At 40.0% G+C, this 122,236-nt stretch overlaps 1 protein-coding gene across 1 annotated transcript; it reads left to right on the top strand.

The window, feature by feature from the left end:
• The first annotated feature begins 35,695 nt into the window (after nucleotides 1–35,695).
• FAT2 (FAT atypical cadherin 2) lies at nucleotides 35,696–109,266 on the top strand. Its single transcript, XM_070933863.1, has 23 exons — nucleotides 35,696–38,951; nucleotides 39,509–39,823; nucleotides 60,047–60,108; nucleotides 61,515–61,826; nucleotides 63,570–63,780; nucleotides 70,021–70,160; nucleotides 73,988–74,263; nucleotides 74,513–74,723; nucleotides 76,191–80,246; nucleotides 85,008–85,204; nucleotides 85,545–85,698; nucleotides 86,879–87,112; nucleotides 87,689–88,075; nucleotides 88,497–88,711; nucleotides 89,620–89,757; nucleotides 90,517–90,660; nucleotides 91,600–91,797; nucleotides 93,307–94,117; nucleotides 95,895–96,040; nucleotides 103,821–104,262; nucleotides 105,412–105,568; nucleotides 106,801–107,387; nucleotides 108,743–109,266. The coding sequence occupies exons 1-23, from the start codon at nucleotides 35,696–35,698 to the stop codon at nucleotides 109,264–109,266; spliced, it is 13,173 nt and encodes a 4,390-aa protein (XP_070789964.1).
• The last annotated feature ends 12,970 nt before the right edge of the window (nucleotides 109,267–122,236 follow it).

The raw sequence follows: 122,236 nt of genomic DNA on the forward strand, positions 1-122,236 counted from the left end.
TGCTTATGTTCTTTTAAGGTAGGCAGGGCATGGAACAGACAATGCAAGGAATACAAGAACTCTATTGTTATAAAGCAGTATTTGTTAACCTCAGCAACTTTAATTTCATCATTCATAGAGAAAGGAGATGAATCAGTCATTGAGACTCCTTGCAGGGGATCCCCAAAACCATTTTTTCAACTTCTAAGAACAAGAAGCATTTTAGAACTTGAACATTCTGTATTCTTTCCTCCTGCTGCTGCTAGTCAGAAATCCTGGCCCCTCTTTGCAAATCTGATGCAAGAAAAAGTACTAATATTTTGAATCACTTTATTACTAATACATTTTAAGCAGGGGTGAAATGTAAAATTTGTTACTACCGGTTCTGTGGGCGTGGCTTGGTGGGGGGGTAATGTGACTGGATGAGCGTGGCCAACTTTTTTTAAAAAAAACTTTTCAAAGCATTTTTTCTAATGCTTTAAAAAGCCTCTGCCATCAGGCAACTCAGCTGGGATCATCAGAGAGGCTTTTTAAAAAATACCTCTCTGCCGATCAGACAACTCAACTGGGATCGTCAGAGACTTTTCAAAGCATTTTTTACCACCTCTTCGGCCAAGAGGTTGCAGAAAAAAATGCTTTGAAAAGCCTCTGACTATCCCAGCTGAGCCGCGCGATCATCAGAAGCTTTTTTTAAAAACTTTTAAAAGCATTTTTTCATTGGGAGAGGTTGTAGAAAAAATGCTTTTAAAAGTAAAAAAAAAAAGCCTCTGAAGATCGTGCGGCTCAGTTGAGCATGTGGGGGGCAGGGATTTTTGCTACTGGTTCTCCGAATCACCCGCCGCCATCGCTACCGGATCGGGTGATCCGGTCCGAACCGGGAGCATTTCACCCCTGGTTTTAAGCCATTTACGTAGTAGTGGGTTTCAATTCCCGTCGCGACTGGTTTGCTCGTGGATGCGTCCATGCTTCCGCGTGCACATGATGCTTCTGCACATTCAGAAGAGATGTCCAGGCGGTTGGGCGGAGCCTCCTGCCACCACCGCTACCAGTTTGCCCGATCCGGGGTGAACCAGTAGCAACCCACCACTGCATTTATGTCATTGCTAGAGAATTTAATTTATTACCTAAAACTGAGAAATGGCTGATAATCACTTCGAAACAAGATTGTAGTAAATAAATTAAATAAATAAATAGTAAAAGTTAATTAATTAATTAATTAAATAATAAATCAATAATCAGTTATATCAACAGCATCTGAAATTCCCAAATTGCTATCAGTTTTGGAATGTATCTTGGGTAACTTTTCTGTATTTTGAATAAACAATGAAACGTCACAAACCTAAGAAAGACAGATAAAACCAACATTTCCTTTTCACATTACTGATAGGCTTCTAGATGCAATTCAAGATGCTGATAGGGATGATCATGACATCAGGTCTGGTTACTTGAGGGAGTACCCTTCTTCCACTACACCTGGTAAGAAAGGGCATAGTAGGCATGTTCCAGGCCTCATTCTTGAAATACATTGCAACTTCAGATCCCAAGAAACATGCTTTCTATCTTAGTGTTCTCTCCCTGCCAAAGGTTGGTTTTGCCCTGATGCTACTACCATCCTTTAAGTGAACTTTGAAGACTGGGCTCTTCCTCCAGGGCCTGAGATGAGACATGATTTTCTTTAGTTGTCAGTCTGCCCTTGTTCTTTTTAGGTTCTTAATAGGTTTATCAGGTCATGACATCTTATTGTTTATTTGTTTTTTAATTAATCATTTTAAGCCATTCAAAGCTGATTTTGTTTGGCATGTCTATTCATTTGCAAAAAGAAACAAATAAAATATCCAGGTGCTTTAGAACAGTGTTTCTCAATATCAGCAACTGTAAAATGGGTGGACTTCAAGTCCCAGAATTCTCCATGCTGCTTAAGATCCACCCATCTAAAGTCGCTGAGGTGAAAAACACTGCTTTAGACAATGTTTAAAAATGGTTGGCGGTCAATCTCAAAAAAATAAAAATGTAAAACGAGCAAGGGGATATGGGCTAGCCCTATTATTCTTCTCTTTTCATTTAATATCATTACATTTATTAATATGGTATTACAAAACCTTGTTGAAAGATATGAATGTACTTTAGATATCCAAAACCTAGAATAGATCTCTGTATGAAGAATTGCATATTTATTGATATGGGGTAGACTATATGTTTGGAAAAACAATGTAGACACAGGTTTATAATCTTGGATCCCTATTGTGTATTTGTTTTTATCTCATGAATTAGTTCTTCCTGGAGGTCCTGGAAAGATTGAGCAATATTATTCTGTGAAGTCAAGGTTTCATGATGCGATAGGAAATAAGGCTGAATGATTAGTTATAAATGGCATATTTTCTGGTTTCCTTTCCTCTCTCTTTTTTCCTTTTATGTGTGTGTGCGTGTGTATGTATGTGTGTTCTCTTTTGTATTTTTTATGTGTGTTGTTCTTTTTCTCTTATTTCTCTATTCTGCCTGCAGAAATTGTGAATGCCCCAACACTGGAAATTTATAAGAAGATGTTGGATAACCATTTGTCTGAAGTGGTGTAGGGTTTCCTGCCTGGGCAGGGGGTTGGACTAGGAGACCTCCAAGGTCCCTTCCAACTCTGTTATTCTATTCTATTCTATTCTATTCTATTCTATTCTATTCTATTCTATTCTATTCTATTCTATTCTATTCTATTCTATTCTATTCTATTCTATATTAAAGCCATAAAAGTACTTTTTAATTATAAAAATATCTATACCATTCTTTCTCCAAGGGGAACCCGGAACAGTTTTACAAACAATAAAAACATTCATAAACCAACTAATCAGTGTTAAAACCAACAGTCCTAAAAAGTGATATTCGAGACAATAGATAGATAGATAGATAGATAGATAGATAGATAGATAGATAGATAGATGACAGATAAGAAGGACAGGGAGAGAAAGGGAAAGGGAGGGAGGGAGGGAGGGAGGGAGGGAGGGAGAGAGAGAGAGAGAGAGAGAGAGAGAGAGAGAGAGATGCAATATAACATGCTAATGCTCTAGCTTGTTACTGTAATAGTTTTAGGCCTGAAGATGCTCTATCATCTTCTATACATAGTTTGGCAAAGTTGACTAAAAGATTAGCCACAAAAGATTTAGGATCAGATTATTGAAAAGGCCCTACTGAGTTGTTGTTTTTTAAACTGCTGTTCCTATTTTCAATAGTTTTTATTTCTTTATACTATTTTATTATGTACAATTAAAAGAAAGCTATATGGGGATACAATACCAATAAAACAATAGTAGGAAGAGCTTTATAGAAGACAAGCAACACAGCAGCTACAGAACTTGTGAAAAAACAGTGTCTGAGGACAGACACACACCCCTTAGGAAAACCAACACTTTAGATTGTTTTTATGATTTGAAATTTTTGTTTCTGTGCAGTACTAGAATGAAATAAAGGAATAACAATAAGATGACAACAGCAATAACAGCAACATTTGCAGGGTAGTCAATAACTTCCTGAAAGTCATTAGTAACTGGACATTAGTCTTCTTTTATAGCTGACACTGAGAATTACATACAAAAGTAGTTCTTAAGTTACAGGCCACATGGGTGGCCTTTTCACACTTAGAGAACCTGTGCCCTATGCTATAGATCAGGGGTGTCAAATGCAAGTCCGGGGGCCAGATCCAGCCCGCAGGGTGCTTAGATCTGGCCCACAGGTTCGCCCTGGAAATAGTGAAGGACCGGCCCACGGTGCCTCTGCCAGCGAAAACAGACCTTGGGAGGGCCACACACAGGCCTCCTGGGCTCCGTTTCTGGCCATGACGGCCTCCTGCAGGCCTCTGCTAGTGAAAATGGAGCTCGGGAGGGCCAGGCTCCATTTTCACTGGCAGAAGGCTGCAGGAGGCCGTTGTGGCCAGAAACAGAACCTCGATGAGTAACGTTGAGCTGGCCACACCCACCCTAGCCATGCCCACCTGGTCCCCCAATGCGGCCCTCAACGAAATTGAGTTTAACACCGCTGCTATAGATGAAGTAACAAAACAATTATTCTTTTATCTTTCCATTTCTAACCTTGAAAAGACAGTATGTTATTTTTTCAAAATAAAAATTAGGTACCTCATTAATCTTCCACCTTGCTCCTTGTGTTGCAGGAACCACCTCTGGGTGATCAATAGCATTGTGTACCCCAAGGTTTTTGGTTTAAACCTGAGCAACTTTAAGATGTGCAGGCTTCAGCTCCCAGAATTCAGGGGGTTGAGGTCCATACATTTTAAAGTTGCTAATGTTGAGAAATATTGGTCTACACCTACAGTTGTAGTTGTCATTATTGCTGAGCACAACAAAGGTGAACCGCTTTGCCTTGTGGGCAGTTTGCAAGAATCTGCCCACACCGCTTAGCACTGGTAAGAAAGGCCTGAGCCACTCTGACAACTGCTGCCAAAGAGAATACAGGAGAACAATAGCAAGGATGCACTACCATGTCTGTACATGCCCAGAGAACCTGCTTGTTCCAGGCTGTGTAAATAAAGGTTGTGCCTCTCAGAATGTTATGTGCAGATGTTAGACATCTTTATTACTGAATTTCCCATGATTAGGCATTTAATGTTATTTATATATATGTGCATTACTATAACTGGCATGATTTCTTTTGACCCTTTGCATATGCATTCTTTTATTATATGCCTCTCTTTAATGTAGATACAAAAGGAAACCTTGTCTCCTGTCCATCTCACACTTTCAAGTTTTCAGTGGGGAATCTTTGGCAGATCCTGAATCTGACATCCAGAATCCAGATATTTCTGCCTTTTCCAGGGCGGAATCTATAGAGTTACAACTAGTACATTCTTTGCTGTAGTTACAGGATATATAAATATAAATATAAATCTCTAGTAGCAATAGCAGCATTAGTAACACATACTCATGTAATGCACATATTCATGATAACAGTATTTTAAAGATATTTTCTTGTCCCTCCCAATGGGTGTGAATGCATTCACAAAAAAAAAAATAAGTGATGACTGTTGGGACTTTAGAATGGCATTGTTGTATCATTTGGCTAAATGAAAATAGACAGATACCTACCTACAGTACAAGAATTCTTAAAGGAGCCTTTCAAAGATGCTTACCATTGAAAAAGTATTCCATATTCTGATATTTCTGTAAGGTAATTTGCCATCCATAATTATTTTACATTCCAGCCTTCTATTAAAGGAAGGTAGTAAAGAGAAGAGAAGCAATTATGAAGTGAGCAGTTTTGTTTTGCTCTAGTTTCAGAAAAGATCAGAAATGGCAACAGAAGTGAAAATCAAATTCAGGAAATGAATTCCAATACTTGATTACAATTGTATTAAAAGTACCATACTTTTGGTAGAGACTAAAGAATTATGGCAAAAAAACAATTTGGAATACATTTGTTTAATCTTTATATTAGAATCTCATTAGCTACTCAATGATGTTACAGTAATAATACATAGTATTTTATATTTATTCTGTAGCATCCAGTGCCCTCCAGTTATATTTGAAAAATAGTTTGCACTTAATTATGAAAGAGCACAAAGCTCAGAGTATATTTCTCAAGGTATTGCTTTAAATGACTATCTGAACATTCCTCTACTTTTGGCACAGAACATGACAGGACAAACTATACAATTTCCTTATGAAATGGATTTGTAAGTGAGGGGGGTCCCCATTGCAAAATACATCCCAGTATTTGGACAAGTATGAATATCAAACTACATCTTGCATTCTGATATGTATAAGTTTCAGGAGATGATAGACAGACGGACAGACAGACAGACAGACAGACAGACAGACAGACAATGTGCCAAATGTATACTCTTAGCAGCCACATAGATTTACCCCCAAGATTATCTGTCCTCTGTACTGGTTCTTCAAATGATGTATGCATAGCCACAGTAGATGAATGCATCCACCTTGCTGCCAGTCAGAATAAAGATCAGGTTAATAGAGAATGTTACCTGTAAAACCTTAGACATGTCAATTGGGACATGGAAAATAAGAGGACTATCAAATGGGGAAACAGAAAGTCTGAAATTTTATTTGAACTGTGCTTCAACAGTTTAGCTGCCCAGAAAGGATAGGAATGTTGACACTGTCCAACACTAATACTAGTTTGGCAAAAATGCCACAAGAGAAAAAAAGATTGCCCTTTGTGACTCTGACTTTGTGTTTACAGATTTTAATATATCTATCTATCATCTATCTATCTACAGTATTTTTTATTATTATTATTATTATTATTATTATTATTATTATTATTATTATTATTATTATTTTATTTATATACCGCCTTTCTCCCGAAGGATTCGGGGCGGTGTACAGCCAAGATTAAAAACATAAATATACAATATCATAGTTAAAATTAATTAAAATCATTAAATAGTTAAGGCCAAATTTTAAAAACCCAATATTAAAACCCAATTTAAAATCATTCAGTTAGACAGCCCGCCTGTTGGAACAGTAGGGTCTTGAGGGCACAGCGAAAGACCCGGAGGTCAGAGATGTTACGAATATCTGGGAGCAATTCATTCCAAAGGGCAGGAGCTCCGACAGAGAAGGCTCTCCTCCTGGGTATCGCCAGCCGACATAACTTGGCCGACGGTACCCTGAGAAGTCCCTCTCTGTGGGAGCGGACTGGTCGGTGGGAGGCTATTGGTGGCAGAAGGCGGTCCTGTAAATATCCTGGTCCTATGTCATGGAGCGCTTTAAAGGTGGTGACCAACACCTTGAATTGCACCCGGAAGACCACTGGGAGCCAGTGCAGCTCGCACAGGAGAGATGTTACATGGGCGTAACGAGGTGCACCCATAACCACCTGCACGGCCGCATCATGGACCAGTTGGAGCCTCCGAGTGCTCTTCAAGGGGAGCCTCATGTAGAGAGCATTACAATAGTCCAGAGGGCGTGAGTGACTGTGCGCAAGGCTTCCCGGTCCAGAAAGGGACGCAACTGGCGGATCAGGCGAACCTGATAAAAAGCCCCCCTGGCTATGGCTGTCATATGCTCTTCTAAAGACAGCCGTGAGTCCAGGAGGACACCCAGATTGCGAGCCCTCTCTGTGGGGGGCAAAGATTCACCCCCAATAGTCAGCGATGGCACCAGCTGACTATACCAGGACGCCGGAAGCCACAGCCACTCAGTCTTGGAAGGGTTGAGCTTGAGCCTATTTCTCCCCATACAGATCCGCACGGCCTCCAGGCAGCGGGACATCACATCAAGGGCATCATTGGAGTGGTTTGGGGTGGAGATGTACAGCTGGGTGTCATCAGCATAGTGATGGACTCTCACCCCAAAACCATGGATGATCTCACCCAGCGGCTTCACATAAATGTTGAACAGAAGGGGCGAGAGGATGGATCCTTGCGGCACCCCCCAAGCGAGGCGCCTCGAGGTCGACCTCTGTCCCCCTGCCAACACAAACTGTGAGCGGTCGGAGAGGTAGGAGGAGAACCACCGTAACACAGTGCCTCCAATTCCTAACCCCCTCAACCGCTGCAGCATGATACCATGGTCAATGGTATCAAAAACCGCTGAGAGATCTAATAGGACCTTTGATAGGACCAGGACAGAGGAGCAACCCCTGTCCCGAGCCCTCCAGAGAGGGCTATTTTTAAAAGTTTAAACAATTCTACCAACTCTAAATATAGTACATTCACTCTTATGCAATTCAATATATTCCTGTGTTTGTTAAGGGTCTCTTTTTGGCTCTGATTCTGCGGCAGTCATCCTATGAGTTCACACTTACTGGGAACACTATCATATTTAAATTGGATGATTAACAGATCTTTTTCAGAAATGCCAAAGATGCAGTTATGGCAGTATTTGCTATTCTAAAAAGTTGTCGTGAAGTTTTTATCATCCCTTGAAGTACATAAAAGAAGAATGATTTAATTTCTGAATCCTCATGATGTGGATACAAAGATTTCTGTGAAACTCACATCTTTCTGCCTCTTTCATTATTCTATTTTTTGATGCTCGGCCATATTCAAGACAAGCTGCAGGGATACTATCCCAGTGGCAAAATCTAGACATTACATAAGAGTTTCAAAAACAGATGGAGATTGATCAGCTGAAGATGAGCTAATGGTTTACAAATACACAAGAAATACTGATGGACAAATCATCTCATGGTGGGTTATTTCTCACCTGTCACAGTCTGAGAGAATAGTAGTCATGATCCATCCTTCTGTCACAACTCACTTTTTACTAAAAGATTGTGATTCACTTGCTAGATGAGTGCCAGCTCATTAACTGAATGCATGAGTGAGTTCCCTACCACTTTGTTTGCCCAGAGTTTCCTGAAGCATCTCTTATCAGGACCCCATCTGCTTAGAGGAGGAATGACAACTATCCTCAGCGTGACACTGGCATCTCAACTTGTAATAAGCCTTCTGTTTCACCATGTTCTCAAAGTCATCATGGAACCAGATGGCTCCATATAGGATGATTTTATCTCTTTTAAATACAGTCATTTCTTCTAGTGAATTCTGGGAACTGGGTATAAGTGAACTGTTATATTAAGTCCACAAAATGCTCCTGAGAATATATCAGCAAAGATCAATAATCAGGATAATTTCATCCAAAATATGACCTATATAAATGTTTGATTGGAATCTGATCATAGGAAATACAAGTAGTTCGATCTTTGTACCAATGGAAAATACTTTTGCTTCACTTTGTATTTTAATTTTCCGAAATAGCTTGTGCTATTGCTTATATATGATATACATCTGAAGAAGTGGACTTTTAATTCACAAAATCTTATGCATAATAAGTATATCAGTCTTCTAACCCTATAAGACTTTTCTTTTTAAAAAAGTAGGGTATTCTAAGTATATACTGTAAATTATCTAAAAAGGCATAATCTGCAATTCTGATCCTGGAATGTATAGTGTGAAAAGAGAGGAAGCAATATTCAACATTACTTTTTGTTAAAATTTTCACTTTCACAGACCCCTACATCTCCTCCAAAAAAAATTTCAGACAGACCACAGAAGAAAGGCTAATACCTTCCCTTTATATGGGAATTATCCATATAAAAAAGACATTGCCTGAAAGAAAATGTTTCCCTCATAAATCCTCAAATTGTAGGTTGGGTTATTAATTGTACCAATACCTATCTGCTATTAGCAATTAATGGATCATTGATACTTTGTTCAGTGATAAAAATGGTTTCCTGTAGAACCTTAAACTACAACGTATTAAACAAAAAATATTTAGAATTTATTGAACTCCATTAACGTCTGTGTAGAAAAGGATTGAAAAGAACACCATTTTGTTGGACATATAATGAGGACACTGCTTCTTTAAAACACATGTATTTTTACAATGTCTTATACTTACTAAGCTTTGGAGAAAGTAGTGACTATATAAACATGATTGTGCAACAAAAGCTAAAATTTTCAAAGATTGTTCTCTTGAACTATATATCTAGTATATGGAATTTGACAACTGGACAATGTAAATAGATTCTCCATTCCCTTATTATGGCTAAAATACTAATATTGCAACATTGGAAAGATAAATGTATGCCCCCCCATACCATTTACTCAATGCATTGAAGACCTAAGTATACTTGCTACCTATGAGTGTATTGGCTGCAGATATAGACCCTACATGGATAAGTGTAATGAAATATGAGATTCTTTCATGCCAAATACAGGTGGTTACAAAGCATGATAATTATATACATGTATTAGATTTGCAACTGTTTTAGTGTTGTAATGACAAATACTCTACTTTTTTCTGTTGCATATTTTCACTTATTTTTAAGGACTTGGTAATGCATGCATCTCTGTATTTTGTTCCTTTTGTTTCTGTTTTCTTTCTTTTTCTGCTTTATTTTAAAAGCAATAAACTTGTTTAAAAATTACTTCCTGTGGACGGCATCCAGGTTTAGAAAAGGGTAGGGGAAAATTAAAAAATATATATGAGTGATATCATTATATAAATGCTGCTAACAGACCTAATGCATAATCTGGAGGTCCTGTTGGACTCACAACCTGCTCAAAGGGCTTTCACACACATTTGTATTGTGCACCATTTGTGCCCATGTCAGGATCGAACCGCTTTGCTTGTTTCAAACCTTATCTCTATTCACCTTGTCAGTAAACTAGGGGGAGGGAAGGGTGAAATGTAGGGGTGGGCTGCTGGGGATTTGCAAGGGTTCAAGAGAACCTCTTGCTAAGATTCTGTGCAGTTTGGAGAACCCCCAAATCCCACTCCTGGCTGGCCCTGCCCACCCCTCCCCTCCCAGACAGTGGTGGGTTGCCCCCGGTTCAGACCAGTTCGCAAGAACCGGTAGTAAAACCAGCGGGAGGCTCCGGCCACTGACCCGGACTTCATCAGGAAGTTTCTGCGCAAACCCGTTGCAAACTGGTAGCAAAAGTAAGTAGAACCCACCCCTGCTCCCAGGAGTCTCTACGCGGCCTGTTTTAGATGCAAGTAAGTGCAGGGCATACGTGGAGGCTCAGGGAGGGTGAAAAACGGGCCTACTGGAAGTTCAGGAAGGCCCATTTCTAGCCTCCAGAGGGCCTCCAGCGCCTGGAAGGCCATTTTCACCCTCCCGGAGCCTCAAGAAAAGCCTCCAGAGCCTGGGGAGGGCAAAAATGCCCCCCCTGCCATGGTGCAGGAGGCCAACTAGGCACAGCCACCATGGCCACGTCCCCCCAGCAACCGGGCAGAGAACCCCTTGCTAAAAATTTTGAAGCCCACTCCTGGTGAAATGGAATACTGAGAAGTTATGCACAGATTGTGAGAGCCTGGAAACCATCAAGGTCACCACTGCAGATGCTTGAGAAGGAGGTACACTGTTCCCATAACAAAAGGACATCTCATAATTGGACAATGTGATCACCCATGGGTGGGGAGAATGGGAAACTGTTGTTTAACTAGGCAAGCATTTATGCAGGAAAACCAGAGCTGGTTTTGATTCTTCAGTACCAAAATGGTATTTCAATCAAGTTTTACTTTTGGGAATTCAAAGCTCCCAAGAGTGTTTCCTTATTTTGGGTTCACTAGTTGGACAGTTGACAGTAGATCAACTCATGCAACTGGACATCTCCCAGTTGAACTACTGTAATGCACTCAACATGGGGCTGCTCTTGAAACTTTAGCTGGCGTAAAATATAGTGGCATGTGGTAGAACACACATTACACCCAGAGGTGGGATTCACTTATCTTCCCTACTGGTTCGCAAATATGAGCGTGCGCTGAATCCCACCACTGATTACACCTCTGCTTTGGAAGCTGTGTTGTTGTCAGTTTGCCTTCAGGTCCAATTCAAGGTGCAGGTCTTTAAAGTGCTTCATGGCATAGAACTGGATTACTTAAGGACTGCCTCTTCTGGTTTTAAACTACCCATCCCACCAATTCCAAGGAGAATATGTTACAAGTGCATTAAGCCTGGGAACTACATTTGGAGGGCACTAGTTGGTGGGCCTTTTCTGTAGTGACACATGTGTTATGAAATCTTCTCCCATCTGAGTTGAGATTGGCCTCATCATGGTTGAGCCCCCCTGCATGTGCTCCCCCATGCACGCACATCTCCCTGCATGCGCCCCACCCCCGTGCATGTGCACACACCTCCTGCATGCGCCATGCCCCCCACGCATGCATGACAGAGACCTGATGACCAGCTCCCAGCGGGAGGCCCGCGCGCATGCGCAGCCCAGCTGAACTGGGGCGATGACTTGTGTGTCACACAGAGAGGGCGCTGCATGCCACCTGTGGTACACGTGCCATAGGTTCACCATTACGGATCTATATCATCCATTATTTCCTTGTTTGCTTTCATTTTTAGTTTTTAATGTTTTTGTTATAATTAATAGTGACATTGCCACCCAGAGTCACTTTTGGGTGAGATGAGTGGCTATAATAGATAGATAGATAGATAGATAGATAGATAGATAGATAGATAGATAGATAGACAGATAGATAATAGATGATAGATAAGGTAGGTAGATAGGTAGACAGACAGAGAGACAGAGAGATTTATGACCTTGTGTCAAACAAGTATGTAATGACAACATCTGAATGATTCTTCACACATGCATATTTTGGCTACACTGTGATTTCCTAAGGACTCTAGTGAGCCCCAATTTTTGCTCATCCTGCTATAACACTGAAATAGCTCCCTACCATTTAGCAGATCCAGGTCATCCTAAAGCAGCAGTCCCCAACCTTTGCCGTTTTGGTGGCCTGGCTGGTGGGGAGAGAAGGGACTTGCGTGATCAGTGGGCTGGTACGCATGCACAAGTGCCCACCGGCCTGCCACTCATGCAAGTTGAGCTGTGCACGCACATGCGCTCTGGGCAGCTGCTCACATGGCCCAATTACAAATAGGGAATTGTGGGCAGATGGAGCCACAAATGGATGAGCCACTCTGCACAAAAAGTTTATGGTTGTTGATTCCAAAAATGTATATTACTCCCATCAATTAGGGCAAGTACTTCCCAGGACCACCAAGGTGTCCAAGAAGGAAACAAAATTTTGAAAACTGGTCCTGTCTCTAGACGAGTTCAAATCACCAGGACCAAATGGATTACATTACAGAGTCCCTAGGGAGTTGGGTGGCATAGAAATGCGACTAATAAATAAATTCCAGAGTTCTGAAGGAGCTGGCAGACATGATCTCAGAACCACTGACCCATATCTTTCAAAAATACTAGAACTACCAGAGGACTGGAAAAGAGCTGATGAAAAGAGCTGCTCCCATCTTCAACAAAGGAAAAAAAATGGATCCAGGAAACTACAGGCCAATCAACCTGACATCAATGCCTGCAAAGATCCTTGAAAAGATAAACAAACAATGGACCTGGGAATACCTAAAAAAGAGCAAAGCTATTACTGGAAGCCAACATGGTTTTGTTAAACAGATCATGCCAGACAAAACCTTGTTGCATTCTTTGACAAAGTGACTAAATTAGTGGATCAATGAAATGCTATGACATAGTATACTTGGACTTCAGTAAGGCATATGACAAAGTAGACCACAACTTAGATCAGAACAGAACAGAACAGAACAGAACAGAACAGAACAGAACAGAAAATAGAGTTGTAAAAGACCTGGAGGTCTTCTAGTCCAACCCCCTGCTTAGGCAGGAAACCCTACACCACTTCAGACAAATGGTTATCCAACATCTTCCAGTGTTGGAGCATTCACAACTTCTGGAGGCAAGTTGTTCTACTGATAAATTGTTCTAACTGTCAGGAAATTTCTCCTTAGTTCTAAGTTGCTTCTCTCCTTGATTAGTTTCCACCCATTGCTTCTTGTTCTACCCTCAGGTACTTTGGAGAACTCCCTCTTCTTTGTGGCAGCCCCTGAGATATTGGAACACTGCTATCATGTCTCCTCTAGTCCTTCTTTTCATTAAACTAGACATACCCAATTCTAGCAACTATTCAAGTACTCGATAAAAGGTCAATATTGGAGATGAAGGTATGAATAACCATCACTAAGTCCAACTAGTACAGCAAGGCTCAGAGTTTCCTCATAAGCTGTACTTGTTCAAACAAGCTCCTTGCCACAGTCATCACTTGAAAGTCTAGTGACAGGCTGTGGGCTCAAAAAGCATTTCCTCTTTTTGTGTCCAATCCTTGAATTCAGACATTCCTTTTATCAATAGCAATTCTATATTGTCTAGATATAATTTTTGTTTGTTCTCCTTTTATCAAGTTTGTGCATTGTTCAAGGGTGCTATTTACTTCTATGATATTAGGTGGTGCTCCACTTCAAAGCTTCAGCAGCAGCTGCAAACAGATGTTAAAAGCATAGAGAGCAAGATAAGAGCCTCGGGAATGCCAAGAATCAATGATCTGGGAGTCAAGCCTTGGTCCCGCAGTGCTAAAATCTGGTTGCAGCCTGAAAGGAAAGATTGGAACCATCCTACAAAACCCAATTCACCACAAAACCCAACTCCACCAGATAGCCCAGAAGGATGCATGGTTGATGGGCTTGAAAGCCCAGGGAGATTCACAACAATAAAGGAGAATAATTATAGCTCAGGGTTGAAATGGTGGGTCCTTGGTGCTGAGCTTGGTTGTTTTCTTGCAGACATTTCTAATTAGCACTGATGATGTTACCTAGTTTGGGTTAATGAAACATCCACAAGAAAACAACCAAACTCAGAAAGTACCAAAGTTGCACATCTCTACTGAAAGTTTCCAACCTAGATCATCTGCCAAGGTCACCAAAGCCTTCCGGACCAAACCCAAATTGAGAAATGGGTCAGATTAGCAATTTCAACCAAATGCACCTGGGGTTGCAAAGGCACAGCCTTATCAGTCGCCCCGGACCAAGAATTTAAGATTAGAGACCAGTAAATAATTAACAAAGATTTTTCAAAACAGTTGAAAAATCCCTCCCAACCCTCACTTTGAGGGGGAGTCCACCCCTTTGCTATTCGAGGCTAAAAGAAAAAAGAAAAGAAAAGGGAGCCGTTTGCGGAGGAGATGGCAGGGCAAGAAAGACTCCTCATTCTCCCCACCACCACCACCTTTCCCCCTCCCCTCGGACTCCAGTGTTTGGCATTTTTTCCTCAAGAGGAAGATAAGCCACTGCTGCTAGTTCCCTCTCATTTGCGCTCCCTCAGAAGCAGGGTTTTTCCACAGGGCCGGGGTCCCTTCGCGCCTTTCCACCTTCGGGCGCGCGCCCAGAACCTCCACAACCCGCGCGACACACAAGCACCCCTGCGCGCGCTGTTTCACTACCTCTCTCCCCATTTGCGCTCGACACCTTTTGCTTACACCCGGGCGCTCAGGCACCCGCCACCCCACCCCACCCTTTTGGCGCTGCCTCTTTCTCCTCCCCGGCAGCCTGAGGAGGAAAGGAGCGAAGAAGGCGCGAGGGCGGCTGCCCCTCCTCAAGCTCCTTCGGCAACTTTTCAGCCGCCTTGAACTTCTCGGAGGAGCCGCCGCCGCCAGCGGCCATCGTCATGCGCTTTCCCCAACCGGCTCGGCGCTGTACACCGTCCTCCTCGGAAGATCCAACCAGACAAAGGGAGAGCTGGTAAAAGATTTGGAGAAACGCTCGTTTCCTGCAATACCAGGTATGTAGAAGGAGAGGCCGGGCGGCTTCGCTTCTGGGTTTTAGCGCGCAGGAAAGGTAAGCGCGTAGGGAAGTCCTTCTCCCCAATTCATTTTGTACGGGAAGCCCGGCGCGTTGGATTCGGGCGCCCCTTTGGAAAACAAATGGAGAAACGTAGGGCAAGCGTGGAGTGTGAGAGGGAAAGCGATGCGGGCTGAAGCAGGTTTCTCAGTCGCCCTCGAAACCTCCGGCGAGTCGTCCGGGCAGGATTTTAGGCGGGTAGCGGCGGCTGAATCCGAAGACGAACGGCGCCTGGGCTGCGTTCACACGGCGCGGCGCGCTAAAAGCAGCGTAGGACGGAGTTAGGACATAAGCAACTTCAGTTTGGTTTCTTTTATTCCTTTTATTTCTCACAGCGTTGAGTTGGGTTTCTTTCGTGTTGGTTGTATTTTGTGGCTTAGTGATGATTATCACATAGCCAGCCCGTCTGATGTATTGATACTTTCTTCTTCTCTCTGCAAATTCGGTATTCGAATGAAACGTGTTCTGCAAACCCAGTCGTGTTGGTTGGTGGGTGCCCTAAACTTTCATGGGGTCGAGTTGTCAAGTTACACGTCTGTGCTTTTCAAAAAATGATAACCCTACGTCTTATTATACCACCTGATACCAACTGATCTGGGAATTATTTTGGTGAACCTTGGAGTTGTATTTAGCTAATCTTCCGTGCTGCCGCAACTGAAACAAACCTAAGAGTTGAACACCTACAGAGAAGTGAAAAGTCTTCAATTGAAAATCAAACAAACAAAAAGAGATGCGATATGGACTATGAAATTTTATGCTCTTCCCCCCCCCTCTCCGCCCCACCAGGGACCTGCTAGCTACTATTGTTTCAGCCTCCTGACTCTTCTGTGGAGGTAAAACTATTGGCCTGTTTTAAGGATTGTTTTGATAAGTACTGAAATCATAGAGGGAAGTGCTTTTAACATCTGGGATGAAGCACAAAACAGTACTAAGCTTTATTTAAAAAAACAAACAAACCAGTTGACTGTTGAGAATGTTCTGTTTATTACTTTATTCCACACCTTTGCTGTGTTGTCCAAGTTCTAACTCCAAGAATATCAAGATGAGTCAGAGTGGAGTTGGTTCTTCATCTACAGTATAATCAGTGGATTTAATCTGCTGGCTTTAATGGAGCACAATCAAATTGTCTATTTCCATTTTGAGAAGACTATAACTTTCCAAAACATATTTACCTCCATGTGGATAATTTCATGACAGTTTGCAACTGAATACAGTGGATGACTAGTAAGAGAGATAGAGAGGGCATAGAGAGATGAATGTTTTACCAAAACATATAAGCAGGTGGGAGTGATCCTCCCCAGGTTCCTCGGTCCTACTCATGGGCTTTATGTCATTATGAAATTGCAACTAATCTTCCATTGGAATTTAGAACTTAAAATGAAATCGTGCCAGAACATTCAAACAAATGAGTAATTTTGCCACTACAGATGTTTGAACAAGATTGTAAAATATTTCTATCAGCCTGACTGCTTATTGCTGTCATCAACAAATTGACAGCTGTGAGAAGTGTTGAACAGATAGCTCAGTGGAGCCAAGGCCTCCCAGTTGTTGTCTTTCCATACAGGTGTGATGTGTGTGCACATGTGTATGTCCATACCTTATTAATAAATATGCATATGTGTGAAAAGATATACCGGATTCTTGGTGGACCAGTACGATTGACTGCTTTAAATAACAATCTCTAAACAATCTCTAAACTGAAATCATGACTGGTGTACATTTTGTTTCTTCTGGGAAAATGAGAGAAAGATAGAAGGTGAGTGAGGAAGGGAGAGATAGGAAATATGCAGACATTGACAGAGCAAAGGTAACACAAGCAATAGCAGTTATCAGAGAATTAAGCTTGGGGATTTAAGAGCAGACTAATGACAAAGATCAGCTGCTCAATGGTACCTACTTCTTGGAATAATGTGACATTTCAAATTAAAATGATAGAATTCTAAACTTTCCTTGAAAGAGCCACAAAGTGGGGTATCAGGAGTGTGCATAGATCAGACAGACAGCATTTTCTGATACTTCTACTATCAGGTAGAACCTTATGTTACAAATTATTAGCCAATTGTTGCCTGAGTAGAATGTAATGGCACTCGATCTGATACAGCCAATGTTTTATCTGTTAAGATTATAGTACCATACATATAAGGTAGCGTTTATTTACTTCATTCATGCTCCTGTGGATGCAGAATACAGCTGTGTTTACATGCAGTTTAACTGGAGAATTCTGGTGCCATTAATTCTGGTTTAGTTTCTCCTATCGACAGGAGTGGCTTAACTAACCAGGAATTAAAAGCTTAGTGTTACATCCAAACTTTTTTGTGAGTGGCTATTCTTAAAGACTGTAAGCCAATTTTTTCATGGTTTTTTTTTTTTGAGGGGGCTGCTTTTGCAATCCAAACTTCTTGCAGTGGCAACAAGTCAAAGCTCCACTTTGAATTGTACAGTAAAGTCTTAAATTCTGGTTCATTAAACCATTCTTTTTGGTAAGAAGAATGAAACAAGAATGTAGCAGGACGCAACTCTATCCACACAGAGTTCAGTGTCTTTGTATGCATAGTGAAGAATTTACGTGGCTTCCCACTCCCAAGTATATTGTAATTAATTCAGTATAATTAATATTCCTTTAATCAATTAATTATTGGCCGTATATTTTCAATACTTTACTTTCACATGAGCTTTAATGTAGAATATTTAGGCTTAAAATAATTATTTCAATAATTTAAAATGGAAAGAGTAAGTTCAAAAGTCCTGCCCAAGGCTTTCCTGGAAGTTTTGCAGATGAGCAAATTTTGAAACCTTTTTTTTAAAAAACATCATACAAGTTCAGTTTACGTTAAATGAAAAATAAATATTGCATATTAGTTTACTATTTACATTATTCCCAGCTCTCTGGTGTTAAGAGACTGATACTCTTGTTCTGTTAATAAACTTTTGTCGAAGACCATCGGAAGTGTTAAGTAAATAAGCATTGTTCTTATGAAGAAAGGGAGGGGAAATAAAAAATAATTTAAGCACACCTGGAATGCAGCATCAGCTGCAGGCAACAAATACATTTTGCATTATGATGTACAGAAACAACTGTTGGCTTCAGTACATATTACATTTAAGAAAATAAATGTTAAACTACTGTTTCAGTACAGATTGTATAGGATCATTCATGCTGGTTCTTTGCTGCAGAGCGTGGTCTTTTTTTCTGCCTCTCATGAATTGTGTCTGTAACAGCAAGTGAATACAGGCACAAATGTTTCACACATATCAACAGGCACATTTTAATCTTCAGAAATGCATGGAGATAATAGGATTAAAAGTAAGAGACTTTTCTTGAAACCTGGGTACCATTGTGTTATTAGAATAAACCCAGTTTTGCTGAACAGACAGGATTTTTCCCTCCCCCCCTTTTTTTTGTGGTTTTTCTGGGGAGGTGGAGTAGAAAGAGCAAGCATTATGCGGTAGAGACATTTTCTTTTCCTGGTTCTTCAAGGTGCAATAGGGCCCTTTTAAGCACATGGAAGAACCATTTTTTTTAAAATGCAGAAATCAAGTAGTATTATAGACAGAAACAGTGAGATAAAGTTACCTGTGCCTTCCATTTTGTAGTACAATAGTAATAACTTTTTCTTTGGACATCCCTCAAAAAAGTGCATTCCTACAAATCATTAATGGTGGCTTTTAAGAATAGCTACTCCACCCTAAAACTCATCATCCCACATCTATATATAATTGTTAATGGAACACAGAAAAAACAAACAACGTACCATGTGTATATGAAATTTTACACATTTTCAATATGGGTTAAGCTTATTTTGTAGTACTTATCCATACATAATATACATCTTATACCCTACTTATCTGTGAGTTACAAGTAACATCAGGTTTTCAGTCCATTGAGTACTTGAGACCATACATTTATATTTCTAGTGTTGAATGACTTACCTCTTAACAAGAATAGCACAAAGAATCCATTTTGGGGTGATTCAGTTAATTTCCATGTAATAGAAATAGTTCAAAAGAATATAGATGTCAGAAAACCTTGCCCCAAACTCATATTAATATGTAATTATTTCCCCCAGAAGAAGAATAAATTTAGGATATTGGAAAAACATACACTTTAAAGAAACTTTTAATGTTTTGTGTGCAGAGAATATTATTCCCTACATAGCAACATCCAGGTGAGAAATTAAAAAGAAAAGAAACCTAATAACAGAGGGAGGTCTATTTATTTATTTATAACCTGCCTTTATTATTTTTACAAATAACTCAAAGTGGAAAACATATTCAGCACACCTTTCCTCCTCCTATTTTCCCCATAACAATAACAACCCTATGAGGTGAGCTGGGCTAAGTGAGAGAGACTGGCCCAAAGTCACTCTGTTGGTTTACATGGTTAAGGTGGGCCTAGAACTCACAGTCTCCTAGTTTCTAATCTAGTGCCTTAATCACTAAATTAGCCTAAACTGGCTTTCTGTGCTGCATAGAGGGACAATGATAAAGTGCTCAAATGGGATAAATACATTACACTCCAATTTTTACATCATTCAATCAACCAATTAGGTCAGCTGTTTTATTACACTTTCTTTTTCCTTCAATAGCAAACTCACAAAAGTCTATTGACTATAATGTAAGAAGTTAGACATTTTAATTTTTTTATTTCTGTGCTGTTCTTCCAACTGAAGTTTTCCATGGATGGTTTTCCATGGATAGATGAAAATCAATCAAAATTATAAAATAAAAATACATACTCAAATATGATTATTAAACAAATAAAAGCAATAATTAACACACGTTATTTTAACAGAACAATAGTAGTCAGTGAGGACTGACAAAAGCAATTCCAAAATTCATTTTTCTCCTTGGTGGCTTTGAAGTTCTGGACCTTGTGAAATTTTCTGCCAAGGACTGAACCCGCCAAGAATGTTTTAACCACAAATCTTGCTTCCTAAGCGAACATGTCTCCTGATAGTCAGTTGAAGAAGAAGGGTGCATCCTTTCTCATGCCTTCTGGTCCTACTTGCCCTCTCTTTTATATGGTGTGGTTGTCAGACAACTTTCTAGATACATCCTACTTCACCATCTTTTGTTTTTTAAAGATGCTTTTTAATCCATGCAGATGTGTTCATAGACAATACAATCCTATGAAATCCTTGTCAATGTCACTTGTATCCAATGATCCATTGCTATACTGCCTTTGAAAGAGAAAACAACAGAACTTGATGGATTTTAAATAACAATCCTTCTCTATGCCTTAATGCCTACATCTTTGTGTCTTTCAATCTGGAAGTACCTGGGGACAAAAATTAGGAGAGCAGAGTCAAGGATTTATTGACAAAAACTAATGAACGGGGAAGTCTGTAATCAAATTTCAAAGTTTTCCCATAGTTTTTCAAGGACACTAAATTTGCTAACACGAGATAACATCTAGGCTACATGAAAGATGAACACATTTAAGATTTAATTCTTTTTGCTCCAAAGTACTCACATGCCTGTGTTTGAAAACTGCTAATAAGCAATAAAGTCAAAGTAAATTCAGTACACCTTTGTCAATAGAAAGAAAGCATACATACTGTCATTTGTGATATTTAGTCAATTATAGTAAGCTTTTCCTGCTTTTTTTTAAAAAAAAAAAACTGGCCTAACATTACTTATATATACACTGCTCAAAAAAATAAAGGGAACACAAGCAGAAGACATCCGAGATCTGAATGAATGAAATAGCCTTATTAAATACTTTGTTCTTTACATACAGTAGTTTTGAGCAGTGTATAAACTACTGTATGTAAAGAAGAAAGTATTTAATAAGGCTATTTCATTCATTCAGATCTCGGATGTCTTCTGCTTGTGTTCCCTTTATTTTTTTGAGCAGTATATTTAATTCTACAACTATGTTAGTGATTCAAAATAGAGCAAGCAGTGAGGGCCGCAGTTCAGCCTGCCAAACTTTCAGAAAGCTATAGGGGGTGATCGAATAATGTCTCAGGACGGGTGGGATGTCTGTCTGTCTGTCTATTTCAGAGTAGTAATGGGAATAGGAGGCTTGTTAGAGGCAAAACAATCCAATTCCAATCTTTGATCCTTAAATATCAAAAGAGTTGACATTTGTGAGGAAATAAGGGTTTAAAGGTGAAGAAAGAGCAGTTTACTACTCACCCATTTTACTATCAGATTTTGTGGGCATAATTTGAAGGTACTGAATGATTGTGTGTTGCCCATCCATTTTAGACAGCAGATATGTAAGTGTAGTTAAAATGCTATCTGCTACATAGAATTAAAATGAGACATGTGTATACTACAGAGTCATGACTGACTGATTTGTGAGCCTCATTAGGTAATTGCTAAAAGTTTTTTTTAAAACTTTAAAAGCTTTTTTTCCTCGAATCTCAGAATCTTAAATTCTATCATGAATTAAGAAACCAAGAAAAAAAAATGTGAAGTCAGATAAACTAGTATAGAGTTTGTCCTATATGTCTGTGCTAATTTGCATAATAAAATTACTAAAATGGAGAAAGAAAACTTGAACTCAGCAAAAGAGATGGAAGAAGACTAGAATTAGACCTGTTTTTCTGATGGTATATGAAGGGGACACAATGTAGCATTACCTAAAAGAAAGGGGGAGAAAGAGAGTTACACAGTTGATCAAGTCAAAATAATTGATCAAGTCCAACTAGTTAAATATTTGTAAAATCCATTCATCTATATGTGATTAGGTAGTTGGTTTGGTGTAACAGTTAAGGCATCAGGCTAGAAACCAAGAAACTGAGTTCTAGTCCCATCTTAGGCACAAAGCCAACTGGATGACTTGAGCCAGTCACCCCCTCTCAGCCCTAGGAAGGAGACAATGGCAAACCATTTGCAAAAAAAAAAAAAAAAAAAAAACCAAGAAAACTGCAGGGATTAGGCAATTGCCAAGAGTCAACATAAAAACCAATCAAATCTTTATTATGGCCATAGACCAGAATAAGGAGGGTAGGGCAGAATTAATTTAAAAGCATAAAAGATGCTAAAAATTGTGAAAAGTTAGAATATATTGAAACAGAAAGCATTAAGATAATCTAAAAGAAAGGGTAGGCATTAGATGGGCGCACAAATGGTTAGTTTGTGGAAGACTATATCAAATTACAGAGCCCTCTAATATGGCGAACTAGGTGCTTAGTTTATGGCACAGGTAATAATTCAATGAATTTTGAGCACTGCTGCACAACATTGTATGTTGTAACAATTGGTATCTAAAACCAGCAGGGAGGTATAGAATAGTTCTGTATGGCCTCGGTATTTATGCAGCAATGGTGAGACAAGACTAGTCTCACCATTGCTGTGCAGTACAGGAACTGGAGAAGCACACACTCTGTTGTTTCTGTGTGTCTGGAGCAGGGGTGGGTTCTACCTTTAGGCTTCTTACCTTTACTACCGGTTCACAACGGGATCGCCTATGACAACATCTGGGATGGTGGGCGGAGCTCCCACCGGTTTTACTACCGGTTCTTGCAAACTGGCCCAAACCGGGGGCAACCCACCACTGGTCTGGAATCACAGGGACATTGTCTCTCTGGGTAAGGAAGCCTCCTGCATCAGCCTTCAAGGATAGCTGAGGGGAGAGCATGACATCATGCCACAGTAAAGGCTCCTGATTAGATCCAATTGGCACTCTCGGTCTATTACATGCTGCTTAATAAATGTTTGGGCTGATAGTATCCCATGCTAAATAGAAGACTTGAAGATCAGAGGCCCCCAATCTTTTGGGCACCAGGGACTGGTTCCATGGAGAAAGATTCTCCTGCGGACTGGAGGAGACATGGTTTTGTTTGTGCTGCCCGGTTGCTGGCATGCCATGGCCCTGTGCCAGTCCACGGAGGAGGGTTGGGGCCCCTATTGTAGCGAACCCCCATTATGAGATTTAAGTTGCTATTGCCTGTTTCCATGTAGATTGAAAATTATCACTCAGTACTGACATGAAGAGACCAAATTATTGATTGATTGATTGATTGATTGATTGATTGATTGATCAAAATTTATATGCCGCCCTTCTCCCATAGGACTCGGGGCGGCTGACACAATAAAAGAACATAATAAAATACTAAAACCAAAAACCAAGTTAAAATCCCCACAATTTAAAATCACACGGCCGATCAGGGGATTTGCCAAAAGAGCCATGTCTTCAGGTTAGCGCGGAAAGTGCGGAGGTTGGGAGCCGTCCGGAGACCGGTGGGTAACCCATTCCAGAGGGTCGGTGCGGCCATAGAGAATGCCCTCGACCTGTGGGCCGCCGGGCAACATTGTCTGGCCGCCGGCACCTGGAGGAGGGCAGTTCTATGTGAACGCACTGGGCAGTGGGAGGCCGGTAGGAGGTGATCCTGCAAGTACCCCGGGCCCATGCCATGAAGGGCTTTATAGGTAAGAACCAGCACCTTGAAGCAGATCCGAAAGGCCACCGGCAGCCAGTGCAGCTCACGCAGGAGAGGTGTTGCACTGGAGTAACAGGAAGCTCCCGTAACAACCCGCACGGCCGCATTCTGGACCAGCTGGAGCCTCCAGGTGTACCCTAAGGGCAGCCCCATGTAAAGGGCATTGCAGTAATCCAACTGAGAGATAATGAGAGCTTGAGTGACCATACGGAGGGCATCCCTGTCTAGGAAAGGCCGCAACTGGCACACTAGGCGAACTTGTGCAAAAGCCCCCCTTGTCAGGGCCATCAGATGGTTCGCCAAGGACAGCCGTGAATCAAGGAGGATGCCAAGATTGCGAGCCCTTTCAGAGGGAGCAAGCGGCTCCCCTCCCATCAAAAGTGATGGGGTCACTAGAGCAGGAGATGCCAGAATCCACAGCCACTCAGTCTTGGAGGGGTTGAGTCTGAGCCTGTTCCTACCCATCCAGACCCATACCACCTCCAGGCACTTAGACATCACGGAAAGGGCATCCCTGGGTTGGTCCGGGGTGAAGATATACAGTTGGGTATCATCAGCATACTGATGATACCTCACCCCGAAACTACGAATGATCTCACCCAGGGGCTTCATGTAGATGTTGAAGAGCAGGGGGGAGAGAACCGACCGCTGTGGTATCCCACAAATAAGGGGCCTCGGCAAGGATCTCTGACCCCCCGCCCAAACAAACTGCGTACCACCCGAGAGGTAGGAGGAGAACCACTGTAACACAGTGCCCCCTACTCTCAACCCCTGGAACCGTCGCAGTAGGATACCATGGTCAATGGTATCGAAGCTGCTGAGAGGTCAAGAAGCACCAGAATGGAGGAACAATCCCCATCCCGGGCCCGCCAGAGATCATTCACCAGGGTGACCAATGCCATTTCCGTGCTGTGGCCGCGCCTGAAACCCGATTGGTCTAGTAATCCGTTTCCTCCAGGAATTGTGGGAGTTGGTATGCAACCACAGCCTCAACAACCTTCGCTTCAAAGCATAATAATAATTAACTGTTTCCTGGAAAATAGGGGAAAAGTCTACGCTTAACTTGACTGCAACATGGTGATATATGCAAATTTTCATATTGTATTACAGTAAACCCTCACTTTATTTAAATGAATGGTTTATTTTTTCACTTTTTGTAAGATATCTTGGAAATTACTGAAGAGGGTATAAATCAATCAATAAAGTAAGAAATGTAAGTGTTTAAAACAGTGTCATTGCTTTTGCTATTTTCAAAATGGGAATTTTTATAGAAAGCATCAGTTTATCTGAAGTATCCTAGGAGTCAGAATTTTAAAATTTTGGCTCATTTTCTGTGAAAACAGATTTAGAAATTGTTTCATCAGTGGGTATTTTGCCTATTCTGAAATAGTAAAAAGTATTACTTTAAAATTTAAAGAAGAGTAGCTCCTTGTAAAGTCAGTGCTTTGCATGTGTAATGTCTTGTGCTTGTTCTAGCACCGTGATGGCAAACCTATGGTACGCGTGCCAGAGGTGGCACACAGCGCCCTCTCTGATGGCATGTGAGCCGTCACCCCAGTTCAGCTTCGCTGCGCATGTGCGCGCACCTCCCGCTGGTCAGCTGGTCTTCAGGTCTCTGCTGCGCTTGCGCGTGGGGGGCGCATGTACATGCAGGGGATGGGGCATATGCAGGGGAGCCGTGCGTGCATTGCATTTTGGGGGTTGGGGTGCGCGCACACACTTTGGGCACTCGGTCCAGAAAAAATTAGCCATCACTGTTCTAGCATTTCTGAATAAAAGGTTCAACTAGCAGAAGGCAGGAAACCTTTGAGAGATGTTGCCAATCAAAGTAGTCAGTACTGAGCTTTCTCTCTTCCAAGTGGTATATCTTGTGTGTATCACTTTATTTTTCCACTTATATTTTTAATATAAAATTCAAAATGTATCTTAAAATCTAATCTAAAATTTATCTCCATGATAATTTGCACTTGGAAAAAAAAATCATTCATACAGCTTGTTTTTTTTTTCACCTTTCACTCTGTGTCTTAGTTTACTATTTATTAGCTTTGTTTTTCATCAGATGGAAAATTAGAAGAGAATATTTGTAGACCACATTTGAAGTATGAAGTCCTTGGTGCTCTCTGATCTTGGTTGTTTGCTTGCAGATAGAGGTTTCATTACCTAACTAGGTAGTATCTTCAGTGCTGGTAAGGGAAAAAGGGGTTTACTTTCTGTTTACTGCTTGCCCAGTCAGTGTTGTGTTTTCTCCTTTTAGTTTCTTGATTAGGTTGTTGTTTACTGCTTGTTCTTTAAGTAGGTTGTTCCTTAATTAGGATATTGTTTACTGCTTTATTATTTGTCTGGTGTTAATCCTGGTGTTAGTCACTACTTATTTGGATGTTGATCGTTGGTGAGATGGTGTATTGGTCTTTTGGTTTCCTTTTTGGATTTTTTACTGTTTCTTGAATTATGTGCTTGTCTCCGTGTACCTGTTGATGGCTGATTTGTCTGAATGCCAAGCTTCCAGGAATTCCCTAGTGCTTTTGAGATTTAACTTGGTCTAGGATGCTCACAGTTTCCCAATTGAAACTATGACTGAGTCTGTCCATGTGTTGTGAAACTAAGGATTTTCATTGTACCTTCTGACTGCTAGTTGTTGGTCATGGATGTGCTCTGCTAGCCTTCTGCCTACCTAGTGGTTATTCCAATCCTGACACAGTTTGTTATAGGTGACTCCTGTATTTTGTTTTTGGGCTGCTGTATCTATTAATTTACTTAAGATGTTTTAGGAGCTTTAGTTGATTTGTATGCTGCAATGATGCTATGTGTTTATAAGAGTCTGTTGGTTGGTTCTGAGATGTTTTTGATTTATGTTTAGATGTATGTTTAGATGTTATCCTTTCCATATTGTGTTGGTTGTGCTGTAGTGAGTTGAATAGTTGAAATTCTATGGGTGTAGGTGATCTACTTCCTTATTTAAAAAACATGATGGGCTTTAAAAAAATCTGAACCCTGGTCTGCAGGTAGGCAGATAAGGTGAACAAAATTTTTGAGGTATATTTTGGAACCTAAAATTCTTAATTTATCTGCAAGTAATTTAACTGTCTATCTCTCTCATTGATTTTTTTGTGTTTGCGTGCTTTTTAATCAATTTTTGATTCCTGGCAACTGCTAGATAGGTCCCTACAGTTTTCTTGGCAGAGTTTCTTTTTCCATAAGTGCCTTGCCATTTTGCTCCTTGCTAGGCTGATAGAGATTAATGGTATAAGGTTATCAGTTAGCTTCATGCCTAAGGCAGGACTAGAACTCATGGTCTCCTGGGTCCTGTCCTGATGCCTTAAACACTACACCAAACTTAATCTCTAGCTGATTGGAAGCTAGAGAAAGCTAGAAAGACTAAAAATTTAATTCAGTGCCCATGGTTTGACTTTGCATATGTTCATTCATACCTAGAAGAGAAATACTAGGATCGTTATGTATGCCACACAGGTCCTGATATATAATAAGGAGGACTTCCTTGTTAATTCCTAGATTATCATCCTGGTTTGTTAAGCCAAGTTTGACTTTTAGGCATGCTGGATCTCTGACAGTAGCAATGGGAGGAACAAGAAGAGAGGCAGGAATATGCACCCATTGCCTCGTCCACATCATGCTTTACAGAACATAGACTAACTTCCAAACACATCATATGAATGCTATATGGCAATTTTATCTGTTTCTTTAAAGAAATTTGTTTGAATTTCCTTTGCTTCAGACATAAACATAATGCTCATGAATTCATAGTTAGAAGAACTCGCAATTTGAATTTCATCATCTTCGTTTTCTTCATATCACAATACTGTAGCAATTGGGAGGGATTGCCAAGTATTCATTTCTCACTAATATCACTTGTAAGTGAATGGTTACAGAACCAAAATCTTCATGCATTTATGTAGTGTCCTTGATGCCTTCTGAAAGAAGCCATAGTTACACCTAGAGCAGGGGTGTCAAACTCAAGGCCCGCCGGCCTATCCGGCCCATAGGGTGCTTAGATCTGGCCCATGGGGGCCACCCTGGAAACAGTGAAGGACCAGCCCTTGGTGCCTCTGCCAGCAAAAACAGAGCTTGGGAAGGCCATGCGCCTCCCGAGCTCCGTTTTTGCTGGCAGAGGCGCTTGGGCCACCACAGGCACCCCTGACACGAGTGATGTCCACGTCCACCTTGGCCATGTCCACCCAGTCCCCCGAGGTCAAACACAACCCTGATGTAGCCCTCAATGAAATCGAGTTTGACACCCCTGACCTAGAGTATGCTGGGCAGGAATTGTATACCCCATCTGCAATATAGAAATCATCTCTGAAAACCCTAAAATGCTGAAGGTTTTCCCAAGTCCCATCTGCAGCTTCTTTAGGCAAACAAAGACAAAATGGTATTTCTGCAGACAGCCATCTGCTATCTAATCTCCTAATGTATTAATTTATCTTTCTTTATTATCCTGGGGCTCATGATAGTACAAAGCCTCATCCTGTGTGTTTACTGTATGGAGTTATACTTCTCTTAGGTAACTTGATTGTTTACAGAATAATATCAAAATGCACATAATTGGAGTGTGAGCCATTTCTTATCTCCAGGGTTATAGCCTCCATTATAATGGCTGATTGTAGATTGAGAAGGACAGACGAAAAATATAAAAAACAGTACCCCAGTTTAGCCACTGCTTTTCGACTTGATTATAGGCCCCTCATGACATTGGTTGTGTTCACATATTAAGTGACAATACAGTTTGCTAAGCTTACTGTGGTTGAATATAGCTACTGCTATCACTACTAATATAGCTTACTAACCATGTAAATTCACTGTGGTTCAAATTCAGTACTTTCCAATATTTTCAGGAACAATAAAAGTCAGGATAGATCCATACTATGTACTATATTTTTTGCTGCACATCATTTTTTGAATGATGATAATATTATAATGACATATATTTATGTATATCATACTTTGTATGACAACTTCTTGCAAGGCCATGCTCAAAGTATATACTTATCTGAAGAAAGGGTATGATTTTAAAAATCACATTTTCTGTTAGAAAGGCAAAGCAATGGGTGTTGTGTCATTTTTGAATGCTGGTATGCCAAAACTAATGAAATGATATTTTTGTAGTCCTCTGTTCATTCTGATCAATCTTATTTTTTTTAAAAAAAAAAGGGGGGGGAGGGTTCTAACTAATCAAAAGAGGGTAACGTTAAATATGTCTGCTGTGTATTTGTATATTCAATAAGCACTTTATCAGGGACTGCACTTAATTGTACCACTATCAAAACAAACCCACAAAAATTAAAGATCTGCACTAAAGGAATTAAATCTCTCTCTGATCTCTTGATCACTTACAGCCAAGTCCATTGTCTACTGTTGAGTCTTTGATGTTTTTTAAAAATACCTTTTCAGTCACAGGAACATAAAATTTCCAGTGATTCTCCCAAACTCTAATTTTTCATCATAGTGAACTATGCTTCTACAGTATGAATGACTTCTGTCTGTATGCCTGCTAACCAGCTTCCTGATCAGCAGATCACAGAAAGCCCTAACATTTTTTTTCCAAGGGAGATTGAGGGCATGCTCAATAAATCTTGGCTGAATGTTCAGTTCAGAAGGTTTAGTTTATGTCTTCTGTAGCAGCCCTCTTACGTTTAATCCTCTGCTAATCTCAATTTGAATCTCTTTTTTTGGAGGTAAGTCCTAGTTTTGTTGTTTATTACCAGATTTTCATCTTTTTGAAACCCCTATGTTTGCCTATGGGAGGAACTGTGTCAGCTTCCCTCAAGTGTAGCGAAGTGAGAAGATAGGGCAGTTTGCAAAGGTAGATATCGGTATTCACTGTGCCAGAATTAATGCAAGGACATCATAGTTCAACCATCCTCCACCCATGAGAATTTCCCCAAAATTCTCTTTAAAAGCAGTCTCAAGAATCAATACCTTTTCATCAGATTAAATGTGAACTGACAGAAACTGATGTGAGGGGATTTTTCTGCTGTGCATTACTATGTACAATAATTGGATTCCCAATGGAAAAGGTAGGAGTTATAAATGTAAGAATAACTGTCCTTTTAATTCTTTGCTCTTCTGGAGAAGTAATCTCCTGTGATTTCTTGTATATTTGTTTATTTAACCTGCTATTTTCAAGTGACCTTTTCAGAGAATGAAGCAATGTGTACGGCAAAGCCAGATTTCTGGTCAGTATTCTTTTCCCCCTCTTGCATGAGGTTGTAGATAGGCCTTTTCTTGTTCTACCTAAGGCTTCTATCACAGAGATCCACATGTAGAAACATGTTTATGATCTTGTTAAAGAGCACTAGAAAAAATAAAGAAAAGGATGCAGGTGGAGAAATCTCTTCCAGTTTTTCAGGTGACTCACAACAGGGTCAGTTTTATTAGTATGGTAAAGTACAAAACTCGGAAAGGTGACTGGGGTGAAGATTAAGAAGCATACCTTAAGCAAATGTATGAAAAGAACGCACAGATATATAATCAGTCTTCTCTTGATTCTCTAGTCAAGATAATATTCTATCAAATTCTCCCAAGTTTATCAGACAATGATTCCAACACTCCTGTGCATACACCAGGGGTCCCCAACCCCCAGTCCGTGGACCGGCATCGGTCCGTGGCATACTAGTAACCAGGCCATGCGTAACCAGTAACTAACCAAGCAAAGCCCCATCTATGGGATGAAGGCAGTACATGAAACCATACCCCCTCCAGTCTGCGGAAAAACCTCTTTCTATGGAACTGATCCCTGTTGCCCAAAAGGTTGTGGGCCACTGGTCTACATTGTGGAAAGACGAGGACATGCAGGGAAATATATATCTGAGAGATGAATGCAGCAATGTTTAGAGATGGTTAAGAATGATTATGCACTCGGTAGATATTGATCATTCTTTGAACTGTGTATTCTTCCAGCACAGTTGTATCAGGGTGAGTTCATTTAAACAAAGAAAGCTAAACCACTTCAACATAACTTCAGTATAATAGATTCTATTTTTCCTGCACCTTGTTTTCCTCTCCCAAACTCATACATTTCCTCTTTTCGATGTGCATTTTTTACTATATGAACCTCAGAGCAGAAACTGTATAGGTGACAATTCCTCCTGGTCACAAAGGAGGAAGCCTCTTTGACCAGTATGGAAACACAAGGTCTAAACCTCTTAGTAGAAAACATTGCCGAGAGCTTAACAGTTCTGTTTCAGATAATTTATTAGTCCTGCACATTTTGCATGCTGCAGATCTGAAACCATAGCAGTACTGAAAGGAAGAGAGAAAATAGCTTTCCTTGTTCATCCCTTTTTGCTGCAGCTGTAAGCTTTACTAAATTGTGCTGTACAAGAGTATAATATAGTCTTGGGATGTTCCAATTTATGTTATTGATGTTTTTTGTGCAATTTAATCTTTAGTTTGACTATATGCATGTTAGAATGCTTGTACATTGTCACAATCCTTCTACCCTCTCGAGCAGTTTCATGCTATTTCTTAGAAGAAGTTACTGCTGCTCCCTGGAATAAGGAAAGTGAGGAAAGGGAAAGGTTAGGAAAGATGTTCAGTTGCAAGTTGTCAAGCCCTATGTAGTTGGCAAACCCAAGAACGGAGAATTAGTTGGACTTTAGAGAAGAATTTCAAAAGCTAGTCAGAGGTAAGAACTGATTTTGAAAACTGCAAAAGGAGTTTCCTAGCATTATTTGAATCTGAATAATTGCCACTTCAGATTTACATATAGCAGTAGCAATAGCACTTAGACTTATATACAGTGTTTTACAGCCCTCTCTAAATAGTTTTTTACAGTCAGCATATTGCCCCCAACAATCTGGGTCCTCATTTTACTGACCTCGGAAGGATGGAAGGATGAGTCAACCTTGAGACTGGTGAGACCCGAACTGCCAAACTGCTGGCAGCCGGTGATCAGCAGAAGTAGCCTGCAGTATTGCATTCTAACTACTGCACCACTGCAGCTTGTATAAAGTAATATATGGTTGATCTTGCTTCTCCATGTGCTATTATGCTCTTTGTCTAGTCTCTAGATCAGCGGTTCTCAACCTGGGGGTCGCGACCCCTTTGGGGGTTGAACGGCCATTTCACAGGGGTCGCCAAAGCCCTCTCTCGCCCCCCCCCCCACGCCTTCCCTCACCCTCTGCCTCTGTTGGATCGCCGGTCGTCGTTCGCTTACCCCGCCCACTCCCAATCTGTTGCTGCCTCCGGAGTCCCAGTTGATGGCTAGAGGGAAACAAACCAGTGGTGGGATTCTGCCGGTTCTTGGTGGTTTGTTAAATTGCTGGCTCGCCCCGCCCCTTGCCAATAAATAGTGGGGGTGGGGCGGGGCGAGGGGTGGGCGAGCCAGTAATTTAACAAACGGTTCGGTGTTTTTTTTGCAATTTATTGGCCTCGCAGCACACCGAACTGTTTGTTAAATTGCTGGCTCCTCCGCCCCTCGCCTTGCCCCGCCTCCCACCAGCGCGGCGTCAGCTTACCCTAGCCCAGGGCTGGGCAATTGTGGCTCTTTTACAACCTGTGGACTTCAACTCCTGCCTAGCCCATTCTGGGGAATTGTGGAGAATTCTGGGAGTTGAAGTCCACAAGTCTTAAAGCTGCCAAGGTGGGAGACATCTGCTGTTACACTGTAGAATCCTTTCAAGCATGAAGATGGCCAAGTAAGTATCCTCCTTGAGAGACAACAGTTGAACATCAGGAGGGCTGTTAGAGGGCAGGGCTACATTTGGAAATTTTTGCATTTTTGCAGGTGGTGCAATATGGTCTGGTGTCTGCAATGGAGAGCAAAATCCGGCTTCTTCTCTCCGCTGTAAGTTCGGCATCAGGATTCCACCTTGGTATATTTGCAGCACAAGGCAGCCCTCCTCTCTTGCCGCTTGAGACTCGGAGCAGTAAACAGCGTCCGGTTTGGGGATCAGCCGGATTTTGCTCTCCATTGCTCTCTCAGCCCCCTGCAAGCTCTCGTCTCTCGAGGAGCGCTCCCTGAAGTGGTGCGGGAAACTTTGGTTGGGCTTCTCGAGAGATGAGAGCTTGCAGGGGGCCGAGAGAGCAATGGAGAGCAAAATCCAGCTGCTCCCCGAACCAGACGCTATTTACCGCTCCGAGTCGGCAGGAAACGAGGGCTGCCTTGCACCGCAAATATACCAAGGCGGAATCCTGATGCTGCACTTACAGCAGAGAGAAGAAGCTGGATTTTGCTCTCCATTGCAGACACCAGATCGGCCCCCTGCAAGAGAATGAGAGAGAGAAAGTGGGGGAGAGTGGGGGAGAGAGAGGGAAAGAGAAAGGGGGGGAAGAGAGAAAAAGAATGAGAGAAAGAGGGGGAGAGAGCGAGAGGAAGAGTGGGGGAGAGAGAGAAGGGGGAGAGAAAGAATGAGAGAGTGGGGGAGAGAGAGAAGGGGGAGAGAATGAGAGAATGAGAGAATGAGAGAGAGAGTGGAGGAGAGAGAGAAGGGGGAGAGAAAGAATGAGAGAGTAGGGGAGAGAGAGAAGGGGGAGAGAAAATGAGAGAGAGAGAGAATGGGGGAGAGAGAGAGAAAGAGGGGGGAGAGAATGAGAGAGAGAGAGTGGGGAAGAGAGGGAGAAAGAGGGGGGAGAGAAAGAGAGAATGAGAGAGGGGGGAGAGAGAGAGAGAAAGAGGGGGGGAGAGTGCCTGAAGGACCCTATCCCGTCACTGGGAGTCCAGGTGCTTCAGCAAGTGGCGCACTGGTCTGCAAAATTTAAAATTATGAACTTGGTGGTCCCTGAGGTCCAAAAGGTTGGGGACCCCTGCTCTGGAGGATTTAAGTAGCTTAACTGTGCTTGCATGTCAATACCAGAATTACAGAGTTGGAAGGGACCTTTGGAGGTTTCTGGTCCAGAGATCTCCAACCTTGGCAACTTTCTTTGTCTGGCCTGATGCTTCCTGAGAGGCAGGGGGTCTCTCCGAATGGGACCCCCTCCCCAAAAGGCTGGCCCCAAAGCCCTAGCTCAGAGGTCTTCAAACTTGGCAGCTTTAAGACTTGTGGACTTCAACTCCCAGAATTCTCTAGCCAGCATAGCTGGCTGGGGAATTCTGGGAGTTGAAGTCTGCCAGGCTTAAAGTTGCCAAGGTTGGTGATCTCTGGACTAGAAGATAAATGATGGCATAAATGATGACCGGTTAAAAGTGCGAGGACCTGTCAGAAATTACTTTTTTTCAGCCCTCTGGATAGTCCCTATGTGCATATGGACTACTCAGAGGGCTGAAAAAGTTATTTTTGACCGGTCCTCGCACTTTTGACCAGTCCTTGAACTTACGACTGTCTCACATTTCACGTTTTGCGTCCTATCTTGTCACCGTGGTGAAGAGAAGTGGTGGTGAAATGATTGACACGGTTGTTAAGAATGCCACAATGGGCATAAATGTGAGGATGGTCATAAGTGTGAGGACCGGTCAAAAGTGCGAGGACCTGTCAGAAATCACTTTTTTCAGCCCTCTGAGTAGTCCCTATACACATAGCCATGGCCACCTGGTCGCATGACCAGCTAGCCACGCCCACCCAATCACATGACCTCCAAGCCATGCCCACAAAATAAGCCACGCCCACAGAACCGATAGTAAAAAAATTTAGAACCCACCCCTGGTTGGGGGTCACCACAACATGAGGAACTGTATTAATGGGTCGCGGCATTAGGAAGGTTGAGAACCACTGCTCTAGATGATCAGTGTACTCCAACCTAGTGCCCTGATAATATTGGACTGTAGTTCTCATAATTCTTAGCAAGTAAGGCCAATTATGGGAGTCCAATACATTTGGAGAATATTTAAGGGAAACTGGTACAGACTAAATATAACATACAGTGGTGAAATGGTTAGAAACTAGGGGTGAAATGCTCCTGAACCGGGCCGGATCACCCAGTCCGGTAGCGATCTTGGCTGGTGGTTCGGTGGTCCAGTAGCGATGGCGGAGCAAAGCTCCACCCACCCGCCCAGGTGTCATTAGTTCCTGGTTTTAACCAGGAAGTAATGTGTTTTTTACCTTCTGCACATGTGCAGAAGGTTTTGCGCATGTGCAAAAGGTCTGTACACACGCGGCACGTGCGCTTCCAAACCAGTAAGGAAGGTAAATAGATTTCACCCCTGTTAGCAACTGACAGCTATACTGTATGCCAAATGAAATGGTATTTTAATATAACATGTTTTTCTCATGTTACTGATTAGTGTGCTTGTAGGGGTCAGAGAATAATTTCCCAATTATACTGTGAAACAATACTGGATTAACTATTAAAACGGTTGCTCTTTATAGAAAGAAATTGGTACTTTCCAATTGCTGTATAACTCTTGATATTACACACACACACACACACACACACACACACACACACAATTTATGCAGCACATCAAGCCTTAATGAGATTTATTTGATTTATAGATTAACATGATGTATGAACCATGCCAATTATATTAACCATTTACTAAGACATGAGTCGTGTGAAGAACGTTTCTACAATTCAATAAGGAAAACGGTGACAACTTCCTGAATACCACATTATGTACAGCTCAAAATCTCCATATTGTATGTAATTTTACCATAAAATGTCATATTAAGGCTGCAGTGCTTTGGCTTCAATTCCAGAAAGGTGCTTCAGCCCAAATGAGTTGCAGAATCCAATCTAAAAGTAGCTTCATCTTTTCTTGGAATCATGCAGCTGCTGTACAGTCATAACATATATTTTGTTGCTATCTAAAAAGCATGTCATTATGGGATTCTCTCAAATTGTAGACTAATTACTACTAACCTAAATAAATGGATCAAGAAAAAAGAATCTAGTAAGCTTTTAAACTACAAACATTTTGTTTCAGAAGAAAAGAAATGGAAATCAGTTTCTTGCCTGAACTGGAAAAGGCATATAGAGCAGCAGATGACAAATCTGGATGACAATATGCATCTTACAGGGTCACAATTCAGCATTCCTAAACAGTCCAATATGTGCAGAATGAGCTGTCTTAGAAATTGAGATGGTACAGTTAAAATAGAAAATAAAACTATTTCTGATTTTTTATCTTGAAAAGGTTTCTGAAATAATAAATCTGTGTTGTTTTAAGATTTTAAAAAATGACAAAAAGAACTTGGTAAATAGTAAACATGTAGCTTAGGTGACACATTACGTTTTTATATCATGCTTTGTCTAAAGCCATTCACTCTCTTGTTTTCATTTTCTTCCATTTAGGATCTGCAATGGATACAAGGAAGCTTTTTGTGAACTTTGCCCTTTGCCTAGCATTCTTTCTGGCTTGTGAGGGAAATTCGGAGAAAGGCAATGGATCCCTTTTACACTTTACCTATCCTCTTTATAACACTTCAATCTATGAAAACTCAGCACCCAAAACTTATATGGAGAACTATGTCAAAATGGGTATATACATCAAAGACCCAGCATGGGATATCAAATATAAAATAGTTTCTGGGGACACTAGTGGTCTCTTTAAAGCTGAAGAATATATTGTTGGAGATTTCTGTTTTTTAAGAATTAGAACCAGAAGCGGTAACACTGACCGGTTGAACCGGGAGTTCAAAGACAAGTATCTTTTAATTATCCATGCCACAGAGAAAACATTTGCCTACGAGACATGGGCCAAGGTGCTGGTCCAAATTCTTGACAGAAATGACCTAAAGCCTCTATTCTCACCCCCTTCTTATAAAGTGACTGTTGAAGAAGACACACCTCCGAAAACCACAATTGGCTTGGTCAGTGCCACAGATGCTGATATTGGCCAGAATGCAGAATTCTATTATACGCTAAGTACAAGGTCACAATTGTTTACCATTCATCCCACCAGTGGAATAATCATGAGTGCAGTGAGACTGAATGCTACCCACAGAGGGAAGCACCAGTTAAAGGCCTTGGCTGTGGACAGAATGAGGAAGATCTCTGAAGGAAATGGTTTTGGAAACATGGCCAGTCTTACCATCCTGGTGGAACCATCTACCAGGAAACCACCTGTTATTGCTTCAGTGAAGCCAGTTGATTCTGCTGAAGATCTCCTCTATGCTACTTTAAGTGTAAAAACTGATGGCTCAGGATCTGGGGTAGATTCTGTTGATATTGTGGATGGAGACCCAAGAGGGCATTTCAGGGCCATCAGATCATACATGGAAAGTAATGACTTCATGATAATGTCAGACAAAGAGATCAATTGGAGCAACAACCCACTTGGTTTCAATCTCAGCTTGCAGGCTAAAGACAAGAACAAGCCACCTCTTTTTTCCCAGACTGTATTTGTTCAAATACACCCTTCTAAATATACCTCTGCCAAATTTGAAAAAGATATTTATCAAGTCCAACTCAATGAATGTGTGCTCCCTGGAAGTCATGTTGCCATGGTTCAAATTACTCCAGTTCTCCAAAATATAAAATATATGCTGAAACTAAGTTCTGATAGCATTAACTTTAAAATCAACCCACAAACTGGTCTGATAACTACAGCAAAACAAATAGATTTCCATGAACAGTCTCATTTTGAATTTCAAGTTACAGCCAGTTATAGACACCTTTCTACCACTGTTATTGTTGACGTTGTTGATTGCAACAATCATGCTCCTAGCTTCACCCAATCTTCATACCTGAGTAATTTTGATGAAAATCTGCCTCCTGGCTCAAGTGTCTTCTCAGTAAAGGCTACAGATAGTGATAGTGGGGAGAATGGCTTCATTACATACAACATAGCCAATCAGAGGACTGTTCCATTTGTCATTGACCCATTTACAGGTGTCATATCTACTACTAAATTAATGGATTATGAGTTAATGCAGAGGTGGTATTATTTGCGTATCTGGGCATCAGATTCAGGATCTCCTTTTCGTCATCAGACTGAAATTTATGTTTCCCTCATTCTGAATAACCTAAATGATAATGTGCCAGTATTTGAGAAGATTAACTGCAATGGAAGCATTCCATGGGATTTACCTATTGGGTACTCTGTGTTCACAGTTTCAGCCATTGATAGAGATGAACTAAATCCCATAAAATATGAAATCAAGTCTGGCAATGAAGAACAGTTTTTTGAATTGAATCCTGTGTCTGGTGTTATTTCCCTTAGAGCACATTTCAAGGATCTCCACTACCACTCACGCCTACCAATCTCCTATGCTCTCAAAATTAGCGCTACTGATGGAAATAATTCTGCATCCCCAGCATGTATAAATATTACTGTGGTCAACCAGGAAACTCCTCTCTCTTTTCAATGTGAGGAAACGGGGGTGCTCAAGGAACTGGCTAACACCATAATCCATTTTGCTGACTCCCCATCTCCAGACCACCAGGATGAAGATTCCTCCTTGAATACATATCTTATAAACCATCATGCACCACAGTTTGATGACACATTTCCACGGTCTATTGATATACTGGAGACAGCTCCAGTTAACTCTACCATTGCTCAGTTCACAGCCATAGACAGTGATACTGGCTTTAATGGAAAGATGGTCTATGTCATCTCTTCAGGAAATGAGGAGAGCTGTTTTGATATTGACACAGAAACAGGTCTGCTGCTGGTACTTTCTCCTTTGGACCATGAAAGAACAAGTTTCTATGTGCTTAACATCACAGTATATGATCTCGGCAGTCCTCAGAAGTCAACATGGAAATTATTAGCTGTGAATGTTCTGGATGCAAATGATAATGCACCTACATTTTTGCAAAACACATATTTAATAACTATACCAGAGGACATAAAAATGGGTACAACAGTTGCTGTGTTGACAGCTAATGATGCTGATACAAATGACAACAGCAGAGTGAAATATTCCTTTCTCACACACAGTGATAAATTTGCTATCAACAGTGTTACTGGAGAAGTAGTAGTGACTGCTACTCTTGATAGAGAATTGGAGCCTCAGTACATATTAAAAGTTGAAGCCAGAGACCAGCCACAAAAGGGTCATCAACTCTTTGCAATTACTGACCTGGTTATTTCTTTGGAAGATGTAAATGACAATCCTCCCTACTGCATCCCAGCCTTGAACAAGATGAATGTTCCTGAGGACTTGCCTTCGGGGACCACCCTACTCTTCCTGGAAGCCTTTGATCCAGATATTACCTCTGAGGGAGAGCTGAAATACAGTCTGATCAGTGATAATGAAAATATGTTTCATCTGAATGAATTTACAGGGTCTTTAACATTGGAAAAAGAATTAGATTATGAAAAAATGGATTTTTATAATCTCTCTGTGAAGATCAGTGATGCTGGGATGCCCTATTCTCTCTCTTCTCTCTGCTACATTGAGATAAATGTTTTGGACATTAATGAAAATCTGCACCCTCCTTCCTTTGATTATTTTGTGCATGAAGGATCAGTGAAAGAAAACATCCAAGAAGGGACACCTGTGATGAGGGTAGTAGCTCAAGACGGTGATAGAGGAAAAGATGGACAAATCCAGTATTTCATCAGAGAGGGATCTGGCATGGCTCTCTTCAACATTGAAAATGACACAGGTAATAATGGGGCATTATAGAAGAAGGGAGAATAGAAGAGGAATGGTTAAATGATAACTTATTATTTGATCTAAGATTTTGATTTATCATTATTTTCTCTGGTATTAACATCATAAACCTTCTAGTATACAATAAACATTTATATATAACATACATATATATATATATATATATATATATATGTAATATATAGTATACAATAAATATATATATATATATAGTATACAATATATATATATATAGTATACAATAAAAATTTTCAGTTGGACCTGATTTTATAGAATATTTTTTTCTTTACTTGTTTGTTTAATGGTAAGATTGGATCAGTTATATAGCTTGCATTATATTGGTTAGGATAGATTTAAGTTTGCAGAAACTGAAAATATAGTCATTGTAAAGATGAAAAGTACATTTCCATAGATTAAGTTGCTTTTGTTCAAGAGTTCCAGAAGAGAAACTCCACTTTAATTCTCAAAAAAAAAAAAAAAAACACCCACCACCCTGTATTTAATTTTGTTCTTGCCAGTAGAAATCATATAATACTCTGTTTCTCTTAGGTCTTATTTTTACCATTGGGCCATTCGACAGAGAATTGTGCTCTCATTATTGGTTGACAGTACTTGCTGTTGATCAAGGATCCGTCCCCCTGTCTTCTGTGGTTGAAATTTATATTGAAATCAGTGATATCAATGATAATCCACCTCAGATGTCGAGACCTGTCTTTTATTCCTCTGTCTTGGAGAATTCACCAGCCAATACTTCCATCCTTCAAGTTGAAGCTGTTGATCCAGATACTGATTCACAGGGAAAACTGACTTTCCACATCATAAATGGAAACCATCAAGGATTGTTTGCTATTAATCCATTCACTGGTAAGGTGCTATATTCTTTTTTTTTTTTTTTAAAGACATACCTAGTGTATAAGATCTGTGCTTTAGTTTCTCTTGCTCACTATTTTGACATTCAAATGTATGTTCATATTGGTTGGGAAAAATGTATACTGTTTTTAGTTTAGATTTCTCTGATCATTGCAGAAGGAAGATTAATTAACACAAAAGCATTAGTGCTTACTACAACTTCCATTAAGATGAGGAGGTTGTTATCTCATATAATTGTAGGATATTGAGAAATGGTAATTAATCTTGGTTAAATTTCTATGTTACCCATATGCTGTTCTTTAAATTTATCTATTTGTGTCTGGCATATTAATTTTAAGACAAATGTTAACACTGCATTTTCCTAATTTAGCACTGGTCAGATTTGTTTGAAGTGTAATTCCTACAGTTCATTTTTTCCCTTATGGATGTTTTCATTTTATGATGAGTTTGGTAGCTGCCTAGAGCCTTCAGAATTAGGTTTCATTGAAATGAAGAAAACAATCTAATAAAGTCAGCATTGATTTTATCTAGAAATTCTGAGAGTTGTATCCATATGGTACAACTCATATGGAGGGTTCCAGTCTGGAGAAAACTATTTGAGGTAGAGGTTAGCAGCCTTGTTCTGTGTCAGGACCAGTGGCCATGGTGCTGCTGGTAAACAACACTGTTTTCCTCTCCTTGTCTGCCTAGAAGAGCAGGCAAAAGGTTTAAAATTAATTTGGGAATCAGATTTAGGAGAAATAAATGACAACGATTGGAAAAATATTCGAAATAGAAGAATATATAAGAATATGTCAGTTAGAATTAAGGAAAATGGATATAACGTGATATGGAGGTGGTATTTAACACCATGTAAACTAAATCAAATAGATGGTAAATACACAAATATTGGAGGTGCAAGAAAGAGGTCGGAACATATTAACACATGTGGTGGGATTGTGATAGTGCACAAAAAATATGGCACATGGTGTTTAGAGAAATTAGAGCAGTTTTGAATGTAAATGTAGATATGTCACTGTGAATTGCATTATTGTTGCTGGTGGAACAACGGGATATAAATGAAACAAAAAAAGAAATGATTGTAAACTTGTTAATGGCAGCTAGATATGTGATGGCTAAATATTGGGGACAAAATTAGGATATTCAAAGATATGAATGGTATAATGAAATTTGGAGCATGGCAACAAAACAATAAATTAACAGAAATTAAATTTTAAAAAGGGATGATTAAAACAAACAATTATAATGAAATATGGGGGATTTTATAAAATCAGTGTTGGTGGAAGAAGAAATATAAGGGGGGGAAATGGTCTCCGGGGGTGGGGGTGCACTGTATTTGTATTTTTTTTTCTTTTTCTTTTTTGTAATTAGGTGTGTATGTATATGTTCATATTATTTGCATTACTTGTATTTAAAATAAATTAAAAAATTAAATTTAAAAAAATTAAAAGAAAGGAAGGGTTGTGGAATCTTAAGATGTACCTATTACATGCAATGTGGGAGCAAAAAAAGAAGTCATGGTACTGTCTAATAGAACTGCTTTTATCACAAAGGGGATTCTGTACTATAGAATGCTGGCTATCATTCTGCAAACTTTCATCATCCATTGAAATGAATTTGTGAAAATATAAAACAGAAAGTTATTTGCATCTGTTTGAAACCTGATACTACATTTGTAACAGTATCTGTAGGGTCATCCAGTGCATAGTCAGGTCTATTTCCCCCAAAAATGCATTTCCAGCCTCAATTTTTGCCTATTTTAGCTATTAAGATCTGGAAGAAGTAGATGGACGAGGTGGATCTAGAATGTTGGAAATGCTTCCTTATATCAGGAGTTTGTTCTCTCTATGTCAAAAGAGATGGTTGTATTTATTTAGATAACTTCTTTGCAAATATCCATTTTTCATCAAGGTATTTGAGAGAGGTCAATCAATTTTATGCATTCATTAGGATTATCCAAATTATTGTAGTGGGTTTAAGCCCTGGATTTTAGCCCCAGAACTACCTGGGGCATCAGATCACATGCTCTGTAGTTCAATTCTGTTAATCTTTCTGAATATAGCTCTGATCATGGTATCCTGATCAGTTAATTATCTGGGTCTGACATTATTCTTATCTCCGGGTTTGCTTCCAGAGAGTGGCTTCTAGATGTTTGTTTTTTAGGACCACCATTATTGTTTAATATTCTTAGGACAATGCTGAGTGAGGTCAACTGTGGGTCTGGACTGGGTGCCATTAATATGCTGATAATATGAAAATCTATTTCCCTCTGGCATCTGAGTTAAATTACCGTATTTTTTGGAATATAAGACATACCGGAGTATAAGACGCACCTACCTTTTTTGGTGAGAAAAAGAAGAAAAAGAAATCTCCCTCTGCCTCTGAGCAATTTTGCCTCATTGCAGCAAACAGCAAACAGCCTGCTTTACTTTCATTTTCGTTTTCAGCATAGCTTGATTAGCACAAGGAAAAAAAAATCTGCTCCAGCAATTTATCTCTTTGCAGCAAGCAGCAGAGCCCTGCACAAAACAGCTGAGAGCAAATCAGCTGAGAGTCGGGAGGCCGATCCAATCAACTTGTGCTAATTAAGCTGTGCTGAAGCTGAAAGGAGCTGTTTTTCTTGCTGTTTGCTTGCAAGGAGGTAACTGCTGGAAGGCAGAGGCCAAAGGGTGGGGGCCAGTGGGTGGGCAGGGCTACATTCGGTGTATAAGACGCACCTAAATTTTCCCCCCCTTTTAGGGGGGGAAAAGATGCGTCTTATACTCCAAAAAATTCGGTAGGTGATGCAGGTCTTTAACTAGGGTCTAGAACAGGGGTGTCCAACTCAAGTGCTTAGATCTGGCCTGCAGGGCCGTCCTGGAAATAGCAAAGGACCAGCCCGTGGTGCCTCTGCTAGTAAGCCCCACCCCACCCCCATGGCCCATTTTTGGCCTGGACAGCCTCCTGTAGCATTATCCCGTGGCCTGTTACAGGCCGAAATTGAGCCTCTGGAGGCCTCCCAGGCCTGTTACAGGTTGAAATGCAGCCCCCGGAGGCCAGATTCGGCCCTCCCCATCCCATTTCCCATGGCTTTACTGAACTAACTTTGTGAAGATCTCCAGAAGAGGCTGACCCACGTGACAGAGAAGCCAAAGCCTTTTATTCAGAAGCCTATGAAGCTGTAAGAAGGTGAGATGTAAAGAAAACAGCTTTCCCTATCTGAATAAAAGACTGGCTTCTCTGCCATGAGGGTCTGCAGGCTTAGTTTGGGCCTAGGCCTAGGCCTGCTGGCCACAAGACCCCAGCCAAAGTCTTTTACTCAGAAGCTGATGAAAATGTTTTCCTTAGATTTCACGTTCTTACAGCTTCACCATCATCTGAATTCTCTGCCAGTGGGTCAGCCTCTTCTGGACCTCTGGAGATCTTCAAAAAGTAAGTATTCCATGGGAAATGGGATGGGGAGGAGTAAGTGGAATCTGGGATGCTAGCAAAGCAGGCCCAGTCTGTGGAGACCCTGTGGGGCAGGATGCCGGGGGGAAGAAATTGTGGGGTCCTCAGGGGAGCATGAGGTATCTCAGTGGATTGAGGGAGGCCTTGGATGGCCTGCTGCAGCACTAAACCCCGCATGTTCTTCCCCACACTGAGATACCTCCTATGCATTTTAAGTCCTTAATGATTTTGGGCTTTGGTGTATATAGTGCCTGAAAAATCACAAAGAAGGCACTCCTATGTGTCCCTTTGCTGAAAGAAGTATATGGGACAAACATTTGGTACACAATATGTTTCACAAATCACACTAACTTATGGTTTGATTTGGTTTTAATTTACACAATCTGTGAACCCACTCATTATGGTTTAAATTTATATGTGTACCCAATCATTATGTTTTGTTCAACAAATTAGGCTTCAAAAATCAAGGTTCCATATTGTGAGAACACCCAGAGTCTTGCAAAATTGCTAGCATATAAATGCTGTAAAATAAAAAAATAAATAAAAGTAGGCACACCGTCATTCTATCCCCATCCAGCAAAGAAGCAAGGCTTTGATCTTCCAGGCAGTCTGAATTTCCAGTTCCTTTCTTTTTGTAAGTTAAGCATTTAGGTTAGCTTCTTGCTTTCCTATATTATCTTTCAGCTTCCTGGATTTGTATTGTGTTTTCTTACAACTTTTTTTGGGTAATTCTTGTTTATTTTATTTTTCAATTAAAATTTGCAGCTGTGGCTGATAAAATAGTTTAACTTTTATCTACTGTGGTTGATGAAATTGTTATTGTTAGACATCTCTTTAACTAAAACATATTCACTCATTACAGTTTGTAAACTGTCTTTTTTCCTATCCATATAACTTGTTTTTCTACAGCAAATGTCAACAGTGCTGATTGCAAATAATACTTTGTTTTAGAACTGAGTTTCATCCTGAGACAGAAGGTGATAATAATGACATTTTATTTAGTTTTTTAAGAGAAGAAAAATAAAAGTGACTGGTTTCAGAATGTGGAGACACAAAAAGTGTTGCAATATGAAGTACACCAGTTAGTGAACTAAACATCTTTATTCTGTTCTTTTTTTTCTCATCTCCTATCCCAACCATCTGTATTTTGAGTCTATTGAGCATTATAACTGAACTGTTTCTCTGTTTGCTTTTTATCTACCGAAGGATAGTTTTGTAATAATTGGGATTCACCCAAGCTTATTAAAACTTTCCTTCTGATTTTAATTAAAGCATTTTGGCTGCAACCAGAACTTTCCTGTGTGAATGTTACAGATGGTGTGTCTATGCATGGATTTTCCAATCCCCCCATTTTAATGCATATCTTTTATATTAATCATGTTTACTTAATTAAAAACTTACTGTATTTTGATTATTTCTATTTTCAGATTTATGCACTGTTTTGAATTTATTGTGTGGTATGAAATATTAAAGAAAAATGAATTTGCTGGTAGTTTCAGGATATTATGTGGGCAGCCTGACATTTTCTAAATATTTTGGACTACATTACTTGCCACTGCAAGTTTGCATTGCTACATTACTTGCCACTCAGTAAAGCAGAGGGAACTGAGGTCTATGTGGAAAATACTCCAGGATACTCAAGCCTTATCATGTTCAATGGGCAGAAGCACAGACAAATGAATATTTAATAAGGAAAAGAAAGATGGTTCCAGTGTTGTTAGTGAATGGAATAAAAGTGCTGCCTTGAAAAGATAGAAGAGTATTTGGATGATAGTAGAAATATAGTTAATAATTGTGAAATGGAGGCAAAAATAAAATGCTTACTTTTTCTTAACTGTAGTTATTTTGAGGAACAGGGATAGTCTTTCTACCCCTAACTCAAATACCCTTGCTAGTTTTTGAGATCTTTCAGTATGGTTTTCATCTATGTGAACTAAATAGAAAATGTACTGTCGAGCGTCAAGAAGCACTCGACATCATGTCCATGCACCGGCAGAACATGGATACCCGGCTGGAAGGGGGGGGTTGAGCCACATGGGTGATGGTGGTGGAATAGGCTTCCGAGTAGGCGTTTATGTGCACGGGTGCCTTATGGGGTCGCGTGGGGTTAGCTTACTACTCTGAGAACACTCTAGAAAAGTGACGGCATCCCAGTACGTCCGAAGGAAATGAGGAAGTACGAGACCTTCCAGCTGAATGTAATCTGGAAGGAACTATATAAGGACTCGCTTGCAAGGGCGTGACAGCTGCGTCTTTGTTTTGCTAGCTTTGCATTCCGGTTTCTGTAAGCGCTGATTGCCACGATTAAATGAAGATACACCAGCTTGGCTTTAAGCGTGTTCTTTGAGCGTGGACACGGTCCTAGGGGAGCCGAGAGGAAGACGCAGCTCTCCCTTTTCACAAGCCGTTTTGGAGCCCCCCCCCCCGTGAAGGAAGGAACGGGATGGCAGAGGGCGTAGCGGCCGACGTGCTGCCGGAGGATACAGCGGAGACCGTGGGTGAAGCGGAGGAGGAGGTTGACGCCGGGATGGATGGGGCGGCCAGCCCGCCGGTGGTGCGGCCGAAACAGCATGAGCCCGGGGTCGACGGCGCCCCTAGTGAACGAAAGGAACGCGAACGCAACGCCCGGGAGACGCCCAGCCCAGAGACAGGTGGGATGCGTCTTCAAACCCCGCCCTATGCCGGTTCCCAGTTCCAGGATTGGAGGGAACGGCGATGGCTGGAAGACGAGGAAGGGGACTGGAGCCACTCCACTGGCCTGGGGCCTTCCACCCTAGAGATCCTACGCGACCGTTTTGGCGAGGCGAGCTTTCGCGACGCGCCCTCCTGGCAGCCATGGGCGCCCAGCATGGAGGGAGCCACCTCCTGGTCGGGAGGTGGTACGGCGGGTGGGAGTTCTGACAGCAAATTCCGCCTTGCCAGCCCGAAGCTGAAGTTGGAGGGGCGTGAACAACGCTGGGTGAGTGGAGAGCGGAGACAGGCTGTACATTCATACGGTGGGGGCGAGGGCAGCCACGCAACTTCCGGTGCCGCTACACAGCCCGGGAGAGAGAGGAGAGTAGATCCCGTGAGAGACGCCCCTCGACAGCTACCCGGCACAGGAGATAGGCCACCACAACAGCGTTACAGCGACCCGCTACCGGCATGGGGCCACGGTCCCTGGGCACCCCCCCTCCAGCAACATCCCTGGGGATTACCGCCTGTGCAGGCTGCATTTGATGGAACTGCAGGAAAGGTGGCACTGTTCCTGAGTCAGGTAATAAGCCATATGGACCTTTATGGCAGATTATATCCTTCGCAGTGGTCCATGGTCGTGGCGGTCACAGCAGTGCTCACGGGGGAGGCAGCTGAATGGGTTGCCGATTTACATAGTGAACACGCCCGCGAGTTAACAGATCTGGGCCTGTTCCTTGAAGCATTACGCAATAGGTTCGAGGATGAAACTCGGACCCAGGTCATCGAAGGTGAATTGGTCAACCTACGACAGCGTGGTTGCCCTGCCAAGGATTATGTCAAGGAGTTCCGTAATCTGGCAGGAAATCTCCATTCGTGGCCAGAGCGATTACTTATCCACCAATTCCAGGCAGGGCTAGATAGAGAAATAAAACAGGCCTGTGTATACCGGGGTCTAGGCCCACGATTGTCCGAATGGTACAAGGCAGTGGTGAGCCTAGACGTTGGTCTACGAGAATTCAGGCCTCGGAACACACCACCGTTCCAGTCCCGTCGTGGTCCAAGTGGCAGATCCAGTGACCGCGGGGCGTTTAGAGGAACCCCGGCATTCGGGCCGACTGCTACCGAGGCGAACAGACGCCCGTTCCGGTGCTTTCGATGCAACCAAGAGGGTCATAGAGCTGCGGACTGCCCCGTCGCAGCCCCGCGACTGTCAACTTCCCGGCCATCCGTTCCGACTACCACGCCACGTGACCGACCCCTACGAACACCAGAACGCTCTAGGGCGGCCACGCAGACGCCCTCGTTAGAACCGACAACCCAGTCCAGTAATACCATGCCAGGGATGGCTCGTGTCCCCGACGCATCCGAAGAAAGCGACAACGGAGATGAGTTGCAGGATCCTATGGTAAGTGACCCTGTACACCCCTTCCTGATACCAGTGACCCTTAGACATCCTGTCACTAAGAAGGAGTGTGAACAAAAAGCCTTAATTGATACAGGCTGTACTCGATGCCTTATGCGGCAGTCGGTAGCTGAGGGCTTGGGCCTTCGGATCCTGACTCTTCGTACCCCCATTAAATTCGAGCAGATGGATGGGTCCATCCTGGGAGGCACACCTACTGCCAGTGTTACAGAACCCGTATTCCTGCAAATAGGAGCCCATCAGGAAATGATCCGGTTCATTGTAGTAACCCAGATGATCGAACCCATCATTCTTGGGCTCGCGTGGTTGGACAGGTGGGAACCACACATATGGTGGGAGGGGGGTTATCGTAGGCTCAGACTGCCATGTACAAAAGAGAGGGTGGCTCTCCAGCAAGAAACAACAAGACAAGGTACATACCCCCAAGCATATAATGACCTCGCCCGAGTATTTAGCGAGGAAGAATGTGACATCCTGCCCCCCCATCGGGATACGGATTGTGGTATCGAAATACTTCCCGGAGCCCGGTTGCCAAAACCCCGTATGTACTCGATGACACCACAGGAACTGAAGGAATTGCGAACGTATATAGATAAAAACCTGGCCCGGGGATTTATTCGTCCCAGTCGTTCGCATTTAGCGGCACCCGTCCTCTTTCGAGGTAAGAAGGATGGCGGCTTACGTTTATGTGTTGACTACCGGGGATTGAATGCTGTCTGCGTAGAACCGTTGTACCCCCTGCCGCTGATAACTGATTTGTTGGCTACCCTGGCGTCAGGGAAAATCTTCACGAAATTGGACCTCCGCGAAGCCTATTATCGGGTACGGATACGTCAGGGAGACGAGTGGAAAACCACATTTAACACTCCCCTCGGCAGCTACCAGTTCCTGGTGATGCCTTTCGGTCTACAAGGGGCACCAGCGGTGTTTATGCAGCTTATAAACGGTATTTTACATGAACACCTATATCGGGGCATCTTAGTCTATCTGGACGACATTTTGATCTACTCTGACACAATGGAAGAACACGTCCAGCTGGTTAGACAGGTCCTGACCAAGTTGCTGGACGCACATCTTTTTGTAAAACTCTCAAAATGTGAGTTCCACCGGGAGGAGATCGATTATCTAGGTTTTCGAATTAGTCGTACTGGTATCCAGATGGACCCGAAGAAAGTAGCTGCGGTCTTAGAGTGGAAAGCTCCGCAAACCTAACACGTCACAACCGTTCGTAATACAAGCGGATGCTAGTGACGTGGCAGTAGGAGCTATTCTAATGCAGAAAGATGCGAACGGTATGTTAAGGCCTTGTGCATACACCTCCCGAAAATTTACAACCGCAGAAAGGAACTGGGCAGTGTGGGAGAAAGAGGCCTATGCCGTAAAATGGGCGTTACAGACATGGCGGCACCTACTGGAGGGTAATCCCATACCGTTCGAGGTCTGGACAGATCACAAGAATCTACAGGCCCTCCAAACACCTCGGAAACTGTCCCCAAAACAGGTGAGATGGGCACAATATTTTCAGCGGTTCCATTTTGCCCTCGTGTATAAGCCAGCTAGAGGAATGTTTTTAGCGGATGCGTTGTCACGGATGCCGCAATATCACAGTAAACGAGATGAGGGTTTACAAGCAGTAATCTCACCCCTAAAAGCGTATGTATTGACAGCCCCGCAGACCGAGGATTGGCTCACGCTTTTACGGAAAGCCATTCGGACGGACGCATGGGCACAAAACAATGCAGCATCCCTAACCCACCATGATGGCCTAGCGTGGTGGGGAGATAAACTCTATATTCCAGCAACATTGAGACAACGAGTGTTACTCCAGTGCCATGATAGGAAAACCGCCGGACACTTCGGGTTCCTTAAAACCCTACATCTGACGCGCAGACAATTCTGGTGGCCTAAAATGAGGAAAGACATTGACCAATACGTCCGGGGATGCCACACATGCGCGGTATCCAAGCCACAACCAGGGAAGCCACTGGGCTTATTACAAACCGTAGCCGAACCAAACAGACCATGGGAGGAAATAGCCATGGATTTCATTGTAGACCTTCCCAATAGCAGAGGTTATACCGTTATTTGGACAGTAGTCGATCTTTTCTCAAAGCAAGCCCACTTTATTCCATGTAAAGGCTTACCCTCTGCCCGACGCCTGGTACGTTTATTCCTACAACATATTTACCGTTTGCATGGAGTGCCTAAGAGGATAATATCAGACAGAGGGGTACAATTCACCGCCCGATTCTGGAGAGGGTTTCTCCGTGATATAGGGTCAACCCAGGGCCTTAGTTCAGCCTATCACCCTAGTACGAACGGTGTTGCTGAACGCACGAATGCCATGATAGAACGATACTTACGCTCCTACATTACCTACCAACAAAACGATTGGGTTGATTACCTTCTATTTGCTGAAACGGCATACAATAACGCAGTACATCGGAGTACCGGATTTACTCCGTTCCGGGTAGTCATGGGGAGGGACTTCCCTGCTATCCCGGAGTTAGACCTTTCCCTCCAAAACCCTATGACTCCCAACGACTGGGCTACTAACGTGAATGCTGTGTGGCCTCACGTAAAAACCGCTTTGACACGGGCAGCCGATGAATACAAGCTCCAGGCAGACAAAAGGAGGGCTACATGTCCATCTTTTCAGATCGGAGACCTGGTTTATTTGTCAACAAAATACTTAAAACTACGATTACCAAGTAAAAAACTAGGACCCAAATATATAGGCCCATTTCCTATCATTAGAGTAATTAACCCCGTAACATTCATGCTAAAACTACCCCCCTTATTGGGAAAGACCCATCCGGTTTTCCACTCTAGCTTGTTAAAACCGGCCACTACACCCACTACAACACCAAAACCACCTCCTGGCCCGGTAACCGGTGCCCACTATGAAATACAAGACATCATCGATTCCAAACTACGTAGAGGCCAGTTATACTATTTAGTCCGCTGGACAGGGTATCCTGATAGTGAAGCATCCTGGGTACCTGTAAAAGACATAAACGCCCCCAGATTACTGAGAAAGTTCCACAAAGCAAACCCCCAGAAACCACATCCCTTACCTGACCCTTAATATCATCTCTTTTTGTCTCCTCCTCTTAGACGGACGCCTGGTAGGGGGAGCCGCCTGTCGAGCGTCAAGAAGCACTCGACATCATGTCCATGCACCGGCAGAACATGGATACCCGGCTGGAAGGGGGGGGTTGAGCCACATGGGTGATGGTGGTGGAATAGGCTTCCGAGTAGGCGTTTATGTGCACGGGTGCCTTATGGGGTCGCGTGGGGTTAGCTTACTACTCTGAGAACACTCTAGAAAAGTGACGGCATCCCAGTACGTCCGAAGGAAATGAGGAAGTACGAGACCTTCCAGCTGAATGTAATCTGGAAGGAACTATATAAGGACTCGCTTGCAAGGGCGTGACAGCTGCGTCTTTGTTTTGCTAGCTTTGCATTCCGGTTTCTGTAAGCGCTGATTGCCACGATTAAATGAAGATACACCAGCTTGGCTTTAAGCGTGTTCTTTGAGCGTGGACACGGTCCTAGGGGAGCCGAGATGTACCTCATGAATACATGATCCATGTCATGAATGCAGACTGACCCACAACCTGTTACCAGTGAACTGTAATAGGCTGCCCTTGTGTCCTATGTTTCAACAATGTGTAGGTATGATACTGTGTGAACAAATTAGCTATTAACAGCATGCATGTATTCATGAATATAACATATATTTACGATGAATATCTAAATGCTGTAATTATTTACCACAGTAATTAGTAGTACTAATACACCTAGTCTTAAGCACCTGCACATAAGCATTTTGCACTTCAGCTTGTCATATCACAGTAACTATTTTCTAATTCTGTAGTAGTTTAAAGAAGAGGGTGTTGTCTGTGGGCGCACCAACCCTCTGGAATGGTTTACCCACTGGGCTCCGGATGGCCCCCGACCTCCGCTCTTTCCGCGGTGACCTGAAGACATGGCTTTTCCAACAAATTTGCTGATCTGATGGGAGTTTTTAATTTTAATCCTTTGGGGATTTTAATTGAGTATTTTAGTCGTAATTTTGCTGTTTGTTGTTTTGTCTTTGTGAGCCACCCCGAGTCCTTCAGGAGAAAGGAGGCATATAAGTACAAATAAACTAAACTAAACTAAACTAGTTGTAGCTAAAGCATTAGGTGCTATGAAGTTGGAGATGGGATTCTGTGAGGAACTAATTTCTCTATTTGTGGCATTAGGACATGAGCTGAAACAAGTTACAAATTACCTGATATCTGGTACCTATCTTCTATTAAACCCCAAAGCGCTGTTTAGTGTTTCAATGAGTTAACTTACTGTGTTTCCCTGAAAATAAGACCCAGTCTTATTTTTTTGAACCCCAAAATAAGTGCATGGCCTTATTTTTGGGGAGGTCTTATTATTTTGGGGCACGTGGAGCAAGATGGGGCTCTTCTTGCTATCTTACCTGATTTCCAGCGTTTAAATATTTTTGGGAAGGGCTTATGTTTGGGGGGAGGCTTATTTTAGCACATGCGCTCCAAAGCCTGATTGGGCTTATTATTAGGGGATGTCTTATTTTCGGGAAAATAGGATTTTTCTTGCTGTTTCTCTGAGCCTTCCAACAATATTGGCATAGTCCCCCCTGCCTTAGGAGCCTTCTAGCACTATCTTTTTCTACTCTTGATGATTAGCCCATGCCAGAAATTCAGATTTGGAAGCAAGTTTGAATTTACTTTTTTTCCCAGGATTGCTTGCTCTTACAATCTGAATGTATTCATGCAACCAACTATGGACATTTATTTATTTATTTATTTGTTTGTTTATTAAATTTGTATACTGCCCTTCTCTTTTCGGACTCAGGACGGTGAACAGCCAAAATAAAAACATCTGTACATAAAAGTTAAAATAATTATTAAAACTAATTAAATGAAATTTGGCCCATAATTTAAAACATATCAATTAAAATCAATATCAAACGTTAAAACCAACATGGAATTAGGCCAGCCCGGTTAGCTGAAAAAAGTAAGTTTTTAGGGCCCAAGGTCTGAGATCACTTGTATCTCTGGAGGTAGATCGTTCCAGAGGGTAGGTGCCACCATAGAGAAGGCTCTCCCCCTGGGGGTCGCCAGCCGACATTGTCTGGCTGACGGCACCCTGAGGAGGCCCTCTCTGTGGGAGCGAACCGGCCGGTGGGAGGCAATTGGTGGCAGAAGGCGGTCCCGTAAGTACCCTGGCCCTAAGCCATGGAGCGGAACATAGGAACAATCTGTTCTTACACACTGGAGAATATCTGACCATTAAACGACACTCAGCTGTACATCTCCACCCCGGATCACCCCAACGATGCCCTTGAAGTGATGTCCCGGTGCCTGGAGGCCATACGGATCTGGATGGGGCTCAGGCTCAACCCATCCAAGACTGAGTGGCTGTGGTTTCCGACGTCCCGATATAGTCAGTTGACGCCATCACTGACTATTGGGGGCGAATCATTGGCCCCCACGGAGAGGGCTCGCAACTTGGGCGTCCTCCTGGATTCACGGCTGTCTTTAGAAGAGCACTTGACGGCCGTGACCGGGAGGATTTTTCATCAGGTTCGCCTGATTCGCCAGTTGCGTCCCTTTCTGGATCGGGACTCTTTACGCACGGTCACTCATGCCCTTGTCACCTCCCGCCTGGACTATTGCAACGCTCTCTACATGGGGCTCCCCTTGAGGAGCACCCGGAGGCTCCAACTGGCGCAGAGTGCGGCCGCGCGGGTGGTAATGGGAGCGACATGGCGTTCCCATGTAACACCTCCTGCGCGAGCTGCACTGGCTCCCGGTGGTCTTCCGGGTGCGCTTCAAGGTTTTGGTTACCACCTTTAAAGCGCTCCATGGCTTAGGACCCGGGTACTTGCGGGACCGCCTACTACCACCAATAGCCTCCCACCGGCCGGTACGCTCCCATAGAGAGGGGCTCCTCCGGGTGCCGTCAGCCAAACAATGCCGACTGGCGGCCCCCAGGGGGAGAGCCTTCTCTGTGGGGGCACCTACTATCTGGAACGAGCTCCCCCCAGAGATACGGAGGATCCCGGATCTGCGCACCTTCCGCCGCGCCTTAAAAACCTTACTATTTCACCAGGCCGGCCTGGCCTAATTTTCCCCCTCTTTTATAAAAGATTTTAAAATTTTAAATATCTTTTAGTATTTATATATTCAATTTTAAATTGGTTTTAAAAGTTTGGGGTTTTAAATTTGTCAGGGCCAAAATTATTTAATTTGATTTTATTCTATTTTTTAAATTTTGTATTGCATGTGTTTTTATTGTTTGGCTGTGCACCGCCCTGAGTCCTTCGGGAGTAGGGCGGTATAGAAATCTAATAAATAAATAAATAAATAAATAAATAATAAATAATAAATAATAAATAAATAAATAAATAAATAAATAAACCCACTACTCCGATTTAAGGCTTCAGAGACTTTGAATAGAAAAGATATCTCTCTCTCAATCATAATGGGATTGGGAAGATAATCAGTTCAAATTGTTTTGAAATGAAAATCCTTTCATTAGGAAAATATACTTCATCTTTATTCATAATATGGATGTAGTGGGATGGGAAAATCTTATGTTTTTACTCCCTTTTTCTTTTAATTCTAAACTTCTCAAGCTAGGTAGGGTAGTTGTAGCTTTGTCCTTTTAACTTTTTTTTTCAGGCCTTTTTTTTTTTACTTTTACTTTTTTTTCCAGGGCTTTTTTTGTTTTCAGGGCTTTGTCCTGAACTCTGCCTTTACCAGAGAAATGAAGTGAAATTGAATGTTTTTGGTGACTAACAAGAAGACTAACAAGGGTGTTCTTGTTCAGGCATGACCTTGGTTTTCTTTACTGACAAGAAGCAGAAGGAAGGTATTCCACAAGTGCAAGTGTTTTAATACACTCAAACAGAAATTCCATTACACATGGGCAATATCTGTTTTACAGGAATTGTGCAACTAATATTCATTAAAATACAGTAAAAACATTAAAAACATAACATCTTTAAAAACATTTACATTAATCCAAAAAGTACGCTCAATTAAATCTAGTAAAATAAATAAATCCCATTCAGACACAGATAATATTTTTCTGATAATATTTTTCAGTGGTGATTCACTGGGATTCATTTGTAATCCCAGTGGTGATAAGCATAAATATGTTTGTTCTGGTCCTTTGGGGATTTTAACAGTGTGCTAAAGGTTATTGCTTAAGAGTGATGATCAGCTGAATAGGACAGGTACAGGGCATCTAAGAGATGTCAATCCAAGATAATTTTCTGTTTGGGCATTTCCACAAATAGCACTACAAGACATCATGGTTTTAATCATTTTTATCTTGTAGTTATATGGATGCCCAAATTATTTATTTATTTATTTAAAAATAAATAAATGTTTTAGGACAAAAATTAGAATGGTAGCATTTGCCTTTTTGATAACATGTTTTGATTGAGTTCCCAATATACACATAATCTCTACACCAAAAAGGGCATATAAATTGTACAGCTGAGGCCTGCATGAATCTATCATGGATCTTAAAGTACTAATTTGCTGCATCTAATATGGAGATTGGTGATGGATGAAGCAGAAACGTACTAACCTGACATTGCATTGAGTAGACAACCTGTATAATTGTTACCATTGTAATTTTTCTGGAAACTTATCTGCCATCAGAATATATAAACCAGATTTCTAGATACATAGAATAGGTGAAGAAGGGAAAAATGTACTCCCAGTCACTTGAAGAATTTTTTTCATTCATATATGTGGCATTTGTTACAGGGCTTATTTGTAAAGTAACTTGTGAAGATTAACAGTGCACGATTGAGCTCTGGGTACATCTCTCAGTCAGTGCAGTATCTGTGACTTAGTAACATGTTAAATTTCCTGACTAGTGAAATAATGTAATTACACCATTCTGAATGCCTAGTTGTCATATTTCTTATTTTTAATAGATATTTAGAAGTTGTGTAATATAATTAAGAAAATTAAAAATTAGGATTTTTAATAGAATAACAGAACAACAGAGTTGGAAGGGACCTTGGAGGTCTTCTAGTCCAACCCCCTGCTCAAACCTTAGTGTATTCCCTTTAGGGGGGGAAACAGGCTCTCCTCTCTAGCAATTTGCATCTCCAGTTTCCATCTGTCTGTCTAGCAGATAGATAACTTGATATCTGCACTTCCTTCCTTTTGACAAGAAACTGTAGCGACAAATTATTGTATTCATTCCAGTTAGCTTTATTAGTCTAAGGCAGTGGGTCTCAACCTTCCTAATGCCGCGACCCTTTAATACAGTTCCTCATGTTGTGGTGACCCCCAACCATAAAATTATTCTTAAGAGCATTGAAAATATGTGTTTTCCGATGGTCTTAGGCGACCCCTATGAAAGGGTTGTTCAACCCCCAAAGGTGTCCCGACCCACAGGTTGAGAACCACTGTTCTAAGGCCTTTTTTTCATGCTTCTTCTAAGATTTGCTACTGGAATCCACACAAATACATTTCATTTTTGCATGCCTTGGCAGGAACAGAAACACCGCAGCTCTATTTTGGAATTAGTGTAATTAACAATTAACCTCAATTGCTCTAAGATCTCATTATGGGGTGTTTAACTGACCTTGTAAGGAAATCAGTGGTGGATATGTGTGTGTCTGAGGTATTCTGGAGTCACAAGGCAGCCAAACCAGATTGCCTCCTCCCTACTAGTACACAATAAATATTGAGGCAAATTAAAAAGGAGGCTTTTAAAACTCTCCCCCAAAGTATTCTTCCATGTGTTGATTTTCTCCTATGAACTCTAGGTTGTTTTAAACAGTTTTTTACTAGCCAGTGCTAAAACTAAAACTGTTTGGGTGTTTGTTTGTTTTTAACGTTATCTAGGAGGTATTTGCCAAGAAAAGTATGCATGTTTGAATAAAACACACTATAAAACAAGTGTTTGTTTTTTAGTATAACAAAATATACTTCATTGTTATAGCTGTAACCATCCAATACACCTAACCTCTGCCCTAACCGTCTCAGACCCTCCTGAGACCTTCTGTGACCTATCCCAGCCCTCCCCTGATTCTCCCAAGCTCTTCTCCACCCCACCATCATGGCACCCTGTTCTCCTGGGACTCCCACTTTTGCCAACTAAAATGATCCATGTGTCTTGACTGGTTCATGACAGCAACCAATGACATCAAACTTTACAAACACATTACTTCACTTAGCAATGGCAATCCTGATTCCAATTGTTGTCATAGCTAGGACTACTGATAATGTGACTTACCTGTCATAATAGTACATCCAGTGTTATACTGCTTCATAATTTTTCTGCTCATTTTCTACTCAGACCCTTTGGATACGAGATGGGTAGCAAATAAATTTTATAAATAAATTCTAAACTCTTTATCTCCATTCCCAGAATTGTGCCAGCAATTCCATATTTTTCAGAGAAGTGCCTTTATAAATCAAACATGCAGTAAATTTTCTTTTTCACATTCATGCTTTTCTCCATGACCTGTTGAAGAACCATGCCATTCCAAAGTTCTGCAAAATATTTTCTGAGACACACGTGAAAATTCTCCTGTATTTAATTACGTGTGTCAAGACCATTCATATAACACACTTCCCCAATTTCGATCTACATTATTGAAGGAACTTTTCAATTGTAGTAGATAAACTACAGTTGTAACTTTTGTTTCTGGATCCTTTAGTTGTGCTGACTGGTAGTTCTGGGTGTCATAATCTGGACAAGTATGATGGCAGACTATTCCTAATAAATAAATAAATAAATAAATAAATAGAGCACGCTATTTTGAGAAGCTGCTGGCATTTAATGCTGTCAAGGAATCAACCCCATTGTTATTTATTGCTAATGAATTTATCTCTCTGCATCTTAGAGTAAACCTTAGAAATAGAGGGAAAACAATAGAGAATTACCATGGTAATGATAAAAGAATTTAGATAATAAATAAAACATTATTGACTGCTTTAAGCAACTACTACCAAAATTGGGCGACTTGACAGTCGCACATTAGATATGTTTCTTTGGTCTCATATGCATAGCAAGTTTAATTCTGCTGTCAGTTTACATACATGCATTGGGAAAAACATAGAATACTTGACGGAGTTTTTTGTTTTCATGTTGAAGTCCTACCTCTGTATTTTCACACTATATACTGTACTTAGATCATCAGATCATCCTCTGTTGAGTCTTTCCTCCACTGAGTCATGGCACACTATTTAGAACCATGTTTAGCAAAGATCTTTAGAGCTAATATATATATAAACATTTCTTTATAGTTTCGTTGTTGCCCTTGGGATCTTCTGTTCATGCAAAGATGTAGGATGAAAAAAACAACAACACATCATATAGAACACACAAGTCCATTAAATGCAGCTTGTCCTAACACATTGCTATCTTTCGTCTTAAAGTAGTTTATAATGGGAGCCAAAGTGAATATACATAATCCCTAACAGGGAGAAAGTAATGAACAAGTGATGCCTGCAGACTGCAGCCCTGTTTCAAATATTTCTAGCACAATCCCTGGAGCAGTATTATATGTGCTTTTTCCCATGGAATGTTCTGTCAATAGCAGGTCTACATACCTGATGTCTTTCACCAAATCATATGGCCATTTTTACAGCAATGCAGACTCTTGGCAATGATCCTGCTTTTGCAGTGCCAAATACTCGCCAACAATAGGGTTATGCTAGGCTGTTAGGCTTCCATACATACAGTGAATTCTGTTTTCTTGATGGGGAGAGAAGAGAGATGGGTGTAATGTTCTTTGCAAATTCCTCTTCAATTAGCAATTCCTTGATAATTTGCAAGAATTTCTATTGCACTTGTGATGCTTGATAACAAGGTAATAATTTGCACAATCACTTTTAAAGACTTTTCCTCATATACGGTAATGAAAACAGAGAAATTGTTTATAGAAAGGGATCAATATTGTTATAGCAGGAGGGATTCCTCGGATCCTCTTTTGCTTGTTCTTTTCTGATTTTTATTTTATTTCTGTTATTTTTTCCCCATATGGACTATAACCAGATATTTTCCTTCATTTGAATCTCACAGTACTGAGTCTCATAGGGGAAAAGAGGTAAATGGTTAGTAGGCTTCTATCTTGTTGATCAATAACTGATAAGATTCAGAATTTTTCTTTAAATATCCTTGAATCTTGCTAATATTTACTGCTTTATCCCAGGTCAAAAGTTATTTAAAGCATTACAGTGGTGGGTTTTTCCATCTACTGTAATTTCAATTGCAAAAGCTGAACAACCGTTATGACATTTTCCAGACCTCCTTTTGCCTGAGAAGATAAGATAAACTGCAAACTATACATATGAGGAGAAAAAAAATTAAATCCAGTGGTTAAATCCATTTTCTTTTTACTACCGGTTCTGTGGGCGTGGCTGGGCATGGCAGGGGAAGGATACTGCAAAATCTCCATTCCCACTCCACTCCAGGGGAAGGATACTGCAAAATCCCCATTCCTTCCCCACTCCTGGGGGAAGGATATTGCAAAATCTCCATTTCCACCCCACTCTGGGGCCAGACAGAGGTGGTATTTGCCGGTTCTCCAAACTACTCAAAATTTCTGCTACCAGTTCTCTGAACTGCTCAAAATTTCCGCTACCGGTTCTCCAGAACCTATCAGAACCTGCTGGATTTCACCCCTGATTAAATCTATGTTTTGGTCTTCCAAATGCAGCATAAAAAAACTTATTTTTCCAATAAAAAAGTGTTTGGAATTATCTTTGAATGCATGTGGGCATTTATTGTACTGTTGTTGGCATTCTTTTTATAAATTCTTTTTATGAAAGTGGGCAATGTGGGTAATAGTGTCATCTTTTAGGGAAACATTGTTCATTGTTGCATGTTGCAAATGACAAATAATGGGACAATTCAATAAACAAGTGATGTAGTTAATATATATAGAGAGATCTATTGCCAAGCATGTTTCCCATTTATTTAACAGGTATGTGACCTCTTTGCATTTAGCTGACTGATATAATCCCTGTGAAATATAAGAATAAGCCATAACAAGTGTTCCAAATTCTCAGCTTTGGAGACATAGATTGTGTTCAAAAACAAAGCTTTCAACTTTCAAAAACATTTTCAATTAAAAAAAAAAGTTTCAGTAGACCTTTGCATGAACTATACCCCCAATCCAATTCCTAATTGATTGGATTAAAAAAAAAATTGAAAATTTCAGGGACCTACAGCTCATTAATATGAGTCATGTGACAGTGTGTGTTAGTGAAATGGGCAGCATATAAATTTTAGAGAGAAAGAGAACATCGCAGAGGGGCCAATATTTATGGGTTTCGATATACAATCCTAAAGTATCTTCTCCTACACAACCCAGTCTATTTACTTTGACATTTAAATGATTTGTCTGATGATGGAGGTTTAACAATCTGGACATTATAATACAATGAGATTGCTGTGGAATATTTGGGAAGGGGGTGAATTAAATCACTTTAATTAATTAGGACAGGCGGAAAGCTTCCATGCTTAGGCAGCAGGAAGTATTTTTTAACTATAAAGTTCTTTTGCTTATAGCATTGACTTGCTGCAGGGTAGCCTCATTTTGAGGATTGGCTGGCATTAGTACCACAGGTGAGGATCACATGGTCTACAGTACCTGGATCTCACAATGCTCTTTTTTCTCCTAATAGGTTTGATTTACACCACTTCTCAGCAGCTAGATCGTGAACACAAGGCTGAACATATTTTAGAGGTGAGTAATGATGAAGTTGCAATTAGTTTTATTTACTTGTAAGTAGTTTTTAAAAAAAAAAAATCCTCAAAGACATTTCCTTACAAGTCAGAGCATAGATAGAGGAGAAAGAGGAAGAAGACTCATTCCATCATTTCCAAATTGCTTAGGAAGATAATTGCTTGTTCTGCATTTTTGTGTTTCTGTACCCAGTGCCAGTTTAAGAAATATCTCATGACTTGACTTCCTAACTGAAGACTAAAGCAGAAATCTTGTGCCAAAGCCAAGCTGATGCATCCAGATGTTCTGGATGTCTGTTCCCACATGTTGCTTTTATCTAGAACATTAATGCTGGAAAATATCATATTTAAATCACCCCATCTGGAGGGCACCATTTTAAGCCATGAAGAATAGAACATGGTCATTAATTTCCTGCCACTTGAGAAAACATGGTATAAAAAATATTGACTTACTTAATTTAATGACCACATGGTTATTAAATGAAACCTATGAAGTGAGTAACAATACATTTTAGATTAAGATAGTTGTTTATGTCATGTCCTAACTAAGAAAGGGCTGATTTAGACCAACTTTTATTTCAGTTTACAAATGCAGACTCCAGTAGGTTTACTTTTGTGGATTTTTACTAAATTTCTTCCTGCTACATACATCAAACTTATTAATGTGAATTCCTGTTTTCTTCTCCTTTGCTTAAACAATCCAGCAGCCATAGCTTAATGAAGAAGCCTACAATCTTTTGAGCTAGTGGGCGTAGTTGGATGTTTGAAAACATACTGTATTACGGGCACTCTCACAAAATAGCTTATGTGATGCATGCAACCGTTTGGTTTTTTTTAAAGCCATTTATTATGGAATTAAGATAAATGACTTTTTTAAACAAAATAGAGGGCTTCAACCTTCTATCATTTCTATTTTGTGAGAGCGTTAGTTGTATGTCCAGAGTGCAAAAGCATTCTTGGAAATAAAGATTATGTGGGCCATCAAACAAGTTTTCTTTGGGTACATTGGTGCTTGTGGGTTCCATGATACAGGCCGATGACTTAGTAAACTTTTCCAGCTTTGGGTTGCAAATGTGGGCTGTATTAAACACACAAACACAGTAATTGTATTTCTTTTTCTGCTGATAATCTTTCTTCTTTGCAACAATAATACTTGCCTTTTCCAACAAAAAAGTTTTAGACTTTTAAGGCACTTGTTCTTGACTGATTGCCTTCCATATCTGAGTCTATGACTCATCTGTCAATCCAGTCAGTGTAGTCCAGCATGCAACAAACTGTTGAAGACTGATTTCAGTCATCTTTAGATGAATCATATTTGAAAACTAGTTTCTGGCATGCCTCTATTACAAACAGGTTCTTGCTTTCCGTTGTGTTCTGATGGGACTCCCTACTGGCTTTTTCTTGCAGGTTTCAGTTTCAGACAATGGGGATCCGGTTTTGCAATCTAGCAGTAGAGTGGTAATCCAAGTCCTCGATGTGAATGACAATCCTCCCAGCTTCTCCCAAAAGTTGTTTATGGTTCAGCTGCCAGAAAAAGCAGCCTCTGAAACTCCTATGCCAGTCTACAGGGTGATCGCTGCAGATCGTGATGCGGGACTGAATTGCCAAATCACTTACAGCTTAGAAGAAAACAGCGAGGGACTGTTCAGCATCCATCCAGTGACAGGCATAGTATTCTCCCAAAAGGCTTTTTCTGCCCAAGAATACAACATACTTACAGTGAGTATCATTAGAAGCACAAGGAGACTAAAGACAGGTGGTCATCTTTCTGAATATGGGAATTATATGAAATAGTACTGTTCCTTGTGATTTACGACTTTTTTCCTCTTGTGGTTGAAGTTAAACTGGACTCTGGTAATATTTTTTTAAAAAAACCTCTTTTAATAACGATTTGACCCTAGCCCATTTTGAAACAATTCAATAAAGATAATTTTTTAACTCCCTTATAAATATAACATGCTTCTCCAACCCAGTTTAAAGGAATATTGGAAAAGGGAATTAAAATGGCATTGATGATGCATGGAGTAGTTAGGCAAAGCAAGGCCACATTGAAGAGTGGGAAAAGGTTTTTTATTAGTAGCACGTATTGTTTTTTACTACATAGTAAAATCTTCGCATACTAATTAAACATTTTTTCAGAATATGCCATCTGTTCAGTTAATTAAAGTTGAATTTTTGAACTAGATACTGTATTCACAGTAGAATCTTTTTATTGACTATTGCAAACGAAAACAGCCTGACATGGAACTCATCCTAAACATAATAATACAGTATAAGTGGAATTAAGTTAGAGTTTAGTTCATTTATCAAGCTGAGTGCAAACTGAGAGACAGGTAGTCTTTGTTTTAACAACTACAATTTGGGTCAGCAATTATATATGGTCATTAAGTGAAACATAGTGTGATCATGATGGGCTTACAACCTGACTCCTACCACAGTTGTTAAGACATTGTGTGATTATGGCCTGAGATTTTAGTGCTGGCTTCTCCATTGACTGCTTGAATGCATAAACACCCATCAGTTGCAAAGTGCCCAAATCTCAAACGTGACTATGGGAATGTTGTAAATAAAGTTACTTTTTTTTAGCACTTAAAGTTAGTTTTTTATACCTATAAACACTTGCTAAATAGGGCAGTTGTTAAGATGGGATTACCTGTAGTAGCACAAGCAAGACTTGATGGAGCACAATAATAAAAAGAGAGGCCAATGAAATGTAAGATGTACTTATTATAATCATCCTGGAGGCACCTGTGTAGAGGAACCTTTTATCAAGGATAGAAGGGTTCTTATGTTTCTTTGTGTTAAGCAATAAATTGGTTTAAGCTGAGCATTCATATCATGGTTCAATTTTTTTTTAATTGCTTAGCGCATTGTAAGCCACCCTGAGTCTCCGGAGAAGGGCGGCATATAAATCAAATAAAAAAAAAAATTAAGGAGGATTTTTTTGACCAAATTAGATACATTCGTCCTACCAATAACCATCATAATTCAATCCTTGACATGGTGGTGGATCACTGGTGGGTTGCTACCGGTTCACCCCGGATCAGGTGAACCAGTAGCAGCAGCAGCGAGACGCTCTGCCCGGATGTCTCTGCGCATGCGCAGAAGCATCGCAAGCATGCGCGCACCCATGAGCGAACTGGTAGCAATGGGATTTGAATTCCATTACTGGAATTCAAATCCAGTAATTGGTGGATGCAAATAAATCTGTGTGCCTTGATTAATTAGTTAAAAGAACATAAAAATACAGTTCATCCTGCATGTATAGGGTTACATCAATAAATATATTAATCCTGAGATGTTACGTTTGTCTAACTTGGTTTTGTATGTTCCCATCCTAAAAGTATAGAAGTTTAATTTAGGCAGGTATATGTCACAAGCATGGCAGAAGCTCATCAATATGAACATATTATCTTTCGGATCCCTAGATCTATATGAACTAGTGTTTTTCTCTCTTGGCAGGTCAAGGCTACTGATGGTGGCACCCCACAGCTTTCCTCCAGTGTGAGGCTTCACATTGACTGGATCCCAAAGCCCTTCCCCTCCTCAGAGCCATTAGCTTTTGATGAACTTCATTTCAACTTTGCAGTCATGGAAACAGATCCCGTGAACCACATGGTGGGAGTGATCAGTGTTGATGCTGGGCTCAGCCAGATCTGGTTTGATATCACAGGTAAGAACATGTGCAGTTGAGAAAGGAGCTTCACAATGTTTCTGAACTGAAAATAAATGTTACTCATATTGTCCTGGTATTTCATATCCATAGGGGCCCAAGCTATCAAAGGTTGTCCATATTGTAGGTGGCAAGAGTATTATAAACAAAGCTTCAGCGCTGATATGAAGCAGCATTCAAGCTGATAAGAGTTCCATGAACAGTGTGGTGTACCTTTTGTATTATGGTACCTATCACAGCTTGCAGATGCCATTGCTTGGCAATGTTCCAATCTTAATAAAAATTCTAGTGTTTTCAAACAGGTCAAAACACATATGGTGGCTTACATGGAATATGTAATAACCATGCCTATTTCCCACAACAATAAAAATAAATCTGCCCAAGGGGCAAGGGAGGAGGAGAGAAAAACATATTTGGAAGACTTTATTGAGTTGAAGTCTCAAAACACTTGGTTGTTCCCATGCTTCTTGTTCCCCTTCTCCGTTCTTTTGGCCAACTAGTCTGAAATGCTCTTTACTTTTTCCGTAAACGGACAGAAACAAACATCTTCTTACAGCAAACTGATTTCTTATAGAAATGTATCAATGAGTGGAAATTGTTTGCTTTACGTCTTTTGGTGCATAATTTTGTTATCAGCTGAGATCTCTTTGTCACTAGGTAGTGATTAATGATTTTAAAAAATTAAGAACTCAGTACTCTAATAATGACCTGAGTTTTACCCAAAATCTATGTGATAGCCATCTATGATTATTAGTCCAGCATGTTGAGGCAGCAGCCACCCAAAATCCTTAGGCAGTAGGCAGTCTCAACACAATTAGAAGGAGCCAGGTTGGAAAAGGCTGTAATTGACCAACAATGTTCCCATTGTGGAAGGATTATTTTACTATTGTGGATGAAAATTAGAAGCTGGGCTGTATCTGATTTCAGTAAATGCCATGAGGTAATGCAGGAAATACTGAATCAAAGTGGAAAATTCATTTGTATAGTATAGGGATGGGCAATATTTTGGTAGCCATGGGCCACACTTAAGGGGAATATGGTGTTTTCTTGGCCTTTAATTGTGAAGTGGATACTTAAGGACTTATCCTATAATTTTCCTTCACCAGAATGTCTATTTTCAGCAAGTACGATCATTGGATCTTCCAGGGATATAAAATAGCATATAACATACGCAGTAGAATGGAAAAACCAGGGTTCAAATTTTTGTCTAAGAAGCTACAATAACTGGATGGTTTTATTGCTAATCACTGCCCAACTTGAGCATGGAATTGATAACAATAGTAAAGTGAATTACTTAACTTCATTTACTAAAAATGAAGTAACTTCACTTTTGAGATAAGGATAAATAAGTAGTTTTGTAAGAAGATTTCTAGACTGAGGCTGAACTTTTAAAAACACAGTTTCAAGTAGTTCCATACTAAATAAATTAGACTGGTTTGTATTTTGTTTTTGTTTTAGAATCTGGAAATAAAATACAAATTGTAGAATTAAATACAGTCAAGGAAACAATTCTATGCACCTGGTAAAAACTAAGTCAACATTCATGGGATGACCTCTCCTCCCAACATAAAATGAATGTAAGAAACTTTATAATCAAATTGTTTCATGGAGTAGAAATAGGAATTTTAAAGTATGTGTATACTTAGTATATAGTATAAAGCGTTCTCTATGGTGAGGTCCCCAACTCCCAGTCCACAGATTGGCACCAGTTTGCGGCCTGTCAACCAATCCGCGCAAGTGAGTGAAGCCCCATCTGCGTGCATGTGCAATCCAGGGAGTACGTGAAACCATCACCACCCCGGTCCATGGAAAAACTGTCCTCCATGGAACCTGGTCCCTGGCACTCAAAAGGTTGGAGGCCGCTGCTCTATAACATATAGAAAGTCCTATCATTGGTCTTCCACAAATCCCAGCTTTACATTACAATGTTCTGTAGTATTCATTCAGTTTACAGTATGTGTTTGTTTTAAGCTGCGTACTTTTACTAAAGAATTTGTCTCAAAGAGACAGTTTTAGCAGAGTGAATTTGCTCTTATTCCCAGAATGGGACTAGATCAGTTTTCCTCAGTTAGGACCTTCCAGGAAGATTGAGACTCCAACTCCTAGACCTCTAAGCCAGCATGACTTGGCATTTGTGGAAGGTGCATTTCTGATACTTCTGGAGAACGAAAGGATAACGAGGGCTAGGCTATATTTTCTTTGAAAATTGGAATTTGGAACCAGAATTTCCAAATTTCCATTGCTGAGAGAAGGCAGTTGTTAAGTGAATTGCACCTGATATTGCAACCTTTAAGGGAATCGTTACAATTGTTAAGTAAATCATGCAATCGTTAAGCCAATCCAATTTCCCCCACTGACTTTGCTTGTCAAAGTCGAAAGCCAGCTGGGAAAGTTGCAAATGACCCCGGGACACTGCAATCATCATAAATACATGCCAGTTGCCAACCACCCAAATTTTGACCTTGTGACTGTGAGGATGCTGCAATGATCATAAGTCACTTCTTTCAGTAATGTTGTGATTTCAGATGATTACTAAATGAATGGTTGTATGTTGAGGACTACCTGTATTTTATTTTGGTGCCCATCAGTATCATCCTCAATGAGATGAACAGTACTTACCCATCCACATCTGCCTTTTTTATTCATCCAATTTAATCTGTGTGGCTACAGAGGGGTATGAAAGCCAGCATCTCTAAAGGAATCATTTTTGTAAACTTTCTCTGAGCTTTTACCTTCACCATAGAGGTCAGAAGGAGCAGTGAACCTTTACATAAGTAAATTGTACGGCAAAAAGGAAATTAGTTGATTGGGGAGAATTGGTTTGTTTGTAGCAGAATCTAACGGTTAATTGACACAAAAGCAATAGCACTTAGACTTATATGCCGCTTCATAGTGCTTTACAGCCTTCTCTAAGCGGTTTATAGAGTCAGCAAATTGTTCCCAACAATCTGGGTCCTCATTTTACCGACCTCAGAAAGATGGAAGGCTGAGTCAGCCTTGAGCTGGGGAGATTCGAACTGCAGTCAGCAGAAGTAGCCTGCAGTAGTACATTCTAACCACTGCACTACGACTCAGTATTGTAGTTTGCATTACAGGTAGCCCTTGACTAACAACACTTTAGTTAGTGATCATTCAAAGTTTCAACAGCACTAAAAAAAGTGACTTATGACCATTTTTCACAGTTACAACCTTGGCAGCATCCCCATGTGATCAAAATTCAGATGCTTGGCAACTGATTATGACCATGGCAGCATCCTCAGAGTCACGTGATTCTGTTATGTAACCTCTTGACAAGCAAAGTCAATGGGGAAGCCAGATTCACTTAACAATCAGGTTACTAACTTATCAGTTGCAGTGATTCGGTTAACAACTGTGTCAAGAAATGTTGTAAAAAGGGTGCAAATCTCACTTAACAACATAAATTTTGGGCTCAGTTGTGGTCATAAGTCAAGGACCACCTGCATTTGCTTATTCCGCTACCCCCCCACACAATCCAGATAAACGTATGATGTCAGTAGAGCCACTTCTTTAAATTTAATCCCTTTTCAGTCTGCTCAAAAACTCAGCACGATCTGAATCTAAAACACACCACTTTTAGAGTATATTTAATATTTATATATTACAAATTTTTCAAAGCAGCAAAGAAGGAAAGAGAGCACGCCTGTTACAAATTAATTTTATCTTTGTGATAGTTTCGCAAAGCCTGAAATTGGGAACATAGAAGGGAATGTAACCATTACCTGCATGCTGTGTATGAACTGAAGAATCAATATTCTTTTACAGGATAAAATGAACTTAATGGTCTTTTGAGGGACTATTTCTTAGAGTAAGCACATTTTATTGTAGAAATATTACATAGTGTATCAGTACAGTATATTTTATAGCACATTAGTATAGTATATTTTATTTTTAAAAATTAGCCTCTATCATAGTAGCATCTGGATGCATGCCGTCCCATTCACCCTCTGATGTCAGGATGCTAGGTTGATTTTCAACTATCCCGCTACTTTTTGAATAATTATTTTCTCCTGCCTCTTGACCTTTTGACCCTAGACAAGCCTTCCATTGCATGAGCATTTCTGTATAAAAAGGTGATATGCAACGTAGTTCGGCAAAACAGAATAAAATAATTATAACCTGTAAACAGGTGTATGTATCTAAACAAAGTTTTCTTTTTAAGTGTGCCTTTGTGTCTCTGAAAGAGAGTGTTGCATGCCACATGTAGCGTGCAATATAAATTTAAATGTAAATACAAGGGCAGGGAAATAAATAATCTTTATTTCAGAAATTGGCAGAGCAACCCTTTGTTTTTTCTTCTCCATTCTGTCAGGATCACATGGGAGGGAACAAAAAGTTTCAGAATATAATCTGTTCAATATTGTATGGTTTTTCCAGGAAATACAGAACTTTCCTATTATTGCTATATAGGGGACCGCAAAGCTAATTCAACACATTGACCATAATTTCCAAATGTTGTGCCTCCCTTTACCCTTTCTCCCCTTTCACTTGCCTTCTTAAGCATTTGTACAAGTTAATGTTCTTACCTGTCTGCTCAGATAGGTCAGCTGCACAACTTCATTCTCACAAATCTCACAATGCAACATCCTTTAGCCTCCCCCCCCCCCCGGTTATTTCTTCCTATAATGAACATTTTGCTTGATGTTCGCTTTCTTGAGTTTTTTCCTTTTTCCACCTTAAATCATTACTGAAAAAGCAAAAAGATTTTGCACAGGGGGCATATTTGTTTTCCCAGCATTCAAAACAATTACTTCTCTCCCCTATGCTTCCATGATGGTTTGAATTATATGAGACGTGCATTTGTGACTCAAATAGATAATCATTGATTATCTAGACTGTTTTCTCTCCCCACGCCCACTGTTATTTTCTATACGGTACTTAGCACATTCCATTTGAAGTATATATGTTTTTTAATTTAGAGGCTATGCACTCCCCCCCTCCTTTTTTCTTTAAGGTAAGGCCATGTTCATGATCAAGAAAGACTGCTTATACCATCCTATTTCTGTTGTGGGGGGCATTTAGCAGGAGTGTCTTCTTCCCTCTCTCTCTCTTCAGGAATCCATCATTAGGGCAGCTCAGTGGTGAAATTCAATTTTTTTTACTACCGGTTCTGTGGGTGTGGCTTGGTGGGCATGGCAGGGGAAAGATACTGCAAAATCCCATTCCCTCTGCACTCCTGGGGGAAGGATATTGCAAAATCTCCATTCCCACCCCACTCTGGAACCAGGCAGAGATGGTATTTGCCAGTTCTCTGAACTACTCAAAATTTCCGCTACCAGTTCTCCAAACTACTCAAAATTTCTGCTACCAGTTCTCCAGAACCTGTCAGATTTCACCCCTAGGGCAGCTGATAGTAATTCTTCAGGTTGTCCTTCAGCTTTATTTTACTGCTGCAACTATGCTCCCTGGATGCATAGAATTTCGGTTCTTGTCTCAGTTTGATTAAAAATGGGAAAATCAAGTGCTGCCAATGCCTGGGGTATTCAGAAATAAATCAGTCAGAAGTTGCCTAGGTTGAATAATGAAACGTCTGCAAGAAACAACCAAGCTCAGAGAGCACCAAGAACTCATCATTGGACAGATTCTCTGCACACACACCCCTAAATGTCCGCACACACACGCACACAAACACACACACACACACACACACACAAACACACACACACACACACACACAAACACACACACACACAGAGCCTAGTATCATCCATTAAAGAATTACAAAAAAAGGAAGTGAGCAGGAGGATGGACTGAAAAAGTCCTCCAGGAAACAGGGCAAGCCTCAACAGGGCATAAGCAAGAGAGCGGAACTGGTTTAAGCATTGCACCTTGAAGTGGAGCCAGAATATATCCTCTCTCTGCCAATTTGCCCCAATATTCCCTGCTCTCCTGTCTTTCACTTGTTGATGTCAATCTCCTCCCTTTACCTTAAGTAACACTGCATTACAAGTAGACATTACCTTCTTAAGTCAATACTGTATATAAAGTAAATAAAGATCAGTGGTGACAATAGAAACTTTCACAGAGATTCCCCACCCAACTTTAATGCCATTCTGCTTCCTCCCTCTAAATGTTTCTAATCAAACTCCATGAGTGAGCTTGTTACAAATGCTGCCAACAGCAAGGATTATTTTCCTCTGGTCCTCCCCAGGAGAGAAGGATGTTCAGACATCTAGCCTCCATCATAATTCTTTATTTCTAAAGTCCTCCCTCTCTTCTAAGGTGGTGATGATGCTATGAATTTTGACATTGAGAAGAGCACTGGCAGCATTGTTATTGCAAGAACTCTAGATGCAAAGGAAAGATCAAACTACAATCTCACCATAGAGGTCACAGATGGATCAAGCATCATTAAGACACAGGTCAGTGCCACAGTCTAATTCAAAGTCCAGTTCAGTAATATGAACAACGTTTTCATAATGGTCTGTATATAGTGTTCACTGTAACATCTGTTTTAGAAAAGTACTAGATATTCAAATGCCAGTTGAATTATTGCCTCAAGTTTTGGGTTAAACATTCTCTAAAACTATCAATTCACCCAGTTCTCCTGCTCTGGTGGATTAAAACAGGGGTGAAATCTAAAATTTGTTACTACCAGTTCTGTGGGCGTGGCTTGGGGGGTAATGTGACTGGGTAGGCGTGGCCAATTTTTTTTTTTTTTTTACTTTTAAAACCATTTTTTTCTACAACCTCTTCGACTAAGAGGTTGTAAAAAAATGTTTTCAAAAGGCTCTGAGGATCCAAGCTGAGTTCCCTGATCGGCAGAGGCTTTTTAGCCTCTGCCGATCAGGGAACTCAGCTGGGATCGTCAGAGCATTTAAAAGAAAACAAGGGTTTTTTACTTTTAAATGCCTTTGACGAGCCGCACGATCATCAGAGGCTTTTTTTTTTTTTACTTTTAAAAGCATTTTTTCAGCCGAAATTGTAGAAAAAATGCTTTTAAAAGTAAAAAAAAAGCCTCTGATGATTGTGCTGGGCATGGTGGGTGGGATTTTTGCTACTGGTTCTCCGAACCACCCGCCTCCATCGCTACCGGATCAGGCGATCAGGTCCGAACTGGGAGCATTTCACCCCTGGATTAGAATCAGTAAACTGGGAGCATTTCACCCCTGGATTAGAATCAGTAAACAAAATATAGTCTATAATGTGATCTCATTTGGGGAAGAAGGGTCCAAACTACTATTGGTCATTCAGTGAGCCAAATAAACAACAGAAGGATATCCTTACTCAAGAGATACTTTCCTAAATTTCTGCTTCAGTAATTGATGATTGGAAATCCAAAAGGATTGCAAATCTACTACAAATCCACTTCTAATTTCAGACTCTGCCAAGAGCCATTGACTGTGAGGAAGGTGAAGTATAGAGCTGGTTTCTTATTTTACTTCTTTCCTCATATATGACCAATGTATGTTCCAATAAGTTGCTTCAATAGAGCCTTATCTAGCTGGAATTATAGACATGGGTTCCATCTTTGACTTGTCATCTTTCATGGCAGCTGAGGACTGAAGTATATAGAAGTTTACTTTTAAGCAAAGATCTAGTCTGATTATTAGTTTCTTTAAGCAATAATCTAGTCTGATCATTATTTTATTAAGGACTATGAATATAATGCCCTCCATACGGTCACTCATGCTCTCATTATTTCTCGGTTGGATTACTGCAATGCCCTCTACATGGGGCTGCCCTTGGGGTGCACCCGGAGGCTCCAACTGGTCCAGAATGCGGCCGTGCGGGTAGTTATGGGTGCTTCCCATTACTCCCATATAACACCATTGTTGCGCGAGCTGCACTGGTTGCCGGTGGTCCTCCAGATCCACTTCAAGGTGCTCACCTATAAAGCCCTTCATGGCATGGGCCCAGGGTACTTGCAGGACTACCTCCTACCGGCCTCCCACCGCCCAGTGCGCTCTCATAGGACTGCCCTCCTCCGAGTCCCATCAGCCAGACAGTGTCGGCTGGCAGCCCCCAAGATGAGGGCGTTCTCTGTGGTTGCACCGACCCTCTGGAATGGTTTACCCACTGGGCTCCGGACGGCCTCCGACCTCCGCCCCTTCTGCGCCGACCTAAAGACATGGCTCTTTCAGCAAATCCCCTGATCTGCTGTGCATTTTAATTTGGGGATTTTGGGTTTTTTTAAATTCGGATTTTAACAGTTTAATTCTATTTATTGTTGGGTTGTTTTATCCTGTGAGGCGTCCTGAGTCCTTCGGGAGAAGGGCAGCATATAAATATGACAATAAAAAATAAAAATAAAATAATATATAATGTAGAAAAAATTACAAATGTATATAATGTATATATAATGTAGGGTAATCAATACTGAGAGGGCCTTAGCTCATCGTCATTTTGAATGTCTTAGAACTTTATTCTGCTACCAAGAATCATCTTTCGATATCTTGGCTAAGATAATAATTCCAGTCCCAGGAACTTCTTTCTCTACTTACTTTAACATTTATTATTGGATAGGAAGTGAACCTGCAATTGCAAAACCCATGGGCTTGGGTTTTACTGAAGAAAGGACATGCTTTTCCAAGATGGGTCCCAGGAAATGTGGTTTCTTTGAAATGCCTCTAGAATAATATCCTCTAAATTCACACTGCCCCGAGCTTGTTGCCTTTCAAGCAAATCTTGAAGACCCGGCTTTTCCCTTCCACCCTGGGATGAAATTATATTTCCATTGGTTGTTTCTTATATAATTAGGCCTTATTCTTTTTAGTTTCCATTATTTTTACTCGGGTGTAGTCATCTTATGATGCATGGTGGGGAGCGGAGGCATTACCAGTTGTTTTTATCATAAATGCCTAATGCTAGTTGAGTTGGGCAACTCCATACATTTCATAAAACAAATAAGTATTCTTTAATTTGATACTTGCTTCAGGGTAAGTATATTGAGGCAGCCAAATCAGTCACTGCTCTATATTCATATTGTTTCTTCACCAGCTGCTGCTTTCTGGCATCATTTCATTCTTCCTCTTTCTACTTTACTATTACCATCTCAGTCTAGTTTGGCTAAGTTTCCATTTCATTTAACTAGCTGTAATAAACTAGATGATTTCATTTTGGGATGAAGTCCTGATATCATTACAATATATATTGTGCCATCAAATCAAACCAAGTACCAGCATCTGGCATCTTGGGATATCTGCCAGACCACCAGAATTTGAAACTTGCTCTAGGCTCATTTTATTACCTTCTTATGCAACCAGCTGCTTACAAGTACAGTAGAAGTTATTTATTTATTTATTTGATTTGATTTATATGCTGCCCTATCTCCGTGGGACTCAGGGCGGCTCACAAGAAGTTAGGTTTAGCTGCCATGGTAATGTTTGACTGAGGTATAATATTGTTAGCAATTTCTCATGCAGATTCTCGAACCGTAAAGATGACTTACCACAAGATGTATTGTGTAAACTCTCCCCTCTTCCTCTAACAATCTGGAACTGTTTTGCATTAATTCATCAACAAAAATAACAGCAGCAAATAAGTTTACATGAATTTGTAGATAAATAAGCATGAAAACTGTGAGAATAAGGAAGAGCAGGGTAAACATCTGAAAAGGTGGAAGTGTCAACATTGGGCATTTGTTTGCATAGCGCTTCCCTAAAATACACCTTTCAAGCAGTTTGTTCAAGGTAATGGATACCAAGGAAGACATTTGAAGGCTCTAAAGTGAACAATAGAAACACATCAGGGGTGGGTTCTACTTACCTTTACTACCGGTTCGCAATGGGATCGCTTCTGCGCATGCGCAGATCGCTGATGATGATATCCGGGGGGGAGGGGGCAGCCGGTTTTACTACCAGTTCTTGTAAACCAATCTCAACCGGGGGCAACCCACCACTGAAACACATGTTTTAGGAATTAATTTAACTCATGGAACAGACCATGCACACAAATTGTGTATCCGAAGCCATCTTAAAAGAATTTTAAAAGAGTTATACAGTATTTGGCCTATGAGAGATGGCCACACTTGGCCACAGCAAGATCCTTCATTCTGGAATGATGACTATTCACCTTGTTGAATCATTCAATTCGTAGTAAAAGTATCAGAATGATAAAAGGAGTAAAGAAGTAACAGAAAAGTTGCTTTCTTAAGCAGCACTTCACTTGTACCATCATGGAAAGGAGACGCTTGCATAGCCCTGTAACTGACCTTCTCTACTGCTTGCTTTTTGTCCACTTCTCATAGGCTTACATCCGTGTGATTGACATTAACCAGCATCCACCACGGTTTTTGGAGTACCACTATGAGGCTCGCATTCCAGAAGACACGCCCCCTGGGACAGTATTCCTGAGCGTCAGTGCAACCGACCAGGATCATGGGAAAGGGTTGATCTACACCCTCCATAGCAGCTTAGATCCTAGAAGCCTGAAACTCTTTCAAATAGACCCAACCCGTGGCACGCTCGTGACAGTATCAGACCTTGATGCTCAATCCATGCCATTGCATACTTTGACAGTGATGGTACGTGAGGAGCAGAAAATAAATGATTTATTTATTTAATTTCTGTCCTCTTTTGTCTTACCTTATGGACTGTGGGCAGATTGCAGCAGAGTTTCTAAAGTGTGTTTGTTGCATTTAATGATTTTTTCTTAAAAGAAAGTGGATAAAATAAAAAGGAATGCATCCAGAATTATACTGCAAACTTGAATCTTATTTGTGATGTAATATTGTTTAAACAAAGTATCTGTGGTTGATTCATTGGCTGTTTAGGTACGAGACCAGGATGTCCCTATCAAGCGAGACTTTGCCCGAATTGTCATTCATATTGAGGGCTGTAACAGCCACCCTCCACAGTTCACCAGCCTCCATTATAAAGCAGAAATTCTGGATGTGGCTCCAATCGGCACAGAAGTTGTCCAAGTCCGTGCCCTGGATCCAGATCAAGGAGTTAATGCTGAAGTCCACTATTGCTTTGAAGCAGGTAAGGCACCTATATGCACTGCCCTATGAAGATTTTTTTTGTGTATGTGTTAAACTACATCAATAATATATGTCAGCTAAGCATATTGTTCTGAATCTAATATATATTCAACATTAAGTAGAATAAAAAAATTAGAGCCAACTGGTCCATGAATACTTTCTGTTGCTTCCCTTCTTCTAATCCCTAACACTCGTCTTGTGAACCAAAGGGCACATTTGCTGTTAATATTTGGGGGCTTTTTATCTTGGGCTGATGCTTCTTGACTCAAAGCATCAAATCATGTACAGACTAAGTCTCTTTGGTATCATTTCCCCTGGTTCTATGCCCCTCTCACCTTTCTGTATCTGGAAACCAAACACCAGTCACTTTCCTTTAGGTGGACAAGTTTTCCTGGACATAAATGCTCTGTGTGTGTGTGTGTAAGAGACAGAGAGAAATTAAAGTTATACATAAGTTGAACTTATATGACAAAGTTCAGAGTAGAAGACTTCAGGCCCCAAATAGACCATAAATTACTTGAGCTACCTGAAAGCTGAGGGTGAAAATTGAGTTCAGATGACTGGAAAGTCAATGAAATGGAAGAACTGCACTATAGGAAATAAATAGATAGATAATATAAATAGAAAAGGGAGAAGTTCAGAAAGAAAATCAGAATTTAAACAAAAAAATCCAGATTCAAATCAGTAATGTTTGGAATACAAAATAAACGTTTTACTGTAGCAACAGGATAAAAAGAGAAGTCGAACAGCTATTAGAGTTAATGCTAAGGATTGGCTCAGTTTGAAGAGATGATCTTTCCTTTGCAAAGTATCCAGTGAATAGCTGATCTTCAGCTGCAGAAAAATCAAAGTGTTTTGCTCAATCAAAAAGGAACAGTCAGGGCAAAGGAGGAAAACTACATTTGAATTAAAGCAGGGAAATATGTGAGGAGCTTACTTTCAGAGTGATTAAAGGATTGACAGAGGGCAACGCCATTTTTTTCTGCCTTCCAGAATTGTTTGCTAGACAGTTTTGAGAACAGGGTAAGAAAGTGAACAGACCTGCTTAAAGACAATCGACTCTGATAGCATCAGTGTCTCCAAAGTCATCAGCTGGTACACTTTAATTTATTTAAGAGAGAGTTTAGGGAGTGTGGCACAATGACATCATCAAAGGGCTAGAGCCAGAATATTCAGCTTGCATTGTTGTTTTTGCTTTCAGAGGAAATGGGTACATTCATGCAGGAAAAATGTAATATACCTGTTTTCCATGTCTTTAGTTTTAAAAAGACCAAATTGACAACAACAACAACAACAACAAAAACCAAGGCAACGCAAGACTTTTTAATCTACTTTTTTAAAAAATCTACTTTTTCCCAGGGACTTAAAAAAGAGGTACATTTAAGTATAACAAACTAGTGTGATGGAAAACAATAAACGTAGAATTCAGTTATGCTTTTTCATTTAAGATTTGTTTGTTTGTTTTCAGGGAATAGCGGAGACTTTTTCATCATCAACAAGTTATCTGGAATTATTACAGTTTCTCAGAAGTTAGATCAATCCAAGCAAGAAAGATTTACTCTCACAGTAAAAGCAGAAGATCAAGGATTTCCCCAGCTGAAAGATTCAACGACTGTGAACATTTATATTAAACCTTCTGATGCTACTCCCCCACAGTTTACAGAAGAAGAATATATTGTAGAGATCAGTGAATCTGCAATCATTGGCTCTCCAGTAATCCTTGTTTCAGCTATAAGCTCTTCATTTGTTACTTACGAAATAAAAGCTGGAGATAAAGACAGCTTCTTTTCTATCAATTATCAATCTGGACTTATCTCTACCCAGAAGAGCTTAGATTTTGAACAGACTTCATCTTACCAGCTGAAAATTCGAGGCACCAACATGGCAGGATCATTTATGGATGTTCCAGTGTTTGTTTATCTCATGGACCAAAATGACAACCTTCCTATCTTTGATAAGCCTTCTTTTATTGGTTGGATCGATGAGAATGTTCCATTTGGTAGCATAGTTATGGATGAGAACAATGTACCGCTAGTGATAAATGCAACAGATGCTGACCAAGATTCTAATGCTTTGTTGATTTATGAAATTTTGGAGACGGAAGCCATGACTTTTTTCAAAATAGACCCAAATATGGGCACTCTTACTACATGTGCTGATATAGATTATGAACGTAATACAGTTTTTCACTTTGGTGTCCATGTACATGATAGTGGCAACCCCATTTTATTTGCCTCCAAACCTGTTCAGGTCACCATTTATATCAGAAATATAAATGACTGTCCTCCAGTATTCAGCAAAAGTTTTTATGACCTTTCTGTGATACTTCCTATTCATGATGGTATGGAACTTTTAAAAGTTAATGCAGAAGATGCAGACTCTCAAGTAATCTACAATATAGCCGAAGGGAATCCTACAAATACTTTCTTCATCCACAAAACAACCGGTGTTATCTCTGTGCTTAATCATACTAATGTAGGAAACTATCATGAACTTACAATTAGAGCTGGAGATGGTTTATACGTGGTCAGTACATTGGTCAAACTACATTTTACTGAGCCACAGGACAGCATTTTAAAATTTGATCAAGATTTATATTTAGCTACAGTAAAGGAAAATTCCACAGAAGTTCAAATGATTATTGTTATTGGTGTTATTGGGAATCAACTGAATGAACCCCTTTTTTACTCTATCTTGAATGGCACAGAGTGGTTCAGAATGATCCCATCTTCAGGAGTGCTACAGACCAAGAACGTGAAGTTTGATCGTGAAATTCAAGATGTGTATGAAATAGCAGTGGAAGTAAAAGATATTAGAAATCCACCGGGGGTATCTCAAGCAATTGTAAGAATAATAGTGGATGATATTAATGATAATCCACCCCAGTTTGAAAACCTACCTTATTATATAACAATACAAGCTAGCACTGAGCCAGGTGATATTATCTTTAAAGTTTCTGCAACAGATCAGGACCTGGGAAATAACAGAGTCATTTTTTATTCCTTTGGAGAAGACTACCAACATTTCTGGATTGACCCCTATTCAGGAGACATCTCACTCAAACAACCACTTGATTTGCAGACTTTAAATAAATACACACTGACTGTTATTGCCCAAGACGCCGGTGAGCCTCCACTGTATGCTGAGGAAGAGATTACCATAATGGTGAAGAACAAATCAAGCCCTCTGTTCCAAAGTCTCTTCTATGCTGCAAAGGTGCCTGAAAACAGTCCACCGTACACAAACATTCTCCACCTCCAGGCACGAAGTCCTGAAGGCTTACGCTTGATATATAACATTGTGGAAAAAGACATTCTCAGACTGTTCCATATTGATTTCAAGACTGGCATGCTTATGACCACAAGCCAACTGGATTATGAATCTGATACAAAACATACATTTACTGTCAGAGCTACAGAAACAGCAGCGGGTTCCTACTCAGAAGCAATTGTGGAAGTTTACGTTGAGGATGTCAACGATAATTTTCCTTTATTTTCACAGACTGTTTATACTGTGTCTGTCTCAGAAGATGTGCCAGCTCAGACCCCTGTAATTCAGCTCTTGGTTAGTGACCAAGATTCAGGGTTGAACAAACTCATTTCACATCAGATTTTAGAGGATCGCTCAGATGCCTCAAAGTTCTTTAGCATTGATGGCAGCACTGGTGAAATATCAACAACTCGGGGTCTAGATTATGAAATGAATCGCGAATTTCATATTAAAGTGAGAGCCACAGACCATGGGCTGCCTCCACTCAGCAGTGATGTTCTTGTGATAGTCAACGTGCTGGATATCAATGACAACCCACCGAAATTCAGTCAACTTCAGTATCAGGCTAATGTGAGTAAAATGGTCAGCTGTGGTCAGGTTGTCGTAAAGGTACAGGCTTTTGATCCTGACAGCAGAGATACTCCTAGACTGGAATATATGATACTTTCGGGAAATGAGAAAAGGCATTTCACAATTGACAGCACTTCTGGTATCATTTCTACGCTAAACCACTGCAAAAAAAATCTGGAATCTTTTTACAGTCTAAGGGTTTCTGCTTCAGATGGAGTTTTTAAGACCACTGTGCCAGTATACATCAACACAACTAACGTAAACAAATATAGCCCGGCATTTCAGCAAGATGTTTATGAAGCCGTATTAGCTGAAAATGCAAAAGTAGGAACTAAAGTGATTGAGCTGTCAGCTATTGACCCAGATGATGGTGCTTATGGCACCATAAATTATATAATCATAAACAAGCTTGGTCAGGAGAAGTTTCTAATAGACGACAAGGGGCGCATTGAAACATTGCAGAAACTGGACAGAGAAAATTCTACAGAAAGGGTTGTTGGTATTAAAATCATGGCCAAGGATGGGGGAGGAAAGGTGGCATTTTGCACTGTCAAAATAATACTTACAGATGAAAATGACAATCCACCTCAGTTCAAAGCTTCTGAATACCTCTTGTCTATCCAGTCCAATATGAGAAAGGGATCTTCAGTCATTCAAGTTTTAGCTTATGACGCCGATGAAGGAGTAAATGCTGATGTCACCTACTCTGTTGATACAGTGGAGGAAGTCATTGCAGAAGATGTGATTGAGATTAACGCTGTCACAGGTGTTGTCATAGTCAAGGAGAGTCTCAAGGGATTAGAAAACAGAACAGTGAAATTTAGAGTCAAAGCTGAAGATGCCAAACCTCCCCACTGGCATTCAGTTGTCCCAGTGAAGCTTCAAGTTGTTCCAGGGGAAGTGTCTTTGCCAAGGTTTTCTGAGCCATTATATACCTTCTCAGCATCTGAAGATCTCCCAGAAGGTTCAGAAATAGGATTAGTTAGAGCTATAGGAAAAGAACCCATCATCTACAGTCTGGTAGAAGGAACCTCTGCTGAAAGTAATGAGGAAGAGATATTCACTTTGGATAAGCAAACAGGGGCCTTGACTGTTCAGAAGGCAATGGACTATGAAAAGATGAAATGGTACCAAGTAGATGTCTTGGCTCATTCTTCATATAAGAATACCAAGTTGGTCTCTTTAGTATCCATAAACATCCACGTAAAAGATGTCAATGATAACAAACCTATTTTTGAAGCAGATCCTTACAGAGCTTTCGTTATGGAGAATATGCCAGCAGGGACTCCTGTGATTCAGATAACTGCTAATGACCAGGATACTGGAAGTGATGGGCAAGTGACCTATAGCCTGGGATCAGAATTAAGCTACATCAGAGAATTCTTCACCATTGATAGTGAAAATGGCTGGATTATGACCCTTAAAGAACTAGACTGTGAAGTTCAGAAAAGCTACAAATTTTTTGTTGTGGCTTCAGATCATGGAAAGAAGATCCAACTTTCTTCTCAAACTCTAGTAGAAGTCACTGTCACTGATGAAAATGATAATGCTCCAGAGTTTTCCAAAAAAATTTACAAAGGATCTGTTGTTGAGAATGCTGAGCCTGGGCAGATGATTACCATTCTTAATAGTATTGACAGAGATATTTCAGAAGAAAATAGACAGGTTGTGTGTTACATCACTGGTAAGTATCTATATTTTTTTAGGATTTGGTAAAAAGGGGAGAGGGTGCTTTGGATAAATTTACTTAACTTTGAAAAGCACTCTTTTCTATAAATTAATCTTGCTGATATCTCTGCAATTGCAAACGTAAGATGATTTTCATTATTAACAAGGGCCATTTGATGCATCATATGTCTTATAGGGAGATATTTTGAGACTAATTGTGTAGAGAAATAGCTACATGTCAATATTCCTAGAAAGAGTACTTTCTATTGGGTCTTATTACATAGAGATCTTCTACACCAGGCTCAATAATTGTTACAAGAAAAATTCTGATCTAAAATGCATTGTGATTTAACTATGTGATATTTATCTGATTCTAAAACATCATTGCTGTTAGTCAAATGCAGCTACATTATTTTGAACCTGCAGTTTTAATTCCAGTCCTGAATTAAATTTCTGATCAACGATCAAAAGTTAATTATCCATCTTTTTTTTTTTTACTTTACTTTATTTTGGATTTATATACCGCCCTACTCCCGAAGGACTCAGGGCGGTGAACAGCCAAAAAATAAAACATACATAATACAAAATTTAAAAACAACGTAAAAGCACATTAAATAATTTGGCCCATACAGATTAAAACACCCCTATTGTTTTAAAACAAATTTAAAATTAACAATTAAAAGGAAGTTAGGCCAGGCCAGCCTGTTGAAATAAAATGGTCTTGAGGGCACGGTGGAAAGTACGTAAATCTGGGATCCTCCGTATCTCCAGGGGGAGCTCGTTCCAAATGGCAGGTGCCCCCACAGAGAAGACTCTTCCCCTGGGGGCCGCCAGTCGACAGTGTTTGACTGACGGCACCCTGAGGAGCCCCTCTCTATGGGAGCGTACTGACCGGTGAGAGGCTACTGGTGGCAGAAGGCGGTCTCGTAAGTCCTAGGTCCTAAGCCACTGAGCGCTCTAAAGGTGGTAACCAAGACCTTGAAGCGCACCAGGAAGACCACCAGGACCCAGTGCAGCTCGCGCAGGAGAGGTGTTACATGGGAACGCCACGTCGCTCCCAAAACCACCCGCGCGGCCACATTCTGGACCAGTTGGAGCCTCCGGGTGCTCCTCAAGGGGAGCCCCATGTAGAGAGCATTACAGTGGTCCAGGCGGGAAGTGACGAGGGCAGGAGTGACCGTGCGTAAGGAGTCCCGATCCAGAAAGGGACGCAACTGGCGGATCAGGCGAACCTGATAGAAAGTCCTCCTGGCCACAGCCGTCAAATGCTCTTCTAAAGACAGCCGTGAATCCAGGAGGACGCCCAAGTTGCGAGCCCTCTCCATGGGGGCCAATTACTCACCCCCAATAGTCAGTGATGGCACCAACTGACTATATTGGGATGCCGGAAACCACAGCCACTCGGTCTTGGATGGGTTGAGCCTGAGTCTGTTTCTCCCCATCCAGATCCGCATGGCCTCCAGGCACCGGGACATCACTTCAAGGGCATCATTGGGGTGGTCCGGGGTGGAGATGTACAGCTGAGTGTCATCAGCGTACTGATGGTACTTCACCCCGAAATCACGGATGATCTCACCCAGTGGCTTCACATAAATGTTGAACAGAAGGGGCGAGAGGACCGACCCCTGTGGCACCCCACATATAAGGCGCCTCGGGGTCGACCTCTGCCCCCCTGCCAATACAGACTGCAACCAGTCGGAGAGAAAGAAGGAGAACCACCGCAACACGGTGCCTCCCATCCCCAACTCTTCCAACCAGTGCAGCATGATACCATGGTTGATGGTATCAAAAGCCGCTGAGAGGTCTAATAGGACCAGGACAGAGGAACAACCCCTGTCCCAAGCCCTCCAAAGATCATCAACCAACGCGACCAATGCCGTTTCCGTGCTGTACCCAGGCCTGAAGCCCAACTGGAACAGATCTAGATAAACCGTCACATCCAGGTACTGGGGAAGCTGTTGCGCCATCACACTCTCAACAACCTTCACCACAAAGCGAAGGTTGGAGACTGGACGATAATTTGCTAATACTGCCGGGTCCAGGGAAGGCTTCTTGAGGAGAGGCCTCACCACCGCCTCTTTCAAGGCGGCAGGAAAGTCACCCTCACTCAGTGAAGCATTAATAATCCCCTGGAGCCAGCCTTGTGTAACCTCCCGAGAAGTCAGCACCAACCAGGAGGGACACGGGTCCAATAAACATGTGGCCACGCTCAGTCTACCCAGAATCCTGTCCACGTCTTCGGGAGTCACAGCGTCAAACTCTTCCCAGATAACATTCTCAAGACTTGCCTCCATCATCCCTCCTGAATCTACCCAGTCAAAGTCAAAGTCTTCCCGAATCTTAGCGATTTTGTCATACAGATACTGCACAAAGTCCTCGGCCCTGCCCTCCAAGGGGTCCTCCCGTGCTCCCAGGTGGAGCAGGGAGCGGGTCACCCTAAACAGGGCGGCCGGGCAATTATCTGATGACGCAATAAGAGCGGAAAAATAATTACGTTTTGCCACTTTTAGCACCACTAGGTAGGTCTTAATATGAGACCTTACCAGTGTTTGGTCAGATTCAGAAAGGCTGGCCCTCCAATCTATGGTAACTCTCATGTCAATTGTATACTCTAATCAACTTATATATGTGTCTTTGCATGATAAATACAGTCAGGTCCAGAAATATTGGGACATTGACACAATTCTAACATCTTTGGCTCTATACACCACCACAATGGAGTTGAAATGAAACAAACATGATGTGCTTTAACTGCAGACTGTCAGCTTTAATTTAAGGGTATGTACATCCAACTCAGGTGAACGGTGTAGGACTTACAGCAGTTTGCATATGTGCCTCCCACTTGTTAAGGGACCAAAAGTAATGGGACAGAATAATAATCATAAATCAAACTTTCCCTTCTTAATACTTGGTTGCAAATCCTTTGCAGTCAATCACAGCCTGAAGTCTGGAACGCATAGACATCACCAGATGCTGGGTTTCATCCCTGGTGATGCTCTGCCAGGCCTCTACTGCAACTGTCTTCAGTTCCTGCTTGTTCTTGGGGCATTTTCCCTTCAGTTTTGTCTTCAGCAAGTGAAATGCATGCTCAATGGGATTCAGGTCAGGTGATTGACTTGGCCATTGCATAACATTCCACTTCTGTCCCTTCAAAAACTCTTTGGTTGCTTTTGCAGTATGCTTTGGGTCATTGTCCATCTGCACTATGAAGTGCCGTCCAATGAGTTCTGCAGCATTTGGCTGAATGTGAGCAGATAATATTGCCCCAAACACTTCAGAATTCATCCTGCTGCTTTTGTCAGCAGTCACATCATCAATAAATACAAAAGAACCAGTTCCATTGGCAGCCATACATGCCCACGCCATGACACTACCACCACCATGCTTCACTGATGAGGTGGTATGCTTAGGATCATGAGCAATTCCTTTCCTTCTCCATACTCTTCTCTTCCCATCACTCTGGTACAAGTTGATCTTGGTCTCATCTGTCCATAGGATCTTGTTCCAGAACTGTGAAGGCTTTGTTAGATGTTGTTTGGCAAACTCTAATCTGGCCTTCCTGTTTTTGAAGCTCACCAATGGTTTACATCTTGTGGTGAACCCTCTGTATTCACTCTGGTGAAGTCTTCTCTTGATTGTTGACTTTGACACACATACACCTACCTCCTGGAGAGTGTTCTTGATCTGGCCAACTGTTGTGAAGGGTGTTTTCTTCACCAGGGAAAGAATTCTTCGGTCATCCACCACACTTGTTTTCTGTGGTCTCCCAGGTCTTTTGGTGTTGCTGAGCTCGCCGGTGCATTCCTTCTTTTTGAGAATGTTTCAAACAGTTGTTTTGGCCACGCCTAATGTTCTTGCTATCTCTCTGATGGGTTTGTTTTGTTTCTTCAGCCTAATGATGGCTTGCTTCACTGATAGTGACAGCTCTTTGGATCTCATCTTGAGAGTTGACAGCAACAGATTCCAAATGCAAATAGCACACTTGAAATGAACTCTGGGCCTTTTATCTGCACATTGTAATTGGGGTAATGAGGGAATATCACACACCTGGCCATGGAACAGTTGAGAAGCCAATTGTCCCATTACTTTTGGTCCCTTAACAAGTGGGAGACACATATACAAACTGCTGTAAGTCCTACACTGTTTACCTGAGTTGGATGTACATACCCTCAAATTAAAGCTGACAGTCTGCAGTTAACACACATTGTGTTTGTTTCATTCCAACTCCACTGTGGTGGTGTATAGAGCCAAAGATGTTAGAATTGTGTCGATGTCCCAATATTTCTGGACCTGACTGTATAAACTTTGGAGGCACATTTTGTAATTTGTGATTTATTCAGCACAGATATAGAACTAAGAAGAATTGCATTTCACTGTAATATAGCAAATAAATCATTTCGCAAATTGTCAGTGTAGATTGAAACATTGTCCAGCATACTAAACAATGGTTTAGTCAGTTCTCTATGTATCTTTGTAATTAATCTATAGTCAGTATCTATTATAAAATTGTCCTTACCCAGAGAGTGAAGGAGAATAAAATAGCTGCTTTAGCGCATACCATAATCAATCCATTCAATCTCCTGATTAAATGTTATGAATTAACTCAGAATCAGTTATCTATATGATATCATTTGCCACAGAGCAAGTAAATTTTCTGGTTCTACACATAACATGGGTGAGCAATATCCAGAAGACTCTAGGTATATGCCTCTTTCTGTTATCTTGAAATCTGAAACACTTCTTTTTTTTCATAATCATATATTCTCTATTTTATCAGAAGGAGATGTTCTGGGGCAATTTGGTGTCAGTGAAGTTGATGGGAAATGGAAGGTTTTTTCTAAGAAGCCTCTGAACAGGGAAGAAACAGAAAAATACCTGCTCAAAGTCATGGTATCTGATGGAAAATTTCAAGCAGCCACAGAAGTGGAGATTTTAGTCCTTGATGTTAATGATAACAGCCCTGAATGCAAGCAGGTAATTGTAGATGTATGTAAAAGACTTCATTCTGAAATTATACAAACATGTATGTGCAGGCTGTATATTGATATGGTGCCAGAGTTGACCTGGACAACTCACAATTATGGAGCAATTATTTGAATAATTACATGTCTGCACGAATCTTCTATTAGTTGCTCATTTTGGAGGAGTCATGAATTATTATTACCTTGGAATAACATAATGTTGGATAGCATTAGGGTAGCAGGAAGGAGCCCATCTGTGACACTTCAGAGTTATTGGTTAACAAACAGATATATTGTGCACGTGGCTGAATGTTAACCTTTTAACTTGGTAAAATAATTTTCTTCCTTTCCAGACACTGTACGAAGGGAACGTTTCAGAGGATGCATCCCAGGGATTTTCTGTTCTTAAAGTGTTGGCTACAGATGTTGATGCCGGTAGCAATGGTCAGATCACTTACAGCCTTCATGGAGTTGGTGCTGAGGATTTTAGACTGGACTCTCATACAGGTAAAATTATTACATCCTTTTAAAGGAACAGTTTCGCTGTTCATACTCATTCCTTCACCAGATATTAGAATTAATAATATAGTTTGCCCCTGTTTACTATAAAGCAGAGGTAGGCAGGCTTTTCGGTGAATCTTGAAGACTAAGACTTGTATTTCTCTCTTGATTGGCATAAATATGTCCTCATATTGCAAAATGTTGATAGGATTTTCTCTGGAAAAAGTATTTAATTTAGTGTAAAATATTATTCACTTCTCATGGAACAAAACTCACTGCAATAGTCTTGCCTGGTGTTTTCCTTCTTGTTCTTAGGATGCAAGAAGACTTTGCATTAAGAAATCAGGCTTCCTTGGGTACTGCCTTATAGAACTCCTATAAGACTTAAAATAGTCTTTATGTGAATGAGTATGCATGAGTATTTTTATTTTTATTTTTTGCAAAATAGTCTTATAAAAGATTAGCCCAAATCTGAAAAGTTATTATAATTTATTTAAATTTACTGGCCACGCAATTCCAGTGGAAAGATGAAGATTCCTTGACAGGGGTGGGCTTCAAAAATTTAAGCAAGAGGTTCTCTGCCCAGTTGCTGCCACACCCACTATGGCATGACCATAGTGGGAGTGGCCTAGTTGGCCTCCTGCACCATGGTGGGGGAGCGTTTTTGCCCTCCCCAGGCTCTGGAGGCCCTCTGGAAGTCTTCTGGAACTTCTGAAACTACCATTCTGGAACAGTAGGCCCATTTTTCACCCTCAGCAAACTTCCATGAGTGCCCTGTACTTACCTGCATCCAAAACAGGCCACATGGGGACTCCTGGGAGGGGTGGGGTGGGGTGGGCAGGGCAACCCAGGAGTGGGATTTGGGAGTTCTCCAAACTGCACAGAATCTTAGCTAGAAGTTCTCCTGAACCCCTGTGAACTCCCAGCAGCCCACCCCTGCTTAGATAACAATCCATAGAATATTATAGTTTTTAGATAATATAATTCTAAATTGTTCTGTGGTGTCCATGAACAGGGGAGTTAAAGATATATTTTTTAACCTTTGGTAAGCATTTATATTTGCATCCTTTTTTCTATTTGCCTGGTTCTGTTTCTTAAAATGTTTCAAATGTACAGTTGCATAGAAGGAATCTAATGGTACTGAAATCCTTGCATCAAATCTTTGTCTCCCAACTATACTTACTAGGAGAACTGACTACGTCTACATTATTGGACCATGAACTGAAATCAAAGTATCACCTTGTTATCAAGGCAACAGATGGAGGAGGGCGTTTTTGCCAGATGGAAATTACTGTGCATGTAGAGGATACAAATGACAATGCTCCCAGTTTCTATCCCAGTCATTGTGCTGTAGCCATATATGATAATACATCAGTAAAAACGCCCATTGCTGTTGTCTTTGCAAAGGATCCTGATGAAAGTAAGTCATTCCCAAATCCTAAGTCATGGCGGTTGTTTTCAATGCTTAAAAGAGATGGCATGTTCCTGTTTTTGAAGTTACCTGTTAACCTTTTCTCTTAAGTGAATAGACGGTGGGTCAACTTGATAGATGCACCACAGATTTCCACATTGGTGACATCTTTATATGTAAACATAGTATTTTTTTAAATAAAAAGGATAGGAAAATAATAACAATTTGTAGACTTGTTATGTAAGGGGAGGGGGAATTTATCAGGTATTCAAGATATATTTTTCAGCATTTAATCAGGGTGGACATTTTATGTTGAATGTTAATGGTATATTTGTTATTTGTTCCACACGCTTTTTTATTATTGTACTTTGTTCAGTTGTTTTTTTCTTTGTTTTTTGTTTCTAGTTGATGCGTTTTTTTTTTTTTCCTTTTTCTTTTGTATTTTAATTTTGGAGATAAATAAAAAAAAGTTAAAAAATAAATCATGGCAGGTACTAATTTCCCTTCAGTTCATCCCACTTCTAAAAGAATAATTCCCGAATCAAATGAGTTCTTGCATGACGTTTCTCATTTGATATTTTCCAGGTCTCAATGGTGAGGTGAGATATCTCCTTGCTGAGTCAGCTAATGACCATTTTTCAATCGATGAGGTAACTGGTGTAATCCTTCTAGAGAAGCCTCTGAAGGAATCCCCTTCAGTTCTGGAGTTGACCGTATTGGCCAAGGACAGGGGGGTTCAGCAGTCCCTCTCTTCTTTTACAACTGTGACTGTCTCCATTGTGGATCTAAAAGAATATCTGCCAGTATTTCTCAGCACAGAATACTTAGTTGAGGTAATGGAGAATGTGGCTGTTGGGACAGAAGTTTTGAATCTATCTACCTTGACAAGAAGTACCGTTGCAAACACAGAGATTAGATATGAAATCACAAGCGGAAATTATCTTGGGAAGTTCAGGCTCCATTCAAGCACTGGTGAGTTCTTGGTTCAGCAAATAATCCAATTGTTTTCTTATAACAAGATTTATTTTATCCCTGATCTATTTCTTTACTCATTTAATTATGAACATATAAAGATTTCAGTCAGAGGAAAAAAAAATAGAGAAATGTCAAATTTATTGTTCATTCCTTGCATTCACTTTTTAACGTTCCTACTCAAAACTCAATAAACGTTGAAATTTCTAGTTAAAAATATCGATTTATCTGAGACAAGTTGATGTGCCCATAAAGCAGCCCACATGGCAATCCTATTACCACTAGATGGCACCAATGACCATCAAGTTTTGGTTGCTTGTTTGTTTTAAATGGTTAAAAAAATTCAAAGTAGCCAATTTTCGTAAGAGTTTGGGTTGTTTTAATTTTGTGTTGTTGTTTTTAATTCTGCCTGTATTCATAGGTATCCTGTACGTTAATGGAACTCTGGATTTTGAAGTTGCCCATGAATATTATTTAACCATCGAGGGTATAAGAAAACCTTCTACATCTTTCAGTGACGTCACAATGGTTGTGATCAACATCACAGACATAAATGATAACATGCCAGAATTTGGCCAAGATCTCTATATTGCCGACATCAGTGAGGATGCAGCCATTGGTGAAAAAGTGCTCACGGTGAGACATAATCACAATCAGGGTGGGCAGCATTCTGTGGGCTGCAAGCCACATTTAACAATGTTGCACACAGGGTTGCATATCTTTCATGTTTTTCTATCTGGGTTTTTGAGGGATGTTCAGGAAGACCTCTTGCTATTAAAAGTTACAATTATTTGTACTTTATAGCTTGCAGTGTAGTTTGCATCATTTTTGCTCAAAATGACAGGAATCTACATTACTAATTGTTGCACCATTGATAACAGTGGAATCCAGGGAACCTGAAAAAAAGCTTCAGGGTCTGCTTGCCCAGGCAAATCTGTTCCTGACTAAAGTCATGCCAAAATGATGAAACATACATCATAACATTATGATGCAACTTCCAAGTATTTATAGTTATTTTTATTGCAATACTGCAGGCAAGAGCCTAAGAGGCAGAGCTTGCGTCATGTCATCATAATATACATTTTGTCAATGGCACTCCCATTCCCCTTACTCTGTAGTTCCTATGCCTGCATATGACTTTAGGTTGTCCAAGCCAGGCCTATGCTGTAGCTTCATTTGTCCTGCTCTCATTTTGTGTTTTGTTATCTTGGAAGGACTATGAATTGGAGGATGCATAGAACAGTTGACTCCTGTAAACAGAGACATGGGAAAGCAAAAACAGAATGGCATTGTTGAAGTCAAATTGGCTATCTCCAGTCTTTTCTATAGTCAGACCAGGCTACTAGAAACCACTTTGACATTAGAGGGAGGGAGGTATTACATCTGTGTTGAAAAACCAATCATTGATGGGATTTACATTAATAATCAATCCCAAAATTAATATCTTCTCTAAAAAGTTGGAACTGGGATGGTCAATGGTACTGGGCCCAAAAAGAGGACTATCTGTGCTTGTTGTTATTACTGCATTTTTATCCTTTTGACAGGTTTTAGCTAATGATAAGGATGGCTTGATGAATAATCACATCACATATTCTATTGTGGAAGGAAATCCATTAGGTCATTTCATGATTGATCCCAAAGCTGGAGAAATATATACTGCCAAACACTTGGACAGAGAAGAAGTGAGTAACATGGTTCACTTTGATACTGAAAATAAAATCTCTGAGCCATATCTCCAAAAGACATGTTGCAAGAGAAATTCATAGTGCCCCTCTTCTGACATAAGAATCAGGAAAGACCTACTTGCCATTTTTTGACCTTAGAAAGATTCTAGATGCAGCTCTAAAATGATAGGAAGTGCTGTTCAGTGGGGCTGTGCAAACATATGAAAAAGATCCAAAGAACCTTTATAGTGGTCTCATACAGCTGATTCACAAGCTGCTCATAGCTGCCTCTGCATGTGAGTGTGTGGACAGCATATCCCAGCAATTTCTGCACATTGCAAAGAACCCTTTCAATTGCTTTGCACAGCCCTAATAAATGACAAGGAGTGATATTTGTTGTTGATAGACTCAGTCATGAATTTACTGATTTAGTGCATTTCTTCTCCATTTGAGAAGTGCCTTGCGTGGAAAACAGAAAGAATCCATTATTGGAGTTGATCAATGAGTTATGGGTAGGAAACATGTCATGTAATAAATTGTCATTATTTATCTGGTAGAATTTGAGGGGAGGTCAGAAAGAAACTAACCATCTGTATTAAGTACTAGAATACTTTATTTAATCATCTCTACTTGGTTAATATGTTGTTTCTCAAACTTGGCAACTTGGGGAAATCTGGGATTTGGAGTTCACAAATCTTAAAGTTGCCCAGTTTGAGAAACACTGGGTTAATAGTTGTTGGAGTTATAAATCTTCCAAACATGTGTTATATTTTTTAGATATCCAGCTATTCTCTCAAAATCCAAGCCATGGACAATGGACAGACAGCTCTTTCCAGTGACACCATTGTACTCATTCATGTGTCTGATGTTAATGACAATCCACCTAGATTTTTTCAGCTCAATTACAGTGTTGCAATTCAGGTAAGGTAGTCATTTACAGAGACCAAGCTTACCCAATTATCGTATTTTTCGGAGTATAAGACACACCTTTTTCCTCCCTAAAAGGGGGTGAAAATTTAGGTGTGTCTTATACACTGAATGTAGCCCTGCCCACCCACTGGCCCCCACCCTTTGGCCTCTGCCTCGCAGCAGTTACCTCCTTGTAAGCAAACAGCAAAAAAAACAGCTCCTTTCAGCTTCGTCCCAGCCTAATTAGCACAAGTTGATTGGATCGGCCTTCTGACTCTCAGCTGATTTGCTCTCAGCTGTTTTGGGCAGGGTTCTGCTGCTTGCTGCAAAGAGGTAAATTGCTGGAGCAGATTTTTTTTTCCTTGTGCTAATCAAGCTATGCTGAAAACAAAAATGAAAGTAAAGCAGGTTGTTTGCTGTTTGCTGCAACGAGGCAAAATTGCTCAGAGGCAGAGGGAGATTTCTTTATCTTCTTTTCCTCACCAAAAAAGGAAGATGCGTCTTATACTCCGGTGCATCTTATACTCCGAAAAATACGGTAGTCTTTTACAGAGATAATCTTGAAAGTTGCCAAGTTAATCATAGGGTTGCCAAAGACCCAGAGATAGTAGAAACTTAATAGCAGTAAGAAATCATTCAGTTGCAATCCCATTAAGGTTTCATTCATTTAAAGGTTGCTACATATAACCATTGAATTACAGACAGGAATGTACACTTGTGATCAGCAGATATCTTATAGCAATAGTAGACAAATTACCATAGTCCCTTAACATTCAAATAAGTAAGAAATGTCTGGGACATGTTTATTATGCACATAATAATGATCTTTAGATTAATTTTCTTCTGTTTGCATCTTTTTAATCATTCTGTCTTCTGTCACTTTCCCTCCTAAACGAGGGAGACTAATTTCTGTTTTCTAACTAATTTGCTTTTCTTCAACTAACATTTCAGGAGAACTCTCCAGTTGGCACCAGTGTTCTGGAGCTAATCATGAGTGACAGAGATTCTCCAGAGAACGGACCACCATACAACTTTCAGATTGTCGAAGGAAATGAAGGAAAGGCGTTCCAGATTAACCAGGCTGGAGTGTTAGTGACATCATCCATCTTGAACAGAAGAACAAAGGAACAATATCTTCTGCAAGTCCAGGTAGACTTATGTCTGGATCAAGTTGAAACTTAATAGGAGAAGATCTGATTGGATCTTCTAACATTTTCTTTTTGACAAGGAGTGACCAAGGAAAGGTAGATAAGGGGCTGCCAAATTAGTCAGCCATTATGGAAAAAAATTGCTTAACTCTGTTCAGGGAACATCGCTGTAAACTACTGTTCACCAAATACCACTGGCTTGCACAGTGAAACTCTGTGTCAAAAAAAAGAAATCCCAGCCTCTTTTCAGAGATAAAATAGTAGAATCCAAGTATAGTTTTGGGATTAATTTTTTAAAAGAGCCTTGGTAGTACAGTGGTCTAAAGCACCCTGTTATTAAGAACAGCTGCCTGCAATTACTGCAGGTTCGAATCTCGCCAAGGCTCAAGGTTGACTCAGCCTTCCATCCTTTCTAAGGTAGGTAAATTGAGGACCCAGTTGTGGGGGCAATAAGCTGACTTTGTATAAATATACAAAAGAATGAAGGCTATTGCTTAACGCATTGTAAGCCGCCCTGAGTCTCCGGAGAAGGGCGGCATATAAATCAAATTAAAAAAAAAAATACCAGTCTTAAATAATGCCAGTAGACTCTATCAAAATCGAATCTCATTACAGACCCTCTGGAATGTTGTTGACACATATAAATACCAATAATATTTAAAAATGAAGGCAACAGAATATGAAAGCTCCTAAGTGTATTTTGCAGATATGGCATTGGGTCCCTTAATTCCCAAAGATATTTCCCTGTATTTCACTATAGTCATGCAAAAATGCAGCTAGTATCTTTTCAGCATTTTAAATATCCAGTTTACTGCCTTCTTTCCTGCTAGTACTGAAAATGTACAAGGAGAACTGTCAATATGGTAAAGATGCAAGGGTAGCTGTTATATTGAAATAGATGTTTCTTGAGAATTAGCAAGAAATACATTATGTTGGTTGATGGAAGAAATGGCTATTGGCCTAAATAGCAATAGAACTTAGACTTACAGTATATCACAGTGCTTTACAGCCCTCTCTAAGCAGTTTACAGAGTACCAACAATCTGGGTCCTCATTTTACCCACCTCAGAAGGATGGAGGGCTGAGTTAATCTTGTGAGATTAGAACTGCCAAATTGCAGGCAGCCAGCAGGCAGCCGAAGTAGCCTGCAGTACTGCATTCTAACCAGTAGTGGGTTACTATCGGTTCGCCCTAGTTCAGGCAAACCTGTAGCAGCGGTGACGGGAGGCTCCGCCCACCCACCCGGACATCATCGAATATGCTCTGCTTATGCGCAGAAGTGGCACGCATGCTCGCTTCGCTGGTGCGTGCACACAAGCAAGCAAACCAATAACAAAGGTAAGTGAAACCCACCACTGATTCTAACCACTGCCCCATCGCAGCTCTAAATGGATCTTTGACAGCAAAAAGTTTGGATTTCTTGCCTTGTGACTTAAATAAACAAATCAGATAGACAAGGAAAGTATGTAGGTTCAGGTGGTAATAAAGATTTTTGCAATTTTGTCCAATAGGTTGTTGATAGTGGTCACCCTCCTCTTTCTTCTTCGGCATTTATAAGCATCTATGTGATACAACAAAGCCAGTATCCTCCTTCCGCACTTCCTCTCGAGATCTTCATCACAACTAATGAAAGAACCTTCCGAGGTGGAGTTCTTGGGAAAATCCATGCCACTGATCGAGACCCCCATGATACTCTATTATATAGCTTTGTGTCAGTAGTCCCTGAAAAGAAACAATTCTCTGTGGGACTTTCAGATGGAAAAATAATTGCAACTGATGGTCTCCAACATGGCCACTATTCTCTGAATGTAAGTGTGAGTGATGGGACCTTTTCAACCATAACCAAAGTCCAGATTCATGTGTGGTCCTTCAGCCAGGATGTCCTCGATAAAGCTGTGATGCTGCACTTCCGCCATCTTAACCCAGAAGAATTTATAAGTGACCACTGGCGCAACCTGCAGCGGTTTCTGGGGAATATCTTAGAGACAAAGCGACAGAATGTCCACATGGCTAGCTTGCAACCTTCAGAGGCTTCTAATGGGGTGGATCTTCTGTTAGCAGTTGGGGAACCCCAATATTCACTCTATAAGCCCAGCTTCATTGCTAACCGGATTTCTCAGTCGACTGAAGAAATGGACCAGCAAGTTGGGCTGCGGGTAAAGAAAGTGACCTATGTCCCATGCCATGAGGCCAACTGTATCATTCAACGCGCTTGCAAAGAAACCTTTCAACTTGATCCAGGCACAGTGTTCACTTATAGTACTGCCCGATTCAGCGTGCTCACTCCTCGGCACAATTTGGAACAGATCTGCTCTTGCAATGGTGAGAAAATATTGCTGTTTGTGATCATCATTTCCCCTTGCTTTGTAAAATAGATATTGCAATATTCTCTGGCAGTGCTTGTTATGGTACAATGTCTGGAATGTATTTATTCTAAACTCTGGCATTTTACTGCATTTTGTTCAGATTGCTAGGCCATGTAGATATTTGCTTAGGCAGTTAGAAAAAAAACTATCCCACTCAGTTTCAAAACTGAGTTTTTTTAAAAAAATGAATTGCTTCCCAAAAGTGAGAAAATAGCTAATTTATTACAAATACAGATTTAACCCTATAGAGGTCCCAGTGGTATCCTAGTAACTTTTACTGTCTTTTGTCCTATCTCATGACCTTCAAATGAACTCTATCCTGCACATTTATCTTGATTACATAAATAATGGAATGGATAGGAATGGAAAAAAGCGCCTTCTACTTCTCTGACATCTGGCAGAGCAGCAAAGCATGGCATATATGATGGGAAATGTCATTTATTCAGTGCTACTAAGCAATCTTTCTAAGACAGAGAAGAATTTCTGTGCCAAATACCATAATTATTATTGCTGAACAATCTCTCCCTGCTCCCTCTTTGTGGTGTGGTTTGATGGGCATAATAAAAACCTTTGGGGTTCTCCTGGGCTCATAGTTCCTGCTCAAAGCGCAGGTGGCAGCTATGCTTAGAAGAACCTTTGCACAAATACATCTTGTGCAGCATCTGCACCCTTTTCTAGGTTGGGAGATACTAATCGTGGTTGTTCAAGCCTTAGTCATCTCCCTATTTGTCTGTTGCAAAATGCTGTACATGGGGATGCTGTAGAAGAGCATTTGGTCACAGTGGTGGAATTCAATTTTTTTTACTACTGGTTCTGTGGGCGTGGCTTGGTGGGCATAGTGTGGCTTGGTGGGCATGACAGAGGAAGGATACTGCAAAATCTCCATTCGCACCCCACTCCTGGGAGAAGGATATTGCAAAATCTCCATTCCCACCCCACTCTGGGGCCAGCAAGAGGTGGTATTTGCCGGTTCTCCGAACTACTCAAAATTTCCGCTACTGGTTCTCCAGAACCTGTCAGAACTTGCTGAATAACACCCCTGCATTTGGAAACTTTTAACTGGTCCAGAATGCAGGAGTGCATGCAATAGTGGGCACACAATGGTATGCCCATGTAACACTATTATGTGAACTGCACAGGCTCCTAATAGAGTTCTGAGCATAATTCAAGGTGCTGGTCATTATCTCTAAAGCCCTACATGTCACAAGTCCAGGTTATTTATGAGACTATCTATCCCTGATGGTTCCTGTTCATTCTACTAAATTTAGCATGGTGGTTAAGCACTTCAGCAAGGAGGCTAGTCTTCGTGCTGAAGTAGTTCTGCCTGATGGGGTCTAAGAAGTGTGCTATGATATGGCACATGCCTTATGGACTAGCCTTCCCAGAAAATACAGATGGCCCTTATTTTGCTGGCTTCAGACAGTAAAATTCTGGCTTTCCCCCCAGGCAACAGGGCCAGGATATGGATGGAGCCAGCATGGTATGATTAATAGCTACAAGTTTTATCACAGCCTTAACATTGTTTTAATATTTTTTTAATTATAATGAAGTTTTGATTGTTGTTTGCTGTCCACAGAGTTCCTTCTGTTAGATGAGAAGCTGTATAACTTTAATAAACAAAAAACATAAAATAAGTTTGAATAATAAAAAGTTTTTAATGTATTAGCCATGAAGTGCAACTGTTTACAGCGGTTCTTTTTTCAGACTGTAACTTTCTTTGCTTATGTTGTCAGGCACAGCTTTGAGGTTCAGTGGGCACAGTTACATATGGTATCACCATCAAGGCAAACGGGATTGGCAGATGCACTTCCATTTACAAACCTACCAACTCCATGCCATACTGCTTACTACTAATGGAAGCAACAGTGCTGTTCTACAGGTAGGATTTGTCTGTCCTCTGACCGTACAATTCAGCTTTTTCTTGGTCTGCCATAAAACCCCACTCCTCAAGACTGAAACCAGCACACTGTTTCCTTGTCTCCTGGATAAGAGTGTTTACTTATATATAAAATTGCAATTTGCCAAATAAAAGGGTAAAGGGAGGGTTTCTGCCAAAGATGATAAATTCCTCTTAATCTGGTTTCCTGCAAAACCACATTTCTTGAACCTAATGATGCCACCATTATCTCAGTAGAAATTTCTGTCTTTCAAATGGAGGGGTTGAATTGGAGAACCCAAAATTAATTTGGATGTGGTACATGATATACATGATCAGTAAAAATAATATAAATGACACAATAAATACGTAGGAAATACTTGATAAAATAAGTACAGGTAAGGTATATTACAGGGAAAAGATATAAAATGTCTTAATGTAACAATTTTACCTTTGGCAGTAAAGGGTTAAATAAAAGGATCAGGGCATTCAGAAGGAAAAAAGTAGTGTAATAATTTATCTGTTTGAGTGTGTTCAGATCACAATGTCTGCATCTAAACTCAGTAGGCAGGCCACCTGCATTTGCTGTTGCAGTTTTCACCAGCAACACTTTAGCATTTTGGGTTCTTTCCTCACCCATTTCCTCTCTTTCTCAAATTGAATAATATCCTCTATTGTCCAGAAAAGTCACTTCTGATTTACACTTTGCTGATTCTTTTCTTTCTTTATACTTTCTTTTCCCACTTCTCTTCCCTTCCCTTCCCTTCCCTTCCCTTCCCTTTCCTTTTCTTAATATTTAAATACCTGCTGTTAAGCATTACATCACCACCATCAAAGTGCTTTAACTCTGGCCATAGGCATCCTAACCTAAATTTGGTAGAATATCACCTTTGGAGACATTTAGAGACACCTGTAGAGACATTACAATGCAAATCCACCCCTTTAATACCTGGTCCCAACATAGGACATAAACATATAAATTACAAGGTTGTGTCGTGCCATTTGTCCCTCTGCCCCACCCTTTTACATATGCATTTCCAGCTACGAAGTTCAGTCATGAGTTTTAACAGCTATTACCCACTGCAAAGGTTTGGGAACTGCAGATCAGTCAATCTGTCAACTGGGAAAATTCTGGGTAAACAATAAAGTAACCCTTCTGTAAGCACCTTGAACATTATGCCATTATGCCTACCAGTACTAATAATATTATTATGCTATGCCTCCTGCTAGTTAGCATGAACTAATAAAAACCTGATGAATTAGGCTTATCTTATTTATTGATAGGAAAATTTTATTAGTAGATTGTGGGAACATAGTGTAACTTGTGGGCATATTTGATCTCAGCGAAGGACTCCTAAGGTTATTTCATGACACTGTTTAAGTGAAGGTTGAAGGATACAACTATTAAGGGAAGTATTGTTTACTTTAAAATCAGACTTACAAACTGTTTAACTTCTGAATCAAATTGGAAGGAGATATTAAGTGGGATTCCACAGGGTTTGATGCCTCCTTGGTTCCCTTGGTATGTTTATTTATGACTTGAGGGATGATGAAATGGAGGATATATATTATCATAATTATATGAAATTTAACAGAGGTACACAAATGAAAAAGAAGTTAAATGTACAAATATTGGGGAGAGAAGTAGTACATTGAAACAGTAATAGTTAACTCTTATTGTCGTCACTGTTCATAATTTGGCAGGCAGTTCATTTGTCAGACTGAAATTTCCCAAGCTAACTGTCAGTATAGTTGATTTGATCTGCTGTGCCAGTCTCTGCTCCCTTGAATTTAAATTGTTAGTATTGACTAGACTACTAGAATTGGGGTACAAAACTTTGGACATCCATTAGATGACAGCCAAAAAAAATCCTGAAAACAAATTTGATTTTATCATCTGACGGTCAATCCAGGTTTTTTACCCAAACAATCCAGATCTGGCAAGCAATATTGTTAACTATTATTGCTATATTTTTGTTCTTTTTTTTAATTGATTGCAAGCAGAATTGAATCATCTAAATGCATTAACTGTATGGGATATACCTGTTTTTAATCAATCAATCTCTGTTTGCCAAAGACCGTCAGGTTACTGCCCAACATCTCTACATTCTATATCAAAGCTACTCAAGTAGAATGCATCTTTTTCTTGTATGTTTTATCCATATGAAATTGGGTACAGTAGTGATTTGAAAGCCATACTTCCTGCATTCAGTGGAAAGAATGCTGTAACGGGCCTGTAATTAAATACTTAAATATACAAATACATAACTGGAAAACGCAGTCACAGGAATCTATGTAGGTATCCAGTGATTAAGAAAATTTATATAAAAATAAAGAGTGAAACCGGTTAGTTAATAACACTGTTCAGGCAGGCTGATGACAATTTGCAGTTACTTTGCGTATTTTATTAATTTTCTCAGCACTTCTGGGTTGTTTGCATTCTAAATCTGGGCTAAAAATAATTTGTGTTGCTGTTTGTTTGCCTTGGCTATGCCCTAATTATTCATACATTTTCTCATTTCAACTGAAATGTTTGTGTAGAGACTATTATTTGTTAGAGTAGAATTCCCAGTTTGCTCAGATATCCATACAATGATGATAAAGGAACTGAGGCAGTGCTGAGCATTATTTGAAATCTAGTGTCTTTTGAAAGACAATCCCTGTTGATAATGTTTGTCCTGATTAGAGGTAGAATAGAATAGAATAGAATAGAATAGAATAGAATAGAATAGAATAGAATAGAATAGAATAGAATAGAATAGAATAGAATAGAATAGAATAGAATAGAATAGAATAGATTTTTTTATTGGCCAAGTGTAATTGGACACACAAGGAATTTGTCTTGGTGCATATACTCTCAGTGTACATAAAAGAAGATACCATTCTATATCGCAAGGTATTTTACTTTTTACATTTTCTAGTAGCATGGTGTATTTTTAGATTATAGAGATAAATCTTATTTTATGCATTGCCAGAAGCCTTAATGACAGAAGACTGAATACAAGTTTAATAAAGTTAAAGCACATACAATCTTACTAAAATGGAAAATGTAAGACCTACAATATAAAGTCAATAAGATCAAAGCATTTTGTACTAAACAAAACCAAACCTCATCAGCTGCCTAATGAGGTAACTCTTAAGTATGATACTTTCTGCTTTCAAGTTAATTATTCAAGAGCCTTTAAGCCACCCACTTACTCATCCAAGTTTGCAAGTTAATCCAACTGAGATCTGGAACATATGTTACACATTGACCTGAAGGAAAATATGCTTTCATTCACAGACCATAAAGCTTTTCTTCTATTAATAGAGGGATGAATGGCTGCCATTGTCTGCCATAGGTATATGATTTAAAGTACTTCATAGAATTTAACACGATTTTTGAAAGTCATGCTACATCATTTAGTTGTTGTTTTTTTAATTTGATTTATATGCCGCCCTTCAGGGTGGCTTACAGTGCATTAAGCAATAGCCTTTTTGTGTAAGCAATATACTTTTTGTATATTTTATACAAAGTCAGTTTATTGCCCCCACAAACTGGGTCCTCAATTTACCTACCTTAGAAAGGATGGAAGGCTGAGTCAACCTTGAGCCTGGCAAGATTCGAACTTACTTTAATTGCAGACAGCTGGTGTTAAATTACAGTGCCTTGTCCACAGAGCTATCTAGGCTCCTGTTTTTCATGAACAGTTTGGGTAAATACAGAGTTTATGAACAGGATACCAGATTAAAATATAATCACATTAATATCTTTGAATATCTTCCACTACCACCTGGCAGATGCAGTGAAATCTTAATTACACACTTTCTCATAGCATCCTCTCTTTTTTTGGCTGTGTGTTTAAAATCCATGTGAAATTCAAAGAAATGTGCAGAAGTAGTCACTTGTCAAGAAGTGAAAAATATACATTTATTTTTTATGTTAACTTATTTATATGGGTGCCCATCTACCAAAGGAACACTAGGTGGCAACATCATTCCCCAGATACAGTTTTCTACTATTTTGTTAGTGACTCATTGATTTTAATACAAATTGATAGAGAAGTGAGATTTTATAATTGGTTAGTTTTCAGAATTTTAGTACTTATTCCCTCTTTGCTGCTGTTAGGTTTTAAGCACGCTTGCCATTTACAAATAGATCAGCATTCTAACGCTAGGCAGGACATAAATATGATGCATTTCAATAGATAAATTCAATGTAAATTACTTTTAAATCACTTTCCTTCAACCTATTTATGCACTTAAGTTGCAATTTTGTACACCTTAGTGATGGCATCTCAGAAGATTATATGGAAGTATAGATTCCTCCATCCTGGGATGTAGAGAAAGCTCTTCCCTATATAAGGTGTAACAAAATTGGATTAGGAATGTTGTTGTCAGAACAATTTTATGTAATTGAGCTCTAACTTGTTTCATTCTTTTGAACAATACTAGTAAAACATCTTGCTTCTGTTTAATAAACTCTTCCTGGATTTGTTACTAAGTTTTGCAGTATGGTCACTAGATGAAGAAGTTTTCATAGATTCATTCATTTACAGATGATCCCTATATGTCCCACACTATCTATAGGTTTTGTCAACAATTTTCCTATCTGTCTTTCTTTGCATGAGATGACCAATTCACTATGCTTCTATTTACGGATAAATGACTCACTCTGTGATAGAAGAATCAGTGGAATCCAGATGAGGAAAGGCCCCAATTTTGTGCCTATTCTAGGCTACTGCCTGAAGCACTGATTATTACTGATTATTTCTGAAGCAGGCGTGGAGGAATATAAAATCTTTCTTTCAGAGAGAAGGAGAAAGGTCTGCTCATGTTTTCCAAACTGACAGGCAAAGGGGAAAAATAGCCCAGTGCTGTCTGATGAATTGGGGGTTTGGATCAGGGGTGAAATGCTCCCGGTTCAGACAGGATTGCCCGATCCGGTAGCGATGGTGGCGGGTGGTTCAGAGAACCAGTAGCAAAAATCCCTGCCCATCCCCCCATGCCCAGCTGAGCCGCGCGATCATTAGAGGCTTTTTCTTTTTTACTTTTAAAAGCATTTTTTCTACAACCTCTTTGGCCAAAGAGGTTGTAGAAAAAAAAATGCCTTTAAAAGCTTCTAACGATCCCAGCTGAGTTGTCTGATCACCAGAGGCTTTTAAAAGCATTTTTTCCTGCAACCTCTTAAGGTTGTAGAAAAAATGCTTTTAAAAGTAAAAAAAAAAAAAAAAAAGTTGGCCACGCCCACCCAGTCACATTACCTACCACCACCAAGCCACGCCCACAGAACCAGTAGTAACAAAATTTTATATTTCACCACTGGTTTGGATCTATAAATTATTCTATAAAGTAAGCTGCATGTTTTCCTTCACCATCATGATTTGTTTCAAATATAATTATCCCCATCTAACTCATCTAATAATGCCCTTAGGAATAGTGGAAGAAAATACTTTTTCTTGGCATCTCTGTAAAGTTACAGCCTTATTTTCTCCCACCTCCCATAGCCTTTTATTGTGTTTATGTATTTATTGAATTGTACATTATGCAAACATAGCACCATCCTTCTCACATGGGGTGAACTATGATTCAGAAGTACAGTGGCACATAATTCCAGGTATTAGAGGCTTAAGCTGACCAACCACTCAACCCAGTTTGGCTTCCCCAAAAAGGCTGTTTCTTCCACTGATTCCATTTATGGAGATGCAGCTTTCTGCTGCTTTCTCTTGTTTGAATCCTGCCGCTGCTACAGCTTGGTTGCAGTGAGGGAAAAGCCATTCCAGAATAGGCAGCAACATCTGTAGCATTAAGAGAGTGAGAACAGAATCATTGCTAAGATTGTCTTGCCATTTGATTCACTCGAATCCAAAGGCCAGAAAGTATTCTTAAATGTCAGTGTATTTTCTTCATTTCTGAATGGATAATAGGCAGGAACAGAAACAGCCGGATCAGCCTCCTGCTGTCATGCATGCTACTTCACATGCAATAGCACAGCCCAATCTTTTCCGCATGTCCTTGTGGCAAATAGAATTGCCAGTGTAGCTGAAAAGAAAAAGAGGAAAGGGGATCTGGACAAATCAGCTCACTTTGAAAGCAGTTGTGTTCCTCCCTTTAAAAAAAGAACAAAGGGCAAAGGTGAAAATGTGTTCCATTTTTTTTATATGTGTATAAAATATATGTATATCACATATATTACAGAATGTACCTAATCAGTGTCACTAAAAACTTCATAAACATAGTCCTTTAATATCATTGCCATGAAATGGCACAAACTACAGGTAGTAGCAATAGCAACAGCATTTAGACTTATATACCGCTTCACCGTGCTTTTACAGCCCTCTCTAAGCGGTTTACAGAGTCAGCATATTTCTCCCAACAATTTGGGTCCTCATTTTATTTTGGGTCCATCTCAGAAGGATGGAAGGCTGAGTCAACCTTCAGCCTGGTGAGATTCGATCTGCCAAATTGCAGGCAGCCGGCAGGCAGCAGAAGTAGCTTGCAGTACTGCATTTTAACCACTGCACCACTGTGGCTCATGCATTGTAAATAGTCCTCTATTTACAACCACAATTGGGACCAGAATTTCTGTTGTTAAACAAGATAGTGGTTCAGTGAGTCATAGCCATTTTTACAACCTTTTTGCTAAGGTTATTAAGTGAATCATTGTGGTTAAATATCACATGTCATTAAATGAATCCAGCTTTCCCTATTGACTTTGCCTGTTGGAAGCCAACTAGGAAGCTCACAACTGGCAATCACATGACTCTGGGATACTGCAACCCATTATAAATATATGCTGTTTGCCAAGTGCTCAAATTTTTATCAATGACTGTAGGGATGCTGCAATAATCATAAGGGTGAGGACCAGTCATAAAGTTTTTTCAGTGCTGTTGTAACTTTGAATAGTTACTAAATAAATGATTTTAAGTCTAGGACTACCTGCACATTAGTCACATTAATAAAAAAAATTATCCTGGTCCTTAAATTTCCTTAACAGAGGGAAGAAAAGGTATTGCTTTACTTCACATACCGTATTTTTCGGAGTATAAGATGTACCTTTTTCCCCCAAAATAGAGGGTGAAAATTTGGGTGCGTCTTATATTCTGAATGTAGCCCTGCCCAGCTTCTCAAATGTAGGTTTCTGAGGCTGAAAAAAGCATCAGAAACGAAGCTTCAGAAAAGAAGCCCCCAAACATAACTTCAGAGGGTTTTTTTCTGAAACAGAGTTTCAGAAGTTTCAGAGGCAGAAAAAAAAAGCAAAAAAAAAAAAAAAAAAAAAACAAGGCACAGAGCTCACAACCAAGGAACCTGTTGCTAAAATTCATCTCTGGGAACAGCTGATTGGAGGTATTCCTGGAGGCCGATCCACCTGCCAATCAGCTTTTTTCTTATTTTCCTCCCCAAAAACTAAGGTGCATCTTATACTTCGAAAAATATGGTAGTTTTTTTTTTTTTTGTTCCTCATGTAAGAGGATTGGAGAAGGAAAAAATAATGAACTTTGAGTAGCAAGGACTTGATTCATCAGAAACTATAGAAGCTATTTGAAGTCTAGTTGGAGACTTATAACTTGGAGTGTACAAACTGTCCAATGTCAAAGAACTATTATTTTAGAGTGATAATTGCTTAGTGATGCAAGTAAAGTAGTTAGATGTGGAAATTTCAGTAGATATTGCAAAATGAAGTTGTCATTTATTTGGCCAATACAGGGGGGGGAGTCTAAATTACGTTTTGGATTCTTAGATCTTTGCAACCTAAATCAATACAAAACGCTTATTTTAAACATGGTTTGTATATCTTATGCAGCTTGTTAATGGAGTACCTCATCTTGGATACAGATGTCGGAGTGGCTTTAGTGCGAACCTTTCATCTCACCATTTTGTGAGTGACAGTGTGTGGCATTCAGTCTTCTTAGAAGTGAAAAGCCATTCCATCCATTTGCTGGTTGATGACATGGGAAATGCCTCTCTCCACCTCCCAGAGAACTGTAGCATTTCCCACTCCACTAGAGATCTGTTGATTGGAGGACTAGTGCAGCATCATCAGCTTCAGAGAATCACTGGTGGGTTCAGGGGTTGCCTGAATGCTATTACTGTGGATGGAAGAAATCTGGTGGTTCTACCCAAAGAAAAACGATCCAGAGGGGTGGTTGAAGAATCAAACATTAGGCAGTGCTGTCCACACAGTGGTGCCTGTAGCAGCAACCCCTGCCTTAATGACGGACTCTGCAGTGAGGTACAACATGGAGGTAAGTGTAGTTTGGAGCAGCTCATTCTGGGGAAATTACAAAGACTTGTGAAATATCTAGGTAACTGATCACAGACGCTTCTCCTTTCTCTTTCTAGTTAGTTAACCTCTATATTCCAAAGTTGTGTGTTCTGAAAAGGCATGAATTTCTGGGGGATAAAGAGAAGGGACAGGCAAAGTGAGCAGGTTGAATGTTTTCATGTTTTCTTTGTTATGAATCAGTGAACTACATGTTTAAACTTCCATATTCAGGATTTTCCCTTCATGAAGGAACTGATAGGCTCTAGCAGTAATGAAATATTGTTGTAAACTGCCTTACAACAGAGTGGTTCTGGTGGAAATAAAGGTTTATTATGGGTGAAAAGAAATTGCATGAGCTTCCAGCAGAGTGGATAGAATTTAAAATAAAAATGATTATGTTCATGGGTGAAAATGATGTGTTCAATAAGGGAAGAAGAAATTCAGTTGCCCTAAATCTTTGTGTAAATAATTTCTCTACAATGGTTCTTCCTTTATCCTGGTCACATGGAAATGACTTTAATACTAATGTCTGGCAACGGAAGGCGTCTAGCAGGAAACTCTTGGAAACACCTTCTCTAGGGTTAGATTCAGTTGTGCACTTGTTACATCTGCCTAAAGCCTGCTGCTGCAACTGAGTGGCATGTCTTGACAAATAAGGAACTAACACAAAGTGGACTACATCCCTCTTGCTTTCCTAGAGCTCACAGTGACAAGATCAGAATCTCAGCACCTCATTTAGTTCATCTGTCCTTCATAAACAAGGTTCACCAAGAGAGAGGGTGTAAGTTTAAGTCCATGCAGATTTCTATACAGGTCAACAACATATGGCTGAACTGTACTTGTGAATTTACAATACATTTCACATCAGTGTTGCCACCTGCAGTGTCAGTTGTGCATGTAATTCTAGTTAGCAAAGTGATTTAAGTGGCGACATCATATTATCCCCAGCTTCTTAATGGAGATTTCAATGCATTAAAAAAGGTTATTCCTTGTGAAGAGGAACTATACGCCTAATTCTTATAACTTGTCATAACATCACCTGAATTATATTTTAATTTTGTATATGGCTGCCCTATCCACTTTTAAAAAATAAATCTATTTTTGCTTTTATTTGACCTATTTTCATTAGGTTATGTTTGCACCTGCTCCACACAGTTTTCTGGAGATCACTGTGAAGTGGCTGATGGCCGTTGTGAAGGAAATCCCTGCTTACATGGAGGGACATGTGAACTTTCTGAGAAAGGTGGCTATACTTGCCGTTGTCCAGAGAGATATTGGGGGGGAAGGTAAGACTGTTCTCTCAATGCTGCTTTTGTCCTTTTGAACTTCAGCAAGGACATTATGCCTATATTACCTGCATTGCACATATTCATCTCACAATGAATAGCGCAGTGCAATAGCCATGTCTGTTTAGGAATATATGAATAACCAATTTTAGAACATTTAAAAAAAAAATTGCTCACCTTATCTCAAATGTTATAGAATCATTGACAATTATAATTAAGATCTATTTGCTTATCCTTTTATTCTTTCAAAAGAAAGATTGATTGATTGATTGATTGATTGATTGATTGATTGATTAAATGAATGACTAAATGAACTGCTATGTAGACAAATTAACTGTTGTGATTGTATAAATAAGCAAGACTGGAGATACACTATCAATGAATACTTAAAATTAATTGCTTTGTTGCTGCTGTGAACATTAGTACATGACTTTAATTGTATTGTGATTGTGTGATTTCGTGTCTCTTACGTGGCATGCCAATTTTAACTTGAGATTTTACGACTCTGTTTATATAGATGAATGTTTTATAAGAAATGCTCCCCTAATTATACTATATTTTATGTTTGCTCTCTCTACTCAAAGTTCATACTAATATATCAGGATCTTATGGAAGAGTTAGGTGAGGTCCGGCTGTTTTGAACAAAGCAGCAATCATATATTTAATATCTGCATGGCCCCAAAGCTCTGAAGATCATGTAGTTATATTTTCTGAACTTTTTGGGTTTCCACTTAAATTCAGATTCACTGGAACAGCAATCCTATGTGTTGAGCTCCACAGATCTCTGCCAGTTGAGCAGATATGATCATGACTGGTATTTCAATTTTTCTCCCACTTCCCAACCCATGATTCAGACCCAGAAATCATCCTTGAGGGTTTCCTTAATAAGATTAAGATTTCTAACATTTGGATACTGCTCTTCTGAGATCAGAATTCTCACTTTATTTCAGAGGAGGACATTTGGAAAAAAATTCTATGGACCTGGGATAACTTGATAGGGCCTGAAAATTTCTATGTATCTAGAGGGCAGCATTGATTTCTGCTTCCTAATTTTTCCTAAACTTCATTCATATATTGTAAAGGAATGAACTGGACAAATAAACTACATTTACAAATGTGCAGAAAACAGCAATATACTTATATGTCCTTTTTTTCTAAAGGTCCTGCTTTTAGTTTCATAATTAGAGTTATTGGTATTTGCTTGTTGATTTATCATCTGTCTTCTATCACAGGTGTGAAAAAGTTGCTGAGAAATGTTTGAAAAATCCATGTGAGAACTCAGGACGTTGTGTGAATAGTGAGGGTGCTCTTCACTGCATCTGTACAGATCACTTCCAGGGAACATTCTGCACCAAAAGAATTGGGGTTCCAACTATTAATCCATCCAGTGAGATTTGGAAGCCTGAAGGGATTGCCAAAATCTCTGCTGGGTTATTAGGTATAGTCATCCTGGTGATAGCTATTACAATCATCTACAAACGCTACTGCCACAAAGTCAAAGCTCACAAGCCAGTGGCCAAAGAAGATCCAGACCTGCTCTCCAAGAGTGAATTCTCAAAAAGTGTTGGGGTTGGCACTCAAGGTCTTCCACCCATTGAACTCAATATTCTCAACAATGGTCATCACAACCATTTCAGTGCTCTAGACCCAGCCAAGTCTTCTGTTGTGCCAGAATTCACCACCTTCCATTCAAGCAATGTGCAGAAACAACGGGGTGCCATTGTGTGCAGTGTGGCTCCCAATCTCCCAGCTGCTGCCCCCTTATCTATCACTGATAATGATTCTACACTGAAGAGTTCCTGGACTGGAGAAAAAATGGGTTTGTTTTATTTTTGTTTGTTTTATCTTTGTTTGTTTCTCTTTCCCCTTTCCTCTGTTTCATTGGATCTTTCCAAGTAATGGTGTTTCTATGCTCTAAAGCCACACTAGTTATTCCTATATTTTGGGGTATCTAGCTCTCCTTTTTCATAACAGTATTATGTTATGGTGGTATCAGTTTTGTCACATTTAAAACAGAAATATGCATTTCTTCAATTCCCTTTCCAGTTAGTGTACTGTTGCCCTGCACATTGAATGTAGTTACACAAGTATTAGCTAGTTATCAAAATATATCACATCAATCATCAAGAGCAACACAACATAGTGATAAGTAAGCTCTAAGTAAATAAATGTAGCCAGTGTTGAAGTTTCTCAACTAATTTTCAAATGAGCTAAATAGACCAGTTATATGATTGATCTCTTCCAATAACAATATTCTTCAATATCAAAGTTATAGTAATGGATATACACCTCATACTAAAGACAGCTCATGTTAAAGAAAGATATGCTTTATGCAGAAAGAGAAATTTCATAGACCATTTCTATATGAACTTGGACAAAGCACAAAGTAATAAGGATCAAAGAATTAGAAACAAGAATCATATTCAAAGGAAGAAGTCTATATATAGAGTTAAAGAACATTCAAATATATAAGAGACAAATTAAATTTGTACCAAATTACAACTTTTAATATGAGGAAAGAAGAAAAACATAAGTATTTGAGATATTATCATATTAAGTGTCAAAATGGTGATGCACAAAATGATACACAGCACAAGATGTTTTTGTGTATCTTCAGAAATAGTGGAATTGTAGGATATAGTGAGCATGAGTAGCTGTTGGAAACAGCATTTGTATAGTAAATAAGAATAACAAATAACAGTAGTGCTAATGACGAAACCTGATAGGTTTGAGTATTGATAGTATTGAGTGTAATTCAGTTCTGAAAATATCCATCAATATACTTTGTTTATCCTGTCCCTAATTCTATCACTGTTTGATTCATGAATGAAAAATCTTTGTCAAGAATTTCCTCAAACCAGGTATTGTATTGTTCCAAAATTAGAACTATAGTAGCTTGCTAGGCCTTTAAAAATTGTTTTAGTTCCTGGTGAGATGTTCTCTGTGAGTAGATAATTTTTTATTCATGCTTGGCAGACTTTACAGTTTCATATAGTTCAGATTCTTAATTATATACTATTTAAGAAAGCAAGTTTCCCCGTGGCAGACCTTCAGTCTCCACATTATGAAAAAAAAAAAAAAAAATGTGGTTAATATGAAGATGTAGTGAAATAATAGTTATTGCAGATTACACATTTATTGAGAGATACTCATAAGCTTCTGGTTTTATTTCAGTGTATCCAGGAGAAACAACCTACTGGCCACCAAGATATCAGTCAACAGACACTCAAGAATATCATCAATATGAAATTATTGAAACTCCCCTTCCACCTTCCCCATGCCATCGACCTCCTCCTCCTCCTGTAGACGCAGATCCAGCTGGCCTTTATGGTGGCTTTCCTTTCCCACTTGATCAAAACAACAAGCGGGCTCCTATTCCGCCTCGCTACAGCAATCAAAATCTGGAAGACTTCTTACCCCCTGGCTCTGCTGAACTACCTTCTTCCCAGTGTCAGAACGAATACACTGCCATCAGCTACTACCCTTCTCAGTTGGTAGAAAATGAAGGGCCACTTTACCATCCAGACAATGGGTACAAGAGGGTTAGCATGAGACTTAGTGTGGCCCAGCCCTCCTACGCAGACTGTGAAATCAGGCCTGTACCGAATGTCAGAACTCAGCCAGCATTGCCTTCTAACTATGAGGGCTCCGACATGGTGGAGAGTGACTATGGAAGCTGTGAAGAAGTGATGTTTTAAAAAACAAAACAAAATACAGTGTGTCTGCATTTGCAATGTGCCTGAAGGAGAGGACATTTAATTCAAGTATACATTACTGAAGTGTGCAACGTTTCCATTTTAACAGCAACATCTTTCCCTCCGGGGTACCTATGCTAAATGATAGCATTGATGGTTCTGCCCGCAGTCCAGCCCCATTTTTCTGACTTGGGTAGGACTCCAAATGGATCATGTTGCTGTTTTATAGAGTTGGATTGTTATCTGGACAGAAAGATGGAATTGCAAGATGAAAGCACTTTTAGTGAGTGCTGGTAGCAACTGTTTTTCTCGGTGTCACAGTGATTCCTTGAAAAGCAAGTTGCAAACTACAGCAGTTCTGTTTTGTTCATGTATCTCATTCCAAAAATGGTTACATTTTATTGTAATGATGCAACAGAAGGCACTTATTGGTTGTCCACTGTAAAAGTAGCAAAATTGATAAAGTGGATTCTTGCTGTAAACATCAGAGAGATTGGAACTAAGATATTATTGAGTAGCCGTCAGAATTTTTTAATGGTGCTTTTATTCCATTTCCCAATTTATTATATTAGAGCCAAGGTAGTGCAGTGGTTAGAGTGTAATACAGTCAGCTGACTGCTAGCTGCAGTTCGGCAGTTCAAATCTCACTGGCTCAAGATTGACTCAGCCTTCCATCCTTCCGAGGTGGGTAATATGAGGACCCAGATTCTTGGGGACAATATGCTGATTCTGTAAACTGCTTAGAGAGGGCTGTAAAAGCCGTATATAAGTCTAAGTGCTATTGCTATTCCTAAGAGCCAAGATTTTCATTGGTCTAAAAACTCCCAGAATAGGACAGGCTATCCTTGAGTTGTGTCAATGGTCATTGACAGGGGAAAGCATCTGACTGAAATAACACAAAAGTTTATGAAAGGTGAGTGTTGCATTGGCTTTAATCTAGGAATTTGTTATTTCTAGTTAGAAATAATATACAAGGGTTCCATACTAATCCAGAAAAGGCACTAATGGATTTTGTTTGATGGGCACTACCTTTTTTCTGATACTCATAATTTTCTAGAAATTGTTATCAAGAAACTATATATTCCTATTTAGGAAATAATGAGAAATTTTAAAAGGTTGACTTATCTACATTGATTTGAATATATTCCACAAACCACTGCCTTAAACTATTCATATTATGGATATGGTACATATGCATATATTGTGCAAAGTTATGTATGAGAGAGAATGTGTGAGAGAGTCCATTTATGAGTTTACATAGAAAAGAACCAGACAAAAAGGAATTATTTAATACAAGGCTGGGCCATATTTTAAATGCACTGTATATCTTTGGTTAAATTTCTCTGTGAGAGTTTATTGTGAATATTTGTTTATAAACAGCAATAAAGAATTTTAAAATGTTATACGTGTACTGGTAGTAGAAGAATGGGTGGTATTGTAGATAATCAATAGTCTTTATAGCTCATTGTTTACTTAGGGGAATGGATTGTGGAATTTTTATTTTTACTTAAAAGTCTCATCTCATTATGCCATGAATCATAGAATCATAGAGTTGGAAGGAACCTTGGAAGTCTTCTAATATAACCCTCTGTCCAAGGGAGGAGTCCTTATACCATCAATAAAGTAGTAATCCTGATCCAGCTATAAGAGCTTTCCAGACATAACAATTGGTGGTGTCTTAAGTTTGTTGCACATCTCTATCTCAGGAGATGTATGTGCCTAGTTCATATCATGTGCAAATAGATTATGATGAAGATGAACTTAGGTATCTGATTTTAAACTACAGGACCATGACAAATACAGTGCAAGAAAGGCAATTATTCATTTGTCTGCTGATAACAAGTTATAGCTACAAAAGCTAGCCAATTTCTTGACTTCTATAAAATGATTTCAGAATTATATAAACTTATATAAAGTTTATAAAATGCATATAAAACCTTTATAGTATATAAATATTTTATAAACTTTATAATATATTGTAATGTATATATTACATCATATATAAACTTTATAATTTATGTATAAACATATAAACTTTATATGACATTATATAAAGAATTATATAATTCTTTCACAAAAGTGCTTTAACCCAAGATTTTCTCGCTCCAACTTTCCAACTAGAAAAGACAAATGCAAATCATCTATGCTGCATTTCTGATATTAATATATTCTGCATAGGGATAATCTCAGCTAATTCTTTAGTGTGTTCAATGCTATCCGCTTCAGTGACTAAAGCTGATCTCATGTATGCTAGCTAGAACATTAAGCTCAGTAATATTATGGCCACCTTCAACAACGAATTTGTTTTTATAAAGATGATGGCCATTTTGGTGTAAGATTAAGAGGCTTTATCTGTACAGACCCCATGTTATCTTTTTAAAAAACCTAAATTTTATCTTGTCATCCCATGATAATAGTATAAAGATAGCAGTTGATCTGCATCACTGGCCGTTTATTATATTATTGAATGACATTATTAACCTAGTTGCAAGAGGGTCTGAGGTAAAAATGGCTCCAAACACCAGACGTATTGTCATCACCATCACTTATGTTGCTTTAGTTAGAGTTTCCTTAGCCTTAGTTTCTTTCCATGCCTGGAAAAAATTAATAACCGCCTCGCTTAGGTGGCAATAAAACCACAGGAGAAGCTGCTTTCTCAGCTGCACTCTGGAACTTCACAGGGACAAGGGAACCAAAGGCCAGAACTGGGGAAAGGAGGTAAATCTGAAATTGAAAAAAAGCGGGAACTTTCCCTAAGAACAAGCAGAGCGAAAAAGTGCAAGTGGAAACCACACCTTGACTTTACATCTGACCTTGATTCATCTGTTCACTCGCCTTACTACAACATCGTGGGGAGGGAGCAGCAATCTGACCGCCATGAGCACGACCAGTCACGAGAAGACCCATGGAATGGGCAGGCAACTCCACAGGACTAGCTCCTTTGTGCGCGACTGCTGGAAGGCAATTGGGTCGATCCCAGGTGAGCACGGGTCTGCGTCGACTACAGCAATGGGGGGGGGAGCACTTGGGAATGAATTGCAGAATCACAGAATAGGAAAGGACTTCAGAGGCATTCTAGTCCAACTCCTTCCCAGGCAGGAGACCCTCTACCATTCCAGACAAGTGGCTGTCCAGTCTCTTCTTAAAAGCATCTAGTGATGGAGCACCCACAATTTCTGAAGGCAAGCCATTCCACTGGTTAATTGTTCTCACTGACAGGAAATTTCTCCTTAATTCTAAAAACGTAGATTAGTTCGAAGATCTAGAATGGACTACTCTCCTTTCCCTTCCCAGAAAAATCCTCTAGCTGAGAATGACCGGATGCCATAGCACGATTCTGAAAGGTCCAGCACTTGGAAATGGTTGATATAGCTTTGACCCCTTCTTTTGCTTTGCCTCCTTGAATTGGCAGGTTGGCTCAACACTCTTTGCTTCCTCCGAAATTACTATAAAAAAACAAGATTTGAGAAGTCCAGACCAGGTTCCCAACCTTGTCAAGCTTCTGCAAAGAGTGAAGCAAGATTTCTCCCCTTTTAAAGGGGGCAGTTTGGGGACCTTGTTTTTGGCATGTACCTAAGAATGAGTTCCTCAGTTCCTCGCTTCCCTGGCCCCAGAATTGCCAAGGTGCCTGCAGCATACAAGTAAATGGGAATGGAAGAGGAAGAGTTGCAGAAGAACTACTCTGCTGGTTGGGAAGGGAAAGCGGCCTCTATCTTGTGTGTGGTAACTTTCCTTGCCTTTGTCCTCCAGATTACCATTGCTAGTCATCCTGGGGAACTTTTTGGTGATTCAGTTAGTCTGCAATAACAAGAACTGGGGAAAGCAGGTAATGGAAAAGCTGCCCACAGCCCTTGATTTCCAAGGCTGCCCCATAGACTAGAACCCCTGTCTAAGTGACCTAGACAGTTTTTTGTCCCTTCCACTCACTACTACAATTTGAAGAAACAAGTTTCCCACTTGTTTCAGATCACAGCTGCCATAATGCCCTGATGGCACAGGGGTTAAGAGCTGTAGTCCAAAAAACACCATGTGCAAGAGTACAAATGTTGATGGTATTCTTTGCAGAAGCACAAAACTGAGAAGAATTAAGATTGATTGTTCTGTTGCATGTATGGAAGATATTGCTGACTAGGCAGGACCCATTGTGGCCCATCTTCCTTGCTCTGGGAATGGAGATGCCAGATGGATCAGTTCCTGCTCATTGAAGAAAGTCCTATTTAGATATTCCACAAAGGGAAACAGGGGGAGGAGACCTGTACTCTAGGTTCTCCTACTTGTATTTTGCTTATCGGGATTTCTGTAAGAATGTAATCATTGCAAAATCATTATAGAATAATTGCTTTGGATGAAAATTTCAATCCTTTCTCTGAGATCAGTATGAATTTCTTCTGCTGTGATTCCCACACACTACCTACATTCTGAGGAGCTATGAGCAGCTATGCTTGTTAGCAAAATTGGAACCAATAGAACATTTCTAGTCAATAGTGTATAGCCTGCCTTGTTCATTGTTTTTCCTGGTATCTTAAAGAATGAACAAATTCCTTATAGCATACACTTTCCTTGTCCCTTTATGGATGTATTGTCATTCTAACTGAAGCCTCTAAGAACATTAGAATTGCACCTTTCCATGATCCTGTTTCTCACAGGTCATAATCATCTTTTTCTGTTGCTGTTCCCCCAAAGATTGATACTTGGATTCCAAAGATAATATAAAACTGACATGAGTAGCAGCCATTGACAGCTTCATCCACCCCCTTAAAAGACAGAATAATAGAGTTGGCAGAGACTTTGGAGGTCTTCTAGTCCAACCCCCTGCCCAAGCAGGAGACTCTGCACCATTCCAGACAAGTGGCTGTTGTGATTCTTTTTAAAAGTCTTCAGTGATGGAAGCACCCACAACTTCTGAAGGCAAGTTATTTCACAGATTAATTGTTCTAACTGACAGGAAGTTTCTCCTTAGTTCTAGGTTGTTTCTCTCCTTGATTAGTTTCCAGCCATTGTTTTTTGCCTTCTGATGCTTTGAAAAATAAATTGAGCAGAATACCTTATGCCACCAAGCTTGAAATTTTGGGCTTGGACAACCTAGAACTACGCCACCTACGGTCTGACCTAAGCGTAGTACACAAAATTGTCTGCTACAATGTCCTACCTGTCAATGACTATTTCAGCTTCAACCACAATAATACACGGGCAAACAATAGATACAAATTCAAGGTAAACCGCTCCAAACTCGATTGCAGAAAATACGACTTCAGCAACACAGTGGTCAATGCCTGGAATGCACTACCTGACTCTATTGTTACATCCTCAAACCCCAAAAACTTTAATCTTAAACTGTGTACCGTGGACCTCACCCCATTCCTAAGAGGTCTGTAGAGGGCATGCATAAGTGCTTTCATGCCTAAGGCAGGACTTGAACTCACAGTCTCCTGATTTCTAGCCTGCTTTTTTCATCATTAGACCAAATTGGTTCTTGGAAAAGGCTATTTTATCTTATTCTCATCTGTCTTTTTGTCCGTATAGCACAGAAAGCAGTTTTTTTTTAAATTTGATTTATATGCCGCCTTTCTCTGGAGATTCAGGACGGCTTACAGTGCGTTAAGCAACAGCCTTCATACTTTTGTATATTTTATACAAAGTCAGCTTATTGCCCCCACAAACTGGGCCCTCAATTTACCTACCTTAGAAAGGATGGAAGGCTGAGTCAACCTTGAGCCTGGCAAGATTCGAACTTACTTTAATTGCAGACACCTGGTGTTAAATTACAGTGCTTAGTCTGCAGAGCTATCCAGGCTCCAGTTATAAGAAAATTTACAATACCTTCTTAGAAAGATATGCAGTTGTTTAGGCAATCGATGAGTATTCGTTTATGAAAAAAAAACATTTTTATGATATATAAAACATTTTATGGTGAAATGTCAATATTGTTGAGATGAATGGTACATACAGTTAAAATGTAATGAAATATACTATAATATAAACATGTTAATAATTAAAAGGAAATTTATACTTCCTTGGTAGTAACACAACTCTTTTGGGTCTACTGAATGAAATTTCATATTAAATGATCCCAAACTGTGAAGCCAATCAGAAGACAAGTTCTAACTTCTCTACGATGCTACTCGTATATAGTGGAATGCTGCTAGAGTTCCTCGGTTCCTTGTGATATTTTTTTGAAGAACCTAGAAAGTACATTTAATTTTTTTCTAACTGCAGCCAGTTACATTACATAAATTTTTATAACGATAGGCAAACCTGACAAAAACTAAAATAAAAGCCCAGACTCTGTATGATACTTTCAGTTAGAAAGCATAGTTCTACACACTTTGCAAACTTCTACGGACTAATTCTATGCCAAGTATGGATCAGTTTATTATTTGTTTGTTTGCTTGTTTTAACACAATAAAACAGTTTTATGCAAGAAGCTGAATAGTTGAGTACTTTCAGGTTCTCACTGCCAGGAAATTTTTCCTAATTCTAGGTTGGATCTCTCCTTGATAAATTTCCATCTGTTACTTCTTGTCCTGTCTTCAGGTGCTTTGGAGAATAGATTGTCCCCCCTCTTCTTTGTGACATCCCCTTAAATATTGGAACACTACTATCATGTGACCCCTTTTCTTTGTTAGGATAGATATACCCAGTGCCATACAACCGTTCTTCATTTGTTTTAGTCTCCAGTTCCCTAATCATCTTTGTTGCTCTTCTCTGCATTCTTTCTAGAATCTCAACATTTTTTTTTATATAAGTCATTACCCAGCTAAACCATGTTTCTCCTTTTATTACCTGTGATAAGAAAAAAAAAAGTTTGTAGAAAACCGTGGGAAGGTTTCGAATGGAAAATGCCACTGTTTGGACTTTTGCAATGGAATTGTACAATAAATACTAGGGCTGGAAACACCCTCTGAGTTTTGGTCAAAGGTGAGGAGCACAGAAGGTGTTGTTTGGATCTGTTTCTTGCTCTCTGGCATATAATATTGAACTACACTATAATGCACTATCGGAGTTGTGTGTCTTCCTTCTTTAACCTGGTCTCTATAACCATGAAAATGACATGTGTAAGTTGCATATTATCCCATATTGCAAGGAAAAATGATTTCTTCTCAAGTGAACAGTCTTTTTATTGGGATCCCAACTCTTAGAATTTCTATTCAGTCAGGCCCTTGATCAATCAGGGAAAAAAATGAGTGGACTATCACTCCTTCCAGTAATAAGATCTGAATTAATTTCCTTCCCTAAAAGTTATAAATAAATAGCTGAAGTGTGCAAGGCTGTGAGAAGACCTGATATCAAACTTTCTTCTAGACTAATATGAACATACCTAGTCAATGTAATGGGGATGAAATATGGGAACTAGCTCCCAGAACAAAACTATTATCCAAGCATGTATGGATTAAAGCTATCAATTTCAACCCTTCATGCTTCATCTTAATTAGGGGTTAAGAGGTAATTTGGGGTAGAAAACTTACTTTGCAAACAGGTTGTCCCAGACTCAGTCTTCAGAATTTTCAACTGGGGCCAGCTCAAGACAACTTCTCTTGTTCCTTTATGGGAAAATGGATGCCTTGGGAAGGATATAAATTCCATTGTACTCACAAACATACTTGTGTCTAAAATTACTTTGGTCTTACTCAAAAAGTGGTACCAATGCTGTGTTGATTGTCCATACTGACAGTTTCCAGGCAGTGGTGGATTTCAAATTTTTTTAATACCAGTTCTGTGGGTGTGGCTTGGTGGGTGTGGCTTGGTGGGCATGACACGGGAAGGATACTGTAAAATCTCCATTCCCTCCCCACTCCAGGGGAAAGTTACTGCAAAATCCCCATTTCCTCCCAATTTCCTGAGACTTGGGAGGCAGAGAATAGATAGGGGCAGGGCCAGTCAGAATTTTTACTACCAGTTCTCCGAACTACTTAAAATTTCCGCTACTGGTTCTCCAGAACCTGCTGAAACCCACCTCTGTTTCCAGTGCAGTCAAAAGGATGGCAATACCTACAGGAAGGGAGACCTCTGTTTTTAAAACTGAAAAATACTATGTTTTGAAAAGGAGTATTCAAAATATGAAGAGCAGGTTGGGAAAGGCGTCATTTCTGTGCTTTTAATTTGTCAGTTTTTTTAAAAAAGGGGGGGAACTGAAGGTGTAAAGTCCTGCTCCAGATGTTTTGGGATTGCACCCAAGGTACCTATTACTATTGGTACTATCTTTGCTTTCTTTTGTCACAGTCATTCTATTTCTATTTGCAGGTCTTTCCATTTTGTGATTCCCCTCCCCCCCCAGCTCTTTCTCTTTTGGTTCTGCTGTCTCCATGTACTACCACATCCACTATGCAAACTTTTTGTCTTTCTTATCAACAGTTGATAAGTCTGGGGTCTTATGTGGCAGATGCTTGTCTGTTTTAATTCTAAAGCTCCAGAACATTTTAGCATCTTCATTTTCTATACTTTTGTCCATTTTGTGGTCCCACCAGTTCTTGCTTGCAGGCAAATGATATTTGTTGCAGATATTTCAGTGCAGCATTGCTACTACTTTGTCATGCTGTTGTTTGTAGTTAGTCTGTATGATCTTCTTGCAGCAGCTAACTAGATGGTCCAGTGTATCTTTAACTTCATTACAGAGGTGGCATTTGATGTCCATTGCTGTTTTTCAATTCTAGCTTTGTATGCATTTGTTCTTAGGCTTGGTCTTATGCAGACAGAATTGGTCCCTCTGTCTCTCTCTTCAGTTTTCCATCTCTTAGCTAGGTTTTTTTTATTATATGCTTCACCTGTCCTTTTTTAATGTACCAATTATGTAATACTTTGCCTTGTTAAGTCTGTTTTCTATTCTTCATTTGGTTTTTCTTGTAGGCCAGTTTGGTCTGTCCTGTATTCAGTAAGCCTTCATGGTATACTAGCTTCAGGGCATTTTCATTATTTCAAATATTATTCCAATGCCCTTTTTATTCTTCAGCTGTCTGATGTACTTGCAGCATTCCACACCCAATTTCTTTTATAAGTAGGGTCAGTCAACATGCCTAGATGAAGGGCATGATTCATTGTCATTATTTTTCTGGCCTTCTTATCTAGGGCTTTTTGTTCTGTTCGAATTCAGTCCACTTATCCAGCTTTATATCTAATGATTGAAATTGCCCAGGTGTTAATTGCCTTGATGGTATTTCCTCCATTTATTATTCAGCATGAAAACATTACAGCAATTAGGGCACTGAATCAAAGCAGGCTTGATTAGCAAAGATGCTGAAAATAGCTGGATGAACATCAGTTGAAGGGCATTCACACACATGCACAAACCCAAAGCAGAGCTTTGATCTAAACAAAAACATTTCTTAGAGATAACCCCAGTATATTCCTAAAGTGAAATCCAAATAAATGTCTTGCATTTCAAAATATGATTAAAAAGTTGTTGACTAGATACCATCAATAATGCCAATTCAATGGGCACTGCATTCCAGCACTTGCTTACTTGTGTCTTTAATCACAATGTGACTAAATTCTTAAGCAAAAGTGTTTGGTCTTTCCTTTAAATAGCACGAGTCTGATTTTCATCTGTGGCACTATTTCTGTCTTAGTTGTTGGATTATATCCAATGACTTGAAGAAGGCAACATTGCTGGATTGTTGTTTCTGGGAGAGATTAAGGTAGAGGGACCACAAATATTACCACTAGCTTTATTTTCTTTCTTCTGCTAATGGACTTTGGTGATGCCGACTTTGCCAGCAGTGTCCATGAGAAAACTCAGTGGGTCTCTTGGTGTCTTGGATTAGGTGCCATTTTGCAGAACCTGGGCATAAATAGTTGGAGGATGAATTTTTCAAACCTGCATTCCTATTGCCATTGTCTTTTCCTTTATTGTGGTAATTAAAAAAATATTTAATACTTAAAACAAATATATTTACATCGGCCAATTTTTTATGATAAATTGGGATATATGTAGCCTTAAGAATTTGACTATCAACACCTTTACTTTTCAGGTCTTATGACTTAAATTGAGACAGCAAGAACTTTTTTCAAAATATCAGAGTCCCCTATGACAAAACATGATTTTTTTAGGTTTGTTTTGGTGAAATATGGAATATCCAAATTCTGATGGAAACAAATGAGTGGGTGAGTTGGAAGTTTCGTTCCAAGATCAAGCTTTTTTTTATTCCTTGCAGACACCTAATTCTTGACTAAAACATCTGTTAATGGATTTTATGCAAGTAGAGAATGCATGAAAACTACTTGCCTAAATAGCACTAGCACTTAGACTTACAGTATATAACCACAGTGTTTTACAGTCCTCTCTGAGCAGTTTACAATGTCAGCATATTGCCCCCAACAATCTGAGTCCTCATTTTACCAATCTCAGAAGGATGGAAGAGTGAATGTACCTTGAACTCCATCAGGATCAAACTCCAGGCTGTGGGCAGAGTTGGCCTGCAATACTACATTTTAACCTACCAGGGATCCTAAAATTCTATACTCACAATTAATCTAAGCATACTTTAAGACCTATTTTATCCCAAATCACCACCCTGAGTGTAGGTTGGGCAAAGCTTCCAGGATTAAGTGTCTATTTGAACTTCAGTTTCTCCAATCCTGCTCCAACAACCACTACACCATTCCAAGTTCTCACTGTCTAAAGAACTGGAGCACACATTTGCCTGAAATACTCTTACATGCCAAGCAGGAATATCTTGTATTGCAACTTTCACAGTTGTTGTGTCTTGTCACAGGTTTATTAATTTTAAAATTGTGAACAGTTGTTAATAACAATGGCTGTGTTGGTTTTTTGTAGTTTGTAGTTCAGATACCATGTTGGGGAATAGCCAGTGCATGTTTGTTATTACTTTATTTTTTCCTCTTCATTAAGTATTACAAATTATAAGCAATCTGAAAAAGAATCAAATAAAGTCACCATGGAACCTTATAATACAGTAAAAAAAAATTGAATTTATTGAATGAAACATCCAGTTAAGTATATCATTCAGTTACAGCATTATCATACATAACATCACCTGCATCTCTTCCAGAGTACACCCAATGTACATAGTGGCTTGCTGTACACACAAGTAGGCACAAATAAATAAACACTGACTGATTCGATAGACGCACAAACAGACATTGTTTCCTATCTTCAAAGTCACTCTTTGTAGAAACATTTGAGGATAATTGCATGCATTTCCCAAATTTAGGTTACCCAAAATATGTTTGCCTGATTCTGCACCGTAGTTAAATATGTGTTACCAAGCTACCCTAAAAGGAGCAGCAGTATATCTAATTGAAGGCAAAGGCCCAAAGTGATAAATTAAGAGTAACCTTGAGGAACTGGAAACTATTCCCAAAGTTCTGTGCAAACATTAGCTGGGGTTTTCATCTTATCTCCAAATATGTAGTGTTCCAGTTTCTTAGATCTATGCACAGATCTCAATATCTTCAACATGTCCCCTTTGGAAGTCAATTTTGGAGATTTTGATAGTCATAGACGTTTGGGGAATACCAAAGCTGTGTTTGGATTTTGCACATATCTAATTTCACAAGGGCAATCGCTTCTTTTACAAATAAATCAAATTAAAGTAAGCAGACATGACCTACACTGAAATGCCCTTTTTATTCATTATCAGAGACACAACAGACTAGATGACAAAAATAATGTATGGAGAGAGAAATCAGAAATGTTTACTTCAAATCTCATAATTACCGACTCAGTATGAGATCTGAGGAGGACATGACTACATTACAGACAAAACTAGACAATAGATAAAAAAACTCTTAATATGGCCATTGCTGTAGCTTTATCCTTCTATGAGGACTACTGGAAACAAGTATATAGATAATCCAATAATTCAAAACCGCCTCTTTCTGTCTGTGCAAGAACATACAAATACACAGTTTATTCTAGGGGGGGGGGAAGAAACGGTAAAAGATAATTGTATGCAGGCAATTTTAACATGTGTACCAAGACAAGGCCACCAGCCACAATGCCATGGATATGTTATAATTAGTGGTAATGTCTGATGTAGACTTTTTTCATTAAAATCCTGACTGGAAAAAGTGTTCTTTCCCTAGAAGTGAAGAAAAAGTACTATTCCCACCAAGAAGAATGCTTCACATAGTGTTCAGTCAGAATACACAGTTTTATAGAACCATAAATTACAAAGACATATTAAGGCATCTATTGAAAAATAAGTGAACAAAATCACTTCATTCAGTGGCTCTGACTAATACAACTAATAGCCAACCTTGGATCCTCAGGGACTAGCAGAATGCTATCAAAGCAATATTATGCGATGATGAACTTTTCAAATAATGGAAGATCTACAAATCAATAAACGTTAAAATCCTGCATTTTCTATGGGAGTTATACTTAAGAACATCTACCAAATTGGTCTTAATGGCACTTACTATTTGAAAAGTGCAGCAATCCCAAAGTTAAAAAGCCAGTATCCAATTCAATAATATTTCTTTGTGACTTCATTAAGTTCCCTTGTTTTTCTACTTTCTGCATCCATTCTGCTTCTGTTTCAGTGCGAATGTTCACATAATGTTCACATAATCACTTATAACAGTTCAATATAAGATTATAAGACTGCAAGAATGCCCAAGCATAACATTATCAATTCTACTGTTTGTAATAATTATAAAGTCAAAATATCAGTTTATTTTTTTAAAAAAAAAAGTTAAGAAATGTGTCATTACCACTTTAAATTTTATTTACTCTTGACTACTCTGGCTACCTGGCAAAGGTTCTAGTTAATCATGGTAAAAACTTGCAATACTAAAACTTGCAGTCCCTGAGGATCCAAGGTTGGCTAACCTGCAGGTTTCTGCTCATGTCTCACTGTCCTGGGTTCACTGGCAAAATTTAAAGCAGTTTTAATTTACATTTCACCATTATGTTGCCAGGACCAGAACATAGAATATTTGTCTATTTTCTCACATGCTTTACTACCAGTATATGGGGAAAGAAATATAAACCCCACGTATAGCCCAGAGTTAA

Source organism: Pituophis catenifer, unplaced genomic scaffold (genome assembly GCF_029215685.1).
Source record: "Pituophis catenifer annectens isolate HBS135680 unplaced genomic scaffold, rPitCat1.0.hap2 SCAF_2, whole genome shotgun sequence".
In the NCBI taxonomy this organism is placed as follows: domain Eukaryota; kingdom Metazoa; phylum Chordata; class Lepidosauria; order Squamata; family Colubridae; genus Pituophis; species Pituophis catenifer.

Bases quoted from the DNA above. Each gene is read 5' to 3' on its own strand.
- FAT2 (XM_070933863.1), top strand. From the start codon at position 35,696: ATGGATACAAGGAAGCTTTTTGTGAACTTTGCCCTTTGCCTAGCATTC. The intron at 38,952-39,508 runs GTAATAATGGGG...TGTTTCTCTTAG, and splicing joins CAACATTGAAAATGACACAG to GTCTTATTTTTACCATTGGG. The intron at 104,263-105,411 runs GTAAGTGTAGTT...TATTTTCATTAG, and splicing joins CAGTGAGGTACAACATGGAG to GTTATGTTTGCACCTGCTCC.